General features: G+C 31.0%; 7 protein-coding genes across 12 annotated transcripts in view; 4 read left to right on the forward strand and 3 right to left on the reverse strand.

Moving 5' to 3' along the window:
- Window positions 1-484: 484 nt before the first annotated feature.
- On the forward strand, window positions 485-18,337 carry LOC108915091 (macoilin). Of its 2 annotated transcripts, none has more exons than XM_018721051.1 (6): window positions 485-682; window positions 3,742-4,371; window positions 6,918-7,302; window positions 9,164-9,400; window positions 11,344-11,653; window positions 16,186-18,337. In XM_018721051.1, exons 1-6 carry the CDS (start codon window positions 603-605, stop codon window positions 16,395-16,397), a joined length of 1,854 nt encoding a protein of 617 aa, XP_018576567.1. In that variant the 5' UTR covers window positions 485-602; the 3' UTR covers window positions 16,398-18,337. The 2 variants fall into 2 exon arrangements, with proteins under 2 accessions (XP_018576567.1, XP_018576568.1); XM_018721052.2 differs by lacking the exon at window positions 485-682 and adding an exon at window positions 1,056-1,126.
- A 6,408-nt stretch (window positions 18,338-24,745) lies between these two features.
- LOC108915086 lies at window positions 24,746-36,060 on the forward strand. Of its 2 annotated transcripts, none has more exons than XM_018721041.1 (3): window positions 24,746-24,904; window positions 25,008-25,303; window positions 28,916-29,006. In XM_018721041.1, the coding sequence occupies exons 1-2, from the start codon at window positions 24,775-24,777 to the stop codon at window positions 25,292-25,294; spliced, it is 417 nt and encodes a 138-aa protein (XP_018576557.1). In that variant the 5' UTR covers window positions 24,746-24,774; the 3' UTR covers window positions 25,295-25,303; window positions 28,916-29,006. The 2 variants fall into 2 exon arrangements, with proteins under 2 accessions (XP_018576557.1, XP_018576558.1); XM_018721042.1 differs by lacking the exons at window positions 24,746-24,904; window positions 25,008-25,303 and adding exons at window positions 26,552-26,689; window positions 35,853-36,060 and having other exon boundaries at window positions 28,916-29,127.
- LOC108915085 (sepiapterin reductase) lies at window positions 25,259-26,323 on the forward strand. Its single transcript, XM_018721040.1, has one exon. It carries the CDS (start codon window positions 25,358-25,360, stop codon window positions 26,150-26,152), a length of 795 nt encoding a protein of 264 aa, XP_018576556.1. The 5' UTR covers window positions 25,259-25,357; the 3' UTR covers window positions 26,153-26,323.
- Window positions 36,061-36,142: 82 nt separating the features above from the next.
- Window positions 36,143-63,051, reverse strand: LOC108915089 (tubulin polyglutamylase TTLL4). Of its 3 annotated transcripts, none has more exons than XM_018721046.1 (13): window positions 62,965-63,051; window positions 61,540-62,720; window positions 58,677-58,807; window positions 53,946-54,146; window positions 53,626-53,794; window positions 49,955-50,063; window positions 46,695-46,902; window positions 45,876-46,002; window positions 43,624-43,840; window positions 43,128-43,560; window positions 39,425-39,498; window positions 36,521-36,675; window positions 36,143-36,308 (listed from the first exon to the last, which is right to left on the reverse strand). In XM_018721046.1, the coding sequence occupies exons 2-12, from the start codon at window positions 62,718-62,720 to the stop codon at window positions 36,553-36,555; spliced, it is 2,973 nt and encodes a 990-aa protein (XP_018576562.1). In that variant the 5' UTR covers window positions 62,965-63,051; the 3' UTR covers window positions 36,143-36,308; window positions 36,521-36,552. The 3 variants fall into 3 exon arrangements, with proteins under 3 accessions (XP_018576562.1, XP_018576561.1, XP_018576563.1); XM_018721045.1 differs by having other exon boundaries at window positions 53,931-54,146; XM_018721047.1 differs by lacking the exons at window positions 61,540-62,720; window positions 62,965-63,051 and adding an exon at window positions 58,877-58,949 and having other exon boundaries at window positions 53,931-54,146.
- A 7,076-nt stretch (window positions 63,052-70,127) lies between these two features.
- On the reverse strand, window positions 70,128-103,224 carry LOC108915090 (S-adenosylmethionine decarboxylase proenzyme). Of its 2 annotated transcripts, XM_018721049.2 has the most exons (8): window positions 102,910-103,224; window positions 102,533-102,619; window positions 86,353-86,554; window positions 85,659-85,895; window positions 82,762-82,854; window positions 79,789-79,830; window positions 75,473-75,628; window positions 70,128-71,417 (listed from the first exon to the last, which is right to left on the reverse strand). In XM_018721049.2, exons 1-8 carry the CDS (start codon window positions 103,050-103,052, stop codon window positions 71,280-71,282), a joined length of 1,098 nt encoding a protein of 365 aa, XP_018576565.1. In that variant the 5' UTR covers window positions 103,053-103,224; the 3' UTR covers window positions 70,128-71,279. The 2 variants fall into 2 exon arrangements, with proteins under 2 accessions (XP_018576565.1, XP_018576566.1); XM_018721050.2 differs by lacking the exon at window positions 79,789-79,830 and having other exon boundaries at window positions 102,910-103,218.
- Window positions 103,225-110,538: 7,314 nt separating this feature from the next.
- LOC108915087 (fatty-acid amide hydrolase 2-A-like) overlaps window positions 110,539-129,276 on the reverse strand; it is a 21,915-nt gene continuing 3,177 nt past the window's right edge. Inside the window, exons 4-9 of the mRNA XM_018721043.1 lie at window positions 123,317-123,472; window positions 118,228-118,317; window positions 117,945-118,176; window positions 117,740-117,890; window positions 116,058-116,207; window positions 110,539-111,223 (exon numbers count right to left, since the gene is read on the reverse strand). Coding sequence (XP_018576559.1) covers window positions 110,945-111,223; window positions 116,058-116,207; window positions 117,740-117,890; window positions 117,945-118,176; window positions 118,228-118,317; window positions 123,317-123,472 — 1,058 coding nt within the window. The 3' untranslated portion in view covers window positions 110,539-110,944. The remainder of the gene's footprint in view (window positions 111,224-116,057; window positions 116,208-117,739; window positions 117,891-117,944; window positions 118,177-118,227; window positions 118,318-123,316; window positions 123,473-129,276) is intronic.
- On the forward strand, window positions 121,380-123,258 carry LOC108915088 (G patch domain-containing protein 4). The gene is made up of 3 exons (XM_018721044.1): window positions 121,380-121,535; window positions 121,643-122,449; window positions 122,503-123,258. Exons 1-3 carry the CDS (start codon window positions 121,490-121,492, stop codon window positions 122,931-122,933), a joined length of 1,284 nt encoding a protein of 427 aa, XP_018576560.1. The 5' UTR covers window positions 121,380-121,489; the 3' UTR covers window positions 122,934-123,258.

Below are 129,276 nucleotides of genomic sequence, written 5' to 3' on the forward strand. Positions count from 1 at the left end.
AGGCCTACACGAGATGAGGCAGGATAAAGAGGGATAATCCCCCTCGATCCCAAATCATTGAGGCCAATTTCTAGCCATGGAATAATGGCGCATGTAGTATATGCTCTAGATTAATACGAAGCTGCGTCAAAATATGTTCATTCCTTTTAACGATTTTACACAGTCAAATTGTGAATTTGTTTAATATACTGCAAATATTTATTTATGCACTATCAGATCAGTAATCGAAGGATGTGTATGCCATTTTTTTCTTCGTTTTTTAAATTCGATTAGTAGACGCGATTACCTAGTAAAATGTTTTGATTCATATCTTTTGTATATACAATCTTAGAATATAAAATACCAATAGTCTGCATTCTATCTATAATTTTTTTTAATTAATTACTTATTCCCATACAAAGTTGGCTATACTAATTAATTATCAGTTGTGGCGCCCTCTCAAGTCGCGGGACTGAAACTGTACATAAGTTGACAACAAAAGACATTTACCGCAAAAGTAAGGTTTTTGTGACGAGAATCCATGAGAGAAACGCGTATTTTTGCAAATCCTCGTGTGGAGTGAGTTAAATAATCAGTTTAGTGAATTGGTTTTGAGTGAAATTATGAAGAGGCGAAATGCTGAGATTGCTAAAATGAGAAGGCCCATGAAAAAGAACAAAATTACAGAAGGATTTTACGGAAGGTACGTTTCCGCATTAAGACTGTGACAGTTTACGCACAGTGAAACATAAATAATCACAATCTAAACTCATTCATCCCATATGTGTTTCAAAATGGCTGGTTCTCTAAACAAATGTGCTATTTTCAATAAATTAACGAAGAATGTTTAACATTTTCAGTAGCTCGACTAAACCTTTACAATTATTATTTCTTTATAACTTCTGTTTGACTATATAATTGAGGAATAGCCCCCATAGGTTAGGACACCAACTGTCAAAACAAATTTATTTTTAACTTTCTATGTCCCATAATAACTAATCTCGTCGTACATGTTTACTAAGCACTTAATTTTCTTCATATCCTTATTTAATACTTATAAAAATTTCAAATGAAACTTTTAATAGTTTTGTTTTTTATTATTTCATCTTTATGCTAAAGTACCTCAATATTGTTTATACATGAATAGGTACGTATGTTACAAAAAAATTGGTGAACTGAAGTAGGTACATCTGTCTAAAGGTGATTTTGGTTTATTGGGCTTATGATTCAATCGAATTAAATTATATATTGTCAGCATCAAACATTTATAATCTAGCATTCGTGTTGTAGTATATGAATGCTGGAATATTTTTCTACTTGCTATTAAGATCTACTGTAATAGTTGTTAATCTCTTCCAACAAATTTTTAGTTGCTTAGGTACCATCTTACATTTACTGAAAATAAATTAATAATTGGATAAGTATTTCAAAATTCTCATGAAATTTTATATTTAGCAAGATATTATCACCTTAATTATACAGTTTAGTTATGATTATAAAAATATATTGCTTAGATAGTTCATAAAAGCAATTCTTGATCTATCCTTTTATTGTAAGACTCGGTGCAAAGATTGTTTTGATATTTTAGATTTTTTCACGTGGCAAAATATCCACGTAGGTATACAGGAAAAAAAAATTATAACCATAAATAATTGGAGGCAATATTAGAAATACAAATAGCATTTCACTGATACTTGTTCATTTAAAAAATGTATAAGTACAGTCGGCGCCACCCAAATGTGAACGGCAATATTGTACCGTATAATTTAAACTTCAAATCATAGTCGTAAATTTCAATAGTTGTCAAATATACATATATGTCACTTAGAGCAAACGTAATTAAATGTAAACAAGTAACGTGAAATATGCCGGATCATTTAACTGAAGCGCATAGAGCAAGAGCTATAGCTAAATTAGAAAATAATTGGTCTTTGAGTGAAGTGGCTGCTGCTGCGTTCACATTTGGGTGGCGCCAACTGTACAATGAACATTTTCAATTTAGTTCAGTTATAGAACCAGAAAAAAACAAAATACACTTGGTTTTTAAACCATTTGCTTTTCATCGTCATATCATTGCTGATATAAGAAAGTAGAAATTAAATTTTCATTTAGCTACTTCACATCACTTTTATAAAACCAATGCCTTGATTTTTCATTTATTATTGGCGCCAAATTTATAAAATTGCCACTTCATATGAATAAGGTTTTATAATTGTAACTATGTTCTGTCTATAAGGAAATTTATAGCTAATTCATATAATAATGTCATTGAAATTATGGAGCTATTTTGTTACAATTTGTTTGTTCTCCAATTTTATTGACTTCCTTGTTTCCAAGTTTCTACACTGTTTTTTCTTGTACCTACTGTAATTGCCACATTTCCTAATTTAACATTAACAACCAAGTCAATATCTTTTGGAAAAATAACCCAATAAAAACTATAAATGAAAAGAGTGGGATCTAGATACAAACAAAACTTACAAAAAATAGATTATAAAAATATTAGATTGCTTTTATGTACCTGTTTCTAATATGACATGTTAAAAATATATATTCTCAGTAGACAGAGATATCCTTTATTTAAATAAATAAAAAAAAAATAGTTACCTATATAGGTCACAAAACCTATTTTTTTTTGAAAAATTAATTAAGTAATATGTATTTGTAGAAAATAATATTAAAATTTGTGCAAATTTAATTCATACAAAACTGTCTGTTTTCATGTCACAGATATTAGTATGTATGCTTAACTTATTTTAATGTGATACTGACATGTTTTTCATTAACATATAAGTTACATTTCGTTTTACATTAAATAATACTACTATAAATGTGGGCTTAAAATCTTACTCTAATACAAAACATTGAGTTTAGGTAACAAAATATAATAACTTATCATAAATAAATCTTAAGCATAAATCTAGGCATAAGTTGTCATGTTACATTTAATTATTCATATACACAACTTAGGTATATTTTGTCATTTGAAGGGTAATCAGTTTAATCAGGAGTATCAGTTTTTGAGTATCAATTGTGGCTAAAGTGAATTAGGTATTTTGTATAAAGAAATATGTTTTTGCACATATTTCATAAAAATAAATTTGTATCCAATTGTTTGTTTCAGAGAAATGGCATATTTGCATAAAAAGAATGTGTAGCATTTTGGCATTGAATATTCTTCAATTAAAGTTAATACGAACCATATAACTAATTTCTCTAAAAACTCCTTACATACATTTTTATTTGATTCTAAAACTCCATTTCTAAGTATGCCAAAATAGCATAAAAGTTTATGTAAAATTTTTACTAACTGCCTTCTTCTTTTCTTCTTTTTCTTCTTTTTTTGACACTGTTTTGAAACAGAATCACCTAAATGAAAAATACAAAAATACCATAAGTTCCTTTATTCTCACCAGCTTGATCTATTTTTTGTAACACCCTATATAAAATATAACTAGTAAAATAGTAAAAGATGTGTACATTAGTCTATATATGTAACAAATTTTGGGGACAGTTAAATTGCAAAACTTTTTTTACTTACGAATAAAGCATATTAATTTTTTTTTTGATACAATATTGCATATAAATACATACAATTGATTCATCAGTCCCAGTAATATTTAATATTTATTATAATCAAATATATTTATTTTGCAATATTAATAGCATACTGTGAGAATTCCAAAAATTTAAAAACAGTAATTTATAAAAACCTGTTGAACAACTAATAGTCCGTTACTAATTGACTATTCTTCTTTTCAGCACACTCCTTTATCTGAAGTTTGTAATCCTCTGGGCCTTAGTTATCTTGGCAGATTTCATATTAGAGTTCCGTTTCGAGTTCTTATGGCCATTCTACCTTCTCCTTCGTTCTGTATATGATTCGTTTAAATATCAAGGTTTAGCCTTCTCAATTTTCTTCGTGTGCATAGCGCTAACATCAGACATGTTGTGCTTCTTCTTCATACCGGTGCACTGGTTGTTCTTCGCAGCCAGTACATATGTATGGGTACAATACGTTTGGCACACAGACAGAGGGATATGTGCTCCCACGATAATACTCTGGATACTGTTCGTTTATCTGGAGGCCGCAGTGAGACTGCGCGATATAAAACACATGCCGGGACACCTGGATCTCTGCAGACCGTTCGCAGCACATTGCATAGGGTACCCCGTAGTGACGCTGGGCTTCGGTTTTAAGTCCTATGTGGGGTATAGGATGCGACAGCGCAAGCAGCAAGTCGTAGCAAAGGAGAATCAGTTTTATATGCAACTGATGCAACAAGCGTTGCCCGTAGAGACTACCCCTCCAATAGAACAGACTGAAGCTCCAGCGAACGCTATTGTTCCTGCACAGCCTGTACAAAATAATAATAAAATTCATAGTAACAGGTATGTTTTGAAAAAAAAGTACCTACATGTTTTATTTTTTATTAGTCATATTACTGATAACATTAGATATACAGGGCAAGAGGGTCCGTCTTATTGTAGACATTGACCACAGTTTTAGGGGAAGTTAGGCTGTCTCTGACCAGGGGTCAGTGTAGTCAACGCTCAGATTTAAGAAAGCATGTCTTAAAAACGGGCAATTTGTTACTTAAACTGTTATAAAATGGTAATAAGTATAATAAATACTAATGAGAAATGCCTAATTTATCAGACCTGAGAGCATCGATTGCAGTGGCCCCTACATCCTGACGCCCTACCAATGTCAAAAATTGTAGGCAAGCCTATTACTTTGCCATTATATGGCATACTGACATTTGGATGTGGTTTGGTTATGCATAAAGGGAAAGAATCCAAATTAAAATTAGAAATTTGTATATGGAGTTTCTCAATACATTCTCTTCAATGGAAATATTAGTAATCTCTAATCCCTCATCGTTAGAGGGGAAGTAGCTGTCAACTTCTTTATTTTAAATGGAATACCCTACATATTTTTGAAAATTTAGAACAAGCACAAAATTTTGAGCAAAAAACGTGTAGCAGCCCTATGCTTAAATGCAACTGTATCAAGAGATATTTGCAGTTTTTGTTACAATATTAAAAATTTCTTCAAGAATCTTCATAACCATTTTTCATATTGCAGAGAAGCCCTTAATTTTTGGTATAGTGTGAGATTATAAGGTATAAACCTTATGTAATGTAATGTAATGTAATGTAATGTAATTATAAAATTAATATGAGTTCAACAAAAATATGTGTTCCATTTTTTTAGTTTGTATAAACTTTTTTATTTGAAATTGAAAATTTTTTTGCACAATCTTATATAAATTTAAAACCTTAAAGAGTGACCCACAAAAATCCCTATTTTTCGCCCATTTCGTCGACCTCAAGAATTCAATTCAAAAGTGGTCTAAATGATAGCTTATAGTGATAGTTTAATGTGAGCGAAATTTTAAGTTGAGCATACATTCAATTTTTCGGATATGGCAAGTTAAATTCATTATTTGATTCATCCATACCAAAGCGAATCCGACATTCTCGGTGGCCTCTTGCGTTATTTTAAAATTCTCAACAAATACCAGCAGTAACATTTATAACGTAAAATTTTTCCTTGTTTTCTAATCTTTCATTATATTTTACCAAAAATATAGTACAAGAAAGTTATAAAAGATTATTGTAAAAAATAATTAACATTTTTGCTAAATATCTTTGATTTAACGATATTTTTATACTGAAAACATAGCAAATCCTGATGGATTTATATATCCACTTAAAAGATATAGCAAATACTTAAAGAAGTCACTCGGTTTGGCGAGCAATCAGTTTTTTGGCGAATGCGGGTGCTGGTGAGCCAACGGAAAAGACTTCTCTTAAGAAAATAGTTGCGTATTGTTTTACATGATCTGAGTAATGAAAATGTAACCTCATTGTTTGCAAAAAGCGTAGTCTCTCACAACATGATGTTTTCTTAAAGAATAATCTAATCCTAACTGTTGTAAGGATACATAATTGTATGCATGCAATAGAATCAATTTTAAAAAATCGCTAATGTATACTTTGATTACTCAATTATTATTTTCTTTCATCATTATTAATTAATCTTACATCCAAATTATCCTAGTTCAAAGTCCTTCGGATACAAGGTTTAGAGTATCTATCGTGATTTTGTAAGTCCCCAGTATAAAAATACTGATTGATTGAATATTTTCAGCAAAAATCCTGATTTTCTTGTAACATAGGCAGTACCTGATTAAAACAAAGTGTTTGGTAAAATCTAATGGTAGATTCATAAAGAACGAAAGATTTTACATAGGAAATAGAAAGAATCTTGAACACAATGAACGAGTGTGCCGAGAATGTTGGATTCATTTTGACGTGAACAAGCCAACTAACAGGTTCGACTTGTCATATCTCCAAAACAAAAACTATGCGCAACTTAAAATTATGCCTACTCTAAAGTATCATCAGAAGCTATTATTTAGATCACTTTTGAATTGAATTCGTGAGGTCGACGAAATGGGCAAAACTTTGGATTACTCTGTTCATTTTTTTAGTTTTCTAGAATGATTTTCCATAAAAATCACTATACTGAAAGAAAATAGTTAGGTAAAAAATTTGAATTTATTGTTTTTGAATATGTTTTTTACAGTTAAAAAGTACTCATTTGGCAACTTAACTTTGTATTGGCATTAATGAAAATCTTTTACAAATTTGGATAGATCATTTCCTATTAAAATATTTGTTCAACAATTGTTCCTCTTAAATCAAAGTTAGAAAAAGAAAATTAAAAAATAGGGTCAAAAATATTTTGAATATAAAAGTGGACAGCTAGTGCATGCAAGGAACCGAAGTCGATAATAATTATTTTAATCACAGAGAGCATATCAAAAAACTCCTATTTGCAAATTTTCAGCTTTCAATTGGCGGAGGTTATGGTACTATCTAAATTATAATTAGAAAAATTTTGAATGCTTTTTACTTTAAATTTTCAGACAATCCCATGAGAAAAATGGACACATCCCCAATGGGACGATAGCCAACGGGGTCCATAACACACATGGCACAAAATCGCACCATAGAAAGTCCGTTGATAAGTGTAAAGATCACGGTGATCAACATGATCACAAGCACACAGAGAGACACATAGACAAACAGAAAGTGAGTCATTCACACAGCAACGGGTCCGCGATAGGTGCCGGCATGGAAGACACGGCACCGCAGGAGCCCGAGCCCAAGCCAACCAGAAAGCGGGAGAAGAAAGAACAGGACAAAGAACGCGAAGCTGCGGAATATTTGCAAAGGTTGGAAACTGATGCTAAGAAGCTTAGAACTGATCTCCAAAGCAGTAGAGCAAGCGAACAAGAGTTAAGGCTGCAGGTATGTGGTGATTGTTAGTGTATAAATTAATTATAAAAAATTAAAATGTAATTCAAAATTCATTTGAGAATCAGTAAGCCAAAAATGACTACCCTAAATTGATTAAAATAAATTATCAGATATGGAGGACTACATATTTTTAAATATTATAGTACTTAAATTTCTTTAAGGTACATATTGTTACTAGAAATATTTTTAAATAATCTTAATTGTTTGTTATTAATTGTCCAGATATAGATAAACCTTTGTGTAAACAATCTTAATACGTTATCAATATCATTTTAAGTTGTTATTTGGAATTTTGTTTAAAAGTACTAAGTAAATATAATCTTGTTTGCCTACAATTTGTATTAAGGAGATAATACTTATAAATTGGAATTCAAAACTCAAAAATAAAAATTCTGTCATTGTTATCTTATATGCAGGGGGTTTATTAAGTACTTGTACAAACTTTAAAGGGTGATTCTTTGATTAATTTTAAGATAAAAAGTTCATATGAACATGGGTCCACGACGGCTTGGTTTGTGAGATACAGAGCTTCCAAAAAAAATTTTTGTTTGGTATTTTGATTATATTTTTGTTCAATAACATGGTAATTTAACAAAATTCGGGAAACTGGTAGTATTGTTGATGAGAAACTCAAAATATTTACTTAATTTTTTGTTTAATATTGTGTTGTGTGTGCTTGATTTTAATAACCATAACTTTTTTGTGTCTCCCTGTATGTGATTTTTGACTAAACATACCTATTCTCCATTTAATTTTACATACTACTCTTAGTACATGTCGCTGAAAGCAACTGTTTTGTAAAAAAATGGGTTTAAAGTTAATCCTGCGTTGGAAGTTTGCAAATTGAATCATTAGGAGTTTTTGAAAAACAAGTGAAAATAATCTGTATCTCAAGAACCAAGTCGTTGCAGACCTGTGTTGATATGAACTGTTTTTCTTAAAATTAGTCAAAGATTCACCCTTTAAAGTTTGTACAAGTACTTAATAAACACCCTGTTTACCATTTAATTTTGTTACATTAAAGACTTGCTCCAAATAGACGCGATCCCACCATCCCATTTTGTATAGCTCTTTTGTATAAAGACAACAGGGAAAAAATTATACCTATATTAAAAAAAAAAACTAGTAACTGCTCCTGTAACGCATGCCACATTTATTATTTGAAACATCCATTTCTCGTGCTATATCACCAGGTACTATAAAGATAAATTGTATTCCTCTCTATTTAAGACACGTTGCAGTCTTTCTTGTCCACAACTTTTGACATTATGAAAAAAAAACATACTGAATAAATCTACAGTCAACAAGAGCAAGCAAGACGAGGTCCACACTGGTGTTGTGTGCTTTAGGCTTGTAAGCTTGTTATTAAAGTTGAAAATACAGCAGAAATCAAAAGTTAGGAAACAAAATCGAGAAGTTATTGTCTATTCTCAAAAGTAGAGTCAGCGCTACTGCATCAAAATGATTTAGAGGAATTCGTTAAAAAAAAATCACATTGTATATTTCTTTAATTTGGAACAGTTATGTATATGTTCTGTTAGTTCTCAAAAAAATTGTTGAATGTCGGATTGCCTTAAAAAAATTGTAAAATGAAAGAATAATTTAAAATTTTTTTCATGATACATCTCAAACATCTGTGTTCATTTAGAGTGTTTTGCTTTCTCAGTGGAATATTGCAGCAACTGATTTAAAAACCTTTATTAATTTTTTTATTCGGTAGTTCCCAGCATAAGTGGAGTCTTGCAATTTAAATTATATCACAATTTTAAGTGTATTTTTTATTATTCTATAAAAATTGTATTTAGTCATCAATTAAAATGGCTTTCTTTGATATTTATGGTGTATTTATTAGGTTGCCTCGCTGACAACAACCGAAAAAGTTTCAAAAGGAGAGCTCTCTGCCATGCAGAGGGAAATAGAGGAGCTACAGCAACGGCTGCAGAGCGCCTTAAGTACAAAATCCTTAGACAAACAAAGTATAAGTAATTTAGAGAGACGTTTAGTAGAAGAGAGGCGACTGAGATCTAACATAGAGTCACAGTTAAGCCAGGAGAGAAAGAACCGTAAAGAAGACGCAAGAGCAGCTCAGGTAATTATTTCATTTTACAAGTCTAAAATTTTTTGAACAAACTAGTTTTGTTGCCATATTTAGTTTAGTCAATATTACCCGTTCACATACAATCTGAAATTGTGTAAAAATTGTCACAGTTGTAGCACCTTTTTATATTCTACGGTAAATCGTCTTTTGGAATAAAAATCATAATAGGCTTATGCCAGTGTGTAACATATTTTTAAATATGTAAATTAAAAATGACTGAAAACAATAGAATGTTACTAAAATCGGTACTAGTGCATTGAATAGAAAATTAAAAGTAAAAAAAAAATAAAATTAAATGTAAATAAATTGACCTATATTAGAATTAGTTACCGGTTGTATTGTCTTCAATTTCCCGACCAATTAATTTGGGAGATTTATTACAATTTATGTATAACAAGTATAATACAGGGTGTCCCAGAAATAAGTGTCAGTTTTTCCCATGCATTTAAGGGGAGGTTAAAAAAATCAAGTTTTTTTTATTACATAAATTGTTAGTATAACTATTCAAAAATACACTGCCAATATTTTAAAACGAAATTCCTATTTGTTCTGATTTTATGAGCCTAATACCAAACACCCATTGGGTCAGCGCTCGGGCGCTTGTTCTGGTAGTATATTCACTTTTTAAACAAGAAAAGAGCAGATGCAAGCTCAGAATGATGCCTATGATGATGAAGGAGGATGAAGATATGGTGCTGGAATCTCAGGTTGACCAGAAAGCACAATATAATGATAACTTTCCCAAATTTCTAGTTTTCGGAAATCTTCAAACTCGTTTTTGTTGAAATTAAATTTTTTTTGACTCGTGGGAACTCTAGCTCAAAAAGTTATGAACCAATCGTTATGAAAATTGAGAGTGTGTTTTTTTACAATTACAAAGAACATGAACTAACAATTGGAATGATGTCGTAATATTAAGGGTGTTTTTTTTATTCAAAATAAGTGAAAAAAAACTGGTGAAAATCGATAAATTTTTTTCAAATATCTGTGAAAATTTAAATTTTCACAATTTTTACCCGCAATTAGGTTCATATTCTTAAAAAACATGTTAATAACGCAGGAAAACAACAATTTTGTTTTCACTTCAAAATTGCGGCCTCTACATATCTTGTGAACAATGAACTCGGACAACGACCTTCGGTGGACAACAGTGCATGATTTCAGAGGGCTCTATAGCAAATAGCCAACGAGCAATACATTTTTATAGTTTTTATTACACAGTTTGTCTAAATATGAATTAATGAACAAATAATATACTTTCTCCCATTTTAACGCAGTTTTTCTATAAAATGGAGTTAGTTTGAAACTCAAATTACTTTTTAGTGTAAAGAAATTTGTAATCTATGCCGGTTGTTCAAAAGTGGCAAATTACAAATTTATTCACTGTACCAGTTTCTGTACTTTTTTCTGTTTGTTATTAACTCGTCTAAGCATTTTGATTTATGCTCTAGTAGAGGTAACCAAAATTTTCAATTCTAAAAAATAATTGAACAAAAGTTGCTTTTGACGAGTCAAATGTCTGGTGCAAATTGCGGCAGTAATATGAAATATCTCGAAAGCCATTAAAGATATATCTGATATATATTTGAAAACTTCTTTTGACAGTCTTTCCAGCAGTATCTTCAGGATATTCTGTTTAGAAAAACAAGTTAGGCTACATCTCAAAAACGTGCCATTCTATCGTCTCGTGGTATATGTGTTAAAAATATGTTTATAAATCTTTATAACTTTAATTCTTAACTTTTTTCGTATCTCAAACAATAATGGAGAAAAAGGGGGAGGCAATTTTCTCTTCACCCTGATTCTTTATTTACATAAGTTTTTTTTCATTTTGACAAGTTAAAAAAATGAAAATAGTGTGTATCCATGAATGTGTTAACATTGATTTTGGACGTCATCTAGGATGAGTAATAGGATTAAGGTTTGTTTATTAGGTTGCAGCACAGCAATCGTCAAGGGGCGAATGTACAGAAGCATGCAAATCGAGAAGAAGGGAGCTCGAAGCTGAACTCGCCGACATGCGCTCAGCAAAGCACTGGCAAGAGGAACGACTCCAAGCATTAGAGAGGGAAAACGCTGCGTTCGTAGAACAGTTGCGTGACACAGACATACTCATGTCTGCCTTATCGGCAATGCAAGAGAAAAATTCCCACTTGGAGAACTCGTTATCTGCAGAAAATCGCATTAAACTCGATCTATTCAGTGCCCTCGGAGAGGCTAAAAGGCAACTAGAGCTTAAAGAGAGTAAGTATGACTGTTAATATTTTATGAAAATGATTCTCTGCCGTACATCATTCTTGTTGCTGGTTTGGTCCGTAGAATTTTGATAGACATAAACATTCAATTTGTTGATCCATTTCTTTGTTAATAATTTTTTCAAAAGATTTTTTCGCCTATTTCATTATTTTTCTAACGTTTTGTGCAAAAAGAAATACAAAATATTTTATTCCAAATAATATTTTGGATGACTTGTGATTATAATTATTTTTCTGTGATATCGATGATATAAACAATTTCAACATATGTATAATCTTTCATAACAGAAATAATTGTTGCTTATCTAGATATTACTATTTATACTGGATTTCCAGTATATAAGTCATTATTTTAATATAAAATACATAGAAATACTAAATAACCTAACATTCGAAAATAATTATTATCCTTATACATTTGTTTTTATTAACAAATAAATAATACTTGTTAATATTTAAAATGTAAAGAAATATCTTATACATTCATGTGTCTAGGTAAAAAGGTCTGTTTTTATCGTCCACTATTAAAAACGCAATAAAAGCTAGCTAGGTTAGTAACCAAATACAGTAGGTTAAAATTAACTCTCGATAAACCTTTGTAGGTCAGCGGTAAGGAACTGTCCAAAAAGGGGATTAAACAGTGATTTGAAAATATTTTTTTTTCAGCGCACATATGCATTTTAAAATTTTTTTAATCGCATATTTGAATTCTACTCATTTTTCCTTCTTTCCTTAAAATTAATGACGTGACTGAATTACCCTATATACACACTGGCGATGGAAAGATTTCTGAAAAAAGATTTTTTAAAATTATGAAGAGATTCGTAGGGAATCAATATTGTGTACTGATTGTTAGTCACAATTCAATTTTGATTGGGCGTTATTTTGAAAATGAATTTTTACAGGATTTTGATAATACACTATAAAGTAGACAATATCATCAGCAACTCCAAACAATAATTACATTAGCTTGATCAATAGATTGAGAATACTCAAAATTCGTCTTATCTCTATTTTTAAAGGAGATACATATTTTTGTAACTGCAAGATTTTATTATCTGAAAAAAGAAAAAGTAAAACTAAAGGCTGAAATAACAGGACCCGACAAAAGAACAAAAGGGCCAATATTCTGTAATTCCTCCTTTTACTCGAGAATAATTGCCTGACATGGACCATACTTAAAATTAAGGTCTTAATTAGATCTTGTAACCTTTGTCCCAGCTGTTGTTGATTGTTAAGACGAAGAGGAAGTTCACTAAGGTGTCTGCCCATATTATTCCTGATGTGTTCTATGGCATTCAGGTCAGAGCTTCTGGCTGGTCATTTCATTGTAGGAATATTAACATCGAAAAAATTGTTCTAAAATTTGGGCAGCATGTGGTCTAGCATTATCATGCATGAGAATGAGAAGGCGCTAAAAGCATTACATATTACCACCATCAACTACATACGAGCCTCTAAGGTAATACCTTCCTACACCATAACCGAGTCTCCACCAACGAGAACAGATGAAACAGTATTATACTGTGTATAGCATTCACTTGGCCTTGTATACACTCGCATGCTTCTATCACTGCTTAAACAAAATCCAGACCCATCACTGAACATAACGGTAACTCAATCAGCTTCTAATCACTTGTATCCTTGAGCAAATGTTATGAGGGTTGCCTTTTATATTTCAGGACGATCCTAATGCTGCCATTTGACAACCGACGTCTCTATTGTAAAGTTCGACTTTTTATCGATATACTTATCAGAACGTTTTGACGTACAGACAGTGTTGTTTACAATGACTTGAAAAATTCTTCTCTACCAAAAAATGGAATTAAGTCGAGAACATTTCCTTGCGATTATTTTTTACAACCGTCGATGTCGATGAGTGTGAATTTAATTCGACTTTTGCGAATTCAGCACCATAAGCCGCTGTATATCGGTGTTATACGGAATTCAGTCGGGGCCGTGGTTCGCTCACTGATGAATTTCGTGAATGTTGTCCAAAATTAGAAAACATTGATGCTGTGAGTGAACTGATATTGCAAGATTGTCACGTGACTTATCGTGAGATTGAGACATCCTTGGGCATTAATGGGACCAGCATACATTCAATATTGCATGAACATTTGGCCGCCAAAAAAATTTATTCGCATTGGATTTCACATAATTTGACAAATGATCAAAAAGAGGCTTGTCGATTGGTCGAAAAAAATGCTCACGAAATATAATCGCGGTGCTCCAAAGCATGTTTATGACAGCGTAGGAGGTGAGGAATCATGGATCTATCCGTATAACCCCTAAAGTAAACAGCAATCGAGTGTGTAAAAGTTGTTTGCGCATGAATTGTTACTACTCAAAATAGTCGCCTGTTTTTTTAAAAATAGGACGTAACTGTATCATTAGTGCAACGTCTGAAGGTCAATTCTTGATGGTACACAACCATTTGTTCGCCAGAAGTCTTTGAAAAAATGCTAGAAACCAACCACCATCCTCTACCACGATAATGTGAGCTCTCACACATTAGCTGAAACGAGACTTTTTGAGAACTGAAAAAGTCAAATGGTTGAGTTATCTGCCGCACAGCCCTGATTTGGCACCCAATGACTTTGTTTCATTCCCGTACATCAAAAAATAAATTACGAGATCAACTTTTTTTGATGCCTGAAGAAGCGGTTGATGCGCTTAAAATGTCTGTTTTGGGGGTACCTCATTCAGAATGGAGAAAATGCTTGTAAAATCGGTTCAAGCGCATGTAAAAGTGTATTGATCTTCAGGGAGAATATTTTGAAAAACAATAAAAATAAAATAAATAGGGACGATGATTATTTTTTTTTTGTTCTTTATTCCCGAAATATAAAAGGCAACCCTTATAATCTGGCTCTGAATGTTCTGCGGATAACACAGCCATAAAAAAAATTGTACTTTTCATGCGACATATGTTATCCATAGTAGTGTCAGAATTGAGCTATCACATCACAGGAATTTCTTAACCTCAAAAAACTGTTCAAAAATAACAAAAATTCACAAAAGTGCTAGGAAAAATAAAAAAAAAGTTTTTTTCTGTATTCAAATGTTCATTTATATAATTATTAAGACCCCGCCGAACGTCAATCCGCAGTCGGAATTGATGGTTCTTTTTCTAACCTTAAAAAAACGATTCAATTAATCACGAATTTTCAAAAAATAATAGATTCGTGAAAATTTGGTATAAGGGGATTTTCGGGGTCGCTGATCAACGAATCCGAGGTGAATTTAAAAAAATTCAAAATGGCGGATTCAAGATGGCCGACCAAATTTTCAAAAAATAACCCATTTGCGCTAAATTTGGTATACGGCAGTTTTCGGGATAGCTGATCACGGATCCGAGGTGAATTTTGCAAAATTCAAGATGGCGGATCTAAGATGGCCGAACAAATTTTCAAAAAATAACATTCGGGTTAAATTTGGTATACGTGGGTTTTCGGGGTCGCTAATCACGGATCCAAGGTCAATTTTACAAAATTCAAGATGGCGGATTCAAGATGACCGACCAAATTTTCAAAAAATAACACATTCACGTCAAATTTGGTATAAAGGTGCGAAATCATTTTGTAATATTTTTGTTTACTTTATAACCTGAGTACCTAATCATGTTTTAACCTTCTTAAAGTACATAGGTAATTGATTAAATGTTTAGAATTGAATTTTGTAAATCTGATGTTTTTTTTTGTCTGGCTGTGTAATTGATGCCTGTTACCTGCTATTTTAAATCTTGCAATATAGACATAAAAACTTAGGTTTTTACGAGGTTTTAAGTACAATATTTTTTAGACAGTCTTACATATTTATAAAAATGTGTACTTATCTCCTTTAATACAGTACGATTGTTGCTTGAATTTGGTGATATTAGTGTACTTCACAGGGTGTTATCAAAACCGTTTGCATATTTGATTTGAGAATGTCAATCAATGTTCCCTGCGAAAATATTGAACCTCAAACTTTTCGGAAATACAAGTAATACATTAACTTTTAATATCTTATCATAAATTTAACTGTTACACATTTCGATTGCCTAAATAACAATTTTTTCATTTTAGCTGACATTTCTTATAAATATTTTATCCTCAAGTAATAAAACTCTTTTTAAAAAGTTTGTGTGAAATATTTTTTATTACATTCGTTATTTTTAATTTTCATATATTGCAAAAAAGATGTAGAAAATATGTTGTATCATAATTCGTGGAAGTTTCCATATTGGATCTAAGTATTTTTCTCACTGTAAAGATATATACACTATCAATTATATGATTCCGACAGCCAAAGACTGTTCTAGAAACAACCCTATTGTAACTTGTAATAACTTTTTAACTATTCTACATTTCCTTGAATATGAGAGATTTTTTTTTAAATTGGATCAAATTTTACATTTTTTATTAAACATTAACATTTTTCAAGCGATTCTATGATTATCTGAGACCGAAATGGATAAGCTTATGTAAAGCTTAAATGAAAGGTAACCTCTATAACATTTTTTTTTATAATTTGTAGATGCCAACAGAGCTCAAGAAAAAGAAATCGAAGAGCTGAAAGGCAAAATTGCACAGGTTCTAGCTGTGATGCCGAACGATACCTTTGGTGGTCCAACATCCTCCAGCAATATCTCTAGAGTACGATTGGCCGAAAGTCCACCATCCAACCTCGACCCCAATGCGACGGCCTACACTCCTAAAAGCTCCCTGATTGCTTCCACGGAAGCCTAGTTTGCCCCCGTACTTAGCCCCCCACCCCCGGTATCGTCCGCTGATGCTGTTTTTGTTACATTTATATCGGTGTTATTCTCCTTTTTCATTGGATTTATTCATGTAAATTTCATATTTCTGTTCACAAGAGAAATAAATGTTTGATTTCAAGGTGTAAGTACTGCAATTTTTAAATTATACGGAGTGTTTGGAAACTGGGAGCAAAAAATTAGGTGGTTATTCTACTCATAAAAATATTGGTGGAAGATCTTATGCCACTTCTTCAAAGACAATGTTTTGCCATAAGTTTTTCTTCAGTCAAGCGATTTTTTTCAAATTTGGTGCGCTTGTCTATAACATACTGGACCAATGGAAAAAAATTCTAACTTCTTAAAGGGCTTAAATGGACATTATTAGCCAGAAAATTGATTTTAACTTCTTTATTTGCAGTTATTTAATTATTAAACAGGTTTATGTCAAAGACAGGTAAAAAATTTCTCGGAATATTGATCTTGTTTTGTTGATAACAACCGTTTCCGAGGAGAAATCGTATTTAATATTTTGAGGCGACCGATTAAAAAAAAACTTGTTTTTTTGAAGATTTGAACACAAAGAAATTGTTTTAAACGGTTTTACTTTAGAGGTTGGAAAAAAATGTGATTTTCGGGAATTTTCAAGGAACAATCGATACAAGATATGTCGTCGGGTACAAAAAAGCTTTATTGTACATCTTTTCAGGTAGTATTGTGAATTTTTTCAAACAATTTGAAAGCAACGACACCTTTTATTCAGAGGGCTGTATTGCCGGAAGCGTTTCTTATTAACGGTTGGTCTTGGAACAAAAAAACAAAAAATTTCTGACATACTAAAAACTAGGGAGCATTGAAGGGAAATTAAAAATAATAATTGCTGATTTAGTGAACATTCAAAAAAAAGTATCGAGAAAAGGTGAAAAATTACGATGCTGCCCGAGTTATATAGCTCTTGTACTAAATTTCAAGTCGATTCGTTGAAAACTTTTTGGGTATGTTTCTGGCCAGTTAAAAAAAGGTGGTTTTTCGAAAAACACTTTTAAAGTTTTCGTTGTCATTCAATATAAGAAATTTTGTTATAAGTATACCTTCAATCAGCGACACCTGCATATAATTGGCCTTCTGTATTGACATTTTCTTCATCCTCTTAGGTTTTATCTCCGACTCAGTCTGGCCTCAATAGCTAATTATCGGGTGCATTCACGAGTTACAATAAGCACTCCTGCAACGTGCTGCGAGTGGTTCCGCTTAACCTCGAAAAAACTTGTGTTACCGATTTTTCCGCCACCTAAAACTTTTTTCCTTTATTCTTCACATTTAAACCATTTATCCAAAAATTGAAATTTTTTCCAAAATTTTAGAATGGCTTTCTTTATCCCTTAATTACCTTGAATGATTTTAGTAAAATAAAATCTCAAACACTAAAATTTCCAGAAGTTGAACAGAAAATGCAGTCTCAAAATATAAGTAGGTATTATAGATTTGAACTTTAGTGTTCGATCAATTTTCTATATAATAATAGCCAATTAAGCTTTCTAGGAATTTATAATTTAGATGATTTTTTTAGGTGCATACCAGATTTGAAAAACTTGAATGAAAAAAAATTATGGCGAAATTTAAAAAAAAAAACTCCAACACTATTAATATTTAAAAATTTCAAAAGAGTGTCAGGAACTCGTACCATTATTTTTTATGAGCAGAATCTCCCTCTAAAATTTTTAGTTCCATGATTTTTAGTTCCTATATTTGGTATTCTCTGTTTTGCATTTTTTTTTCCAAAAACAACTGTTTAGGCCAGGAAAATAAGCTGTGAAATGACCATTCCGCGACTTTTTTTTCGTCAAGCCGAATTTATCACTAAGATGCTAAATATTATATACAATAACATATTAGTTTCCACAGTCATAAAAAGCTTTTTTTCCATTCATTTCCACGAGGAAACAGTAAAATACTTCTTTTATTTTCATCTTTAAAATACCTACAAAACTAGCCCTCGAGCGTCAAAAAATATTGATTAGATCAAAAGTTATCAATCTAATCAATATTTTTTGACGCTCGATGGCTTGTTTTGTAGGTCTTTTGAAGATGAAAAAAAAAGTACTTTACTGTTTTCTCGTGGAAATGAACGGAAAAAAGTTATAAGCGAAAAACGTGAATTTACATAAAAATTATACAATTAACCACCCTGTAAACAATCTTCCCCCCATTTTTATGACTGGAAATATGTTATTGTACATAATATTTACTATCTACAGTGATAAATTCAGCTTGCCGAAACAAAAAGTCACGTCCAACTCTATATTTCCTGGCCTATGTTCATACTTTTTTAATAATAAACTTCACTTTATGATATCTGGATATTTCGATAGGGGAGTAACACTGGTCAGTCGTTATTTTGCGTAAACTTCGTAATAATCTCGTTTGTTAGCTTAAAATAATGTGATATAATTATTTATATGATTGTGGTACCTAAACCTTAGAGGCGAAAGCCCTTCTATATAATATATTTTTTTGTATATTTAAGCACAAGGGTACTGATTTTTTCTGAAAAGTGGCTTGCTATTGGCTGACTCGACAATGATCTCCATTAACTGTAACTATTATTTAATATCTTGTTGATAATAAAAAGAAAGTCTTTAAAAGAATTGTATATATTTGGGATATTTATAGATTAAAATAAAAAACTCAAATCGCAAATGAAATGGAAATTATATTTTGGAAATGCGTATTGTTTTTAATAAACATCGATTTACGAAATTACACGCTGAGTAACTGATAAAAATAGAGAAAAATTATTTTAGTACTTCGAAAAAGAGTATAAATGTTAAGAACCCGTCAATTTGTTACTTCTTTAAGAGTTTGGGGTTGTGAGTTTTTTATTCTGAAGAATACAGTTTTATTTTTGTTAATTTTTATAAACCCTAAGGTTTTTTGACTTTGTGACACTGTCTTTGGCAGAATTTTTGATTTGGTATTTTTCTAATATTGTTTAACAATGCAATTTATCATAGTTTTAAAATGATCATTAAATAATGCTTTAGTTTATTTGGGAAGTCATTTATTGTTTTTATGAAAGCGTTGTACTTAATATATTTTTTTTTATTTAGAATAGTTTTTCTGGCAACATTTTGATTTTCCGATTTATAATGATTTCTCACCTTTCCTCAATTGGTTGTATGTAGTGTATGATTTTAACGGCCAATAGGCGGACATCTTGTTCAGATTTCAAAGAAATAAGATCTGTTATTTAATTGCCATATTTATTCGTTAAAGTCTTTTTTTTTTGTAATTTTCTAGTATTTATTTTTTTTTACTGTTTTATTTCTTTAATAAATACTTTGCTGCTTTCTTCTTTGTTTATTAGAATTCTTGTTAGTTTCTTCTCACACAAAAATAAAAATAGATTTGTACAGATTGCAATTATTGATTGGATTTAACATGAATTTTTCTGCTCTCTGTGTTTCAAATTATGAAAAGTGAAATAAAAAATATATTAAAATAAAGAGTGGTATAACCAAACTTTTTGTTGGTTTTAATTCGTTACTTTTGCAAAGTGATGGCCAATAGAGATTGGCGATCGATTAACAAAACTAATGAGACTAAATTAATTTTCATTCAATGGAAAACAAGCATTTTTATTTGAAGAGTGGATATGTTAGAATAAAATATTTGAAGAACATTATTAAAGTGGTTTTAATTGTGATCATTACAGGTTTTTCTGAATAGGAAAGTTATTGTTACGATCTCAATTGGAACCGCATAAAAACATTTAACTCATAAATTCTACGGAATCCATAGACCAGAAAAATTTAGCCCTGTCTCGTCTAGATATACTATATGCCGAACTATATTACTATATAATTACCATCAAGATTTTTATGTTTAAAATCGCATTGTATTAGGATAATCGCTTAATTTATCTCGAATCATGTTCAAAGTATGAACTTTATTTTCTTTACACATATAAATTGTGCGCCACAGTACATCTGGTAAAATTGTCAATTTTCTGTAATTTTGTATTTTTCCGTTTTCTCTTTGTACCGTGATCAATCATTCTTTAATTACGTGTTAAATTGTCGTTTTTGATATCTTAGTTAATTCGTTAATCCGTTTCCTAACTTTTTTATCACATTATTCACTATTTTCAATTTTCAAACATTCATTTATTTAATATAATACGTTGACTTTGTAGGTGTAAATCTTTGTTTTTAAACTGTTTGTTTCGATGCTTTCGACAAAAACCGGTTCCACTATTTGGGGATTTTCCCGAGTTATTTACATATAACATTTATTTTAATAACTTTACTGGTTACGATATTAACTAATAAATAATAATACGTATTATACCAACAACATACCCTGTCAAGCAATGCTCTGCACTGCACTGGCAAAGCTAAGTGAACCCATCTACCATACAAAAAAATGATTTACAACCTAGTGGACCAATACAGGTTTGCTTTGATGACCAGCGTGCCGCAGTCAATTCTACATTAGACAGACTAGTTTACCAATTAGTTCAGTCATATTGTACATCCAAAATTGCAATAATTAGGGTAAACTTATTTTTTTTATATGTTGTTAGGATCCATTTGAATAATTTAATTCCAATTTTGCAACCCCGAAAAAGTTGTGCCAGCTGAGATATAGCCGAAAAACGGTGAAATATTTGGACTTTTTAAATTTTTTTGCCAAAAAGGCAATAAACGAAACTTCTGACAAAAAAATCATTCTTACCTTTTCTAAAGTAGATAAAATTTGCTACAATTTGAGCTCTACCAGAGCTCGCTAGCTCTGGTAGTTCCTGAGATACAGTTGTGCAAATATATGAAAAAACAAATTTTATAACTTTTTTTTTAAACAAAAAGACAGTTGTTAGGTTAATACTTGTATTACGTATTTATTTTATAGTTAATTTAAAATTTTGACAACTTGGAGGGCCCTGGCTCATTTAAATAATTGTCAGGTTCAATATTATAGACAGAGGTGGAGATTATGTCGTCAGGCTTGTTTTCCTCATCCTGCAGTAACTCGTCCTCATCTTCAAACACCTCAATTGGAGGGATATTGGTGCACAAGTTGCCCTCGCAATATTTGCACAGCAGTGAACATTTAATTCCAGCTTTCCTGCAAGAGCAGGCCCCCAAACATCCCTTCTGGCATTTACAGGACAGGCCTTTTAAAAGTAATTGAGTGGCGGGAGGTTCTGTGGTAGTAATGGGGATGAGACTTTGTTCAGTTACTTTCCATCCCCAGTCCGATGGTAATTTGACTTTTCCCAGCCACTGCTGCACTTGGTGGTATGCTCGATAGAAATGATATTTTGCAGCATCTTTAGTGAGTGGTAGACGAGCTAAATTAATTTTTGAACGTGCAGAAGCCCTCAGGAACAGTGTGTAACGTAGGGAGTTCAGGGTGTCTCCGCTTTCGCCTTCGTATAGCGCCACCAGAAAATTCTCTCCTGCTTTCTCTATTGCATCAGAGTCTGCATCAGGCTGCAATTTTACTCCAAGATCGTGTATGAGTTTTGTGTTTTGCTGGAGAACACTACAAAATTTAATTCTTCCTTGCCAAAAAAGTGCAGACGTAGTATCGCAGCCACTGAGGGCGTGGAGTATAAGTACAATGCCTTGGAATGTCCTGTACATCGTCACACTTAAATGAGCTAGAGGAAAATTGAGAATGGTCTGATCCACCTCTGCCAGCCTTATGTAAGTATACATTCTCTGCAGTGGATCCTAATCCATTGAGAATAACAAGCAAGTCAACTTCCTCCCCGACAATGAAAACTTGAGCGAAATGAGGGCTTTTTGAGAGAGCAGTCTCCACAATTAGGGTATCTGCGTCTTCTTCTGCTTGATAGACTTCAATTCCGTGCCTCTCGAATTCAGTCTTCAACATTTGGATGAGACGCCGCTTATTTGTCTCGTTAGACAGAAATTTTTCTTGAGGGATTTTTAGTACGGTATTCTCATCAAAGACGATAGTCCTGGTCCTAGTAATTTTTGAGCAGATTATTTTTCTTATAACACCGTTTTAATCTTAACAGACTAAATTGTTAAATTTACCAAAACTTTATTTCTTATTAACTTTTACGTAAGATTAGTAGTTTTTCCAATATTCCTCTCGGATGTAGGGTGTAAGTAAAAGTTTGCAGTCTTCGGAAAAAAAATCTTATATTTGCAAAACTGTATCTCAGGAATTACCAGAGCTACCGAGCTCCGGTGGAGCTCAAATTGTAGCAAATTTTATCTACTTGAGAAAAGGTAAGAATGACTTTTTTGTTAGAAGTTTCCTTTAGTGTTTTTTTGGTAAAAAACTAAAAATAGTCCAAATATTTCACTGTTTTTTGGATATATCTCAGCTGGCACAAGTTTTTCGAGGTTGCAAATTTGGATTTAAGTTACTCGGATAGATCTTAACAACATATAAAAAAATCAGCTTTACCCTAATTATTGCAATTTTGGACCCTTTATTGTGTACCATATGACTGGCCTAAATACCGGACTTGCCGAATTGCTATTCGAGTATAAATTACGAGACACATCATGGTCAAAGCATAGGAAGAAATTTCACGAGAAGTATGCATACGGTCCTGTGCTTTAAGATTCCAATTGACATCGTAACATCTATACTAAATTGCATAGACATTAATTATTTATGTCCTCAAACAATTTTATTATATTGATGGTAAATTTCGTTTTGTTCCATTTCAAAAGGTCTCCAAAATGCCATTTTGTAATAATATTAGTAAACCAAATATCCCTCATATTTTTCCCTTTCGCAATTGTAATATGAATGATTAATAGAAGGGTGCCTATAATAAATTAAAATTATCTGAATCATACCAAATTTCGCATTCCCGCACTGCACTGCTAGGCGACTAGTCGATAACTGAATTTTGACAACGCAATGGACCAGAGAAACTGCGCATTGCTCTTTGCCCGCACGTTCATTCTTCAACTGAGCGTATACATTTCTACCACCTGCACTTTTCGTTCGACCAGATCTGTATGTGGGTAAAGTATTGGTTCTACAATTGACTTTGGCAAAACTGTACTACTTAGGTCAGAATATGATGACTGCGACGTGGGTAGGTTATGCCTGATAGGAGACAATCATAAAAGAATCTGAAGATTGGGGCTGTTCATGTTCATAAAAAAGGATTAATGAAGATAATTTTTATAAAATTATGTGGTGCGCATTAAAATGTTCACTAAGAATTGGGAGAGTTCTACATGCAAAAAAAATCATTCAAATCTCACAGTCCAGGCAAATGTTACAGGAGTATTCTAGATCAAACTTGAATACACTGTGCATATACATATAAAGTATAATTACTTATTATTTCTGGTAGATTTAATGTGGGAACTGCATTTTTTGCTAATTTGCGGACTACATATTTGTTGAAAATTAAAAAATTTTCTTCAACCTGATTGATTATACGTGAAAATTTTGATGGTACCCAATCCTGTTTTTTAAAAGCTTTCACCTATTTGTACTTTATGTCAACATCCTTTGGAAATCAATAAAAATTAAAATATTAGATTCGAAAAATCGAAGCAAGTATAAAAATTTGGTAATTATTTATTTTACCATAAAATTGATTTTTCTAATCAAATTTTGCCAGCACCCCTTTTCCAGCGTGCTGAACATGAACATTAGTTTTTTGTAATTTTTTCGATCGCAAAAAATAATATCACATTAATTTTCAGCTCCCTCAAAATTTAATATAAATTGGAGATTTATAATATCACGTTTACCATTGCACTATGTGGGCGAACAAAATTATAGTCAACCCCGGAATACTCCGACTTTAACCAAAAAATGGCGCATATAATGGCTCAAATTTACGTTTTATATATTGCTTATTTTACTTATCTAGAAGGAAACTTTTCGGTTCTCTTCACCAACTTGTTAAAGTTTAACACCCTGTATCTTGAAAACGAAGCATTTGTGGCCCAATGTTAATAAGAACTTTTTGTCTTAAAATCACTCAAATACAATAATCGTCTGTTGAATTTATTGTGTTAATTAACACCCTGTATATTGACATTATAATATTGACTATAACTACTAGTTGCGTAAAAGCTAAAGTATGTAGTTCCCTGCTGACGTCATGCGTACAAGATCAAATGTAAAATAACTGAAAAATTTGCGGGAAAATAAGTTGTTGGTCTATACTTCTACTGATGGCGCCACTCAATTTAATTAGCCAGACCGCTGTTGATCGGCGCCACAAGTCTCTTCAAAGAATTATTCTAAGATTATATATTTTGTGTCAAAGAAGTTCGATTCGAAGTTGGTAGTAGGAGGTAACAATTTTAGAAAAAACTACTTATGTTGGTACTAATTATAATAAAAACAACATGGATCCTTGGTCGACTTGTCAAGCAAACGTCAACATTCCAGAAATCCCCATTACAAAATTTGAAGATAACTTTACACCTACAATAACCGAAAAGTTGCCGGATTCGGAACAGTATCTTGCTGTTTTAGGTAAATTAATTCATAATATTTTAATATATCAACTTTATTAATAAAGATTCAGATTTATGGTTCAATACAAATATATTTGTTCCTAATATTTATTTACTTTTAGAGGAAAAACTAAGAAAAATAAAAAACGATCCTAGAGTTCTCGCTCAATTAGCTGCTAAAAAGGCGGACTGTATGCAACAACTTCTTACTGGTGCAGTACACATTGAAGAAGAAATCATTGAACTAGATGTACCCATTTCAAATTCACAAATTTTAAGAACAATTGCCCCTCAGAAGCAAGCCTTAAATCAAGGAGAAATTGTTGAATTAGTTAAGTACGATCAATTGAAAGACGATGATAGTGATTCTGAAGTAAACAAGGATTGTAGTACAAATTGTAACCCATAAGTAAAATAGGTAATACCTTATTAACAATATATTTGTAAATTGTTCGGATATTTTCATATCAGTATGGCTTGTTCTGTAAATTTTAGTAAAAAATCTATCATTTTCATAACTGGGGCTTCAAAAGGCATTGGTAGAACAATTGCTGTAGAACTGTCTAGACATTTAGATCAAAATTCAGTTTTTATTTTAATAGCTAGATCCGAGAAAGGACTTGATGAAACAAAAACACAAATTCTTATGGTAGATAAATCTATAACGGTTCAAACATATGTATTAGATTTATCAAAACCAGATATAAATGATTATAACAAACTTTTTCAAAATATTTTATCATCTGTTGATACATCTGGGATAGAATTTGGGTTAATATTTCATAATGCTGGGCACGTAGGTACTTTAAAACAAACAGCCGATTTAACAGATCTGACAACATGGCACGAGTACTATGATTTAAATTTATTTTCTGCTGTTTTATTAAACAGTGTTTTTGTTAAACAAATCAGACCTATAGCACCTCAGTTAGTTGTGGTCAATATAACCTCGCTTTGTGGTCGTTCACCAACTTTAAATTTATCTATGTATGGATCTGGTAAAGCTGCTAGAGAACTATTCTTCAAAGTTCTGGCTCTCGAGGAACCCAAAATTATTGTTTTAAATTATTCACCTGGTCCTGTAGAAACGGATATGTTTGAGACTATTATTACAGATGCTCAGTCGGAGGTTTTAAAAAAAAGCTTCCGAGAGGTGAAGGAAAGTACTGTATTAACTACAGAACAAACCGTTAGTAAACTGCTGGACATTTTGGAAAAGGGTGACTTTAAGACGGGGGATACTATTGATTATTATGATAGGAATTAAGTTTTTATAAAAACGGTTATATTTTGTTGGATCTAAGTTTTGTTTATTATATAATTAAACTGCATTCTATTTTCTAAGAAAATATATATATTTACTTTTTAATATGAATTTACAATGTATTACAAAATATATGGTATATATATGTGTAACCAAATAAAAGGTTCATCTTGATTTGTTTTTTTTTATTATCCTTTCATAATTTGGGTAAATATTAATTTATCTACCTTTAAATTATAACGTAATCGAATTCATATTATTCCAGTTATTTTTTCAATTATGCATGATATTAACCAAATTTTTGTATTGATGCAGTACTGCAGTAATTCATAAGTATTTATTTGTAAAAACAAATCAAGGTCAGGGTGGCTTGAAATAGAACAGGTATACACTGAAGCAAGGTTATTAGAATGTCGAAATTAATAATACATGAACATTTTCTTAATAGAATTCTTTGAATTTCTATAATTCCCTTAAGTACGTGTTAATGTTAAAATAGGGTTTCAACAGTAATCTTATATAAGCAATGGTAATTATGAGGCAGGTATAAACTGTTCAAATATATAAAGGTAAACTTCATTCTGTTTACAATAAAAAAAACTATAACAGTTCATATTAATAATTGTGCTTTGACTATGAAATATTTCACAATACCTAAGAGAGAATGAATGGAACAAAATGGTGCACCTAGTTTTAAAAGTTCTTTAAATAAACATTGATAAACATGTTTTGCTGATAGTAAAAGGAAATCCATACTTCCTGAAGAAGCCTTTAATTAAAATAGTGTAGTATTTATAAATATTCAGTTTTACATATAATTTCATTGTCAGATATAGGACTCATAAGACATATATATGCTGATAAGGAAGAATAATAGAAGAAAATGATTTCATTTATGGAATTGTTATAAACTTTTTACAAATTAAGTTTCATACTTTTCATTAGTACTATTAAAGGAAAGTTAGCAGCTGAATTCTAAACTGTAGAACAAATGTTTTTAACACAGCGAAATAGTGTTGACTCAATGATCTATTTAAAAAGTTAAATCAACCTTCACAAATCATTCTTATACAAATATAATTGAGGTTAATAGGACATTTAAGTGAACAGCGTCGAATATTGTTTTATTAGAGTACACAGTTTTTTTTTTATACACATGAATTCTGAGAACCAGTTTCTTATATCAAAGATATTTTTTAATATTTGTATTTAGAGATTAATTTGAATTAAGCGGTCAGGTGAAAAATACCTAATTATGACTTCTTTGTAAAATATGTCTCCCAATTTATAAAGGCAATAAGCACTTCACTTTGTTTTAATTAGCAACACAATTTTTCTTATAAATACGTTAAATTTGTGTCCTTATCTGATTGTCATTATAAAAGGTGGTTCAATTTTTTTTAATTAACTTTAGTAACAGGTAGATTATTAAACAATAGTGATTGTTATGTACACTACAAATGAAAAACGTTAAGCTTTCAAAATATGTATTTTTCATTTTTTTTCTTTAAATATTTTTCAAAAGCACAATATACCATCATTGAAATTTTATAAAATTCCTCTTTAAAGAAGTGTTTTTTAAATCTTTTAAATTAAATTCAGTTTTATCACTGTTGTACAAATGGAAATTGGAAAGTGATGGGTGCCTTTATTAAAAAAAATTGATATGCCACTGACAAAATACACAAATTATTTTTTTCAAAATCTCATTTATTTTACAAAAATACTTGTTTCAATTTGAGTTTATTAATTTGGTACATTTTTCCATATTATCCAGAACTACAAAAGAATAGATCTTAAGTTAGGCACCTTAAAATTTATGTCAAATGCGATTATTGATTAAAATAATAAATGATCGGCTTTACGACAAAAACCAAATGTAAAATGTACAGAAAGTTTGAGAAAATAATAATTTTTGTATTTTATCGGTAGAGTTTCATTTTTTTAACAAAGATATGTCACCCTTCGTTTGTACAACACTTATTTGAAATAATTTACAATAGATTTAAAAATTGTGTCGGTACCGTAAAATTCTATAAAATTGCACGTCTAGAAAATATTTTAACAAGTATGTCCCTATCCAAAATGTAAACATTTTTATAGTAATATAGTCATTATTTGTTGATATTATATTTGTTTCTAAAATATAATTAATAGAGATCGAACAACCTTGTATGACATTTTTTTCAATGAATTCGTATATGAAAAATAAATGTAAAATAAAAATTATATCTTCCAAATAAAAGGAGGTATTGTAGGAGAAATTGTCTCATTTCAAACCAGTGGTGTAGATATGAGGTATGCTTGGATAGATTTTTCTGAAGAATTCATTTTTTTGAAACGGTTTATTTTGAGAGAAAATAGTCTTGACTATTTTGATTAGCTTTTACTGTTTTGTTTTAAATTAGCAATTTGTAAAAAAATAAATATGTTCGGATAAATTTAGAATTATTTAAATGATTTTGCAGAACATTATATTCATAGTACACAAAATTCTGCTTCAATATTTTCATTAGTTCAGAAGATATATAAAGAAATCTGTTTTTGATATCTTTGACCCCTTTGATAAGGGCAAGTAGAGGTTTTCTTATATAAAGGATATAAGAAAAAATGTTTGAATGAAAAAAATGCTTTTTAATTTTTGTCACTGTATTTTTAATGCTGCAGAAAATGAATATTCTGGATATATTTTTTCTTTTTGAACATTTTTAAAAAAGAGTGGAGTTTCCGAAATGATTATTATTAATATTTAAACCTTAATTCTAGGCTAACAATGAGTCCACTCGTATTTCTGTTAAAACTGGCTTGGGATTGTAGATATCGTCTTCCTCTGTTGATCACAGTGGGATTTATGGTCCTAGATATTAGAATGCAGTTAGACATAAATGTACAGACAAGAAGAATACCTCGGCCTCGTTCACAGCCTAGACCTCAAAATGAGAATAACGCAGATGATAATCCGGACGATGGGTCAGATGGTAATTAGTTTTTGGTGGTTGGAGTACAATTAAGAGCAAACAATTTTTATTTTATTTTTAATGAAATAAGAAAGCAATTTACACTAACAGATATAGTGTCAAAATTTGCCTCTGCTTCTAGTATAACCTTTCATTCTACTGCATGCACGAACATACATATATAAATACAAAGAAATGCATTTAATCGTAAATTATTTTCAAAAGGTGAATGTGGGTGTATATTACGTAATTCATATATGGGAAATGATTCTTTTTAGCATTCAATTTCTTTCGATAAAATGTTTTTGTTTTCTTTTTTCAACGTTTGGGGTGTTCCTAACCTGTTTTTGTTCACATTGTGATATTTCATCGTATTACTAAAGCACTGAAAAGTATGAGCAGAAAGTCTGAAATTTATATATGTATATACCTTGAGATTAAATGTAAACCAGTGAAATTAATGAATGAAAATTGGGTTTTGAAAAGACGATATTTTTATTGAATGAATTATTTCTCTTTATTACTCGATATTTTTAATCTTACATAATTTACAGGCTGGAACTGAAATACTTGGTCAAAGTACATAGTGCTAACTAACATTTTGTTAAGTTTTTTAATAATATAATCAATTTTAAAATAGCCTTTAAAAAAATGGGAAATTGAAATTACTACCTGTGTCTTCCAAAACTGCCCCAAGTTTTTTTAATTAAAAAATCGTGAACAATCAATCATTTTAGTTAGACACTGTATTTGGGGATACCTATTAATTTCTATACCCGGGTACCCACTTCCAATAATTAATATTTACTGTTTACTTGCTAATTATCCGTTACACACTTTTTAAAATATTAATTTAGGATAAATAATAATTATTATTGATATGTATTGTTAATACAAATATACAGGGCATAACTTTGAATCGGGATTATACTTATACGGAGACTACCTATGACCTGTAGAATCACGTATCATAAGTTTGTTTTCTCAAATTTCGTTGTGAAAACTGATTTTTTTTTTACATTTCTTAGTAATTTTTCATACTCCGCCACTGGACAAGCTAGTGTGACCTGAAACAATGGAGGGCGTTAGTTGCACCGCATGCACACATGGGAACTACCGTATGCATTCTTGTCAAATCTCATAATTAAAAGGAAAGGTTATTAAAAACCAAACTTTGTTAAAAAGCAAATTTTTTACACCACCCGTCATGAAGTACTGCTATTTGGTGCATTACTTTTATTGAATGAGTGTTGCCATGAGTCCTATCATGCGGCATAAACAAAGACTTAATTCTTTTGAATAAGATAAACTATGAATCAGTACCCAACAAGTAAAGCAACAGAAAACTCAAACAGTAATAAATTAATAATGATAAATGAAATACACAAAAATAAATAAATAATTTGTTTACTCGCCTGATATTTAGAGCATGAGACATACTTGAAATCTTGTGGCTAATGTTCGAGTATTGGTACCAGGATCTTCTTCCACTCCATAACATAAAAATTTCTGATTCTAAATTTCTCTCTTAGTTCGGTTGTATCTATCATTAACATACAGTGTAGGAAAGTACCGATGGTCTATCAGAAGTTACGTGAGAGCGATAAAGTAAGCCATAGAAATCCATGTGATAGACAAGGATGGCTAAAATGAAGGTGCCTAATAGTCAACGCCCATTTCGCCCTTCCACAAATAAGAAGTGGATCTTATTTGTGAAATGGCGAAACGGGCGGTGACAAAGAGAAGCCTTCATTATAGCCATCCTTCTCTATCACATGGATTTCTATGGCTTACTTTATCGCTCTCACGTAACTTCAGATAGACCATCGGTACTTTCCTACCCTGTATTGGCGTTCAAAGTTCTCATAATCTCTTAAATGTTGAACCAATTTTACAAACATTTTCTTATTCGGTATTTATAGGTCAGGATAATCCATCTGACATCGTCTACTTGCAACAGCATCATTTTCTCCCCACAACTCTTCTAACCGTATCAACATTTTCATATCAAACAAAAATGAAAATTCACTAAACACTTCAATAATTAACTTTATAGGGTTATAAACTTACACTATACAAACAGTTCACAAACTAAAACAAAACTGTAACAGAATGAAGCAATGATGACGTATTCGGCCATTCTCATTTCGCCGAACTAAAGTGGCAGTTTGTTTTTTTATCAGTTTACCATCCCATCGTATCATACCAGATGTGAAATCAACTGGCAGTAGCGGCTTTTTAGAGGGAGTAATACGGAATTTAAAAGAACAGCGTAGGTAACCTCCATTGTCCTTTGTAAGCCTCTGGAACAGGATTGGATTCTGCTTAAATTTAAACTGTTCATGATATAATTTTGTTGCTGTTTTGTTTGCTTTGGATGAATTTATAATATCTAGCACTGATTCACTGCTGAAAGGCTGAATAAGATAAGAGTAGAAACATACAGTATTTTGTTTAGAATTGGATTTTCCTAAAAGCATCCCTATCTACTGTTAATAGTTCAACTAAATTATGTCAATGTCAGAGATCATTGATACCTAATTCACTATATATACATTATTTAAAAAAATAGTAACACATTACTTTTATTTACATTTGGTAACATACCTACGTATCATATAGTTTAATATTTAATAAATCATGTAAAAAATGATTTTTTAAAAATAGAATGGTTTTTTCATGTTCAGCACTGCATTCACATTGATATAAAAAAAACATGGTGACTTTAAAATAACACGTTCCTAAGCCATCCAAAAACAATCTCTTTACTAAGTTATTTTTCATTGTCATTTTCTAAAAGTTGTTTCAAAAAGGAAACAATTGGCATTGCTGATAGTACACAGATAAAACTTACCCGGATAACTCCAGGTTAGCCAGAAGAAAGTGTAGTTTAAAGAACTCGACTATAACTAACTCCACTATTTCATTGAAAAAAAGAATTTTAGATTCGTATTCAGGGGAATACTCCTAAAAAACTGACCCCCTTAAAGTTACACCCTGTATAATTATTTATATTAAATTGAAAGTATTAGTAATTAATAGGTATCAGATATTTAAAATTATGACTCGAGTGCCATATTTTTATCGAGTACCCAGATGCCTGTCGGTGTCACTTCGGAACATTTAATGTCAATATCAGAAAGTGAATAGTATAGTCTTTCCGATATCAATTGAAGAACCAAGAGTTTGACAGTATATACCAGGTTTGGTCGCTGACGCAGCAACTCGGCATAGAAATGTATTTGAAAAACTTCTTCCCATATTTATTTAGCCATACCCATATACAGGTCTGGTCGAACTAAACGTGGAGGTGATAGAAATGTATACGCCCAGTGCGCGCAAACGGCATATAACACAGCTGCACTGGGCGACTGGGTAATAAATCTCAGTTGTTGACAAATTGCCCATTGTAATTCAGGTAATTTTAATTTATTATAGACACCTTCTATCAATCAATCATTCATATTACAATTTCGAAATGGAGAAATAAGAGGGATATTTTGTTTACTAATGCCACATGACATTTTGGAGACCTTTTGAAACGGAACAAAATGAAATTTACCATCAATATAATAAAATTGTTTGAGGACATAAATAAATAAAATATGTTGTTGACCAAATGAACATATAATAGAAATTTTCTACACATTATATACAAATTATTATAATTTTTTACCTTTATCAGAAAACATTTTTAGGGACGCCTATGAAACTCGTTAAATTTTATTGCCAAGCATTTTTTTACATGTTCAACTGACTTCGGAAAGACTATAACTTCAAGTAAAATTATATTTGAATATGTACTACAGGAATTGCTTACATCTGTTGTGATAAAGTAACTAATATACTAATACTACTGCCTATAAGGCAATTCTGTGAAAATTAACCCTAATATATAAGAAATTATGGTGTATGGATGGGTAAGGTGGCAAAAGCAGCCACATAAGAAAATCGGTATACAGGGTGTTACAATGTTCCACCGAAAAAATTCTACAGTTGATTCTCTGATCAAAAATATGAAAAAATTTTATATGGATGTTAATTTGCAAATGCTTAGCATTTTAGATGATTTAACACTTTTTTGAGGATCAATGAAATGTATGAATTAGGGTTGCAATTATCTGGGGCAACACTTTTTTAAATTGAGTATACTCTAGTTCCTTCCGAATTTTTTTGTTGTGACAACACTGATTCTTTTGCTTAGCCTTGCATTTTTTGTTGTCATTTTTAAATCTTTGAACTATGTATATGAGTGGTATCATCAAATTGTGACTGAAAGCATTATCACAATGAAATAAATGAAAACAATTAAACGATAATAAAACTTTATCACATTTTGAAAATGAAGAGTTTGCAGACCTACATTCATGTTTTTTTTCTTATTTTTGGTCAGAATATGCATATAAAGTTATTAGTGGAATTTGCAACACTATACAGGGTGCTTCATAATATATGCGCAGGACTTTAGGATGTGATAGCTCGTCCAAAAATTTGAAAAAAAGTTTGTATTAACGTACCCTCTAAAATGCACAATTTTCGAGATACAGGGTGTTGAAATTGTAAAAGAAATTTAGTTTTTTGCGAATATCTCAGGAACCGTTTATCGTACAGAAAACAGCTTTTGTAAGCATTTACTACTCATAATAAGCTATGTTCTGTGCGAGAAAAAATTTTTTTCAAAGTCATAATTGGTGAAGATTTTGAAGGGGAAGTGGGTGTTTTTCTCCCCAACTTCTACGCCACTGGAAAAAGTACGATTTTGAGATGTCCATTTGAACCGCCAATGTTTTCTACACAAAAAAAGTACTCTTGGTCATAAGCTCTAAAGTTGACCGTTTTTGAGAAAAATCTACTTTTATGTTGAAAAACATGGTCAATTTTTTGAAATAAAATTTTTATTTTACTAAATGTATTATAATTTTTTTTATCAAGTAGGCATTAAATTTTAAAACAAAAGCTACCTCCTGTCAAAATAACAATTAGTTTGTATCTGCGAAAAGTCAATTTGTATTACAAAAGTAAAAATGAATTACACAAACGCTGAAATGTGCGAAATGCATTACCTTTACGGAATGGCGAGCGGTAATTCGGCAGAAGCAAGGCGGTTGTATCAAGAAAGACATCGTGATCGCCAAGTACCACATCATAACTTGTTTCAACGCATTCACCAACGACTATGGGAAAATGGAAGTTTTAAAAAGAATACTGCTGATAATGGGCGGCCTATGGAAGCTGCAAATGCCCAAGTAGAAGAGGCTGTCCTCAACGAAATTGAAGAAAATCCGATCACAAGTACCAGAAAAATTGCTCACAACTTAAACATACCTCACTCGACGGTTTGGAGAATTTTGAAAAGACAACTTTTGTATCCCTACCATATCCAAAGAGTACAAGCCTTATTGCCAAGAGATTTTCCGCCAAGATTGGCTTTTTGTAGATGGATGCAAGACAAAATAGCTCAAAATCCTCAGTTTGGAGCCGAAGTTATGTTTACCGATGAAGCATCTTTCTCGAGAGATGGTATTTTCAATTTTCACAATAACCACATATGGGCTGAAGAAAATCCACATGAAATTGCAGAAGGCAATCATCAGCAACAATTTTCCGTGAATGTTTGGGCTGGCATCGTCGGTGATCATTTGATAGGCCCACATTTTTTACTGAACAGATTAAACGGAGCAGATTATCGACAATTTCTAGAAGAAGTACTGCCGGAACTGCTGGAAGATGTACCGCTTCAAGTAAGACAAAACATGTACTTTATGCATGATGGAGCTCCGGCTTACTTTAGTTTGGTTGCTCGCCAATACTTGGACGACGAATACCAAGGCCATTGGATCGGTCGAGGAGGTCCCCACTCTTGGCCCCCGCGATCTCCCGAACTTAATTGTTTAGATTTTTTCTTTTGGGACCATCTCAAAACGCTAGTCTATGCTACTCCAGTTGAAAATGTTGATCAATTAAGAGAACGCATTGTTGCATCTTGCGACATAATTTGGAACACTCCGGAAATTTTCTTGCGTGTTAAGACAGTCGATGCGTCGAAGAATTGCTGCGTGCATTGAAGCTAACGGAGGACATTTCCAACATTTAATTTAACTGTGTACGATTTGTTTTTTTTTAATTTTGCAACTATGAAGTTAATGTTTGGTTTTGTTACTTGTTCTAACGATTAAATAAAAAGTCAAAACAAACTTTTTTTCAAATTTTTGGACGAGCTATCAAATCCTGAAGTCCTGCGCATATATTATAAAACACCCTGTATATTACATAGGTATATAGGGTATTTCAAAAAACATTCCCCCGTTAGTAATGATGTGGAATTTTTCAGTAACTGTTTAGGAGGCCAAGCATTGAGTTTGTCAATTATTATTACTTTGTTTCACTTAAAATTACTATGGGCAGGTTGATAATTTGGGGGTCACTTAAAAATTGCAATTTTGTCATCCTTAATAAGATCGTGGCAAGATTATGAGGCAATTTTCGAGATTTTTGCATGTTTTTCATTTTATTTCTTCTTGTTCTATACACCACCGCCTGCTGAAGAATATTTTTGAGACACCCTCTACAAATGTACAAAGTTATAAACAAGTTAGTCCACACGGAAGTTTTCAGATTTATTTTATTATTTATCCTCCTTAGGCCATTATGTGTGTATGGAAAAAATCTAGCTAATTTTATTTGAAAATTCAAATAGAGTACACAGGCTTGTTTTAGCAGTTGTCTCAGCTGCAAATGTATTTTAGGCTCTTGGATTACTGTGGATGAACAAAATGTGACTGATAGCGATTAGTGGCGATAAGTACTGCAAGATTTTTTAACTAGTGTTGCACCAGCAATTTTCCTGTATTTTTAATTTGTATCTACGTAAAGCATTGTATTATGATTCTATCTAAAATGTAACGCTTTCTATTTTTTTACATAAGTTGACATTAAACTATTTTTTTACTGAAATATTTTATTTCAATTGATTAAAAATACAACATTAATAAATAACAAAATAAAAAAGAGTATTTATACAATAAATGCAAAATCTCTATACTGAAATTTAATAAAATTAAAGTTACATACATTTTAATTTAAATGAAACTTAAAGAAGAATTTTTTTTGTTTGAAATTAAAATAAAGGTATATTTCAGTTGATGGCAGTCAATTTGCTGGTGTTCTTTTTAATTTATAGAGATCCATTGATATTTGTGTACCTGAAAACATAAAAGTTATTGTAACGACCATTAGTATCTGCATCTTTTGCTGTATTATCTGTTGTAGCAAAATAAAAATGAATATTTTAATTAAAAAATTTTCGTTTTTATTGAAATTATATAATTTACTGGTTTCAAATTTTTATAAGACGTTTCATGAGTGCAATAATTCGGAAACTATATTACCAAATAAAAAGAAATAATAATCCTACCTTTTTCGCTCATCACAACATTGGTATCTCGGCTAATTGGTAGTCGATATGTCATTTATGATGGACGCTTTTTGCATGATTTCTTCTAGATGGTGATTCAGACCCTCCTTGGACTGTAGCACATTCATATCCGAAGGGATCATACTCTGCGAATTCTGAAGAAATATTAAAGGTATATATTATACCCAAATAAATAAAAACTACAAATTTATTGTAGATATGAGAAACAAAATGGTCTTAATATGACCAATTCCCAATTAATTGCTTGATAAGTAAATTCATATTGAATAGTTGTATTCTCATGTAAGAATTTTCATACCTGACACAATTTCTAAGAGTAGGTATGGAATAATAGCTACTTTTTCCACTATTTCATTAGAGAGTATTTTCATTATATTATACTCTTAATAACTAAAATTATTCTTATATTACTTTTCCATGAATATAAATGAGTGTATTATTATACTGTCTTATGGATAACACTACAGGGTGTTTTGAAATAATTCATCTGATGAGAGTAATTGACTTATTACTAGATTACTATTATTTTAGATATAATAGAAGCAAGTGCGTGTGGATGGCGGCAAGTTTTGCATGTACTTCCTGATACAAACCATTTTGTATAAGTAAGCACATGATAAAGCTTTCTTCTTTCTTGTACTATTAGTAATAGACCAATCAGACCCTAACAGAGTACTACATTAAAAAAAAAGTTTCCTGTTATTCTGAAGTGTAAATCTGGCGACAATGTAATTCCTCTCATCTCAGATCAACATCGTCAAAATTTGACATCAAACACACGCTCGACAAAAATTATGGAGGGCATACCATTAAAAAAACACCTTGTATAAACTTTTCACAATATTTTCATATTTCTATGTTATATTACCTTGTAGCAATAATATTTCCTAAATCTTTGATTCTAAGTAAAAAAGTAAAAGGGGTAAAATATGTATATAATTTATTTTTATTTTCTTTATTACATAGCCTGATTCGCATGACGCGATTTTACTGACCCATGAGCGTCATTATAACCAAACTCCAATGTATTTTAAGTGATTGTGAATCTAAAATGAAAATGAAAGAGGATGGCATATTTCTGTTTGCAATTTGTGCAATAATTTAAAAAATATATTTGGGCACTGAAGTAACAGCATTGTGTGTACAATGTGAAGTGCATTTGTTTAATTTTTTTTTGTACCATGATAAATCCTAGAAAAATTAGTATGGTTTAGTTTAAAAGTAAAGAGTAAAACTCAAAAGTGACCTTCCTACAGTTACAGTATCCAACCAAGAAACAAAGCATGTCATATCCATCAAGCAAATTTGTGACAGTTAATGATACCATGAAATATCAATATAATTCCTCTCTACTGAGAAATAAATAACATTTAATACTCCCAAAAAGATGTCTATAATTAATTAATTAATTGAAAGTGAAATTAAATAGTGAAAAAAATCTAGTGCATTAATTCTGTTTTAGTAGCGAGTACTTCCGTAAAAATAAAATAAAATGCGTTAATATTAATTCAAAATCCACATTTCCTAAATTATGAATTACCTAATTTAGAGAAACAAAAACGAGAAGCCAAATCTATCTTTCAAGTGTTTTAATTTTAAAAAATGTGATAATTTATAAATAACAAAGAATCCTATTTTGTATAAATTAATAAACAATTAGTAGATTCGTTCCAATAACAATTAGACAAAAAAAAATATGTTCAACTGTCTGTGCTGAGTTTCAGTGAAACGTTTATTTAATTTTAACTAATGCTCAAATCATATGCTAATAAAATAGGTAAAAAGGCTAATTGTTAAGTAATATAGATATTTTTATGTATTTGAATATAAATTTTTTTATTAAAAGGATTGCTTTATATATTTTCATCAATATAAAGAATATCATATCTTTAAAAAGCCACTTTTTGAAGTGCATTAAAAATCTTATAAATCTGCATGTTATGTCTCAGAAAATGATTTGCACTCTCTTAAAAGTAGACACTGTCTTAATATTTGCTGTTTTTTTTTTTTAATATTACTGCTCGTTGGTAGATTTGAGTGGGAAATTAATATTATTAGGTATGTCCTAATAATATTTTTCCAAAACTTTTTTAATCCCAAAATAATGTAAATAATGCCTAACAATCTTAATGTTTAGTAAAATGTTTTCCTTAAAAAATATACTATACATGTTCCAGAAATAAGTATAGTGAAAAGCCTGACAGGAATTAATAATTTTATTAAACAGTATATGGTTATCAGATATATTAAAAAAAAAAATAACAAAAAATGAACTCTAAATTGAACTGACTGAATAACCAAAATTTTTTGTTTTTACATATTCTACCATTCTTTGCAGTAGGTATGTACTTATTTCTGAAACATCCTGTATGTTACTGGAGAACAGCTGTTTCCACACCCCATGCATGCTATTAAAAAAACTGGTGAAAAAAAAATGAAAATGCCTATGTTGAAAATAAAGCGTTTACTCTAAAACACATTCTATTCTAAACAGTCCTATGCCATTAGTAACATTAATTAATTTATTTCTATTGGTTATTTACCTAAACGTAATCACTATCACTCTAATAAAGCCCTAGAACCATCAATGTGGGTATTAATAAAACTATTGACCATCGAGGTTTAGTACAAAAAAATTAGTTATAACACATATACGACCCACAGTTCCAACTTACTGCGACATTGCGAACAAACACTCTGTATGGTAGCCAGCATGAAATTTCTCGCCTTGTGACAATGATTGTTACCATTACAAGAAAACGTTGAAAGTATGTGAGAGAATGATAAAACATTGGTGAGGGAAAATGCCAAAATGTTAAAGTCAATACTGAGCAATTTAAATATTAATTTGAAAAGAAAAAAAAAAAACTGAGTGGTACTCACCTTGTGTAGGGTGCTTGGAGGGGCTACTTTGAGGTGAACTTTTTGTGCACACAATGTTTGCAGAAGCGTAATTCCTACAAAAAATTATATAATGTTAGGTATGTAAAATATTTAATTTAATAACAATATTTTAAAAGAATATTTTGTCTCGATTTGATTTAGATAAAATAATATATTTTCCTCTTATCATAGATTGCACATTGAAGTCGACATATCTCGAAAACAAGTAAATAGAGGGAAAAACTTTATATTACAAAAATTACTCAAAATTTAATGATCTTTCAGATGGACTGCATTTCCACGTTACAGGGATCAAAATTTTTTAGTATAGCCACGCCATCTATACAGAAAGATTTGAACTAACAATTCTAACTACAATTTGAAGCTATTCGAGGAATCTAACGACCCCAATTTCTGAAACTAAAATAAATTTCTTTATTTCGGATATATTGGCAGTGGTAAATGGCACACCCTGTATATATTTTTCTTTTATTCTTGTAATTGTAAATCTCTTATGCTCAATTTAGCCAAATAAATATCGAGAAAAGAATTAAACGATTTCAAAAAAACATGTAAAAAAATTATGCACAAAAGTTTTGGGATAGGAAAATTTTTGTAAAGAAAAATAACAAACGCGAATGAAGACTTGAAAGAGAAAAAAGGATTTTTATATCAAATATAATATTAATTTATTTAGAAATAGTGCATTATGCACTAAGATAGTATGTAAGTTAATTACTTTAAACTGCCTGAAACAGTTTATAGTCATAATCCCTTTTTTTCCTATGGATTTTTGGAGTGAAAAAATTAAATTTCATCACGATTATTGATTTATTGATTTTTTTATAATTTGCGGACATTAAATCGTCGTACACTTATATCACTATTTTGTACAGTAAATTTAAATGCAGAAAAAATGAAAATTAGATATGTCGAACTGAAAAAACGCGGCTTGAAATTTGTCGGACAATACTTTTTGACTGAATTAATTATTTACAATTAATTTTACAAAAAATTACCTGTGGTAATTGATTTTCAATACCCTGTCAGTTTGGCATGTGTCGGCCGGTAGACACGCCAATGTCGGAAGAATTTCTGCCGGACAAATTTAAATCGGCAGTTGTAACAAAATTTCCAGTAACTTAAGCTAAAAAAAAGATGTGGTCTTAACTTTTCAAGACCGCGGGAAATTGCTATGTTTTTGGACTTTTCCGAGTGGAAGAGCGGAGGAACCGAGAAAAGTCGCAGAGGAAAAGTGTGGTAGTCTCGTCAAAACGAAGCTCCTCACGAGTTATAAAGTATGGGGTAATCAACTTTCCAGGGGGGCCTGTACTGTAGACTAAAGAGGATTTCATAAATCTGGTGTTAGAAAACTGAGACTTTCCGATTCCCAGGAATATTTTAATGACTTCAGGACGAATAAGGATTATATACAGGGTGTCCCAGAATAACGTGTACAACGGAAGACCACAGCTTCGTGAACTCAAAATAGGCAGATTTAGGCTAATTCACCTATATCCGAAATCGCTTCGATTGGCTGCTAGATGGCCTCAAAGTTCGTGAAAACTTTTTGAATTTTGTAAATGACTCGAACACGTATTATAATCAATTTTGATTATTTTTGGGGTGTGGACTTTTGCTTTCAATCTACACATTTTGGTGTTATACAGAGTGTTTTTTAAAACCTGCAACTCCTACAAAACTGATGTATGGTGATAATATCCGTTCATAACTTTTTCCTCTTTCGGGCAATAATGACAACTATTTTTCACCTGATAGGTGATACGATTTGGAAGTTTTTGGGCCTTTTGGCCTTTGGCCTTTTGGTAGAATTTTGATTAAATGAACGGTTTGGGTACAAAAAATATTTTTTAAATATCTACATTATTGTGCCACCCATATTATAATAGTTAACAAAGTGTTAGTAGGCACTGATTTTGTAGGTTGACTGTAATTTCACTTTGATCTTTAACTCATTGTACCTGACAATTCTTAGTGAGTGTTTACAACGATGAGATATACCACCTGTTACTTCATTTTTCAATATGGATACACACACATACAACGAATTACAATTACCACATGCCTAATTTTATTCAACAAATTAGAAAAAACAATCAAATACAAAGCATTGATGGCATTATTATTGACCCTGTTATTCTACCCAATAGACTGAATGGCAACTTTTGTTTAGAATTTTTGCAAAACACTTTATCCGAGTTATTGGAAGGTGTGCCATTATTGCTCAGAGCTAACAAGAGGTTTATGCATGATGAAGCTCCACCACATTTCACTGTCAATGTCCGGCAGTATCTGAACCTGAAACCTGAAAGATTCCCTCGTCGATGTATCGGTAAAGGGGATAATGTTCCTGTTAACTGGCCTGTTCGTTCACCAGACGTAACACCTTGCGACTATTATCTTTGGGGTACTTTGAAAACAACAGTATATGCTTCCACATCTAACACTGAAGAAGAGTTGTGGGAGACATCCAAATTAGCCTTTGTTGTAGAAACAACGGTGGTCATTTTGAACAGTTTTTATAATAAGTTGTACTAAATCGAATAACATCAACTTCGTTCCAGCATTCTCCAGAATTTTTTATTGTATTTGATTTTTTTTACTAATTATCTCAATAAAATTAGGCATGTTGTAAAAAATTCCTCTTATGTGTGTGTGTGTATCCATATCGAAGTAACATGTGTTATATTTTATCGTAGTAAACACTTATTAAGAATTGGCAGGTACAAGACTTAAAGATCAAACTGAAATTACAGTCAACCTACAAAATCACTGCCTACTAGCACTGTTAAGTATTGTAATATGGGTGGCAAGATAATGTAGACATTTGAAAAATATTTTTTTTATCCAAACCACTCATTTAATCAAAATTCTATAAGAGGCCCAAAAACTTCCAAATAGTATCACCTATCAAATAAAAAATAGTTAGGAAATAGGAAAAAGTTATGAACGGATATTATCACCATACATCAATTTTGTAGGAGTAGTAAGTTTTGAAAAACACTGTATAACACCAAAATGTGTAGATTGAAGACAAAAATCCACAACCCAAAAATAATCGAAATCGAATAATACGCATTCAAGTTATTTACAAAATTCAAAAGATTTTCACAAACTTTGAGGCCATCTAGCGGCCAAACGAAGCGATTTCGGATATAGGTGAATTAGCTTAAATCTGCCTATTTTGAGTCCACGAATCTGTGGTCTTCCGTTGTACACGTTATTCTGGGACACCCTGTATTACTGCAATGAATACAATTTGGTATACATTCCAAAAAATTTTTCTATAAATACACCGTTCTCATATGAACAACAAACAACATTTTATACAAACCGTGACGACAGTTTTACACAGCTGCAATTGTTGTGTTATTAGATGGTGTTGGATTGAAGTGCTGATTGCCCTGTATATCATATGTCTTCCAGTTTATTTCAGTTATAAAAACTCTAGCAGAAATGTTCTGATAAACCGGCCTATATTGAGAAATGCTTACTTTATTCTTTGCCGGGATAGTGTGTCATTCATATTAATTTGTTCAGAAATACAGAAGCTGTCACAAGTAATACCAGTGTTTCATTTTACTCCTTCATAAAATACTATTCATGATTTTGCAAACATATTTTCGCATATGTTGTAACATGTACTAGGCCATAACAAAAAAAATTTCTTAAAGATACTTACCATCTTCTCTTCTACCAGCGTACTTCGTCTCCCAAGCGTCGAACAGCCTGTTGTAATACCTCGTCTCCATAAAGTTCAGGTACTTGTAAGTGTGTGCACTAGGAAATATCCTTTCAAATTTCCCCCTCACAACGTACTCGTCTTCGGCCCTTACCAAATGTCTAACGTCGTCTCCCGTCAAGTCTCTTAATATGTCGTATAAATAGTCATCGCGGTGTTCAAACTGAGAGAAAGAAATGTGTTTGTGCTTCTCCTTCTTAGTCAAATTTATGGTGTAAAGTTTTGGTTCGAAACACTGCGGGGACTGCTGTACTGTTTGACCTAGCTTTGGTGGGAGATGGAACTGCGCCATGTCGAACAAATTTTTTACTAAGGGACCTTTAACGTGAGCATCTAATGGAGAAGCGCTATGGAGGCTGGGCGATATGTTAACCTACAAAGGTTGGTTTTTGGTAATTTGTTAAAAATCACAACAACTGTGAATGTTTTTATTTACCTCCAACAACCAAGGCTTCAATTTTGAATCTAAGAGTACATCGACTCCGAAAAGTTCGTAACAATTATAATGGTTATTCATATTTTCTTCACATAATTGTGTAATAGGGTCTTCGCAAGCGATTATTGTTTTAATAACTAATTGTTCTAAATTCTTCCACAAGGCTTTGGTATCGACTCCAGTGTCCTCGAGATATTCCATTAATTTGGATACCGTCCTACAAAAATATCATAAGATTAGATTTTCCATAAATTGCCTGTTAATAAAACAGACACATATACAGGATGTTTTAAAATAAATTAGCATTATCACTAATTTTGTTATTAATGAAGATATAAAATCGGTTAAATTACCAAAGAGCTCGTAATTTTTTATATTGATTAATATAGTTAAATAAAAAGTAATCAAAAATCTTAAAGATGTTTTTAAAATAGAACACTTTATATATGTATTATAATATAAGTGTTTGTATGGAACATTTTTCCAGGGCTATAATATTATGTGTTTCATAGATATACATCTAACAGTCATAGTCATTAGAATATGCCACAAGTGTAATATGTTGAGCTGGCACAATCGATCAGCTGGTCTTAGGCACCTATAGACAGCCATCGCGAGCTGTCGACCTTCATCTTTCAGAGTACAATCACCGTACCTTACCTGTAATAAATGAATCATTTATTTGAGAAACCCGATACATCCCATAAACATAATTCTCAGATGATAAGAAAAAATTATCTCCAGTTGCCACTTTTTAAAAGTTTAGTTATTAATAAAATCACGCACGTTCGCTATGGGACCTATAGTGTAGGGGGTTATGTGCATGAAAAGTGTCAGATAATACAACGGCGTGATGTTATTTTCATAGAGCAACGCTCCAGCGTTGGGGTGCTTGATTATCGTGAGTCTCATTGCCTCCCACGATAAGGAAGCACCCCAAACGTGAGAGGCAAGGGGACTCATGGTAATAAAGCACCCCAAAGGGAACAAAAATTACTACGACTACGTCGTTGTTCCTGGGTAACGCTAAAAGTAAAAGTATGAAAACTTCCGCTCTTTTGATTGCCGATGTCACGAGATTTTCATTAAAAAAAAAAATTTACCATGATATGACCTTGAAGGACACCAAGAAGGTCGAGTTTGAGGTTACCACTAATTGCAATTAAACCAAATAACTAAAGTGAGCTTTGTACTATTTTCATCAACTGCGTCTTTCAGAGATATCCAGCCCTCAAATTTAAATAACCTTTGAATGACCTTCAAGGTCAACCCTGATTTATGACCTTAGAGTTTTTGGACGTAAAGTTTTCCGCTCTTTCGATTGCCAACGACAAAAAAGGGGTTTTCCATTTATAAAAAAAATAGAGGTGACCTTGAAATAACCTTCAAGGTCATCGTCAAGGTCAAATCCAAGGTCACCATTGAATTCCTCGCCAAAGTTACTACAAGAATGACCCTGACATTTTTCAAAAATAATTTACCTAGGAAATTATTCAGACGTTTCCAGACTTTTTGGACACCCGGTATATAAGTAAATGGTGCAATGACAAAAGAAAACGAGTTAATTTTTGATGCAAAACTTTTATGAAGTATGAATCTGGTAACCACAAATGTTTATTATATTTCAAATACTAATTCAATAAAGTAGCTCTGTAAATTTTCTACATTTCTTTGTCTTAATTATTCCTTGTATAATTATCCTACAAAAGAATTCTCTTTTTATTATTTATTAGTTGTAAACTGTTGATTTAATGCAATTCTCTTAAAACCACCGAAGAATTTGTTGACCATACTGCAGAAGATATCTTACAGCTTTATGAAATTTCTTGTAAACGATGCTTATTCTCAAAAAATAATAAGAGATGTTTTTGAAACAGCAACTAAATTTATTATCATTTCTCCAGAAAAACACACTGGTGTACTTTTTTACATAGAACTAATCTATTAATTAAAAGAATCATTTTAGATTGTACCAGATTTAATCCAAATCCGTTGATATATTTCATATTTCCAAGACGTAACAAAAAAATTCACTTATAATTTCAACACTCTATCTCAAAAATGACGCCCAGTGAGACGCAAGTTTACAGAGATTACATAATTTGAAGTGAAATCACTCTATAATTTGGTAATTTAATCGATTTTCCATATCCAATAATAACGTAGTTAACAATAACATAATTTTGAAGCACCATATATATGTTTTTGAAAACAATTTTCGATACGAATTTGCTACTATTTCAAACACTTACCATTTGTGGCCCTGGCAGGCATTGGCATCCTCATTGGCAGTATACTGACTGGATAACTTATTTATACTATAATTCGTCAGATGCATGTACCTGTCCTTCAAATCTTTAGCGTCATCACTGTATTTGGCTGAAATAGAAGTGGACATGACTTTTGTAATGATTTACATTTTTGTGCCATACCGAATGATACTTTTCTAAAATAATTTTAACAGGCACTTCAAATAACATATTTTTATTAAAAAATCATTATTTCAATAATAAAGTTACTTTCTACAGTGTGTTGCAAAATTCCATGAATAAACTTCTACAAGTGATTCCGACCAAAAATAAAATTTTAAATGTAGGTACTTTATTTTTGATATATCGGACAATAATGTTTTATTTTTTTTTTAGTTACTCTCATTCATTTTACATTTTTCTAACACATCACTTCAAATTCAGTACAGTCAACTTTTCTGAGGGTCAACAGAATCTACAAACTTCGACGCTGACTCTTGTTACAAGAAAATACAACTTCTCTGTTTTATCCTTACGTTTTCTGACCTTCACAATCTTTTGTCTTTACCAGTTTGAAATACATCTATCAAAATATGATTTAAAGAATGGTCACAAATTTATGTGGTCTGTTGGTTAACTTTAAGTAAAACTGTAATTGTATGATTTCAATTTTGTCGATCTATCAGGAAATGCATAAAATTAATGTGAATGCTTGAACAAAATTAAAATTTAACATGATATAGCTTAAGACTAAAAAAAACATGTTCATATGAAATTGCAACATCCTGTAGACCTAAACCATCAGTTTAATTTTATTCTTACCACTAGCAAATCTGGCTAACCCGTCGGGGTACAGATATATTCGCAATGGATTAAAACTGGTTACTAAAACATACAGCCTCAAGTCGAACTTGCTGCCATTTATGAGGTAGGGATTGGAAATATATTTTTGTACAACTAATGAAGTTTTCTTTGGTAGCTGTGACCATTTGTTTATCACTTTAATGCCAACCCCCCTCGCAGAAGCCGGCTAGAAGAAAAAAAAAGTTACTACTAAAATTTTTCTTAATGTTTCTTACTATTATATTAATGTTTTCTTTATAGACTAGGCGGTATCTGTTTTGGTTTGGGTGAATCGTATATCCACGGAGATTTTTGGCTTTTTGGCTTTCAAATATCACTAGAACTGAAAATTTTTCTATGCGCATAAAAAAAACGTGGGCTTAACTTTTGGCGGCACAATAATGTTAAAAAAATTCGAAAAATGTCATATTTTTCTTCCTATTTAATTATGTATCTTTTCAAGAGTTGATTTTAGGCGAAAATGGAAGAGGAAAAAAATGTTTGCAATTAAATTTTTTACGAAACATGTCTAGTTACAAATCAAATGAATCATGATTACGGTAAAAATCGAAAAAATTGCAAAAATGGGGTTAAAAAACAATACTTTTTAGGAAATTTTTTTGGGGTATTTAAATTGGGTGTAGGACCTTTATACTTGGCTCAAAAAAACTTCATGTTATGTAGAATTATCACACCAAATTTCATCAAAATCGGTTCAATAGATTTTGCATAACAATTTTGCAATCCAGATTTTGAAAAAAAAAACTGCAAATTTTCAAATTTTTGCACAGCAAAAACCAAGGCCCTTAGATACTTGAAAATTTAGTCGCATATAGAAGGGCTCTCAAGCTTTCAAACTTTTTTTGAAAAATCCGAATCCGTCAATTAGGAGAGCTCTGGCGCTTGTTTAAACATTGGTCGAATTTTTGTACTTATAAACAATTAGAATTTTGTGAATATTCAATCAAATCAAATTGTTTAAACAGGTTTTAAAAGTTCTTGGAAAAACACTTCTTTAAAAAAAAAACAGAACGATTGATTAAGTAGTTACGTAGTTATAGCCGTCATTTACACTAAATGTACTGGGACATCCAGGCTAATTTTTCGAAAAATACCTTTGGTATTCCGAGTACTTACAGGTTTAAGATTACAATACTTTTCTTCATTGGCAACCTACTTTAAAACGTGTTTAAAGTTATTTATGCAAGCGAGAAATTCAATAAAATTGTACGGGTGGTGGTGACGGGGGAAGCAGAGAGCGCAGCCGCTTCGGCCTGCTCGAAATTAAATCGGCTATAATTACGTAACTAATTGATCAATCGTTTTTTTTAAAAGAAGTGCCTTTCCAAGAACTTTTAAAACCTGCTTTAAAAAATTTGATTTGATTGAATATTCACAAAGTTCTAATTGTTTATAAGTACAAAAATTCGACCAATGTTTAAACAAGCGCCAGAGCTCTCCTAATTGACGGATTGGAATTTTTCAAAAAAAGTTTGAAAGCTTGAGAGCCCTTCTGTACATGATTAAATTTTCAAGTATCTAAGGGCCTTGGTTTTTTCTGTGCAAAAATTTGAAAATTTGCAATTTTTTTTTTCAAAATCTGGATTGCAAAATTATTATGCAAAATCTATCGAACCGATTTTGATGAAATTTCGTGTGATAATTCTACATAACATGAAGTTTTTTGAGCCAAGTATAAAGGTCCTATACCCAATTTAAATACCCCAAAAAAATTCCCTAAAAAGTATTGTTTTTTTAACCCCATTTTTGCGATTTTTTCGATTTTTACCATAATAACCATGATTCATTTGATTTGTAACTAGATATGTTTTGTAAAAAATTTAATTGCAAACATTTTTTTCCTCTTCCATTTTCGCCTAAAATCAACTCTTGAAAAGATACATTATTAAATAGGAAGAAAAATTACATTTTTCGAATTTTTTTAACATATTGTGCCGCCAAAAGTTAAGCCCACGTTTTTTTTATGCGCATAGAAAAATTTTCATTTCTAGTGATATTTGAAAGCCAAAAAGCCAAAAATCTCCGTGGATATACGATTCATCCAAATATGTCTTTTTGAAACAGACGGACTATTATTATTTATTTACTTATTAGTTACAATCAAGAGCTACGCATTTAATAGTACCAAAACGAACTGACGAGCGACCGAGTTCCCAAGCAAGTCAATTCTTTACCAAACTTCAAATACAATTATCTCGAAGCATACTATTCAAAGACGGTTGCTTCCAAAATTTGACACATTATTTTCAAATAGGTTTTCTACTTCGAAATGTAGGATTTTCTTGTTCACTTAATTATTTCTTCGCACTATGCCTGGTTTTTCTCGAAAACGGGCAAATTTTAGCACTTCTTACAAGAGAACCTTTTTTGTTTAGAATAAAAATTGCCATAATAGCAAGTGATAAAGTGGGCAAAAAGATAAACCTAAAAAATGTTAAGACCTAAAATGTTCCCGCGGAGTACTGCACTGAATGCCCTGTATGATATTACTAAAAATTAATAACTGCAGAGCATTTAGCATCCCCAGAAACCCCACATAACAAAATTTTAGTTCATTTGCTCGAATTTTATGGAAAATAGGACAGAAACTAGATTCTAAAAAATTATTTTCAACACCCTGTATCTTGAAAACTGAAAAAGATACACCCATGGTTTATAGGAACAAATTGTAATATTTTTTGAAATTCTATCAGGCCCTGAATTTCTGCTAGTGTTTTCCGGAACACCCTGTATATTAATAAAACATGTACGTTTACTTTCAAGATAAAATCGAAGAGATAATGTATGAAATAATAATTCTTAAAATTTATCTATTTTTTCCGCAGTCTACTCGGATGTTCTGCGTTAATATAATTCAAACAAATTCAAAAATATTTATCCTGGAAAAAGTGCTCCAATATTTATTAGTATGTAGTTTCGACCAAAATTTTGCAGGTAAATGCGAATATCCAGTGAAGCATTTTAATATTAACGATATATATAAAAAAATCTAACTTTTATTTTTATTGTCCCTGAGCACCTCTATTTTTAAATCACTTTTTGTTTTCACCAGGCAAGCCATACTTAAAATAAAATGTCTGATTAATGAGACACCACACGAACCTGTAATGAGTTCTCAGTAACAATTCTCAAAAGTTTTTTTTTAAATGTTCTTAAAATATTCTTTGAAAATTGATAAAGCAGCCAATAATAACACAAATTAATAAAAAAATACTTACAGGTTTAATTATCCACATCTCACCACCATTTCCATTCTTGAATTCCCAATTCTGTTTTAACAATTTCAACTCCTGAGGTAGAACATATGTATGAGGTAAAAAACCAAACCTGAATTTTAAAGAAACAACTAATTACCTTTTATACAATACAGGATGTAACATTGTGTCCAAAATTTTTCGTCCAAATGTAAGAATAAGAGTAAGAATATTTTCTTTTGTGGTCTTAAATTGTTTCCGATGTTTTTGAGATGGATGATATATCAAAAAATAAGGATATGATTTCTTTCCAAATGGATATATACAGGGTGTTTATTAAACATATGGCATAAATTCAAAAAATATTCCCTGGAATATTCTAAGAATATTTTGTCCTATGATTTTTGAAACGCCGCTTTATTCCGAAGATACAAGACAAGAAAATTTTTCGAGTAAACCAGTTTTGATATTTTTGAAATTATTAATGTAGTCGAAATAAAAGTATGGCGAATTACATTGGGTTTACCGAGTATACATTTTTTTCGGAAAATATTTTATTTAAAAAAGTATATTTATTCTTCGACATAATATTTGTCTGAAAGTATCATGAACAATTCAGTACCACCCTGTATAAACATTTACAATTGAAGCCTCCATTTTTAGGATACGTGTTAAATTGAAAAAAATGTCTAACCTGTTTTCTAAACAAATAATGTAGATATTGAAATAAAATTTTGTTTTACTTTAGATTCATTTTCATGTTGTCTAGAAAAAAAGTGGGAAATATGCGGGTACAGCAATTAAGTATAGTCAGTCATTGCATAAAGAGATTACAATGTGTGTAATAAAGAACCTTAAAAAGTTTCGAAAAGTGTTTAAGTTTGATCTCTTGGACATGCCGGATTTTTTTATATTAGTTCACATATTTAAATATGGCCTTATTTAAAATTATTAATTATAAAATCTCTTGTGAAAAATTCTACTCGAAAATTGACTAAATTGTACGTCAAAATTTGGAGATGAGCATCCTGTAGGGGCGTGTCGTAGAACGAGTTGCTATTGATGCGACGTCATCAGTAAGCAAACTGGCCGCTTCACATTAGAAAACGATGTCGGTCCTATTACTTCTTATTCTTAAAAACATTTATTATTTTTAATTTACATATGATACGATAATGATACTGATGTGCTGTTATATTTATTAACTGGTTTCCATTCTATTATGTAGGTATACCTAAATATGCACTTATGTAGCAAAATAATTAAGTTTGTGTAGGTATAATATTTAATTTTTATGACGGTTAGTTCCAAGTTAGCATTCCTCGGGTAGCATAATATTATTTACTACCTAAATAATATTTTGAATCTAAATTTGTTATTTTAAATAATCATAATTAGTTTTTACTTTTTTAAAAATTCTTAAGAATATTTGTAACATGACCGAATAAGGTTATGCTAAAGCCCAATCAGACAATTTACCGAATTCCATGATGATTGCGGAGTTTTTTCGAAAAGCATTTTATTTTATTCGGCAGAAATAAGGGGAATAAAAGCAAACAGGTTTGAAAATGTGATTTATAGATATCTACATAAATTTATTTTAAAATACATTTTTTTCTGGCATTTTTACTGATGTTTTTTCACACATCGGTACAATGCACCAGTAATAGTATTTTAGACTAGGCGGTATCTGTTTTGGCTTGGGTGAATCGTATATCCATTTGGCTTTTTGGCTTTCAAATATCACTAGAAATGAAAATTTTTCTATGCTCTCCTAATTGACGGATTCAAATTTTTCAAAAAGCGTTTGAAAGCTTGAGAGCCCTTCTATAAGTGATTAAATTTTCAAGTATCTAAGGGCCTTGGTTTTTGCTGTGCAAAATTTTGAATTTTTCAAAATCTGGATTGCAAAATTATTATGCAAAATCTATCTAACCTATTTTGACGAAATTTGATGTGATGATTCTACATAACATGAAGTTTTCTTGAGCCAAGTATGAAAGTCCCAACCAAATTTAAAGACCTCAAAAAAATTCCCTAAAAAGTAATGTAATACATAATTAAATAGGAAGAAAAATATGACATTTTTCGAATTTTTTTAACATATTGTGCCGCCAAAAGTTAAGCCCACGTTTTTTTTAGGCGCATATAAAAATTTTCATTTCTAGTGAATTTGAAAGCCAAAAAGCTAAAAATCTCCGTGGATATACGATTTACCCAAATATGGACTTTTTGAAATAGATGCTGTCTGGACTATTTATATGGTTTAGAGGGATTTGCAATAGTTATTATAAGTTTAACTTCACAAATTTACAGTATATATAAGGTATCGTACTGTTTATTGACACCACTCCACACATTTAATAACCAAAGCAGTCAGCTGCACTGTTGAAACGTGTCCATTGTATTTGTCGCGCTTGCCATTTACTTACCAATGACGTCAACGTGTCGACATCCCAGTCCATGGCGTTTGCGCGCGAAGCGAACCGATTAAAACTTTAATATCTAATAACTTTTTAAAAATAAATTAATATTAACAAAACTTTTACACATTGTAGTATTCAGTGTAGATACAAAAACTATTAAAATATTTTATTCTGCAAGAGGCCTATTGTACCCGCTACTTCGAACTGCCTGCATTGTTTCATTTTTACAAATAAAATAAATAAATATGAAAAAATTAAGTCTCAGCCAAATATATTCTTATCTTTCTCAAAAATGATGGCACATCGCCGGAAATATTTTTAATGTTAATTTTATGAATATAATTTAGCAATTTGTAAAGGTGATACATTTATCTAAATTAGGGAAAAAATATAAAAAAGAATAAAATGTTTCTATAAAGATATTTAGATATCTCGTTTTTGAAAAATTGTTGAATACCTTACATCTCAGGAACCGCTTTAAGAGCAAACATTTATATAAGAAAGTATTCTTAAATTTGGACAAGAAACATGTTCCTTCATTTTTGACATGTGTTGCATCTCCTGTATGCAATACACACTCTTTAATGTTACATCCTGTATTTTCAGTGCCTATTTTTAAAGACATCAACACAGTACTAAATTTTATTTACAGAGTAAAAAACATCTTAACTTGGATGCTAAAAACCATTACTACCAATTTATGTTCATGTAAAATTTAAGCGATCAAACGGATATGCAGATGCCAAAATTACCTCAGAAATAACACTTTTGGCACAAAATAATCATGATAAACATGTCATTTAAAAATAATGAAATGACAATATTTGGCTCTAGATCACGGTCAAAAATTATTTTTAGAAATCCTGTTTACACAATACGACTAATTATTCAAAATGATTAGCTTCAGATTATTTGAATATTCCGCGTTTAAAAAACATTATATCATTCAACTTAAAAACAACTAAATAAAGATTAAAGAACAAATTTTTGTGAAGCTTTTAATGATCTGTCATAAAAATGATAATTGTAAACGAAATTCACTGCCCGTACTCGAAATTACAACCTTGAGCGTAAAAAATGTCGGTGCATTTGTGTAGATAATCAAGAACTAAAGCTGCATAGCAAATTTAAGTGAGAACGCTTCACATTTTCTTTTAATTTACCTTATATCTTGAAAATCAAAGCATTGATGCTAAATTGCAGATTTCAAAACATAAAATAATTAAATTATTATATACACTAAAAAAAGTTACTCAAAATTTTACTTACTCTTTGTGACCAAATTTATTTATCATCTTTTGGAAGTTTCTCCACAGCCTATCCTTTCTTCCTAACTGAAAAGTACCAGGAAAGTGATTTAGTTTTTGGGTTTCCTTCAAAGTTTTGAACATGGGGGATTTCATGTGTTTCCCCCACGTACCAAGCCATTGGTTAGATTCTAAAAAATGTATGTTTAGAAAATAAATTATAATCTTTATTTATTGTAAAAAATATATAAAATTATTGAATTATTGATGTCACAGGAGATTATTTGGAAAAATTGGAGATAGGAAAGGATATGGGGCGGGGTTTACCTCTAGTAAACTCACTTCTAACCAGTGTGAACCCTGAATTTGTTAAGGTTTTTCTAACTACTACCGGAGTAATGGTGCTAAGTTTCCATTTGAAAAACTTCCTTCCATTCGGAACTTTGAATTCTATCTCAGAGTCGTGCGTATTGAAGTGGATGTACGGTGGAATGTTTGGAAATAAACTAGGTCTAATTGGCCAACTTAAGGAATCACCAGAACCTGTGAATAATCCAAAAATTTTAGAGGATGATTTGTGGAGTGAACTGATAAACATAACCATATAACATCTTTCAGGTTTTATTAAAATCACATATTTGCTCATATGAATCACTGTTTATATTTAAAAGATTATTTCTCTTTTCCCTAAATTGATATTATTCAAGAACAGAATGTTATGAAAAATTTAAATGAAAATTTAAATAGGAACACATATTTAATTAAGAAAGAATTTCTAAAATTAATGTACAGAGTGTTCCAGGAGGAAGGAAACAGTACATTTTTCGTACCGAGGTATATATAATCTTTTTTGCTTATTTTTACTTAACAAATGACCTGTTAAAGTTTTTTTTTATCATGTACAGAGTTATTCATAATATTTACAATTAACAAATAATGTTTTTATATTTTTTTGAAAATGTTTTCAATTAAAAAAATTATTCAGCCACAAACCTGGGAGATTTCTAACCTGTTAACTTTTATGACAGGATAATTGAATTGTTTGCAATATTCCGAATTCCTTGACACGTTTCAAAGCAAGATTAAATATTTGTTTATTAACTAAATGCTGCCATTTTTGAGATCTAGGATGTAGGACACCAAAGCTCTGTGTTGCTCGAGTCAAAGCAGCTGATTTTATAAATCAGGTTGTTTTGACAGTTGACAATTTTGAAGCAATAACAGAAATATTGGTGTTAAAACAAACAGTTGCTAAGTTATGATTATTACTGCTCAACTTCCAAATTCAAGAAATCAGTGATTTCTATAGCAAACGAGGTACAAACAAAAAATTCAGATCATTTACAGCATTTTTGTGTTTTTACCGCTCAGATCTGCTTCTAACAATGCTAATCAACAGACTTCAGTTATGGGGATATTTATGTAATTTATTAAGAATGACATTATGGGTATACAGGGTGTTTTCACTTTAAATTTGGAAAACGCAGGAATGTATTCCCTATCAAAAATTAAGTGTAGTTTGCTCCATCAAAATTTTTTATGAAAGCCTTTGTTTTGAAGCTTTAAAAAAATAAACACTTTTTGACATATCTCGGCTATCCACGAGTAGATTTGATTTAAACTTGGTACACATTATACGTATTGGGGGTTCTCATAATTGACAGAATATTAGTCCTATCGCATTAGCGTAATTTTTTTTTCATGCATTGAAATCTTAATAGTCCAAGAATCTCATGAACGCTGCGTATTATCGAAAAATACCAAGAGACCTTTTAGATTGCTTTTGTATGGTAGTATTTAAATTTACTTTACATTCTTCGAAAAAGTCAATGGCGTACTTTTTTTTGAAAAAGGGGCCACGCATCCCCCCTTTGCACGCCACTGGCTAATGCGATAGGACTAATATTCTGTTAATTATGAGAACCCCCAATAAGCATAATGTGTACCAAGTTTAAATCAAATCTACTAGTGGATAGCCGAGATATGTCAAAAAGTGTTTATTTTTTTTAAGCTTCAACGCCCTGTATCTCCAAAACAAAGGCTTTCATAAAAAAAAATTATAGACCAAACTACACTTAATTTTTTATAGGGAATACATTCCTGCATTTTCCAAATTTAAAGTGAAAACACCCTGTATAAAATAAATAAAACAAACATATCAAAAACAAGATGAGTATCAACAAGATGTTTTTTGGAATCATGTTTTTTTCTACTTTTAGTCTTTTAAGACAGGATTATCAATAAAATAGGTAGTGTTTAATTTTAGTAGAATAAATAGACCCATAAACTTCGTGAGTACCTACGTAGTTAAGATTACAAGTTAGAAATTAATATAATTTCCAAAAATATAATTTGTAAATTTTAACTACCACTTGTTAGTTTTCCTTTATTTTTTAAAAGGTTATAAAGGGTCTAGCCGGATAAGCATGGTGATATGACCCCCATGGTCTCTAAATGATAGATTATAAAAAATATATATATTTCTTCATTAATGAGGTTAAAAATAGTTTAATTTCTTTTTAATTTCAACAACTTATAATTCTTTACTAATTATACATGAGTTTATGAGGCAATGCTGTATCTTCTTCAGAATTTATTTACACATCCATGATAGTTCCCGCGTTATAAAATTTCAAGTTTTATGATCAACCCTGTATCTCAAGTAAATAAGTTAATGAGAAAAGAATTTTTGTTTTCAAGTCCTTGAGTTAATAATTATGAAGTGAGTAAAGCTGTGTATTTTTAATTACTCCTACCTTCATAACTAAAATAGAAACACTTGAAAATTTCAACATGTGCGTAACAGGATACATCCCTTGATACAAATATTATATATAACTTCGGATTTTTGGGATAACCTACTTTAAACACCACAACATGAACTTGAAAATCTATTTTTACATTAATATTCATTCTGTTAGTGCTCTTGTGCGAAATGGACCCTAGTGGGGAAGTGAAGCGAAGCAAAAACAAGACGGCGTAAATTATTGAGTGACAGAATATATGTGTCAAGGTTCAAGAGACTCACGTTAAATGTAATCATTAATATTGTCATAATCTATGTATGTACAAGTAAATAAATCTCATTAAAAACAAATACAGTCCACAATCGAAGCAACACATTCCTATGTCTGAAGGGATTTATTACACTTCTAAGTAATGAATAAATATTATTTCTCTTATTTAAATAATCAGCGGACGAATAATATATTTTAAAAATATAAATTTCTTTAAAAAACATATTCTATTACTAACTCTTATATTATTACTCTACTGTATTAAGCTAATTCAAATAAATGTGTTTATTTATTAATTATATTTGGACATATAATTTGCAGTTTTTATTTTGGATAATTATTTATTACCAACTGTTTACTAGGTATTGTTGGTGTAATTCAATGCTAGTGGGGGCATGCAATCCATATAGTGTTGTTTCCCGCAATATCAGAAATTAGGAATCTTGTCTTTTGTGTACATAGATTTCTAATATCGAAAAACATTGTTTGACCTCATTTGATAAGGTTTTTTAGGAAAAAAAAATGGTGAATTTATTTGAATTAGTTTAATACCCTTACAATAATAAGAATAATTACTATTTTTATACATATATATATATATTTATATGATAATTTAAAAACTGGAGTTATAGTTATTAAATTGTTTAGGTTTTTCAAATTCTACTTTAAAAATTATTATTACTATAAAAACTCTACATAATATGTTCACTACTTGCCTAATATTATACTTACAATTAATATCAAGAGTAAATTGGAAATAAAAATAATTGTTTACCAAAATATTTATAAATTTGTAAATGTAATTTTGTAACGACGATTTTACAATATTTTATTGATAAAACTTATATAAAAAAAATCGATCTTAAAAGAAATTATAATTCGATTTGCAATAAAACCATTTATTTGAATTGCCATCAATTACTAAGTGAAGTTTAGTGACAAGCAAACATATTTATGAGCAGTAAGTTTTTTTTATCATGATATATTTGCTGCGGATGTAAATATGTCAACAATTTTATTTAATGTAGCATAATGGGTCATATTTTATCTAATGGTGGAACACTTTCAATTTTCTAAATATATTTCGCGGAACACAACTGGTCACTATTTATCATCGGTGTGAAAAATTGCGACAGATGAAAGATATTTATGGTTTTATTGGCACCTTGCATCATTTAAAAAAAGTAATATCCAGGATTTAATATAATAATACATACAAAATTAAGAGAATTTAAGAATGTTTTGTTACATAAGCATTTGCTTTCAAAGCCCTTGCGTTTGAGGAAAATTTTAAACATTGTTTTTTTAACGAATTATGTGATGGAAAATGTTAACAAATTTCAAAAATTTTCGTGAAAGAACAGATATCCTTGCACAAAGTATTTTCACTTTTTTTGTTAAATAATTGAAATTTTTTAACAGAAATCAGTTTTATATTAAAAATACTATGGTGACAAATAAAATTATTAATTACGAGAAATCATTAATACATAAAAAAATTGCACTAAAAAAAAATATTTGAAAAAAACCCTAAAATAAAAAGTGTATATATTTTTCCTATTTTTGTAAAAGCAATTGGTTCGATAATTTAAAAAAAGTGGCATCCCTACACTAGAATACCAAATTTAATTTAATTTAAGGGAGTATTTAGAAGTTATTTGAAAAACATAATTTTTTGGCAACTTTGATACTCTGTAGCAGCTAAACAAAATAGTAGATACAGGTAAGTTTAGTTATAGTTTTTTTGCAATTATTTAAATGATTTAACAAGAAATGTTCAAAATATAAGAATACAATGACTTCATAAAGATATTTAGGGATATATGTACATGTATTTTTAAACTTTAACACCCTGTATCCCAAAATCAAGGTTCTAAGGGCAAATTTTTATATAAGAAATTAATCTTAAATTTGGATAAGGAATATACTTCTTTATTTTTGATGTGCCATTGTAATAGTAATCTATTTCCCATCTCTAAGATGACAGATCCAAGTGTTTACTTCTAAATATTACTTATTTTTTTAAATTTTGTTAAAATTCAAGTTAAAAACTTACCTGAATCACGTGGAAGAGGAGCACTAACACCAGAAGGTTCTCTATTACTTTCATCAGTTAAAGATTCACTTATACTATTAAGTTCTTCATCCACAGTAACTTCATTTTCACTATCCGTACCACTATAATCACTAAAATATGGAAAAAATCTTTTTATTATGTCGAGCTGAGAACACCAATGTTATATTAATAATAATTACTTTTCAGTTTCTATTATATCTAACTTCATTGTCTTCTGTTAATATTACAAACTCATAACACTTAAAACTTAAAAATAATTTGTTTGTTTAAAGTAAGAAACGTGTTGCCTCATGTGCGGCGTTTCAACATGCTGGCAGCCAAATATAAAATGAAACACCTAAGTTTTTGATTGTTTAATCACCCGTAAGGATATCCTAATTTTAAATGTTTCTCAAAACTATGTTAAATTCTTGCCAAAGCATGCTGGATACTTGCAAAATGACTAAATGTTCCCAAAATAAAAAGATATAAATCACATTTTTTATCAATTCTCTACAGCTGATTTGGTAAGTTGACACAAACTGCTTCCAGCTCTAACTAGAAGCGTATAAAGGACCAACAAAAAGTAATTTTAGCACAAGGGCAACTACCTAACATTTTTAACAGTATTAATAAAATAGTTTACTATACAAAATTTTACTTTTATAACTACCTATATGTAGAGCTAGCATTTTCTTTTTTAAACTATTGTATCGTTCATCATATCAATCATATTCATAAAGAATTCAATAACAAAAAAAATATGTTTTAATTACTACTTGACAAAAAATATGATCTGGGTATAGTCGTACAAAAATTAAGCAAACATTTTTTACTAATATTAATAATTTAATACACCTGCCAGTGGTATCATCCCGACAATGATGCATGAGATCCATACCGTTTTTTAGGGAACAATTTCTATGTTCACATAAAGAACTTTCACGAAAAATATTCGCACAAAATTTGTGAAAACGAAGATTAAAATAGCTGTTGCCGACAATGAGATCTCGAAAAGTATTGCATATATGATGAAGATATCTTTCCGTAATTAAGTGAAAAATACAATTAAGCTTTTCTTATATTTCACAAAATTTAATTGTCTGTGCAATTAATTATACCTATTTGAATTTTAATCTGATACATTTAGTTTTCAAACTTTACAACATAACTATTAAGTATGTAAAAATTAAAAATTTTACAAAAATAAAAAGATGGCTGTTTGCATCTATCAGTTAATTATAAAAAAAAATATATATTGCAAATATAATGCAACCCTTCTCACGTTCGGCAATGCCTAATTTAATTTTTAATTTTGCAAATTTCTTCCGAATTATTTTCATCGTGATCTCTATGTGGGCTTAGAAATCAATCCTTAGAAAATGGTATAGGTCTTTATTATCAAAATATAACTACTTTAATTTTCACCGACTAGCATTGCATATCGCACATAATTAATGACTTAAAATACAGGGTGTCCTGTTTGAGATCTATTAGTATCCCACTGTTCTATTAACCATTTTTGAAAGAAATAAAATATAAAACTCCCACTTCGATTATGAAAAATATTTTTAATTATTCAGAATGTTTAGTTTGGCCTGGACATTACTTAACTTTGATTATATATTACTAAATTTTTAATTTTCTCTATTTATTTTTATAAAATTTAATAATTAATTTAACAGTCTTTGAAATATGTGTAGATGAGAGGGTTTACTTTGAGAAAACTGAAATTTGCGATGTAGCTGTGATCTACACAATTTTCAAAAACAGACAGAACAATATCTGGAAAATAAAATCTGTGATGTGACATAGGTCATACTGAAATTAAACAAGGAATCTAACAATTAAAAAATCATGGTTAGACAGTGCTCAGACCGAACTAAATATCATATTTTCTGTTTTACATTGACAATTTATTGATCAATTAATTGATGAAGTCACTTCATCAAGAAATTGGACAAGTGTAATGCACCAAATCTGCTGTCAAATAACTTCATGAATTTATTCATCAAGTTTTTGACGAATTAGAGCATGTTCTAATTTTCGTCAATTTCTTCGTGAAGTTCGGAAGTACTAACCCAACAGATTTCCAACCTCAGATCAGTAATGAGGTCATGTTATTGGAATATGTAAATAATTGTGTGGCGTCGTACTAGTTTTGCATTGTTTTTACTGATTTGTTACTTACAAAAACTAATATTTATATAATATGTGTCAGAACGGTACCGCTGTTGTACAATTATGGGTGGAAAGGTGACATTTTTTAAATTTATTTGCTTCTTTGATTCATTGGTAGAACTGATTCATACGTCAAAAAACTTGTCAAAGTCTGTAGCAGTGTGTTTACCAAAAAATTCGTAAATTAATTCATGAAGAACTTCCGTCAATTTATTCATGAATAAATTGTCAATGTAAAACAGCTATAAGACACCCGTAAAAATGAATCTTATAGACTTCATCCTATTTACATGTATATTTTTTAAACATAATGAATAAATTATTTTGAGATATCCTGAATTTTATAAAATTTTGCTACAAATAAAATATTTTTAAAATGATTTAGTATGTGCATTTGCAATATAAATAGAATGAATGAATAATGAATGACATATAAAATCTCTTCCAAAAACATGTTTTCATTTAATTTTAAACACAACAGGATCCCACGTATTCTAGAGTTCACCACCCATACTATTTTAAAAAGGATTTCAGTACACATTCTATTCGAAATTTGAGAATAAAAGTGTCTGGCACGCCTTACAGCACTACCTACTTTTATATTATTCTTTACAAATTTTTTAAACTAAAATATAGAATATAGGAAATCCTACATTGAGTATTTGGTTTTGATATAACTCACCTTTCATTAAAATCAGAACTAGAAGTAACACTGTTCGGAGGTTTATGTTTGACTTTTTTTACTTTTGAGGATTTAGTTCGGGTTTTAAGGGCAACTCTAGACCTAATGTTTTTTACTAATGGAGGGGATATGACTTTTCTTTCCTTTTTTGTTTTCAATTTAATGTCTGTTGAGCTCGAAACCACTTCATCTGGCATCTCATCTGCTTTTAAATTGTATAATTTTTCTATAATTATGGGCGACTTATCACGAACTGTACAAGTTCTATTTTTGAGCAGTTTCAACTTTTCCCTTAAATATTCCACTTCTTTACTATAACGTTCGTGCAAATTTACTGAATCATTTCTTCTATCAAAATAAGTACCTGTGTCATAACATACTGGCCTATGATCTGATAAATCATGTAATTTTAAATCAATTAATGTGCAACATTCTCGACAATTTTTTGATGTTTCATCATTCCTTATATTTGCATTTCTATAATCAATATGATTGTCTTTCAATAAATCGTTATGACTGAAACTTAAAGGCTCATTAAAATTTTTAATATATCCTTTTGATGAAGAATATCCATTTTTTAGTGGACTTTTTGCATCAATTTTCTTTCCGTTCTTTATATAATCTAATTTACTTGCACTTATTATATTATAAGTGTCTACCTTTGATTTCTCTTGCATACTTCCTAAATTTTCTAACTTATTATCGAAATCTACAAATTTTAATGTTCGTTCATAAGATGTGGCACTTTTAAGACAGTCCACAAAATCATTTGTCTCATTTGACATTTTTGGAAGATTTGTCAAAATAGATATTTGACAATTATTTGATATATAGGAAGTAGGCAACTCACATAAGTTTGATCTAACTCTACAGCATTCATATCGTATATCTTTTTCTTGCCATTGATCTTTAGTTTCGTATTCAAATTCCATATTTTCGTATTCCTGACTACGGTTGTACTTTTTAGAAAACGTCTTCATTTCTTTACACCTCCTTCTACAAGGTTCATTGGTTTCACTTCTAGAACGTCTTCTGGGTGAATTCTTTTCACAAGTAGAACACCACGAAGAATAAGAATATTTACAATATTTCTCTTCATTCTTAGGACTCCGAAAATGACTTAGACTGCAGTCTCCCATTTTTATTACCTCTCTTGGTCCACAATAATGCCTATTTGGCATCTACAAAAAAATTAAAAGTTTATTACATTTATATTGTATTTATTTAACAATACACTCAATACAGAAAAATCGTTTAAATGAGTACGGTACGTAGATATGTACTTAAATTTTCTTAAAATGTTCAAAATGGTGTACAAGATGAAAACAATAAGCGCAATAAATCTTTATTTTTCTCAATTAAATGCAAAAAAATATATCCAAATGCATTATTACTCAATGTTAAATATATAGTTTAAATACATACCTTTGCGAAATAAATCAATATCACAAAATAACCATGTTTATTGGAAAATAGTTTTCTTAACGAAATAAAATCAACACCACCGTACCATCTTTTACCGCGTGTAGAAAATATGGAACTATCACAGACAACAAACTTTTAGTGTTGTCTCTCTTTAGCACTTAACAGTCAAAGTCACGTAGCTCTGAGTTTAACCCATTGATATTAAAAATGGAGAAATGGAAGATGGAAGTATTTCTTTATTGAATTTTCAGTTTTCATAAAAATATATTTTTTTGGAGATAAACGTTACTATAAACAAACTATTAAAGAAGTAGTATAAATATTACAATTATAATTTTTTAATAGTTTTAATTAGCGAATGCAAATAGGTATTAAATTTGTAGCTAATAATTATTAATACAAAATCAAAACTTAATTCTTTACTAATGATAATGAACTAGTTTCCTAAGACTCAACGGTAGGATTATTAATATAATGGATAAAATGAATTAAATCATTTACAAATGATTCGAAATTTAAATATATGCCCCGTATTGTGCTTTGTGAATTTGTCCATTCGGTTTGGTAAGTTCTTCGAGCATATACTACATGGAGTAAGCACCGCGTGCTAACAAGTAGTGTGGACTCCGTAGAAAGAAAGAATAATGGTTTGGGTACTCGCGCTCTCTCTCTAATCGTTGAGGAAGAGTGGGGAGGTTAGCAAATCGACACTTTAGTACGAAAACATGCTATCTCAGATTTCGGTTGGAAAACATGCTAGCTTAGATCTTTAAGTAAAAACATGCTATCTCAGTTTGACTAGAAATTTAAATCCGCACATTAAATGATTGAAACCGTGCATTTATAAATAAACTTATATATTTTTCAAAAAGTAAGGTTTATTTAAGATCTGAGCTAGCATGTTTTCCAAGCTTAATTTGAGATAGCATTTTCTCCAACCGAAATTTGAGATAGCATGTTTTCTAACCGCCTTTATTCCATGGCTAGAAATTGGCCTCAATGATTTGAGATCGACGGGGATTATCCCTCTTTATCCTGCCTCATCTCGTGTAGGCCTGGACAGCCTTCGTTGGTGGGCCCCATCCGTCGTTTACCCCGACCGCAAATGCGGACGGTGTAGGCGCTATGTGGGACCTCCTTTTGTCCTGGCTGGGCCCCGCCGGCTAGAGCCCTTTCTTCTGACGCTCTTCTTGCTTCGGCGGCTCGTCTGTGTAAACCCCGGGGGTGGTGTCATGTTTATTTATGTGTGGTATGGTTGCGTAGGGTAGTGCGCGCCATTATTCCATGGCTAGAAATTGGCCTCAATGATTTGGGATCGAGGGGGATTATCCCTCTTTATCCTGCCTCATCTCGTGTAGGCCTGGACAGCCTTCGTAGGTGGGCCCCATCCGTCGTCTATCCCGACCGCAAAAGTGGCCGATGTAGGCGCTTTGTGGGACCTCCTTTTGTCCTGGCTGGGCCCCGCCGGCTAGGGCCCTTTCTTCTGGCGCTCTTCTTGCTTCGTCGGCTCGTCTGTGTAAACCCCGGGGGTGGTGTCATGTTTATGGTTGGGTAGGATAGTGCGGCTATACAGCCTGGGATGCGCTTTCCTAAGGTGGCCCTTAGGCTAGCGCGGGTGGGGATAGGTAAGGGGGGTATGGAGGGTATGTGTGTGTGTGTGTGTGAAACGACACTAATTGTAACAAGATTTCGCAATGTTGCCAATATAAATCGAACAAGAATTTAGTTGATTACCAAATTTTATTGTGTAAATTTAGTTGGTATCAATTGAGTCTCACGAGTTTCTGGTGGAGGCAAAATAACCTCACTTTAAATAAGGTTCATATATTTATTTTTTAATAGTTATGGATTATAAAAAACTTAAGGAAAGTGCCATTCGTTCATATTTTTATTCGTTTTGTTTTTTTACAGCTACATTGATTATAATGAAAGCGTCTCCAACTTACATATCATACATTTTTTATCATTAAAAGAATTGTTTTTTTTTTTGTTTCCACATTGTACTATGTATATTTTGAATATAAGACAAACATAAATATTGTTTATATATATTTTTTTCATTTCCGCATCTACACTCTACGTCTACGTTTATATTTTGTATAATTTTTACCAAATGTTATTGCTTTTGTTTACATACATTGAGGCTTTTCTGTTAACATCAGAAAAATTCATTAGTAAACATTTTGTATAGCAATAAGTCTAGTTTCTGTAAATGAATCTAAATAAAAATCTAACTATTATAAGTCTTAATTTGCATTTAATATTACACTTTTTCTAAAAAAAAATGGAGGGGTGTTATCAGCCAGGGGTTGATTGTTGTGAAATCATTGTCAAACTGCAATTACTGATCCTTCGGATCTATTCATCTGCACTGCCCTCTCATTTTTTTCTTCATCGACCTTTTAATTCCTGATACCGCACAATTGTTGTTTTACCTATATAACCTACCTACCTTTTTATAAGTACATTAACATTTTAGTATATATTAAGAAAATCATTAAGGAATATTGCCACGGTAAAAAAAATATACCTTGTGTATTCTTTCTAACCTAAAAAAATATTTTGGTGTTGATTGAAATATTCTCTCAATATTTCAGTCAACGTTTTTAGTCTTTAATACTTATTGCACCAATTCACTTACCTTTAATAAACCTATTTAGCAAAATAAACTAAACAATATAATACTATTATAACTTGGTAAAAGTTAGTAGTTTAGCAGATGACTTTTTGTAATTTTAAAAACAAACAAACAAACAAACAAACAAACCAACGAACGAACGAACGAACCAACCAACGAACGAACGAACCAACCAACCAACCAACCAACCAACCAACCAAGCAAGCAAGCAAACAAAAAAACAAACCAACAACCAAACAAAACAAACACACACACACACATACACATGTGGCGTGACATTAACGCGAAAAAAACGTTACAAAAATGCCCCTGATCGACGAAAGATGATCGAATCAACACCTCGTGCCCAGTCCCACGTCACCCCGCGGTTTGCGGGAAAAGAATTTAGTGGGGCAAAATAGAAGTCTTCCGGCCTTGCTACAGAGTGCATTTTAACGTATTTACAGCCGCATTTCGAATCCCGCATTTGATTTCGCGGAAAATTCTACAACAAAGGCGTGAAATAGGCACCCGGTCGATAAATATGAGTATTTTCGGCACAGTTTTAAATAAAATATCGTAGCAAATAGGGGAAATAAAAAAGCCGTACCCGCGCGCAATTCGAGGCGATCGGCGACCGTCAGATTTCAGCGGGAGGGCGTGTCGGACTCGTGCGTTTCACACAAAAATTGGGCCGCGCCCCTCGCAGAGCCTGAGGAAAACTTAAAATTCACGGGGAAGGCGTCGAGTGATCGCGTTCTAAATACGACGTTAAAACGCGGGGAGGACGTCACGACGCTTCGCGTCGCGACGGGAGCCGCAGCGCGGCCAGGGGGCGAAGCCTTTGCTATCACAAATCGGCGCTTTTTCGGGGCGATTGTGCGACGCAGACGGAGCTATCGGATTTTAATATACTGGGTCGGAAAGTCCCCATGGTTCATCGGCCGTTACGTGATAGCGATAAAGAAAGTCATAGAAATCCGTGCGATAGAGAAAGATGGCTATAATGAAGGCGTCTAATAGTCACCGCCCATTTCGCCCTTCCACAAATAAGATCCACTTCTTATTTGTGGAAGGGCGAAATGGGCGGTGACTATTAGACGCATTTATTTTAGCCATCTTTCTCTATCGCACGGATTTCTATGACTTAATTTAACGGCCGATGAACCATGGGGACTTTCCGATCCTGTGTATGGATAGTGGATAATACAAACTGTCAATCAATAACAATGTTGTCAAGATCGTACTAAATACTTGTCACTGTCACGACCTACCATATAATGTCCATGACGTCACTGTCACGGCCTAATTAGTGACATTTCGTTACATTACCTATACGCATTTTGGACCGTATCAATGTCCGATATATCAAAATATGTTTTAACTAAATCTGTAAATCCTTACGTAATTAGAAAAAAGGCAGAAATGCCTGAAAAAGGTCTAACAATTACAAGAAGTCTTATTTTCTTAATAAAAAACATTATTTTCGTTTTTTAATATTATCTCACTTATTGTTAGAGATGAACCCAATAAACCCTATATGACTATGCTCGACAGAGAACGTTCTATCCAAATATGTAAAAATATACAGGATGTTCCATTTAACTTAACAAAGTTAACATCCGCGGCCATTTTATTTAGACTTCATTTGTTTTTCTACTAAGTATCATTTTCGAAAAATTTATAAAAAATAGTGCAACTTTTATATTTCACATTTTTTTTATCTCTTAAAACAAAAAAGTTAAAGGGGGGGGTCAAAATATAGTGAATCACTCTGTACAACATAAAGAAAAACAATAAAAATACTTAGATCTAGAAAATGCCAAGATTAAACAAAACAAGACAAAATACGCCAATGATGACAGCAATAACATATCAACAAGATCTCACCTGCATGTATGAGACTATTCTATCCGAGCATGAGCATTGTGACTAAGACGGCTATGGTAAATTTTTACTTTATTTAACCCGCACTTTTCTTATGGGAAGTGGGTTTTGGCCAATTTTTTTGAAAATTCACAGTTTGATTAACATGTAGATCAAAAGTTTCAATGGGCACAAAGCCCCAAATCCACCCCACCCCCCCAAAAACTGCCTCCAAGTAGCGGGGGCATTTAACTGATTTCTGCATGTAAAACAATTTATTTTTTTAATCAACCCAACAACGACCCCAAACAACCACATTTTTGAGTATCAAACTACCCCACTTATTGACCCCGCCCTTAACGAATCAGCCTACGGATTTTCCAGATCTGTATTTTATAGTTGCAAGTATTTTTTGCACGTATATTTGAACGTATATTTTTTGCACATATTTTTCATGCTGAATTCGAATCTGCAATTCAATTTTACGAAATCGGGTCAGGAAAATTGTTATTAACAATTTAATTGTTTATATAGCTGTAGAAAGTTTATTTGTCATTTTATGAAAAAATATTTCAAGGAAGTTATTTATTTTGACAAAATCTAAAAAAAAGTTTGTTTTTTACGAAAAAGTAATATTCAAGCTGTAAGACGCTGTTAAATTTAACACACGTGTATATCTATAGCCATTATACGTATACTCTGTGTTAAACTTTGGTAGCGTTTTAAAGCTAAAACATTGATTTTTCAAAAAAAAAACAATAGTTTTTTTTAAGATTTCAATGAAATAAACAATTTTATTTGAAACTTTTTTTCATAAAACGACAAGTAAACTTTCTACAGTTATATAAACAATTCAATTGTTAATAACAATTTTCATGCTCTTTCGTAAAACCGAGTTGCAGATTCGACTAACCCCAGATACGTAATCAGCAATACGCAAAACCGATTATATCGGTGAGACCAAAACTGTTGGTATTTCAAAAAATCCGTGCTTCTATAAAATACAGTAATCTGGAAAATACGTATGATGATTTGTGGGGGCAGGGTCAAGTGGGGTACTTTGATAGTCAAAAATGTGGTTGTTTGGAGTCGTTGTTGGGTTTATTAAAAAAATAAATCGTTTTACATGCAAATATCAGTTAAATCCCCCCGCCACTTGGTGGCAGTTTTTGGGGGGGAAGGGGTGGATTTGGGGCTTTGTGCCCACTGAGACTTTTGATCTACATGTTAAGAACTATCAACCCGCAAAGTTTCAAAAAAATTGGTCGAAACCCACTTCCCATAAGAAAAATACGAGATCCTTTAGGAATATTTTTTTATATCGTTTTTTGTAAGTTTGAAGCACATTCATTTTTATAGTATCTATATGTAAATAGTACACAAGGGTTAGATTTGGGCTGTACAATTTCAACTATGACAATTTGTTGCGGGTTGCCTAAATATGTGGTGTCACACAAAAAGTCTATTATTATGATTTCTAACTTCTAGGTTAGTATATCTAGATCTAGCTTTCCTGATATAAATTGGTTGTTTGCTTACTTCATTCGTATTTATCATGCTACATTCACTTCGGGACACTACGTACCGTTAAAAACTATAAGTAATTTCTACTATTACAAATTTTGTCAATTTTCCCGTATGAGTTCCTGCTCCTTGATTAGTTATTAACGATAACAGTAAAAGGTTGCTCATGCGAGTAGTCCCACTCAGATCCGAGTGTGTACTAATAAATCTAAATGCCGTTTTAGAAATGCCATAGAATAAGTGTAATAACAGAGTGCTAATTCCGTGGCTATAATAAATTTATAAATTTAAAAAATACAACCGGGAATTTTTAAAACGTAGTAATAATTGAAATGGATCAATGTGCCAATTGTAGCAAACGGTCTGTTGGTCATAAATGCTCTAACCTATGCGATGGTATCATTTTATAGAAAACAGTTATAATTTTAAAACAAAATGTTGCTAAATTATTTTTGACGTTTTCTTGATAAAACATCTGAAAATAATAGATGTTGTTTTATTATCTTTTTTCCATATTTTCTGCATCTTGTTGCCTACTAAACTGATATGCCTATGGATTTTCAATCCTCACACAATTTATTCCTCCATACTAGTCCAAGAGCTAGCGATGAGTCACTCTCCATAATTTCGACCGTGAAGTATTAGGTAATTCTTCTCCAACTTATTTTTAAAAAATTTAATATTTCAAATATTTCTAGAAGCCTTTGCGTCGTGGCAAACACAAACATTCATCACACTTTTATCAAAGTCACTATGTTTTAAGGATTTCAATTGGCCTTCACTACATTTAAAAACAAGCTGGATACATGGTGATGATTTGGAGACTACAAAAATTATAGTGTCCATATGACCTAATATAAGTTTAATACATATGCGTTTTTTTGACGTCGAAATTGATATTAGCGATAGCCGTGTACTGCATTAATAAAAACAGCAGTATCAGTTTTTTTAGCCTACATTCTAAAAAAAATATTTAAATCCGCATGTATCACATTTAAGAGCGACACCCTGTATACATATCACAAAAATATGAGATTTACCAAATTTATATAAAAAGTATGCTTTTATGTAAAACACAATCACGGACCATCCTTAATTATATCACAGTATGTTTTCCTAAAAATTGAGAAAAAATAAACTAATTTAGTCACTGAATTCATGTTTATTAATTTTTAAATTGTTCGAAACATCAACATTATGTAAATATATTTCTATATGTTTAAACTAAACTACATTCCGAGATAATATATGGAAAATTTGCTATAATATATTATAAACGATAAATTTCTACAATGAAATCGACTGAAAAGTAGATTTATATATTCATATAAAAAAGATATAGACTCTTTATTAAATTTACCAAAAAACAGAACAAAAAATAAGCTACTAGTTTGTACAAGAGAAATACCTCCGGTTTTTATGTATAACGGGTAATACTAGAGCTTATTTTTTACAATAAATGGACCTATTCCAACCCTGATATAGAAACTACACAAATAAAATATTAGATAGAAATTCTTTTCAAAGGCCCTTTTTTACATTAAAATGACACATAGTGCAAATATGCACTCTACTTGAAAATCAGAAACAAATCGAGTAAAACCTTTAAAGGAGTAGAACATAGTGTAATTGGGGATAATTAGAACTATATATGTCTTTCCTAACCCTCATAGGTTGAAGGCAAATAACATATAAGTCCACTATGCACTACTTACTTTAAAAGTTTTTTCAGTAACTCTCACGATATTTTATTGCGCCACCAGGAAAACAAAACCAGTGGCGACTCGAAATCGGTGAATGTGAAAACAGGAGCGAACAACGTAAAATAAATGTAAAAAAATGAGAAAGGACTGAACTGAGGCTTAGATTGTTTATTATGTGAATTACTGAAGTAACAATCATGATTCTTCATATTAAATTTGTATTGTGAATATACTTTAATGACCATAAGCAAAATATCGCAATAAACAAATAAACTTGATAAAAACTCTTTCGGTAAAATATTTTTTTGTGCCTCTTCGAAATTGTTCAACAAAATATTTGATTCCAAAAAACCATGCAAATAAAGGATTCGTTTTAATAGGACATAAGGGTCCGAGGTTAAAAGAAATTTATCAATCGCATAAATAATACTTTTAATTGGTGAAGAAGATATGGATACGATTGAAGATGTAGCAGGTGACTTATTTAAAACGAAATTTAAAGGAAAAGGAATGGGATTATATGATGACATTGGATTTGAGGTTAAGAACAATGAAAGGAAGAATGATTTGTTAGCTGCGACATCACGCAGCTTGACCGGACACCCTCAGCTTGGGAATTTACAGTAAAATGCATAGATCAGATCGTAGTTTTTGAAGTTACACTGCTGAACATCGCGACGCTGCCACTTGCCAAACTGATCCAGGAATAGTAGCTCTTTTGATGTGTCTTTTGTTGGAGAAACCTAAAAAATAACGTGAATGTAGAATATTTAATATATCAAATATACAATAAATAGCTGAAACAGCTGCGACTTTTACAATAAGTTGTCATATAGAAATGTTTTAGGCATGCCATATGAATATTGTCGAATGAGATTGCATGGTTATTTTGCATCATATTGTGAACAAAAATTTTTTTCTACAAATGTCTGTAACATTTATTTTAGTAAAATAGATTAACATATTTTGGCTATTATCAATATCGTATTTGTTTATCAGTACAATATTATGTACCTACATAATATGTGTAATTTTTATTTACTCAAAAGAATGTCATTTTGAAATCAAAATAGTGTAAAATGTGGGACTCGTGATAGATTATTTGTTAGTTCTTGGAACGGTTGGGTCAACTGGTCAGCTCAGTCAACAATAACTATTAAAAAGTTAAAGGTTTTCAATTAGGTTTAGTGTCACCATAAAGTCATTGAGAAACTGATGCCTCTTGTCAATGGGAGTAATAAATTTGCAAAGCTCGACCATCGCAGTCCTTCGGAGAAGGCCTCATGAAATCTAGCAATGATTTTGAACAACTAGACTTAAATCATCGGGGCCATGTGTTGGGCATCGACTAACTGCGTCGGTTTAGCCCATGGTGAAAAAATCGTAAAACTTGTCAAGTCGTTAGTGGATGTCTAGTAGTTGAATACAAAAAAACATGAGTTACATTTTTCCTGTAGGCATTAAAAACTTTGCAATGAACTAATTTGCACTAATTATATGCCACAAACAACAACTGTTTACAATAGTAACTGATGCCTCTTGTCAATGGGAGTAATAAATTTGCAAAGCTCGACCATCGCAGTCCTTCGGAGAAGGCCTCATGAAATCTAGCAATGATTTTGAACAACTAGACTTAAATCATCGGGGCCATGTGTTGGGCATCGACTAACTGCATCGGTTTAGCCCATGGTGAAAAAATCGTAAAACTTGTCAAGTCGTTAGTGGATGTCTAGTAGTTGAATACAAAAAAACATGAGTTACATTTTTCCTGTAGGCATTAAAAACTTTGCAATGAATTAATTTGCACTAATTATATGCCACAAACAACAACTTTTGCTAATAATAAAAAACTGGATTTAAAACTAGATAAGTGTGATATATTTGCTGTATAAAAAAAGACAGCATAATGTTTAAATCACACTGTTAAGTCTATAGAAAATGTTTAACGTGCCAAAAAAATATACAAGCAAGGTACCTTAAAATTTATTTTTATTTATGTGTAAAACAGAGCCTTCATAAATGATTACGTGACCAGTAATTTTGTTTGACACAGTAATTTATTTCCTTATTTTATCTCGAGCGTAGACACAACGGTTTGTCATTGTTCATTGTAAAGGAATCATTAATATTATTGACACTAAAATTTAGAGACTTTTAGTTGACAGTACCAGTAGTGCAATGTAAATAAATTAATGGACTGAAGAGCTGTAAGTAAATAAACAAATCTGCTGTATTTCAGAGAGCATAGAAAATTCTACCTGTTACCTATTTATATATTACCATTTTATTTTATATAAACACTACCGTAAGTGTTTATATAAAATACATCTGGAATAGATAATTCATCATTTTTAGGAAAAGGCCTTATCCACGATATTTTGGAGAATGCCATACTTCTGACATGGATAGTCCAAAAAGATCAAGAAAAAAATTGGAGTATTTGTAAGAAAAAAATAAAAATGCAAACAAAAAAGATCCGAAGTCTGCAGCAGGCAGAGTCGTCTAAAAGCCAGAATTTGTAGCCTTAATTCTCTTCTGAAATTTTTGAAAAAGAAATATGACAACAGAAACTGCTCAATGTATCATTCATGTAAGTTGAAAAAATATGTAATTTTAGGAATCAGCACCTGGAATAGTAGGTGAAATCTGTCAAAGATCAAGAAAATGACAACCTCATAAAAAGTATTCAACTGAGCTTAGGTCGTTTGCCTTAACGTTAAGCTTTTATTCAACAGATGCTTATAATTATGCAGGAAGTTTTAACATGGCTTTGCCACATACAAAAACAATTTCTAAGTGGTACAGATCTATAGATGGAACACCCGGATTTACAAATGAAGCATTGGCTGCTATTAAAATGAAAGTAAGAGAAACAAACAGTGAAATTTTGGGCAATTTGGTATTTGACGAAACGTCTATAATGCAAAGTGTTGAGTGGAATGGGAAACGATTCACTAGATATGTTGATGTCGGCACTGAAGTATATGGGGATAATATTCCAAAAGCTACGGAAACTCTTGTTTTTATGGTTGTAGCTATAAATAGTCAATCGAAAATACCTGTTGGTACTTCTTGACAAACGGTTTAAGTGGTGGAGAAAAAGCGAATTTGTTAAAAAATGTTTAGAATTTTTAAGTGAATTAGGTATCAAAATAGTTTTTGATGGTGCTCCTTCAAATATCAAATTACAGCCATAAATGTTAATGTTAATATTAATAAGTAGGTAGATTGTAAGTTTGTAGCATTTTAGGTTATTTGTTGACTTATTACTGTTTCAAATCGGTTTTCTAATAAAAACTAGAAAAATAAACCAAACATTTGTCTTTTTATAATTTCTATAAGTCACTAGTGGGTTATAAATCATAACTTACTAGTGACTTATGACTTATAACTCACTACTGACTTATAAGCCACATTATTCCTTTAAAACTAAAGGAATTATAGTATCATTATATACAAGTGTTGGATAAAAGCATTTAATTAATCAGTCAAAATAATTTGAGTAGGTATAGAAAAAACAGTTTATTAATTTTATTTCAATTTTTACTGTCTCATTATATCACCAATATGTAAAAATTATTTATAAAATGAGTAATCCTTTCAAATGTGTATTGGTATTTTGTAAATTTTAATATTTCGCCTTTATTGACAGTACGCCACTGCCGTTGTGTCTCATTGTTTACATTTGACACTATCTATCTTTATTTATTAGGTAGTTCTCTGTTTAGATGTTTGCTACAGTTAAAACACATGTATAAGAATACACAAAGCTCCTTCTAGTGGTTAGAATTCGTTGGTTCACGTAAAGGTGGCGCTGATGTAAATAAGTAGAGCAGGGGTCGGCAAGTAATTTTAGGTGGAGTCCAGATACCTTAGAAATTTTTTAACGAGGTCCAGAAAAAATTCTTATTCCTTACTAATTTTTTGTTTTAATTTGCACTCACAAAATAATATATGAAATACAATAGACAGGCATATTTATATTTAAAAAATCAATGGGAGAAATTACATTTGCGGGCTTGAGCCAATTTTTTTAAGTAACCTACTACTATACAGAAAAATTTGTTTTAAATAATTTGAGTAATTATACTTTAAAAAAATGTTTTGACGGTCCAGTTTTTACCTTCCGCGGATCTGGACCGTGGTCCGCCAGTAGCCGACTGCTGAAGTAGAGTATGAAAAAGACGATCGATGTTGAAAGCGCTACTTCGTTACTAAACTCTCCAGAGCATCAGCATTACAACAGCGACTCCTTAAACTTTAATTTTAATAAAACGGGATCCAAATTTGTATGCGTGGCCCATAATAGTCTCATACGTTTTGTTACGTTGCTAGCAATATTAATATTGACTGTCAGTAAAAAAAATAAATTGAATTGGTGCAGGACAAATTTTGCCTGTTTATCACAATCATAAACCTATATGAGCATTTGTAAGTTTGTAACATGTCTCAATTTTATTGCACAATAATAAGTTCCCGCCTGGTTGGAGATCTACCCGATACGAGTCACATCAAATAATTTTTTAACTATTTTCCACTAATTGCTTTTGTATTAATTCCTTTTAAAGATTCATTAGGTTATGACCTGTGATAATATCTTACGTCACTAGACGTGATATTAATTCATTATTAACAACAACACATAGTAACAGCTAAGATTAATATTAAATCCAGTGAATGCCACTGATATCTAATAGTCAATAGCTATAATATAAATACATGCATTTAAAAACATATTTTTCATGAAAAAAGATTTGAATCCCAAGGACTAATATAGAATAATCGGAAAATAAAATACCTGATTGGCGAAGATGGTAACAGTGAATTTTCCGGGGTTAAAGGTGTCCAGTACTTTGTTGATGATTTCTCTATAAGAACTAGAAGGAATATTTGTCTCAAAACTAACATACGAAAATTCAGGTTCTGGTGTGATATGGATCGTCATGTAACAGCCCTGACAAAAATAAAAGAAATCGTTATTAACAGAGGTACACAGTAAGCATATAGATTGTTAAAATTATATTGTTATATTAACAGTAAACAAATGCAAAAATGAATATGTGTAAGCAAACACTTTTAATGTGAATGGTCTACAAAAAATAATAGCAACAGTGTGACTTCTAAAAGAATGTCATAGTAAATTAGGATTATACATGGTGCTACCGTTTTACTTCATTTTTATAGAAATATATTTTAAATGAAGTTAAAAACTGTTTAGAAGTTAATAAGAAGTTACAATTTATTAAACGCTTAATAAATTTTGGTGATTCAGTGGATTCATTGGTAATAATAATTTATGAATAGGTATACTGCTAATGTGACAGTCAGTTCCTAATAAAAGTTTGTTTAGTCAAGTGTATCATCAAAAAGGAGCAGTAACGTACAAGTGTTCTATTTCACTTGAAAGAAAAATTATCCTTTATTTTATTTTGGTCAAGATAATTTTGATCACTGTTAAAAATTGGTCCTTACAGATAACATTCTGGAGTAAATCCAATGCAAAAATGATTGCACTATATTGTCAAGTCAATAAATAGTGCAATTAAGTAGTTAAAAAAATGTCCTATTACTGCAAAAATTTGTTTTTAATTAGTATAATTAGTTATGTTCTAAAATTGAGTAACAAGAAAACTTTGAATTAAATTAGCGATAAGCCTTAATTTAAATAGAGTGATAACCCAGATTATATTAAGTTTATTCTGTTCTATAAGTTAATAATTCAAAAGATGCCTGAAAACAATGACGTAATATGTATCTTATACGACAGAAAAGATTTATAATTTCATATTTAATATGTATTTCATTTCCACAGTACAAATAGAATACTAATATTGGTGATTTGAAACAAAAATATTCTTATTATAAGTCTCACTAATTTTCATGTAATTTTATAGATTTTTAATGTAGTATTTAGAAGGGATATCATTTTAGGAAATTTCATTTTCGATTTGACAACCAAATTTGACAGTCCAAATTAAAATGGCAAGTAATTTGAACACTTGAAAAATTTTTGAATATGCGTATTTGGACAGGTTATTTAAATTTTTGGTAAAAAATAATATACTCTCGGAGCATCAACAAATAATTGAATTTTTTGACGCAGGAGACAGCCCAGTTGCAATATTATGCGACTTGAGCTGAGCTTTCGACTGCGTCAACCATAATAAATTGTTTAGGATTCTTGAAAACTATGGAGTAGCCATGGCAATTTCTGACAAGAATCATGACGTTTTGATGCTAAGGTGTTCTGATGTTTTAAATAATATTGTGAGCTATCTTAATAGTTATAACCTCTTTTTTAATGCTGAGAAAACTAATTTATTACAAATTCATAATTACCTAAAAAAAAGTAGGGAATATTACGATTAAAATTAATAATACTTTTTTGTCTCCTTCACATGACGCAATACGATTATAAGGCCTTCATATCGACGAAAATTTGCATAGGAAGCATCACTGCGATAAGTTAATTAGTAGCTTAAATAAATTATAATTTCTTTTTATAAATTTAGGCACGGTATTAACACAAAATTAACTTTTAAATATACATTTTGCAAAAGTTGATTCAATTTTAAGGTATGGTATATGTTCCTGGGCTGATTCGGCTTCTAGTACTACAGTGTTTATTGCAAAAAAAAGGAATATTAGGCATCTTCTATGGAATCATGTAGACCTTTTTTAGGAAACATGAAATTTTGGCGGTAACATCGTTGTATATTTATGAATTATGTATTTATGTAATTTAACAATGTGCGCTCATTTGTATTAAATGAAGATATTCACAGTTATAATAAATGTCATAAACATGACTTTTATCATCATTTCATCAGTAAAGTTTAATAAACCAAAAAATCTCCAAATTACATCGGGCTACAAATATTTAATCGTCTTCCAGATCATTTAAAGTCAGTACAAAATATTAAAAAGTTCAAAAAGAAATTAAAAACTTATCTAATAGATAAGGCTTTTTATTCACTGTCAGAGAACATGTAATTTTATGTGTCTATATGCATCAATGTCTGAAATGTCCCAAATTATTAATATTTTATTATGTACCTACTTTAAAAATAAGTTTTTTTTACAGTTTTTATTTTTTATGTATATATATATTACATTATATTTTTAATGCGTGTATGTTTTGCTCTCTGAATACAGTTAAACCAGTAATTACTTTTAATTGACTATTCCTATACAATGTATATTGTAAAAATGGAAAATAAAAATAATAAAAATAAAAATNGTAGTAGTAGTAGTAGTAGTAGTAGTAGTAGTAGTAGTAGTAGTAGTAGTAGTAGTAGTAGTAGTAGTAGTAGTAGTAGTAGTAGTAGTAGTAGTAGTAGTAGTAGTAGTAGTAGTAGTAGTAGTAGTAGTAGTAGTAGTAGTAGTAGTAGTAGTAGTAGTAGTAGTAGTAGTAGTAGTAGTAGTAGTAGTAGTAGTAGTAGTAGTAGTAGTAGTAGTAGTAGTAGTAGTAGTAGTAGTAGTAGTAGTAGTAGTAGTAGTAGTAGTAGTAGTAGTAGTAGTAGTAGTAGTAGTAGTAGTAGTAGTAGTAGTAGTAGTAGTAGTAGTAGTAGTAGTAGTAGTAGTAGTAGTAGTAGTAGTAGTAGTAGTAGTAGTAGTAGTAGTAGTAGTAGTAGTAGTAGTAGTAGTAGTAGTAGTAGTAGTAGTAGTAGTAGTAGTAGTAGTAGTAGTAGTAGTAGTAGTAGTAGTAGTAGTAGTAGTAGTAGTAGTAGTAGTAGTAGTAGTAGTAGTAGTAGTAGTAGTAGTAGTAGTAGTAGTAGTAGTAGTAGTAGTAGTAGTAGTAGTAGTAGTAGTAGTAGTAGTAGTAGTAGTAGTAGTAGTAGTAGTAGTAGTAGTAGTAGTAGTAGTAGTAGTAGTAGTAGTAGTAGTAGTAGTAGTAGTAGTAGTAGTAGTAGTAGTAGTAGTAGTAGTAGTAGTAGTAGTAGTAGTAGTAGTAGTAGTAGTAGTAGTAGTAGTAGTAGTAGTAGTAGTAGTAGTAGTAGTAGTAGTAGTAGTAGTAGTAGTAGTAGTAGTAGTAGTAGTAGTAGTAGTAGTAGTAGTAGTAGTAGTAGTAGTAGTAGTAGTAGTAGTAGTAGTAGTAGTAGTAGTAGTAGTAGTAGTAGTAGTAGTAGTAGTAGTAGTAGTAGTAGTAGTAGTAGTAGTAGTAGTAGTAGTAGTAGTAGTAGTAGTAGTAGTAGTAGTAGTAGTAGTAGTAGTAGTAGTAGTAGTAGTAGTAGTAGTAGTAGTAGTAGTAGTAGTAGTAGTAGTAGTAGTAGTAGTAGTAGTAGTAGTAGTAGTAGTAGTAGTAGTAGTAGTAGTAGTAGTAGTAGTAGTAGTAGTAGTAGTAGTAGTAGTAGTAGTAGTAGTAGTAGTAGTAGTAGTAGTAGTAGTAGTAGTAGTAGTAGTAGTAGTAGTAGTAGTAGTAGTAGTAGTAGTTTATTTTCCATTATATATTATTATATTATTATAGGTACCTTCCAGATGCTCATTAATTTTTTTTTTTCGTTTATTTAAAATTCGAAATACATTAAGATTCTTTTCGTTAACTGTTTATTTTTCCCGATCCCTCAGCACTCTGCTATGAACTGTTCTTTAGATATAGGTGACATTCTTTCTTAAAACTAGCATGTACATATATGCATTAGGGTGGCCAAAAAAAAAAACAAATATTTTTTTCGTGTCTTGTGAAAATATGTTAGTTTATCATGTTTTAAGAGCTCCCTCAAAAAATCAGCTTAAAAATAATTTTTTTAGAGGGCGATCAAGATTTTTAAAAATTCCCAAAATCGTAAAAAATCTAATTTAAAAAAAAATTTTTTTCTCGTTATTCTATCATTTTCTAGGTTGAAAAAAATCTCGATTCTGGAAATAAATCGATATTTTAATTTCACTCAATTTCACTAAAGGTCACTCATAATTATTTTAACTTTAACTACAACATATTTTCACAAGACCAAAAAAAAATCGTTTTCTTTGGGCATATACATTTTTTTAGATACACATCACCTTATAATTGGTACAAATAATTCTGTGACAATGCCATTATTAAACTCATATATCCGGAGATTTTAATATTTGACTTGCCATTTAAACAAATCTATCAAAATAAATGCCTACCTTACTCTGCTCATATTGGCCCACAAGTGCACACAGGTATATCTGCAAATTAATTTTACTTGAATGAGCAGAAACATCGTGAAATTTTGTTTTAACTAATAATTAACGATACTGCAATATATATATTTGTTCATAGAAGAAAATACTTTAAGTAAGCCCGATTAATTCTTACATATAAATTTTATTAACGTTTTATACATGGTGATTTTATGTTGTAATGTATTTTGTTCTAAATTTGTCATATACTTTTGTAAATAAACTTATTATTATTATATTATATAAAAGAAAAAAAAATATTTTTTTTCAATTTACAATAAACCATTTTTTCCACATACACTTTTTTATTTCAATATGGATAGGATTTATAACTTGTATTTGATACTTGATATATTTTTAGTTGTGAAATAACATAACTTACTACCCTTGACCCTCGATAGCACCATGTATTAATAAAGGTAACACAATAATTGGTAATATCAGTAGGTTATAACTATATAAGCTATAAGGTAGAAGTATGCCACTGAAAAATTGAACTTTGTTTACCTCATCAGTCTTAACATCTAGGGATTTAAAATTTGCATTAAACATTTTTTTTTTTACTTTTAAAGCTAATATTACTTACATCTGATACTTCTGTATTTATCTGTTAAGACATGCAATAAAAAAAATACAAAATTAGAAACGGTCTAATCTTCCACAGACAATGTCTCCAGGAATTACTGCCCGGAGAACAATTTTTTTATTTTGAGAAGAATCATAAAATTGTTTGATTGTCAAAATAACCATATTAATATAGACAAAATTTAAATTTTGAGAAACAAGGTGTTCAGAAAATAAGAAAATGTGAAGTTGAAGGGAGAAGTGGCTTTATTTTTAATGTTGCAAAACATATCTACAAAAAATAAAGAAATTTAAATAGATACATTGCGTTGGTCACCCAAGACGTATACTGATTTTTCATGAAGCCAAGCTCAGTCTGGCTTGCTACAATTTGCAATTAAAAAAAAAGAAAACAAATTTCCCCATTATAATTAGTAATTTTATACGCAAGAATAGATATTCGAAACAAAATTGAAAAATGATTCAATCGTCTTCACCACCGATTCATACACAATTCCAACTTTTTCAAATTCTCTATAACAATTTTGTATTTCATCCAGTGAAATGTTGGCAATATTTACCATTTTTAATTTTGGTTTTCAATAAGTCCACGTTTATCATTTCAAATATTACCATAAATAACTACCCATAATAATTAAATCAGGACACCAAGTGGATAACAAAAAATATTTTATTTTACAGAAATGCCATTATGCGAAGGGACACGTAGATTTTTATTTTTAACATGATGTTGCCCTTTTCATTCAACTCCTCTCATTTGTAATTAGTTCAATAACATACTACTGATCCTTGGCCACTTCAGAATCCCAATTTTGACCAATATTGTTTAGTTTAATTATGGGCATATTTGAATCAATAAGTGTATGAAGATGCTGACTGTGGAAATAATGTGGAATTATTGTTTGAATAATTTTGTTTCCAATGCTTATTAAAAATAAAATTATTAATACGAAACTCAAAATTAAAATTTCTTTCTATTGTACCAGGTGTCCCGAAATTAATGCAACCAAATTTGGCCACAAATTTAGTAGACCCGTATTTTTTTCCAAGTGGAGTTACAGCCCTCTGAAATCTGCCCTTAAGAATAATCCTTTTTTTATATCTCAGAACCTTGTACCAGAATCACTAAATTTGATACACAGGTGTTTTATTATATGTGGAATCTGATAGTGATATGCTTTTTGGATGAGTACCCCCCAACATATTTTTGTGGGCTCCTTTGTCTTTGGAGTCAAAAAAATTTGTTCGCATATTTGAACGTCGTTTGTTAACACCCTATCAGGAAGGAAATATCTGAATTTAATTGACGAATACTCATTGACAATATCGATTCCCGATTAATTGTCGGGTTAGAATCTTCATTAGATGGCATTATTGGACCACATTTCTTACTCCTCTTAACACAGAAATTTAATAAAAGCTGTTATTAAAGTTTCAAATTCTTTTTGTGAAGTTTTCATTAACAATTTGATACTTAAAATTAAATTTAATTAGAATTTAATACAAATCATGATATATACATTCGATCACATTTTACCATTTTTCTCGAAAACATTGCGTATTACGAAAAAAACATCAAGAGACAAAACAGATTCCAAATTCAATGGCTTTCTAGACGACTAATAATTTTTAAGAAATTCAAATATGCGACCAAATTTTTTTGGTTTCAGACAAGGGGGCCCAAGAAAATGTGTCTAAAGGGGGGTTCCCCGCCAAAAAGCATAGCACTATCAGATTCAACATGTCATAAAACCCCTGTGTACCAAAATTAATGATTTTCGTACAACGGGGTTCTGATATAAAAAAAGACTATTCTTAGGGGTGGATTATCAAGGGGCTGTAACTCTGAGAGAGGGGGCCAATTGGCAAAAACAAGAAATACGAGTCGCCTAAATGTGACTTAAGAATCTGTGACCAAATTTTGTTGCATTAGTTTCGGGACACCCTGTATAAATGTAAACAACTTAAACTTTCTTTTTTGGAAAAATTAAAAACAGTTGGTTCTGCATTTTTTGAACACCCTGCATATCAAAACTTAAAATCAATTTTAAAACAGATAGACAGTGATCCGTGGGTACACTTTATACTGAATTGAAACGATTTTTTAAAAATATATTCCTTCCGCCGCAATTCAGAAACTCGTTTGTAATGATTGAAATAGATAATTGACAGACTGCGACTGTATTCGACACATATTGCTTTGATTTTTGATTAATCAGTAACATATCATTCGATTAGATTGGATCAAACAAAAACACACTAACAATTGCTATTACATTATTGAAGCATATGAATATATTTCATTAACACAATTATAAGATAATAAAACATGTGCATGCATATTAAACTTACATTTTTAGTCACTCCATTCATAGAGTACCCGCATGGTTCAAAAAGGAAGTCATCAATAATCATGTTAGGTATTATTTTATCTATTCCTGCTTTCTGAAAATATGCAGAATATCAAATTAAAGTGTTTATTATTACTTATTTATGTTAAAATATGTTTGCGCGTGACAATTTTAATGGATTTAAAAAAAGCTTGTTCCAAAATATTGTACTTTTAGACCATTATCGAACTGGAATGCCAATTTGAATATTTAAGGCAGTGCATCCAATCAGAATATATTTACTAAATTTAAATGTAATCAAATGCATTCTGATTGGTTGCGCTGTTGGTTGCACACTACCACGATCGCCCATGTGGCATCCTAGTGCCCTACGAATATTAGTTCACAGCAAGAAAAAGTACTTTAATTTTTTTTATTGGATTACACAAGGTGTTTTCTAAATCCGTCCCATAACTTCAGAGAATTGTCTTACAATTAGATCATTTTAGATCAAATAGCCTTGCACTTTTACATTGCGAATTTATTCTTGAATTCATTAAGTCGCTTCGTGAAGAAATTGGACCAGTGTAATGCACCAAATCTGCTGTTAAATAATTTCATAAATTTATTCATGAAGTTCTCCACGAATTAGAACATGTTCCAATTTTTGTAAATTTCTGTGAATTTCAGAAGTACCAACCCAACAAATCTTCAGCCTCAGATCAGTAATGAGGTTATGTTATTGGCATATGTAAATAATTGTATGACATCGTACTACTTTTGTATTGTTTTTACAAAAACTAATATTTATAGACAGTGTCAAAACGGTACCGCTGTTGTACCATTACATACATGTGAAAAGGTAAGACATTTTTTTAATGAAATTTGAAATTTATTTGCTACTTTGTTTTGTTGGTAGAACTGATTTGTGTATCAAAAAAATTCACGAAGACTGTACCAGTGTAAAACCAAAGCCTTTATGAATAAATTCGTGAATTAATTCATGAAGAACTTTATGAATTTAATTATGAATAAATTGTCACTGTAAAACAGCTGTTAATAATTCAAGAGTCTACAGCCACTGTAGAGGATGGGAGAAATATAAATTATAGGTAGAAATAGGTACAGTGAATTAATTTTTTTTTAGAAATATTTTTAATAAAACTTTTAAGAAAAACATAAAAAATATAAATAACTAAAAAAATAAAGAAATTCAAGGAAAATTAGGTAAAACAATAATCTCGGATTTTTTGAAAATTTGTCAACCATTTTATTAATAAAATATATAGCTTACATATACAGCTATAGCTGCACTGTTAAACTTTTACTCTGGTTCAGATAGATAAAAATTTATTTTTTTAAATTTAAAATTCTAAAGTTAAATTTTTAAAATATGCAACGTATTACTTTTTAACATAAAATTTTATATTTTTAAATTCTTTTGTCAATAAATATTTATACTAATTTATTGCAATAATTGTTTTTTTAAAAAATAAAGTAGTATACTGCCCTACTTCGGAAGAAGACCATATGTGCACATATGACAGTTTAGAGAAAATTGCAATGAGACATTAGGCATACTTCATTTGGCTGTAATTTATTTACTAATTAAGGTAATAACTTGATTTTTTCAGTAACGGCAAATGAAAAACAAATATTTTTTAATGTATTTCAAGAATGTTCGAAAACTTTGCAATTTCAATAAAAACGTCACATAATATGTTGTTTTGTCGTAATAGATTTAAGTTTTTGCTAGGTAAAAATGCCGTATGTGTAGTATGTACTACATTTTCAACAGAAATTAATAAAAGAACCAGAACATGTACATGGTATACATGATATTTTGGATGTTTTTACAGGATATTTTACAATTTTAAATACATATATTGTGTTGCACATAATGTTTAATTGTTGTTTAATTTAAAATAACGCATGTGAACACGTACGAATTTAATTTGTTAAAAACATCGTATTTCAATGATTTTGCTAGAGAAGAAAGTCATATGTGGTCACATGCGGTGTTTATACTATGTACCTCTTAATGAAATACAAGCACATAAGTCTGCGTCAGACACATACAGTGTTTTTTCTAGTATAGCGACGAAGAAAATAAGAGTAACACAATATTAGAAATTAAAAATGTACAAATTTTTAAATTTAAAGAAACAAAAACGATATTTTTGATAATTATAGATGGGTATAATGCGATGTAGATTTCGAAAATGTAATTACCTCAATTTGTCACAAAACTGCACATACGGTCTTTTTCCGAATTAGGGCAGTATATTAATTTTCAAAATTAAAGTTTAAGTAAATAAAATATTTTATTAAAAATTTCCAATCTAATATTATCTTAGCTTAAAGAAAATATTTGTACTTTTTTCAAATTTCTAGAGTCCCTGCCCCCCTTGGCGACGCCCTTGCTCTGATCTGTGATAATTTGATAATGAAGTGTAAATAAAAACCAAATCCTTATTTAGAGGATGATTTCTAAGTCCATCTAAAGAACCTATGTGACAAAAAATTCCAAACAAAATTTGTGAAATAAAAATTATGGGTGGGTGACTGTGAGATCTAGAAAACAGATGTTTTCTTATATTTCAGAAATTTTAATTTTTCTTAAAGTAAAGGCATTATTAAGTTTGAAAAATGGAATATTAATATTAAATTATAATTAAAAACTGCATTTATTATCATTAGCATATGAAAAAATAAGTAAATAAATTAGTTTGTATAAGTATTATTCTCACTATTGTTAAATTAATGGAATCATTCATATTAAATTAATCAAACTATTTATATATTGCTTTTTTATTATTTGTTCACCGATAAGCTAACAGCTCATACTTTTATTTAATTCTATTAAATTAATTTGTCGCATGAAACAATTATACAAACCTAGGTAATATTTTCACTAACCTTTGTGGCCTCCGTAGCATTTAAACACTCTTCTTTTGTAAAAATTGCCATAATTTCAGGATCGAGATCAGTCATTAAAATTTCTAGTGTTTGGTCTGGCTCCTCGGTTTCGGACAGAGCAAGCATCCTGCTTCTTGGGGGTAGAGGGTTCAGTGTATATAAATACCAACAATCTTTATTGACAGCTCCCAAACAGTATGCCGCACCGTCAGGGAATAAAGTATCTAAAAGGGCTACCTAAAAATTATTTAAGAAATATTCCGTTATGTTTTTGTAGTGACTTTACTTTTTATGAATTGAAAAATATGATTATGATTTATGAACGAAACTGCCACTTCAGAGATTTTTAGACTGATTAACTGACACTGCTATACTATATAGAGAAAAATAAAAATTTTAAATATTTAAAATACATTACATATAATAAAGAACAAAAATTTAAAATTACTGACTACAATTTATTACAAACATCTAAATACATACACAAATATAATAAAACATTAAATATGCATACGTTTATACAAAAATGGGACGAAAAATAATCATGGTATTAAAAAATCTTATTGTTTATTGTATATGTAGTTGCCAATTAAAAAAAATTTAATATACATTTCATTACTAAGTGTCTCAAAACAAAATAAAACATCTAATCTAATATAATCTAATTATCATATAATAAGAATAAGTTACTAACCTCCTGATCAAAATGTTGATGAGGCGTAACTTGCAGATCTGGCCGTTTAAAATTTTTTCTGGAATAAAATAGGTCTTCGACTTCAGTAAAACCTGCATACTGCTCTGCCAAAAGTAAAAGAGGCTGAAGACACAAAAGAGGAGTAGTCGTACCACATGTTTTCAAAATAAAACGTCTTTTCGAAACAAACATAGAACTCTCACTGAAAAAAAATGTCTATTTTATATTTCTTTGTACAGGTCAAATTATATATATATTTGTTTAATATACAGGGTGTCCCAGAATAACGTGTACAACGGAAGACCACAGATTTGTGGACTCAAAATAGGCAGATTTAGGCTAATTCACCTATGTCCAAAATCGCTTCGTTTGGTCGCTAGATGGCCTCAAAGTTCGTGAATTTTTTTTTAATTTTGTAAATAACTCGAATATGTATTATTCAATTTCGATTATTTTTGGGGTGTGGACTTTTGCTTTCAATCTACACATTTTGGTGTTGTACAGAGTATTAGTATTTTTTAAAACTTACAACTCCTACAAACTTGATGTATGGTGATAATACCCTTTCATAACTTTTTCCTCTTTCGGGCAATAATGACAACTATTTTTTATTTGATAGGTGATAACTTTTGAATGTTTTTGGGCCTCTTGTAGAATTTTGATTAAATGAGCGGTTTGGGTAAAAAAAAAATATTTTTCAAATGTCTACATTATCTTGCCACCCATATTACAATACTTAACAGTGCTAGTAGGCCATGATTTTGTAGGTTGACTGTAATTTCAGTTTGATCTTTAAGTCATTGTACCTGCCAATTATTAATGAGTGTTTACTACGACAAGATGTAGATGTACCACATGTTACTTCGATATGGATACACACACATACGACAAATTAGTTACAATATGCCTAATTTTATTGAGATAATTAGTAAAAAATCAAATACAATAAAAAATGCTGGGGATAAAAGTAACAAAGTTGATGTTATTAGATTTAGTACAACTTATTATAAAAACTGTTCGAAATGACCACTGTTGTTTCTACAACAAAGGTTAATTCGGCGAAGAAAGTTAAAAGACACCCTTTGCAGTTATTGAGGGCAATTTTTTAAATAAAACATTTACGGCAATTTGGATATGCCTCCACAACTCTTCTTCAGTGTTAGATATGGAAGCATACACTGTTATTATCAAATTACCCCAAAGATAATAGTCGCAAGGTGTTAAGTCTGGTGAACAAACAGTTAACAGGAACATTATCCCCTCTACCAATCCATCGACGAGGGAATCTTTGGTTCAAATACTGCCGTACATTTACAGTGAGATGTGGTGGAGCTTCATCATGTATAAACCACATGTTAGCTCTGAGCAATAACGGCACACCTTCCATAACTCGGGTAAAGTGTTGCAAAAATTCTAAACAAAATTCCCCATTCAGTCTATTGGGTAAAATAACAGGGTCAATAATAATATCAATGTGTTGTATTAGATTGTTTTTTCTAATTTTTTGAATAAATTTAGGCACGAACAGGTGGTATATCTCATCGTTGTAAACACTCACTAAGAATTGTCAGGTACAATGAGTTAAAGATCAAAGTGAAATTACAGTCAACCTACAAAATCAGTGCCTACTAACACTTTGTTAACTATTATAATATGGGTGGCACGATAATGTAGATATTTCAAAAATATAATATTTTTTTGTATCCAAACCGTTCATTTAATCAAAATTCCACAAGAGGCCCAAAAACTTCCAAATCTATCACCTATCAGATAAAAAATAGTTGTCATTATTGCCCGAAAGAGGAAAAAGTTATGAACGGATATTATCACCATACATCAATTTTGTAGGAGTTTCAATTTTTAAAAAACACTGTATAACACCAAAATTCGAGTTATTTACAAAATTCAAAAAATTTTCACCAACTTTAAGGCCATCTAGAGGCCAAACGAAGCCATTTTGGTTATAGGTGAGTTAGCCTAAATCTGCCCATTTTGATTCCACGAATCTGTGGTCCGCCGTTGTACATGTTATTCTGGGACACCCTGTATATTTTTTAAATAATAAATACACCGGGTAGTCTTAAATTGTTTTCTGATTGTTTTAATGAATGGTACACCAAAAAAATAAAGAATATTTTTTTTTGAAATTACTTTTTATGTACACATCTGTTCAGAAAATACAGAAGACAATTTACTACGACCCTGGTATATGCTGAAATAAACTAATATGATACTGGGTGTGCCAGAGTTGTTGCCACAACTTTCAAGATTAATTCTTCTAGACATTTACAAAAAAACAAGAGTAACGTATTTCACCTAAAATGTCTTACGAAACCACAGTTTTCGATTAATTATCAAAAATCAATGAATATTATTTTAACTGTGCCTACATCAGAAATTTGAAAAAAAAAAACAACTACAAGAGAATGAGAAAAAGTTTGAGATGTGACTTCAACTAATAAACTGTAGTTAAAAAGTCGAACATTTAGGAAACATTTTAGGAAAAAAACATTACATTTGGTTTTCTGTTTATTTAAAGGAAACTGTGCATCATTGTACATCCATTCTATTTTTTCTACAGATCGCTTTCGGATTTGCGATTTAGCCGAGCGTGGCAGTATGTTGCTGTTGAATTGAAATGCTAAATAGCAGGTCTAAAAGCGATTTAAACACGTTTAAATAGTGTTCTAAAATTTCAATAGTCACTTCAAGTTTCGAAATGAAAGCTGCTGAGGCAAATAACAACATTTATTTAAACAACTGAAAAATCCAAAAGAAAGTAGATTTGAAGAAAATATCTACCAATAAACTAAACCATTGAAGCATGTTAATAACACATTTTAAAATGTAAATCTTATTAAGGAAATGCTCTTTAAGCAATCAACCTTGAACCAGAGTCTATGCTCTTGCTAAAAATAAACTATTAGAACATAAAACTTGTAAAACACATACTTATGTTAATTGCTGTAAATATTAAACAATTTATTATGTATTAATCTCCACACATTTTTTTATGACGCATGATAAATTAATTTAAATGCATATTCTTCCTAACCACCACACAGTCGCCACATAAACAAACAATTGTTCCAGTAAAAACCAGCGGTATTGTAAAATTCAATTTGATTTCTATGAATTTATCGCCTGTAAAAAATACCTACTGCAGGATTACTGGTAGGTATGCTTACAAAACATTTATAATATTGGTGTGTTTGCAAAGTATCAAACTTGCATTTCAGTTAGGTACTCGTATTACAAACTAAATAAATAAAAACAAAATACCAAACCTTAGAAACTACTAAGACCGTTATATGGGGTATGTGCGCATGTTACACCCTATGACAGCATGGGCTATAATAGCTACAATTTTTGTTTGGGGTGGGCCCAAGGCTGCAAGCTCTATGGAGACCTCTAAAAAAAAAAGAAGTTCAGCAATTTACCGATATAAAATTTGAATACGTTTTGATTTGACTCTAAAAAAAAAAATGACAAAGATGATAATATTAGATCTTTTTTTTTCTGGGGCGGGCACCGGACTTAATGGGGTGCGCCGTGCATTTACAAAATTATTAAGCCTTATTTGAGGTTCAGGATAACATAAAACTTTTTTATTCATTTGACCTGTGATTAGAACACCCCTAAGATTAATTCCAGTATAATTTTTCCTTGCAACCTAATTTTATACAACACAATAATATAATTATTATTAATCTACGTTCATTTTTACATACTTTTAATTTCCCTAATTCTTTGAATTGCTTAAATGAGATAAATATTAAGCTGAATCCTATGGAGATATAAAATACCAAAGAGTCTACCGGTCTAAGATTATTATTAGCAATCTGTTTAACAGATTTATTGCATCTAGATATAAACGGAAATTTTTTTATGTACCTAGCTCAATTATGTGACGAGATAAGATAAAAAGAAATATTCACATTAACTTTTCCCTTAATCCAACAAATGACTATGATTAATGTTGATATACAGTAGATATTTAGATATAGATTGTCAGGTTATGATATTGGTAGTAAAGGGATGACCAACTTTTTTATATAAAGAAAAGATTCCAACAAATTATTTTTTATTTGATCAAGGCTCACTGGGATGTAAAACTTTCAGTCCCTAACGACAGCGCCCTCTTTGTGTGTTTATAACTTTTTGTAGGTAGCTTGTAGGTAATTACGTAACATCTTAAAAATAGATACCTATAGGAACCTCGGTTTAAAATTTCCAACTAAAAAGCTTAATTTTTGGTTGAAAATCGTCCTGCGTATCAAGCAACGTATAAAACCTAAACATACTCAAAAAATATAATAATTTGAGATAAGATAAGGATACTGGAAGCAACTTCCGCTAAAATTGTAATTATTGTTAAAAACGATTATATCAGTTTAAAAAATCCGGAAAATCTCCCTTTCTGTGCAGTAAATCTGCACAGTTCCACAGTTGTTTGTAAACTTTCCGGTTTTATTCGAATTCGGAATGTATATTATCTATTATAGTATATTTTGGTCCAGATTCAAATAAACGACCTTGTCCTTGTGAGAAGGATCGATCGGGCAGGTGCCTGGGAACCAAAACTACCCTTTTCGTCATATTTTCATCTCCCTCATTGCGCAACAGCGGATGGCATCCTCTTATGACGCAGTTGTTCGAACGACTATTTTTAGAAACCGTCTTGGTGTTATGTTTATATGTAAATTGCTGTTCTATAATGCTCAAATTGCAAACCGCTCGCTAACACTCACCAAATTACTGTAATTTTACCAACTATTTATTTATTATGCTGTCAATTGTTAGTAGGCAGACATACACGTACTTCTTTTATTAGTAATTTTTTTAATTTTTCATATGTGCAAGACTATAGAGATAGAGTGAAATAATTTCGAAGGGTTTTACGGCATCTCAGAAATTACTAACGAAAGATAGAAGAAAATTAATGGCACGTTCTCGAGCTCGATTTTCAATTTGAAGTCAATAGTCAAATCAGATATTTGATAGGTACCTTTATTTATTTTCGAGTTACGGAACCATATTAATTTCTTGACAGTTGTAGCCTCTGTATCTCTGACGCTAGATGAGTTACATTACATTAGAGTAAAATTTATTTATTCTTGGACGGAAAATACGACTCTTGGTAATCAGTTTTTTTGCAACTTTCTTCATTACGGACCTACGAAACAATTTTTTTTTTAATGGGAATTGTAGTCGACTGCCGCGCTATACTAGGGAAAGATGGATTATTTTGCTTGCCAGTGGTATACAGGTGTTGCAAAAAAGTTTCTATCAATATGTCTCCGTTCTTACTTCGTTTTTGGGAAACAGGGCGTTAATTTTATTTTTTCGATTTTTTAAAACATCTAAACGAGTTTCAATAGCTTGAATGAATTTTGGGTTGTGAAAAGCACTTAAAATACTTCATATTTTACCATTACAGAGGGCGTTCGTATAGGCTGGTATTGAAATAATATTGTACACAAACTGCTCCTCTAAAAAAAGGAATCAATGTCCAGAATCCTGAGGCAGTTTAAATGTTTTCTTTCACTAATTTTAATGACGAGACCGATATTAATTGATGATGTTAAACTAGAAAACCATAAAAATGTTTCCAGCAAATTACTTGAATTAAAATAAGTTCCAAATTTATAGTTTACAGGCACATGCGTAATCGTGTCTATAAATATTATTTATTAGATTAGAAAAGGGTGCAAAACTGGAATTCACCACTAATAAACCATAATATAAAAAAATATATGTACTTACAATTGGCAGCTAACGAACAAACATCATCAATAAAGTGAAACTAGCTCCCTCTAATGGTGAGTATAATTATGATAACTAAAACGATTTATTTTTAATTCTTTATAGATTAAAAGGAAGCAACAATTGATGAAGGCATGTTTGATTCAAAATTTTGATCTAAAGAATATCTGTTCCATCCCATTCTTAACAGGACACCCTTTGTACTCGCATTTACTTAATTTTGAATAATTAAAATTTGTTAACATCTTAACCCTAAATCGTCCTTTTTATGAAATCCATGGACAATTTAACATTTAAGTAGCATTATATTTAAGCCTGATTGTCATCGTTTAGTGATCAAATATAAACAAAATTTGGTTATCTAATCTATAACAAAATTGAGAACATTCCGAATCCCTCGATAAGGATTTCTCAAAGGGAAGTTAGTTTAATGTTCCTCTCTATAATTCTTAAAATAACGCGGTTAAACCACTAATATAAATAATGTTTTCGTCAGTTTTTGTTTTAAAAAATAATTTTTGAAAAATATTCAAGTTATCAATAACTCGGTTCACGAGGGCAAAAAATTTTACTCATTTCCATGGTATTCAATATAGACAGCGTGGACATACTTAATTATTGAAACGATGTAAAATTAACTATGAGGTTGTTAATCTTAGGACCTTTGCTCTGTTTTAATCTCGGTCGAGATTAAGCGCTTTTTATTCAAGGTTTCCATCATCTAACAGTTAAAAAATGACTGAGTGAAATTGACCTTTATTGTTGTAATTTATACATAGTAAACAATTTTTATCAGAATTTTAGAGATTAATTTAGATTTTATTTCCTCATTTTTACACAATGTGGAGTTCTGTATCCTCAACCCAAGGGTTATCCTAACCAGGAACTTGTATGAAAAGCAAAACGATTTATTTTAGTGATCATCTTTTAGGAATGGAATAAAATGTAAGTATTCAGGTTGAATAATGAGTTCAGAGTTCTGATGAAGCCTTAATGATTAGTCGAAACGTTAGCAAAAGAACTTATGTAGGTTTTCTTGTTTTATGTTCCACTTCCATACCGCGTGATTAATAAATAAGAATTTGAAAATAAATTATGTTCCACGCTCAAAGAATACAGGGTGTCCGGTAAGTATCTACAAATCTCTGGGAAGCGTATGGAGCGTGTCAAAATAACTATTGCTACCCCTAATATTCCTAATGGAGATATCAAGTCCCATAAAGTAATTTGAAACCACGTTGTATATGTATTTTAATAAAATTTTAGTATAGTGTATTACAAATAAATGTCCATGATTTTATGTTAATGCCGATCTTTTACTATTACAATGTATCTATCCAAAAGCGCGCTGGCCCCTACCCTACACACTTTTTTTAAAAAACGTTCACAGATGTAAGTAACACTATTGAAATGAAAATATTATTTTTAGATATGTACTGTGAACATTTTCCTTTAAAAAAGGCAGTACTCATTTATTTCGGTAAAATGAATCATTATCAAGTCAATAGTTCGTAAATTTATTTAACTTTATATAAAATTTTGAAATAGCTTAAGAGAAACAAGTTTAAGATTAAAAATACACATTCACTAAGCAAGTGCGTCAGAATTTAAGTGATCGATAGGTAGGTGGGGCGGACCTATTTTATGGACACCTATATCGCCCGAACTAAATCCCTTAGACTTTTTTCTGTGGGGTTATCCGAACGAACTTATTTCTTTAACACTAGAAATTTTTATTTTTTTTGAGAACAATACAGGAATGTAATTACATTCATAACAATCCGGGAATGTTATTTCATGTGTATCGGAAAATCAGAATAAAAAAAGTGTAAGAGCTGATTTCGAGTACATGTGTTATTCTAACTTTTTTATTAATATATGTAAATGTTCGTTTTGTAATATGTAACTTGTCAGTCCTTTGAAAGGTTTTTGGACTTTAAATAAACTAAATAGGTAGGTACGTGACACAATTAAAAATATAAATTCTAGTTGTTACTGCCCTCTTAAAAACCGATTTATTTTGAAAACTGTTTATTTTATCAAAATAAATCAAGATACCTACCTTTTCTAAAGAAAAACCTTCACAGTATAGAAAAAATATATTTTCAGTTTGATAGCATTTTTGTCAAAATTAAAAAAAAAATGTATGGGGTTCAATCCATTTCTGGATAACTTGTAATAGCGAGAGATCGGTTTTAATATTAAATCGTAAATTCTATAAAAAATATACAAAGTGGTTTCAAAGGTAGAACTCAAACCTATAAATGGGACATTACGAAAAAAACAAGGAAGTACATATTAGTATTATTTTGACGGCCCCTATATGCTCTCGAGACATTAGTAAATACTTATAGTCGTTTATTTATTTTCTGTGCCATTTCTGCAGGAAATAATAGGACAACCGCAAATAATATAAGTATATAAATTCATCCACCTTGTGTCAGATCAATCAATTTCAACACCTTGCTTAAGGCGGTATTTCTTATTTTCCAAGGGGATGAGTAAGTAGTGATTTCTAAGAAAAATTAAACGCTGAAAACCACATGTCCATATCTTAATTCAAAAGATACAGGATGTTTTTCATTTTTGAATCTTATTTTTGTCTTGTTCAAGAAATTTTTATTTGCAATTTTTTTATTTTTGTTTTTTTAATTTGTTTTTACGTAGAAATAAGTGTTTTTCAATAACTTAAACTTACTGTTTAAATGGGGCCTCCTATATACAGGGTGATCCGAATTTTATGCAGGAAACTTCGAGGGCAGATAGATCTCTTTAAAATAATATGTGTTTGCCTTATAAACATTGGTCTGGAACAGCCCCATTTTAGAGATACAGGGTGTTGAGGTTGTCAAAAAAATTATTTTTTGTTTATATCTCCGGAATCACTTAACCGATATCACTAAAATTTGATACAGATAATCTCTGATAGTAGGCCTTGCATTCCCTAAATTATGAGCTCTAAAGGTACAACCAGTGGTGTACAACTGGGCAGGGGTCATCTCCATCAAAATACGTAAAAAAGGTAACTTAAATTTGTTCCCTAAGATTTGCCGTTCTTAAGTTATTCATACTAATACAATCCCCTTGTGGCGGACTAACCATAATATTACAAGAATATTTATGTTTATGCTTGAAAGTAAGTGCAATTTGTAAGCACATCAACAAAATTATTTACACTCCTTTCTACACCGCCTGTGAGGTAGTGTTCCTGGCGTTTTTAATTTTCCCTGGAGGCCTAATATTCTTTACAAATAAGAACAATTTAAATCAAAATAATAAAAATATATTTACCAAGCAACAGAGCAACTAAACAAGAAACGCTTCCCAGGGGAAACTAAAACGCGTAAGGAACTCTACCTCACAGGTGGTGTGGAAACGAGTGTAAAGAATTTTGTTGATGAGCTTACAAATTCCACTTACTTTTAAGCATAAACATAAATATAATTGTAATATTACGGTTAGAAATGTCTGCACAAGGGGATTGTATTGATTTGAATAACTTGAAAACGGCGAATCTTAGGGGAAAATTCAAGTTACATTCGTTACGTATTTTGTGCATTAGAATATAAATGCAGTGGTGTAGGTTTTTTTATAAAAAAGGAGATGACCTCTGCCCAGTTGTACACCACTGGTTGTACCTTTACAGCTCATATTTTAGGGAATGCAAGGTCTACTATCATAGATTATCTGTACCTACCAAATTTTATTGAGATCGGTTAAGAGATTCCGGAGATATAAACAAAAAATCATTTTTTTTAACAAACTTCAACACCCCGTATCTCTAAAACGGGAATGCTCCAGACCTATGTTTATCAGGCAAAGAGTTTACGTAAACTTTCTTTCAAATACATCTACTGATGTAAACATTTTTTTTTAAAGGTATAGACACCAAAAATAATTATTTAATTTACGATCCAATACGATATCAAATGTGCCCTGTAGTTAGAAGACTCCATTCTAAGAAAAAAGTCATACAAAAACAAGATACATATGCTTAATTTCCCGAAAATGAAATGAAATTAAAAAATATGTTTACATTTATTAAAAATATTTCTTAATACATAAATCTCTCAACCACTGGCGGAAATATTGAGATACACTGTCCTCCTAAAGAACTCTTGAATTCGAAGAAATGAGTATTTTGGAAATTGGATAAGTGAATTTAATTACGATTGATGTTTCTGACAAAAAATATATTAAATAAAGGCAATTTTTTTGTTATAATTAAAAACATCTCCATGTATGAATTTTAATATTTTTAGTTTAGTATCTCTCAGAAAATTATAAGTACTTTTACGTCAATTATTTTTTTGGACTTGCAATAATTACGATATACATCTTTAAATTTATATTTCTGAACAAAAAATTCTATAATTTTTTTTGTGAAACGAATAAATATTTTCTATTTATTCAAATATCGTCAGCTTATTTTAATTTTAACAAAATAACCACCAAATTGTTTGTTTTTCGAATAAAAATAAAAAATATATTTTGATATATTTGGAAAAAATTATTTTTTTAAATTTGGAAATAAATCGTTTTAAGATCTACGTTTATATTAAACTTTTTTCTTAGAATTACGTCTCCTCCGTCTCCGACAGATATCTATAAAGTTTAGTTTCAAACTTTATTCACTAAAATGCGTTATTTTGGCAGAGGTGCAATTTGAAGCCCGAGGGCTACAATGCACCGAGGACAAAATAGCATCTCTCCAGAATGGTATATACTATTTTTTCCACGGTCTCATTAACTTAAAAACACATATTTTGTCATTATGAAGTAAGTAGCACCAGAATTATTGTATTCGGATTTGAGCATTTATTTAGTAGTCGTTGAGTTATTGTCATAACTACAAAATAAACAAACAAAAAGAATTGTCAAATTAAGGTGCTAGTTTGGTTTAGTTTAAAGTTTGTTTAGTGCATAATGAATAATTGTGAGTCGGAAGAGATTGTGGAGGCTGCAAATATTGCAATAAGCAATTTGCTGCCTACGAAGTCAAGATCTTTATACGATATAGCCTACAATCGGTTCAAAAAGTGGTGCGCCGAGAAAAATTTTCAAGTACCTATACAGCGAGAATGTTTTGTTGGCATACTTCAGTGAAAATGCAAAGAATTACAAGTCTTCCACATTATGGGCGCAATATTCTATGGTTAAGTCATGCTTGATAATTTACGACAACATAGATATAAGCAAATTCCCCAAGCTGATCGCATTTTTAAAAAGAACCGGTGACGGATATCAAGCGAAAAAATCGAAAATATTGACAAAGGGTGAAATCGACCGTTTTCTATCAAGTGCAGATGACAAAGAATTCTTAATGATTAAGGTAAGATTACTTTTGTTGTTAGGTATTTCAATTATTAAGTATTTTGATTTTTTATAGGTTGGATTAATTCTGGGGATTGCCGAAGCTTGTCGAACTGATGAACTGGTCAATTTAACTGTAGATGATATTGAGGATGTAGGCTCTTCCTTGATTGTAAAAATTCCAAACACTAAGACAAAGATTCCACGAACCTTTGTGGTTACCGATGTGGGAAATATGCTTGAATTGTTTCGAAAATACCTGTCCCTTCGTCCTCCCCACGTCAAGCATAAGCGCCTTTTTTTGTACTACAAAGCAGGATAATGTAGTTAGCAGCCAGTTGGCAAGAATACCATGGGAAAAATTCCGAGTGTAGTAGCTTCGTATTTAAAATTACCTGATGCTGCACGTTATACTGGTCACTGTTTACGAAGATCTTCAGCGACATTACTGGCAGATGCTGCTGTGGATATCACGACAATAAAGCGTCAAGCTGGTTGGAAATCAACGACAGTCGCTGAGGGTTATGTCGAGAACTCCATTGAAAATAAGACCAAAATTGCTAATCAGGTTTTAGTAGGTACCACTACTAGCGCAATCACAAAAACTGTAAATGTAAGCGAAAGTAATATTCCTTCTAATATTAATTTTGAAAATTGTACAAATGTAACATTTAATTTAAATGTCAATAAATAATTTCAATGTTATCTTTTTTTTGCATGAAAAACGTTCTCCATAATGTAAACTCCCTTGGGAGCATTATACTCCCTTGGGAATAATCGACTACTTCTGTTTTAATTTTGATGTCATAGAAACTGATTTCTACTCCCGACCGTGGAAAAAGTATATTTTAGTTATTATTACATTCCGCATCATACCTACACTCTGACAGTCAGTGTTTTCTAATATCAATAAATCATGCATTATACAAGTCAAGAGACGATGTTGTTTATTCAACAAAAATGATTGCGAGAACCCAAAGATCAAGAAGTTCTTGTTAATGTAATTAAAGAAATTGATACTATAAGAACTACGAGTCAGATCGATCATTTCTTTTCTCGGAATTTGTTATTACTTATTACATTACTATGCAAAATCACGGGTCAAAGACTCATATCTTTCCAATATACAATATTTTTGTTTTATTGTTCATAAATGTTTACAAGCTACATAACCACCGAGCTTAGGCAACCCAACATTGCACGACTGGTACTGGTAACAAAAATCTCTAAATCTTGGCGTCAGCAATTTAATGAATCGTTTACAATGAACAGTAACAAACCGTTACGCCTATGCTGGAGATAATACGATAACTGAGAATAGAATCCCGTGACAAATTACACCAATCACAGCCGGTGTTGTGTTTTAATGTAATCAGAAGTAATCTTGATCATATTGTTTAATATTTTACCGAAATCTAATTGCCAACATGAAAATTACTGTTCCAAACAAAATTACTGATCACATGGCTTGTAATAATTTATGAAGGGTCTGCATATTAATCCGTAAAGTTCTTGAGTAGTTGCTGCCAAATTTTTGTGTTTTAGTATTAAATTTCGTCTAAAAACTGATTAATTATAAGTATATTGTCCTTATTAATAATTATTTTTACTGACTTTTTTCAAATCAGTTTTCCCTCAAACATGACATTTGTACCTACATATTTAATTTAGCTAATATCTAACATAAGAATTAAATTTATTCTAAAACTTTTGACATCTCTTTAATTAATATAGAGGTACATTGGATAAAAAGAAATTGGATTTTTGAATAATTTGTTAAAACTCATGTTTGATGAATTGTTATAGACTAGTTTGTTTTTTTTTTGTAAAAAAATTATATAAAACAATATGTAGCCACAATGGCAATGTCAATTATGAAAATAGATAATTCTATAACTTTCTATTTATATTCCCTAAATTTAAAACGTAAAAAATATTTGAAAAAGTAAAAAAAAATTGACAGATTCAGAAGATTACGTTATATTTAAAATCATTTTTTAAGTGTGTGTAATTTGAATGTTAAAAAAAATCTTTTGATTCGTTTAGAATGTTGCACCTTATTTAAACTCAGCTTAAAAGAATTTCTTGTCTTTTATATCCTAACAAGAATGGGAATTTCTGTACAAATGATTTCTAATAAATTCAATTTTCAGAACTTTACGACATTAAGTTTATTTATTTCTACCAAGAAAACCATAATTACAGAAGAGAGTACCTATCAAATTTGGAATATTCTTGACGAATGCGTGTTGCAGTTACATCATAGTAGGTACATATTCATAGTTAATTTTGTTACACACGGAAACTAGACACACCACGTGCCAAACTATTTAATCATATCGAAAAAATCCAGTTATATCTAAATCGACATTATCAAATAATTAATATATCCAAAAATATCTTAACTTTTACTGACCCAATGTTGTTATCTTGTTTTACAGTGAAAGAGTTATTTTTACATTAAATTAAACATAATTATGCTTATTAAAATTAAGTACTATAGAAATGAAAACTAATGATTTTTCAAATCAATTGCCCCTAAATGTCAAGAAAAGTAGAAAATCTAGATAATTGCATCGAGTTACACACTTGACAAAAAATAAATAACCAAAAAAAATGATAATCGTCTGCCATTAACGTAGGTATTGAAAAAAATATATATTGTTAAGTGCCAGTTTGCATTATTTTTACAACTATTAATTCCAATATTTCGCTTAATTGTTGACATTGTCAAAATCCTTGGACATTGTCCACAGTTTTAGGAAAATTAGGTCTTCCATCTGACAGCCTACAAACGTCAAAATTTGTGGGCAAACGTCAGCCTTTATTTGACTTATCTGATAGTGTAGCTTATAAGAAATGACTGTTATAGTCTGTGGCGTTTTTTATCTAACACACGATGTATTGTATGCTGCATGATATTACAATTAGCACTAGACAAAAGATGTCAAAAATCATAAAAGCAATTTCAGTGTCGATAAAAACGTTTTGAAACACTTAAGAATATTTTAATTATTAGAAATGTTTAGCAGTAACGACAGTCGCGATTTATAACCTGAACATTTTAATATATCCCCACATAATAAAAGAAACTATTTGTAAAAATGGTATAATAAATGCAAAAACCTGAAGGATCGCATCCCTCTTACGTCCCTCCCTCCCCTTGCAGGCCTTTAATTACCAGTAAGTGTACCCTTATAGATAGATAAAAGTAATTAACAGCAACTTTTTTTTACTGCGCTGTAGGTACTTTAGTGTGAAATGTGCCATATTTTAAAGACATGTGCCTACAATTATAATTCCTGACCTATATAGAGGATAATGGGGTATCATTAAACCGATAATTTCTACAACATCAAGGTTGCCACACATTAAGTAATCATTATCAGTTCAGTGACTCTTATCGGAGAGCAATTAAACAAATGGTCACATAATTTAAATTTCAGTGCTATGTGGGCCCACACAGGCATAGGAAGATGGCCGTTTTAAATATCTGCTGGATTATTCATGCAACATTTACTCCCTTCGTTTTTTACTCATAAGTAGAAAAAAAAATGGGAAGAACATTTTCTGTTAAACACCTTCAAGGTTATATTAATGCTATCGAGTTTGCAAGGATGAAGTTTATCTTCTACCTGTAAAGGAGTACAAAAGCAAAGAAATCGACTAAAACGATGTTGCGAATCCAAAAAAAAAGACTTAAAATAAAATAAATAGAACGCCGCTTTATCTAAAAAATATATTCAGAAAGCATAGGCGTACTAAAAAAAATAGGGGTCCATGGATACCGCAACCCCTCCTCTCACTGCTCGCACTTTGATATTTTACACCAAAATTATACAAAAAGTGTGCCGACATAAGATCAAAATATGTGCTAAATTTCAAATAAATATCCTACAATCGCCGGAGTTATCAATAAAAATCATTTTTTAAATTTTAATTTTGACACCCTTTCATCTTAGAATGATTTGAGAAATCGGCTTCTTCTATGTTTTAAATTATTTCAGAAACACCCTGTACAATTTGTGTAAAAAAAAGTTCTATCAACTTTTGGACTAAGGTAAGATCGCCTAAATCGCAATATTTTTGCTTCGGAAGTATCTACCCATGAATTTTGGCCCATTACCTCGGGACCACCCTGTATAAATTTTTCTGCATTTTGCGCCGGTAATACTCTCCTTAAAATTTGAACGTGCTGATTTTATTTTTTATATTTGAAAGCGTCGATTTTTTATTTGATCGCTCCGATTTTTTTATTATTTACACAATTTTCTAAACCTGTTCAAGTTTTTAAGTCCAATAACAAGACATAAGTACCAATGTATAATGCATTCAAAAAAATAGGTAAGAATTCTTGGGGTGTACCTATATTTTGTTCGAAATGTTTCACATAAATAGTATCCAATATTTGGATTTGTATTTTATTCATATTACTTATTGTATTTATCTTTGCAAAAATTGTGCTTCGGCAATCAATAAAGAGATTCCGATGTTAATTTATACATTGTTGGTTGTAGTGAAACAGGCGTGTAATTTCCAGCCGCTTTACTTGTTTAAGAAGTATACATTGTTGCAAAATATGCCACTCTAATAAAAATTACTTATAGGTATCTGTATTGTACATTTAAATGTGAAAGAAAACAACATATTTCTGTCTCGTTTATGTTAAACATTCTTGATTGGAAATAGTTATTACTTGATCTCCCTGAACCATAAAAAGTATATTTTTATTTTCAACACGGAAACAGTTATATTTCTATAAAATTAATAGGTTATACGTAAAAAGTTAATTAGGGGTTATATTTTAAATTTCTTTTTATTTTCAGTGCAGATACCTAAATCTAATTAAATACAAAAAATAAAATAAATATACTTACATTACAAAATTAGGTAAAGGTAGGTTGTATTCTGAACTTATTTGAATAAGTTAAGTAATTTAGATTTCTATAATTAATTAATAAAGTAGACTGTGAGTATTTAAAACATAATTTTAGTAAAAACTTATTATTTATACATTATGCGTGCAAAATATTTTTCAAGGTTGACCGTGAGTTACAGCAAAATTTAAAACACAAAATTTAAATAAATTTTAGCATCTTACCTTAAAACGTAAGCATCAATTTGGTCGTTTTTCACAAAACTTATAATTTCACAACGTACGATTTTCAGAAGCGATTCCAATTTTATTCTAGAAAAAAACGAAATAATTTTTTAAGATCAAATGGTTTAAACGTAGAATTAAGAAAAAAGCCTGTGAGCGGAATACTCATAAAAGGCTCATCAAATCATTTATAAACAGACATAAACCAAAAACGAAATCAGCTGTCCGTGCAATTAGATTGTACTTTACTTTGAAGATAGGGAGTGAAAAATCAATGCAGTCTGTGATATGTCACAGTCTAACCATCAAATGAAGAAAAGAAAATGAAATTTTGAACCGGCTTTATTACATACATTTAAAAGACAATATAAACAAACCTTGGAATTTTACGTAAATCGGGTGCTTTATTATTCCCGTCACTTGTGGTAAACCAGATTTCGAGGAGCTTTTCGACTCCCTCGAAAAATTGAACACCGTCACTCATACCGTCTATTTGCTCAGTCGCAGCCATACCGTACATACGAGCGCCCGAATTTTAATGAATAAAATTGGCTGTGGATCGGTATTTGACTTGCCTAGCCGGAGCCAGACGCCGGCAAACTAGATGCGCGCTCATCTGTAAACAAAATACAAGGCGGGGAATACAAACATGTCAACAACTAACAAGTAAAGACGTAAATAGTGAGTAATTAACCACATTATGTACTAAATATAAACAACCAATTAAAAAAGAAGGAGCGTTTTCCTCATCCAAATTTGAAACTATTTTTTTATATAAATATTGCCCTTACCTACTGAAGCCTTAGTTTTTGAAATTCCTAATGCTGAAGTTTCCAAAAATATTGTTATATATTTTATGCAATATCTTCAGAACACTTGAAGATATTGGAATAAAATATTGTGCGCGCATTAATAAAAAAGTAAGGTGAGTAAATCGGTTACATTTATTTCCTCAAAAATTATGGCACGCCTCTGGAAAACAAATTCTTGTCATTACTCATTTTATAGGACAGCAGGGAGCGTTTCAATAAAATGTAAGAATATTTTTAATATGAGAATAACATCATTTGAATTGAGGCCATTCTTTTTTAGATAATTACTGGATGTTAAAGTTTTAAAAGAAAAGGATATCAGCAGATTCACCAGGTTACAAGAATCTTTAAAGTGTGTAACAGGATCTGTAACAGAAATAAGATATAAAACTGAATATAATACATTTTCCTAAAAAATTATAGTATGTACACCACTGGAAAAGAAATTCTTCTTATCATTTTATCATAGAAAATATAGTACTATATTTTCTGTCATTTTATATACAGAGCACTGTTCTGAGAGCAGGGAGCATTTCGTCAAAATTTAAGAAATTTGTCTATATAGAAACATCATTTTTGGCGCTTTGTTAGATAAGTATAATGGATGTTTTAAGTTTTTTTTAAGTATATCAGCAGATTCGCCAGCTTACAAGACAAGAATCTTTAAAGTGAATAACATATACCTACCTATGTAATGTAACATAAAAGCATCGAACATCAAAACGCCATTTTAAAAACATTTTGTCTAAATGTATTGTCCTTGCAAATTGTTAATTGTACCAAAATAGTAAAGGTTATCCATAAGGAACAAAAGATCATTATCCTTCAAAATAAAATTTGCATTTGCATTTGAAAAACGACACTTTCTTTCAGTGGCGTGCCACAATTTTTTGGCGGAAATATATTCTGCATACCTCCTATCTCCGCCACTGGTTTAGCTTGAGACAATTTTTTTATATTGAATGGCATTTTATCATGCACTGTGCACACACATTTTCTTTTCAATATCTGCATGTATTCGGAATATATTTAGAGATACATTTTTTTATACTTTCAACTATTACGGTTCAATTAAAATTTTATTTTACAGTTTTTCATATTTAATTGTTACTGAAATGTACGTATGTTTTTCACGTTCCGTTACTCTGAAATTCCCAATATATTACGTTAGGTACTCATTCAGATTTTTTATAAATAAGTTTAAAAATATGGAACTAAAACGGGACGAAGTAATGGGGTCAGAAGAGCTATAAATACGACAATAAATAATTATTCTTTTTTCGAATAATATACCATTATTTATAAATTCAGCGATGTTTTAAATTTCTAGCTTTGAAGTTCGATTTTTCTGCATTTTGCGACGATAATACGCAAATACTCTCCTTAAAATCTGAATGTGCCAATTTTTTTTTATTTGGAAGTGCCTGTAGTCTCATATGGGATGTACGGGTAAAATGTTACCTACTCGATAATTATTGCCACAAGTGTCATCATGATATGATGTTATTTTTGATATAATGATAATACAAAAGTAATCATAAATAAAAATTAAAGAGAACATATTGTTCAACCACAGACAAAATAGTGGCGGTAAGTTATAATGTCTGTGGTTCAACTGAGCATAGGCGCCGACTTTTAAAACTTTTGTCGAAATTGATTAAACTTGTCAAAATAAATAAACTTTATTACTGTTTCGATACAAATTTCAAAAATTTAACAATCTTAATAATTTTAACAAAAATAAACTTCTATGGAATATATAAATATATGTACTATGTGTAGACGTAAGCGTAGGTAGCACAGAAATATACTATTCTTACAAAACTGATAATAATTCTTGCGGGTGCTTGAGCCCCGGAGCACCCGAGAAGTCGGCGCCTATGCAACTGAGTTTTGCAATTTGAAATAAATCATATAGGTACTTATTTTAGAAATAAGAAGAAAAGTCCAATTTCTCACAATCCTTTTATTTTAAAAAAAAACAATAGACTACCGGTTTCGATGTCAAATTTTTCATCTCAGCCTCAGGTCCTACAAAGCTACAATATAATATAATTTTTTAAATTAGTAAAGTCAAATTATGTTTAATTTTAAATTTTGTAGTCATATTATGTTTTTAACCTATACAATAATGAATAATTTTTACAAATTTATCAATCAATAAATCATTTTCAAAATGTTTATTACTTTTTTAAAAATGTTAAAGATAAACATAATAAATATATAATTATTTATTATGTTTATCATTTTTAAAAAAGTAATAAACTTAAGAAATAATTTCAAAATCAAATAGTTTATAAATTTGTAAAAATTAATAATTATTGTATAGGTTAAAAAATTCATACACATAATTTGACTATAAAATTTAAAATTAAACATAATTTGACTTTACTAATTTAAAAAATTATATATTATATTATAACCTTGTAGAACTTGAGGATGAGGTGAAAAATTTGACCTCGAAACCGGTAGTCTATTGTTTTTTTAAAAAATAAAAGGTTTGTGAGAAATTTGACTTCTTATTTCTAAAATAAGTTATAATGGAAAACTCACATTTATCATTTTGAACTTACTTAAATCAAATAACTATTTATTGGATTATCGAACAATATATCTCAAAAATAAAGCATTTCCATGCTTGTAGAAATTTTATGAATTAATATGACGTAGAATCCTCCAAAGTCTAGCCAAGTAATGCAGTTACACCCAGTATATAAACTTTTCTTTGCAATACCGTGACCTTCGAAATATCTTATTGTATACACTTTGTTTCATGGAATATCTTAAAACTCCTTCCAAATATTTTGTATACCTCACTGATTATAAAATAAGTTTAATTTCGTTACTGATCCTGACAGAATTAACAAGGCCAATATTACACCTCAAGGACCTTCGCTGGGTCATTGGAATCTATATTATAATTATGTGCAAATAACTGTAACGTGCTTACTTAAATTTTAAAATCATGTAAATTAATGAAAAGAATGTGTACATGCTGTAGAAGACCTTCAACAATAAAATGTCACATATTTTGCGATAATAAAGTCTACCAGGCTTTAGAAGTGTGCGTTCTCAGTACATGATGTTGCAGCAGAGTGAAGAAAAAATAATGTAAAACTTAGGAAAATTTAAATAAAATGTATAATTTTAGCAAATATTATTTTTCTTTTAAGTGTGTATATTAGGAAACTGACACTAGTATTGAAATTTTAATTTTGCACCGTTTGACGGTTCCATTATTCTATTTAAGAAAAACACATGATTCTAAAATTCATACAAATTTGTTCGTCTTTAGTCTTTAAAGGTAAGATGTAGATAATTTATGAGATGAAGAGCTTTTGATTGATTTGATTGATACGAAATACTTTTTTAAATCGTTTAAAGTTTTTACAAACAATTACGTGTTACTATTTTTTCAGTCATGATGGGTGGTGTGGAAAGAGTAACCGCAAAAAACCCCATTTTTTCGCCCGTTTTTGTGTAGTGTGTAGCAAGAACGGGGAAGGTCGTCCAGAGGTCTCCGTGGGCTTAAATTGATCGTCATGAAAAATCTAGGTGAGCATAATTCGATTTTTCCAATATTTGTCCGACTTATCCCTACTTAAGGGGTGGAAACCACCCCTAAAACAAGAAACGTGAGAAAATGGTCGATCAATTCTTGGTAAAAATTGGCAGGAATTTGAATGGCAAGGAAGAGATCAGGGATGTTCTTCCAAATACATATGCTGAAGGTGAAAAACATCCCACGCGTGGGGGTAAAATCACCCCTATTGCCGAAAACCGGCGGCAAATGATGTTCCCTTCATGAATTGCCTTTTTTGTGCCACTCTTCCTTATAAATCCAAATGATATGAAATACACGCCCCCATAATTCGTTCTTCTGTCGGATTCTGATCAGTTACCCCTACTGAAGGGGTGGAAATCACCCCTAAAACAAGAAAACAGAAAAAATGGTCACCAAAATCTGGGTAAAAATTGGCGGAATTCCACATGGCAAGGGTAACATCAAAAATGCCCTCCTAAAAATGCTCAAGGTGAAAAACACCCCCCGTATGGGGGTAAAACCACCCCTATTGCCGATAGCAGACGGGGAATGATATCCACTTCATGAAGTACTTTGTTTCCCCCACTACCCGACAAATGATACGAAAGACGGGCCCCATAATTCGATCTTTTGTTTTACCCCCACGCGGGGGGGGTGGGTTTATCATGAGCATTTTTAGAAGGACATTCCTGATTTTACCCTTGCCATGTGAAATTCCCCCAAATTTACCAAGAATTTATCTACTATTTTCTAATTTTTCTTGTTTTAGGGGTGGTTTCCACCCCTTAAGTAGGGGTAAGTCGGGCAAATATTGGAAAAATCGAATTATGCTCACCTAGATTTTTCATGACGATCAATTTAAGCTCACGGAGACCTCTGTACAACCTTCCCCGTTCTTGCTACACACTACGCAAAAACGGGCGGATTTTGCGGTCACTCATTGCTTTTTAATAACCTTTTCTTTAAATTATGAGATTTGACAATACATGTCCCAGTTCCCAACTGTGCATGAGCTGTGTTTAACACACAGACTTCACTTATCCAGCGGTGGGGTATGAAAATTACTAAAAAAAAAGGTTATAAAGAAAATGATGTTTTTACGACGGAATTTGAAAAAATAAACTATTGATACGTGTTTCTAAAGGTCAAAGGTAGCCCCTGTATAAATTTGACCCTCACTCAAAGTTACTACCTGCATAAGAAGATATTCTTAAATTTCCTTGCTGAGAATTTATTTATTTCAATCAATTTTTATGTAAAATAAGGTGATACTATAATACTACTTCCTAATCACTTCAGATGGATAAAAAAAAATTGACTTGAAGTAAACTGAAAGCGTACAGATGTATTTAAAATATAAGCTAGCATCGAAATAAGCGAATAATATAGTGCATTTTAATTTCAAATATTGTAATCAAACCAGAAAATGACTGAAAATGATCTGTTTACGGAGTTAGTCCATTTGTCGTCTTATTTCATTCATGTCCAATATGACGTCATTAGCACTAATCAGAACTAGCTACCTTTGTGTAACCCAGTATATCGCGTGTCCGGTAAATAATGGATAACCTTTTAACCGTGGATGGGGGACCCTAAGATCGTTCAGAAAATCGACTTTTGTTTTAGTACAAAGTCCCTTCGTTTTTCAGTAATTTCGTTTTTTTTTCGAAATTTCTGCCATAGGTCATTTTATTGGTCACTATGGCCACAAGAAAACGTATTATCTTTCAGTTGTTATTTAATTTTATTTAAAAATTACAGTAAATGTTCAAATTGTCTGCCGCCTTCCCTGATGCAGGTTCTGCACCTTCTTATGAATTCCTTCGGAGCATTCGTTTGTATCTTCACTGACTAATTTCACGAGCCGCTTCTTGGATGCGGTTCCGCAATTCTTGTATTGTCTCAACTGGCCTGCTATAGACTTTTTCTTTCAGGCAGCCCCAGTAAAAAAAGTCTAGCGGATTTAAATCCGGCGACCGCGGAGACTATACAATTGTACCCATGCGACCAATCCAGCACCCTGGATATAACTGATTCTAACGCCTTCGGACTGCAGCAGCATAGTGTGCAGGACAGCCATCATGTTACAACCACATAGTTCTTCTTAGCCTCAAATCTACGTCTTCTAATAAATTGGGGAGTTCATTTTGAAGGAATTCCAAATAATTTCCACCATTTAAGTTCCCTGGCATTTCAACTGGACCAATAATTTTTCCATTTAAAATTCCAATAACTGATTTTAAATTGATATTGTGATCGGTTTTCCCGCATTAAATGCGGATTTTCTATCAACCAGCTGTGTAAGTTGTGAAAATTCAGACAGCCATCTTTTCGGCAAGTTGATTCATCAATCCACAGGATCTTGTTGAAAAAAATCTGGATTTTCATTTATTTCTCTCAGCATCCGACGGCAAAAAGCGACTCTTGCAGGGTAGTCTTTAAGTTGGAGAGTTTGCACATGTATTACATAGAATGAATGTAACTGATGTTTTTTCAAGATACTGTGAACAGTTGACTTCAAAATTCCGGTGCGTCTAGCGATAGAAGGTCGATGAATCTGCCTAAATTTTTTCGATCACAATTTCCTCATCATAGTATTGTGGTTGTCCTTCGCTTACATTACGACCAGGAATTTTTCCTTCACAATAAGAATTATGTACTCTAATGAAAACGCGATAATCAGGATAGCGTGCGTTTGGGTATCTTTCTCGATAAAGTGCAGCGACTGCATTTGCGTTACCCCTACATTCACCATAAATAAAATGCATGTTGGCATGCTCACGGGCAGAGTAATGAATTTGAAACATTGCAATATTACCCCAATGTTCTAAGAATATTACAATATTGATAAACACAAATCAATCCAGGGAAGCGCCAAGTGGTCGTAAACAGGACCAAACACCATTCAACAAAAAACAAATTCAAAGTAGGGGACAGACGAGGGACAATAACAATGTACAATTATTATGAAATATGATGAGTGACATGTTAGCCCTTACCCTCGAAATGGTTTATTTTTCTCATAGTAATATCAAATGGTTGTTTGCCACTCTCGTTCTCGTACTTTTCTTTTCACAAGAACTAGAAGTTTGGCTAAAAATTAGAGCGTAACGTAAAATTTAAGTTTAAGATTTTTTTAAAAAAGAACTACTATTGCTAGTTAAAAATTCTGATAAGCATCTGATAATAACACAATTCAAGAATATTACGCAAAATAACTGAACGATAATACGTTCTCTTGTGGCCGTAGTGAACAATAAAGTAAACTATGGCGGAAATTTTGACAAAAAAAAACTGAAATAACTGAAAAACGAAAGGAGTTTGTACTAAGACAAAAGTCGATTTTCAAAATGACCTTAGGGTCCCCCATCCACAGTTAAAATGTTATCCATTATTTACCAGACACCCTGTATACCTCCAGCAACCCCATCTTAATATTTTAATGGCACAATGAGCCCCAAGGTGTAATTTTATAGGGACATTGACAGAAACCATTTATTTAAACCAAATATGTATATAAAAATAACACCATATAAAAAATGCTCTGAAAATAAAAAAATCCTTTAAAATATAATTCCTAATATAACCTAATAGTTAAAAAAAGCCACTGGTTTTTAACATACAAGATGTTTTTGAGTTAGGCAAGAAAAATGGCAAAAAGTCATTGGTGTACAAATAAAAACTTTTTAAGGTGGACATTTAAAAAATATTAATGTGCTTATAAAGTATACCACTGCAGTAAATTTTTGCCTTTACTTGGGCAAATTATTAATCCAAGTTTCATCAATCTCCTAACTATATAAATGTAAAAAAATTTAAATGTCAATATCCTGTATCTGGAAATCCAGTGGTATTAGGCCGTTTGTTAAGGTTCTTGAAGTTATAACATGGACTTCATTCAGATAATACAAAAACCAACCTCAATAAAGGGAATGTTATATTATTGTGTCCTGTACATTAGAAAAATCACATTGATTTTGGTCTTTTTCAAGTGAAAGTGGATAAGTGCAGTTTAATTGAAATAAAAAAAAAATTGAAAAATAAGTTATAAGCCACTTAAGAAGTTTGGAAAGGCGGTACATATCCACCAAATGCTTTTTCCAATTCTCCTGCCACCGCAATACATAAATGATCTTGATGAGGCGCTGCAACAACTTGTATACCAACGGGTAGACCATTTTTTAAACCCATTGGAACTTGCGTCACTGGGAATTTCAATACATTCCAAATGGCGAACAGATTAAAGTTCCAAGGCCTCAAAAGGGCTGTGTGGTGGTAATTGGCAGGCCATGGTGCAGAAGGGTAGAGTAGTACACCGTCATCTTTAAGTTTTTCCTTTAATGTAGATTAGAAACATTTTAGAAAATGTAAATACAGGGTGTCCCGAAATTCATACAACAAAATTTGGTCATAGATTCTTAAGACAAATTTAGGGGACCCATATTTTTTCTTTTTGCCAACTGGCCCCCGCTTTCGGAGTTAAAGCCCCCTGAAATCTGACCCTAAGAAGTCTTTTTTATATCTCAAAACCATGTGGTACGAGAATCACTAAATTTGGTACACAGGGGTTTTATGACATGTGGAATCTCACAGTGCTACGCTTTTTGGCGAGAAACTCCCTTGAGACACTTTTTCGTGGCCCCCCTTGTCTTTGGAACCAGAAAAATTTGGTCGCAAATTTGATTTTTTTAAAATTATTATTAGCTAGAAAGCCATTGAATTTAGAAACTTTTTTCTCTTGATATTTGTTTCGTAAAACGCAATGTTTTTGAGGAAAATGGCGAATCATGATATGCATTTGATCACATTTTGACATTTTTCTCGAAAACATTGTGTTTTACGAAAAAAGTATAAAGAGACAAAAAGTTTCTAAATTTAATGGCTTTCTAGTGGACTGATAATTTTTAAGAAATTTAAATATGCGCCCAAATTTTTTTGTCTCCAAAGACAAGGGGGCCCACGAAATTGTTTTAAGGGAGTTCCCCGTCAAAAAATGTAGCACCATCAGATTCCACATGTCATAAAATCCCTGTGTGCCAAATTTAGTGATTATCGTACACCAGGGTTCTGAGATATAAAAAAAAAAGATTATTCTTGGTGGCGGACTTCAGGGGGCTGTAACTCCGAAAGAGGGGGCCACTTGGCAGAAATAAAAAATACGGGTCCCCTAAATTTGTCTTAAGAATCTGTGACCAAATTTTGTTGCATGAATTTGGGGACACCCTGTATATAGATTTATAGGGTATCCCAATTTTCCTCCATGTAATGTACTCATAGTTACTATGGATTGTTGAAAAATAAGATGATTTTACAAAACTTACCTCTATATGAAGTTGCTTTGTTTTACAAATATAATTTTGAAATTGAAGCAGAATTTATACAGCCTCGAATTTCGAATTGTGAAATATGTACTTCATATAAATTAGTCTATGATGTTAAAACACTTTTGTCTTATTTAAATGAAATTACTACAATCAAAAAATTGATTGATTTGAAAATAAAAACAAATTAATGTTAGTTCAGAGACTTGTAATCAAATGTTTTTTCATGAATATTACTGAATATGGTTACCTTTTCTAATAACATAATTTTGTAAAAAAATTATACCCACCCCAGATTTATCTTAACTTTAGATCGCAGCTTATATAAATCAGATAATTCAGATAAGCCAAAATCGTAAAACTTGCGGAATGTGCATCTTTTTCAGTCTGCAGAGAGCCTCATCCTATGCTCACTAGTTGTGTGTAATAAAAGGAGGCTTATTTAAAGGAGTCGATAAAATTCAGAAATTGTGAAATGAGTCGATGTACATCTTTTTAAGTATGCAGATAATTCTTAGAATAATAATTTAAGTTTCTTTAGATTCTCTAAAAAGGTAAACAAGTAGAGATGTTGTGATATCAATTGGAACCTATGAATCTTAAAGCACAGGACCGTCTGCACTTCTCTTGAAATTTCTTCCTATGCTTTAGCCAAGGTCTGTCTCGTAATTTATACTCGTATAGCCATTGGCCGAGTCCGGTATTAGTAGACCAGCCCCCTTGATGTAGAATCGACGGCGGCGCGCTGGTCATCAAAGCAATCCTGTATTGGTCCACTAGGTAGTAAATAATTTTTTGCATGGTATTCTATAATTAATTTGGTATCGAAGGCGGTTCACTTGGCTTTGCCAGTGCAGTGGAGAGCAGTGCTTGGCGTGGTATATTGTTGGTAAAATACATATTATTAATTATTAGTTAATATGATTATTTGTTCATATCGTAACCAGTAAAAGGGTAATAGTTATTAAAATAAATATTATATGTAATTATCTAGTAATTTAGCATGGCTTTCTGAAGACCCTTATAAACGGAGGATAACGAAATAAACTGGCAAAATCCCCAAATAATTTAACCGGTTTTTGTCGAAAGCATCAAAACAAACACGTTCAAAGTCAACGGATTATAGTAAATATATATGAATGTTTGAAAAGAGGAAATAGTGAACAATGTGAAGAAATTAGGAAACTGATTAGTGAATTAACTAATATCAAAAACAACAATTTATCACGTAATTAAAGAAGGAGACGTTATTAGTCACGTACAAAGAGGAAACGGAAAAATACAAAATTAAAGAATATTGACGATTTTGCCAGAGATGTAATACGGCGCAAAATAAAGTTCCTACTCTAAACAGGATTCGAGATAAATTAAGCGATTATCTTGATTATACTTATAAATCTTTAGATGTTGTATGACATGTTTTATTACAATCACGACGAAGTTGCACTTCGGGAAGATTATTTACAAAAAATTAGATGATATCGCCAACTAAATATGAATATAGCTCGGAATATAGTATATTTAGACAACAGGACAAAATTTTTCTGGATGCCTATGGATTCCGTAGAATTTATGAGTTAAGTGTTTTTATGCGGTTCCAATTGAGATCGTAACAACTATACATAATCTATATAGTTATATTATAAAAAAATATATCTATACCTATCACTATCACATATATAATGTGATACAGTGGTAGCTGATGAATAGTGGTCGTATTTTGACAATGATGCATGCGGGGCCCATATTGTTTTTTAGAGAACTTTCATGATGAAAAATTTTCTAATGGAATTGCCAAAATTAAAAATTAAAATCCTGAGATCTCGAAAAAGGTTGAACATATTTGTAATTTTTTTTTCAATAGTTATCTGATAGATACAAATAGTGTTTTTCTTATTTTTAAATTTTAATTCGATACTAATATTCTATTTTTCAAACTTTCTAATGTAACTATAAAAAAATGAAAATTTTGAGAAAAGTAAAAAAAAATGTTTTCATCTGTCAATTATAAAAAAAAATATTTTGCAAATATGTATATCTGTAACCATTTTTGTGATTTCAGGATCGGCAACCCGTAATTAAATGTTTTGTTTTGCAATTTTTTTTTTTTAATTTGTCATCAAAGTTCTGTTTGTCGTTCTATAAATCATCCCCAAAAAAATTGCATGAATCCCAAGCTGTATTATCAAAATATGATCACTTCAATTTCAACAGCTGCCAATGATTTGTTATTTTATGATTATTCTTTAGTTTAATAAATAGTATGCTCAAGACAATGTAGAAAATACTAAAATCTTGTATATTACAGACAAAAAAAAGTTATGGCCATTAATATGAAGAACATTTAAGGAGGACGGAACAAAAAAAATTGTGTTATTATTAATATATAATCTAACATTTTGACATAATGTAATTGTACCAAGTGTTAGAGATACCACTTTTAATATTAGTAAATGCAAACACATTATACAAATTATCCAAAACTGGTTCTAAAACTTTTTATTGTTTATAACCGAGGGCAAACAAACTATCTATGGTGATATTAATTCCTTAAATTACTAACTTTACTATTTTTAAGATATACTGGGTGTTCAAAAATTTGGAACCCCCCCTCTATCTCAGAAAATCGAACAAAAAAATGATTAGGACAAAAGTTGCAGGGTTTTGAGTGAGCAATCCAAGGGTGACCTTGACCATGACTCTGAAGGTCATTTAGAGGTCAAGTTGAAAATTTTAAATGGACCATATATTTTTGGCCCCGGAAATGGAAAAAGTGGAAATTTTTACATTCGGATATGACCTTGACCATGACCTTCAAGGTAGTTTACAGGTCAAGTTGCTTTTTAATAAATGACCCGATATTCTTGAGTGCAGAAATTCAGTGAGCGTAAAATTAAAAAATGACCTATACCATGTCTTTGACCATGACCTAAACGGTAACTGTAACGTCAAACGTAAGCAAAGATCATAAGTTTAATAATGCTCTTACGAAAAAAATTTAAAGGCAAAAAAAGTATACGGGTCCATTTAAAATTTTCAACTTGACCTCTAAATTACCTTGAAGGTCATGATCAAGGTCTTATCCGAACGTAAAAATTTCCAATTTTTCCATTTCCGGGGTTAAAAATATACGGTTCCATTTAAAATTTTCAGGTCGACTTCTAAATGACATTCAAGGTCATGGTCAAGGTCACCGTTGGATTTCTCACTCAAAACCCGGCAACTCTTGTGCTAATCATTTTTTTGTTTGAGCAGTATTTTCTGAGATAGGGCTTCCAAACTTTTTGAACACTGAGTATATTTATCACGTTTATTATCTATTTTAATATGATTTCCTGCACAAATAAAAAATTCTTATTACGATCCTGATCAGCACTTCTACATCTTGAATAAGATCAAAGTGTTATACAATGGAATGAATGTTCTGGTTTATATATGCTGCGCTAGAGGTAAGTTTCTAAATGTAGAATATTGGGACACCCTGTATTTTCAACAGTTTTAATCAACTGTATGAATGTAGTTTCTATATAATTTACTAACAAGCTTTTTTTTAGACAGAGATCACATATTGTATTCATTTAAAATTCCCTTTGTACACACAGTTCAAAAGGAGTTAATAATATTTATTGAGGAATAAGGAGTACAACGATGGTTTCACAAAAGACTACAGAAATTCCAAAAATTGCTTTGGTCGTTACACATTTCTGCTTTCACTTTACTTTTACATGTTAATAGAGAATAGAAATACTTTTGGAGTAAAAATGAGTAGGCATAAAAATTGGAATTATGGATTAATTTAATCTCTTACGAACAATGAAACAAATCTACAAAATAATGTAGTAACTTACCAAAATTTGTTTTCTTAATTTCTCAGTTTCCCTAGTAGCCCACTCCCCGTTAGGGTAGGGCAAAAGACAGTTCACAAAGTTAAAGATTGTTGCCGTAGTGTAATCTCCTCCAACGGTAAAATGTTTTAGAATTTCCATGGCAGGATTTGTCTATAAAAGGAACACCAGTATAAGGACAAATTAGAATTGCACTAATTACATTACTGTGAAATCTAAAATAATAAATGATATGAGCTAATAACTGGCTTATCGAAGTGCCCATACAATAATAAATTGCTCTTTTCGAAATGTATGAATATTTATAAATTCATAAATACTGGACTAATTTAACGTTAAAAAACTGGTATTATACAAGGTGGTTCATTCACTGATTTCAGGGTGGATACTTTGTCAAAATATACAGGGATAAAACTCTTGGCCAAACTTTAATTGCAGATTCTACATGACAAAATAACAAAATAGTTCTTAATCATGCATCTGAAAATTCTTCATTTTCAAGATACAGGGTTTTTAAAATTATTGAAAATTCATTGTTTATTTCAACTTGCAAAAAGCAGCTATGAAATTATATTTTATTTTATTCATGATTGACGTATTTACTTGATTATTATGATTATTTCAAAAGTAACTTGATGTCATGCACTTATTGTATTTTACCTTCTATCTCAAAACCAGTGGACTCTAGCGACATAAAGCAAGAATCCATTTTTGTATAGTCTTCTTATACAGGCTGTTACAAATTCGCTTCTCACTGCAGGGAAGTTTTCGGAAACGGTGGGGGCTACGAAGTAGCTTAAATGGGGGCAGAGTTGCAACATTATGCCTCTAAAAAATCAAGGCTAACAAGATTAGTTTTTGAAATATTTGAAAAAAAACTAAATTTTAGAAATCGGTTTGAAACCAATACATTGAAGATGAATTTTTCGAGACAATACGTTTGAATCTGGTTCAGGCTGAGGCAGTACAGTATTGAGGGTCATGAAGGCTTGCAAAAAATGTAATAAAGTTAAAGTCCTGGAAAGACGAAATGTCACATATAAAAATTGATTATGCCATTCGATAGAGAGCAAAAAGTTGCCATGAGAAAGTGTTCTTCTTTTTTCAGCATCACCTCAAACACGGCTGAAATGAAAACGGATTTCCAAAATTTCGTTTTTTTTTAAATATTTCGAAAACTAATCATGTTAGCCTTGATTTTTAAGAGGCATAATGTTGGTCCCCTGATTATGCAACTTTGCCCCATTTAAGCTACTTCGTATCTCTTATCGTCTCTGAGATTCCTGTAGTGAGAAGCAAATTTGTAACAGCCTGTATATAGTAATAGTGTCCAAGTTGGAAAATCTTGGAAAAAAAAATTGCTGAAATGAAAATTGACAATATTAAATGTTAATATTGTATTACATACAATATTAACAAATTGAACTTTTTTTTCCAAAAAATTTTTACCAAAATAAATCATTCTTGAAAATGGTTTGATTTATCAAGTTTAAAGAAGAGTAATTTTTCCTTAATAATCGATAAATCAACACCTTCAAAAAATGTTGCTGTTCATTAACCGCAAGTTTTAACAACTGTGTTAATCTTATAATTTAGCTTATATTATTTAGCTATGTAACCAATGATCTTACACATACTATACAACCTGTAGGACTAAAAAACATTAAAATAAGATATCTTGTTACCTCTCCCTCTCTATTCATTATATCCTTTTTAAAATTGGCATCTGATTCTTTGCTCATCCAGTATTTCCACAATTTTCCTGTATATTTGGTACCTTCAAATTCAAGTTCTTGAGGTTTTTGTAGTGATATCTCAGTGAAATAATTAACAGCACTGAAATAACAAATACCTTCAGATATTTATAAGAAATATATTTAAAATGTATACCTGGCTAATGTACTTTTCATTTCATCTCTGAATTGGTTCACAAACGGATCTTTTGGATCCATAATATAGTATATTTTAAGTTTTTTAACATCTACAGGCTGATCCAGTTTTAATCTACAGATGTTTTCGGCTACTAGTACCTTCAATAATGGAATAATATCCTCAACATATTTCGTTAGAGTTCCTACTACCACCATTGTCTGTTCCTCTTTACCAGTTCTAAAGGTCATCCCTAAAGGTTTATTAGTAAAAATAACATTTAACAATTTAATAATGGGCTTACCTTTAGTTGAAATGAGGTGTGACGTCGGTTTATGTCCAAAAACACCACACATAAAAGCTGGGATTCTGTTAGAACCTCCAATATCAGTACCTGGAAAATTTGAATATTTAAATTCATTATAACAAAATTCTTATTTAATTGTTCTCGGACTAAGGTTACTACCACAGAGCCTAGTCTAAGATCAATAAGGGTAGATCAATGATTCTTAGTTAGGCCGCTCGCAAACACGGCCACTTGTGGTCGCCACTAGTGGCGGCCACCAAGTGGCCGTGTTTGCGAGCGGCCTTTGGGTTCAGCGCAAACACAGCGTTGGCAGTGGCTCGATCGGGCCACACGTTGTGGCAGAAGTCGTACCTCGCTGCTTGTAGCCGACGACAGCCACTCGTCTTTCGGCGCAGACGCGGCCACACCAAGCGGCCACAGTCTATCGCCACGTTTCTGTTCGACGGGTACGTATTCTGAATTATGAGCACAGAAATGGAGGATATTATAGACGTAGATGTGTTTATATCCGAAACTGACTAGAGACGATACTGGATAGAAAATTCATGAAAAGTGGCGGCCACTGGTTAAAAAATTAGAAGCGCGTGGCGGCCACCTGTAGCGAATACTAGTGGTTGCTTCTAGCCACTTGGTGGCCGCCACTAGTGGCGACCACAAGTGGCCGTGTTTGCGAGCGGCCTTAAGGCTAAGGAAGTGCATCATATTTTACATCATTACAACTCAAAAAAGCATATAACAGACTTCGATCCTGCAAAATTCTAAGTAAGTCTAATGAGAGATAATTTTTTGCTATGGCCGAAGTGGTGCAAGTTTATATAAAATAGACAATTTTTGTCCATACTTTATGTTTAATAATAATAATTTACTACCTCCCATGGACAGGAATAAACAAAAAAGACGTTGCAGAATGACTTTTATTAAATAAGCTTCAATAAAAAAGACTGATTCATTCCTAACATTTTCTTTTTAATCATCTCGTTATCTTCATTTATTCAAGAGATTCGATAGTTTGAGGAAATGATTGAAAATTTGGTATATAATTGAAACTGCCAGTCACAACTGTGAAACTGTTTATTGTGGTGCCTTATGAATTTGGCAAATGCCATCTATTCTCTCTATTCTATAACTCTCTGAGCACTACATGGAAATGTCCAGTATTTGAGCAGCAGTGATTTTCTATCAATGCAATTACCCTTATTATAATCTTTTGGCGACACAAGTAAAATATTTAGAATATTTGACTTCACAAATTGTGACTGTGACAATAATGATTAAATCTTTTAAATATTTTCAATAAAAAATCAAATCTCTTAAATGAATGAGTATAACAAGATGATTAAAAAACGGAAATGTTAACAATGATACTGTCTTTTTAATGAAACTTATCTCATAAAGTTAAGAAGAATCATTCTTTAATTAAAAAAAAAATTATGACAATACTTTTTTCTTATATATATTGCAAGTAGTATACTTTTTTATCTATTTTATCTAAAACTATTTAAATCTACAAAAAAAATTGCAAGAAGATAATATCCGTTGTACTAAAATAATACTGAAAAGCTGATTAATAGTTATTTATGTACCAAGGGAGATACAGGGATGATTATGCCTGCAGGTGACAGGTTGCTTCCGAGGGCCGTTTAGGCCTATGTCTTTACAGTATATACTCCTGAAATACCCCTTATAATTAAATTAAATATGTCTGCTTTTATATTAATTTGCAGATTTTGTGGGAAGACTAAGCAAAAAAGTTTGGGAATTAGTGCAAAACAGTAAGATATTTTTTAATTTTATTTACCTGATTTTTTACTTTAAGGTGGGAAAGAAAACAGGATAAGAAATTTGAATTATCAAATGCATTGTAATGTCTTTTTTTGAAAATATGTAAGTACAAATTAACATTCTTGACTCACTTTCCAGTCAACAATCGAGATTTGTAAATGAATGTGTTATGCAAATCCAGAAATAAGAGATGCAGATTTAATTGCAAACAACAAATTTTGGATGCCTCCATAAAAATAAATCAGATACTGTGGTCGGTCATTCTATAGGACCACTTCCTTCATTCAATCTCTCGGGAAAATTATCTAAAAATTCGAGAACATTTAGGGCCAAATGAGCAGTTGCTCCCAGTGCCGGATTAAGCCTCGGTGGGGCCTGGGGCTTTAAGGGAAGGGACCCTCTTAAGGGCAGAAAAACAAAATAACATTGTAGAATAAATTGTTTTATGTTAAAATATTTATTTTGGCAACGAGAGAACAGAACACATTAAATGTAACTTATTGACCTTCCTTTTAAATTAATTTAGTATGCTATTTTCTTAATATTAAATTTTATATGTACCTAATACAACATACATTTCCAATGAAAATGATTTGTTCAGGTAAAAATTAGCATTAGAAATTGTCATTAAGTATTTTTATTACCGTTCATTAGTCTGTTTTTTTTTAATTTTTCCAATAGCATGTGGGGCCCCCGGAGCCTGTGGGGCCCGGGGCTACAGCCCCCTGGTTAATCCGGCGCTGGTTGCTCGAAACCACTGAAAAAATAATTTGCTTCAGAATACTTCATGAATCTTCGTCATTGACTTCAGATGTATGTAGGGATTAGATAATTTAAATTCCTATCTCTTATTTTTCCTTCTGATGCAAGCATAAAAATCATTTAAATAAAAATTTTTAAATATTACTGTTTATGTAGGTAATTGAAAGAAGCTTAATCATTATATTGAGTTGTCTTTACAATTTTTGAAGGGTGTAATAAAGAGCTGAAGATTCGTCACAAATTCGTTCACGTGTTTCATCGATATTCCAGAAAATTACTAGTATTACTACTTTTAAATATATTCGGGAGGCTAGTTTTGGTTGGGACGCCCTGTATATGAACCATTAAAAAAATGTTTACCTAATAATTGAAATCTACAGATAACGAAAGTAATAATTAGTTATTTCATAAACTAATAATTATACTTATATTAATTTAATTTGTATAACAAATCAATATTTTATTTGGTTTCCACATTGCACCCTCTAATCCCGTTGAATATTTAAACGCCCGCCATTTCTAAAGAGGTGGTGCTACAGATTACTGAACTATCAGAATTCAGAATTGCCAACTCCAACTATGACTACAGAAAAAATAATCACTTTTGTTTTTTATGTTTCCTATTTCGGATGTTTTGTGGGACTTTTTTCTATAGTTAACTGATTAGCCATGCTTATACATTTATAAAATAAATAATTATTAATAAATATTTAATATGGACTTTGCTCGTAAACAATTGGAAAAATATGGCTGGACGGATGGTAAGGAAGTCTGAAAACCGTTTAAATATGACATAACCTTAGTTTATCTATAGAAAGAAAACACGTATTTTAGATCCCACTTATTTATTTGTTTTAATGTTTATTAGGTAAAGGCTTGGGGAAGAACGAAGATGGCATATCAACTGCATTAAAACCAAAATTAAAATTTGACAACTCTGGTATTGGCCATAATATTGGGGAACATTTTACGAACAATTGGTGGGAAAAAGTATTTAACAGTGCAGCAGAGAATATAGAGATTGATACTGGTGATGAAAATCAAATCAAGATGAGAGTGAAATCTGCAGATTCTGTAGAAATTACAACAAAGAGTTACTCGGTAAAGCAGTTAAAAAAGAATAAGAGCCTAGAATATGGGCCTTTCCTTAAGACTGAAAAGTTAACTGAAAGTGGCATTCAGAGTTATAAAATAGAACCTTTCGAAGAACCAGAGTCTCTGAAAACTTTCAGTTCTCTTACCGATGAGGAATTATTTGCAGCATGTGGAGGAAGAACTGCTCACAAAGGCGCTAGACATGGCTTAAAACTTGGCGGAAAATTATCTAGAATAGAAAAACAGGAAAAAATATTGCTGAAGAAAATGAAAAAGGTGTCTTTGTCCGATGATAAAGATAAAAATGTAGTAGAGAAGAAACTAAAAAAACTTAAAAAACAAAAAGAAGATAACAGAGAAAAATACACTCCTATTATTGAGGACAGTATGGAAAGTACATCCTCTAATCATCTGAAGAAAAAGTCTAACAAAAAACGAAAAAGTGTTTCATTTAATGAAACAGTTACAAAAATTTACACTGTAGATCTCGATACTAGTTTTGATAGCGAAATAGGATCCCTGAAGGATGAAAACAGTAATGAACCTACTATGGAAAATGCAGCAAGTGGATCTGATGAAGGTAGTTTTTTTAATATATCTGTTACTACTATATTAATACAATATTTCTCATAGGTATTGAACAGGACATTGAAAATAATAATAATGATATGCAAGACAATCACAAAAGTTTTGAAGAAGCCCAATTCAATATAAATGACCTCTCAAAAGCGGAACGTAAGAAATTGAAAAAGAAGAGAAAGCTTGAAGCCAAAAGGAACACTTCCACAGGAATATTTTTACAGAAGCTTAAAGATGACAATGATGAAGATGAATCAATGGGTGACTTTGATAACAAAGATGTGAATTTAAAAAAGAGGAAGTTCGTAGATGAATGGTCACATGGAGATTTCAAAACAGGACACTCTAAAACTGAATCCCCAGATAGAAATAAGAGTAAGAAAAGTAAAAAGAAAAGAAAGAAACAACTGAAAATGGAAGAGAAACAGATAAACTCCATCGTGAAATCACTTGATAATTTTTGCCGTATATCTGAGAGTGAGTGATGACGCCTATGACAAGTTGTAGAGTACATTTTTTGGGTACTTGAACCATTTATTAGGATTTTTGTTTGTTAATGCGTAGTTGCGTAAGGCATATAACCGTTTTTTAATGGTACCTTTAACTGAATTATTTAGTATGTAATAGAATTACAGATTTATTTATTTTACTTGATAATATGAATGTAACTTCATTTAGTGTTGAATATTTTGTAACAATAGTTCAATTTTACCACCACAAAAGTAGTAGTTTCATTTTGTTACAAAAATAATTGTTACTTTTAATATTTGGCGTGTTATATTATTTGTGTAAATATGCAAATATTTTTTTATAAATACAATCCAAACATTAGATTTTTTTAAAGATATGTTCTCGTTTTAATACGTACCAATACCAATAGGTGTTCCTCCAGCTGCTAAAATGCTGGCCTCTCCTCCAGAAGAACCACCTACGGTTCTTGTTGTATCATAAGGATTATTGGTTATTCCGAATAAAGGATTACTAGTCTCTTGCCATAAATTCAACTGAGGAATGTTTGTTACACCTACATTATGATTAATTTTTTATTAATAATAATTCTATCATTTCACACAATTTGCTTTTCAAAGTTTATTTGTAGATATGAATAATCGGTCTTTATCTGCAGCTTTTCAGTTTAGTTCACATTTTATTACAGTTTAAATAAATTGACATGCTGCAGTCTCTTTTTTAGTGATGATTTTTTTAAAGGCGCGTATAGATTTGAGAGCAGTGCGGCTCACGTAACTAGTGTTACCAGTACGGACGGGGTTTCAAGCGTAGTTCGAGCTAACATTGGACAAGCTGGAGTGGTTTTTCGGCGAGCACAAAGGGATGCTCAGTGTCAGTTTGGATGGCAAAACTACGTGCTCACAAGTACATGCTTATTTAATCATACCATGGCAACATGGCCGGATGAAGACATTCTTTTATACCTGCACCACTTGCAACCATTATGCGAGAGTTTCTTGTTCAGACATCTTTCAAACGAAGACACATAATGGTGTGGTGGATTTGATCGAGCAATGCTGGCGCGAGCATTCATTTTTTCCACGAGCGGTTCATGAGCCACTTAGCTCGCAAGTCTATACGTGCCTTAAGATAATTGCTTCGATAATTTTTTAGTCTTCTAATCTATCGACTCCTCATAATATTTAAACCCAAATACAGGTTGTTCCAATTTATAGGTATACAAGCCATTAATATAGTAAAGAACAGCTAAAGTTGAAATATTTTTTATTAAATATACCGTAATATTGTCAATAAGTATTATTGACTGTATAATTCGAGTATTGAAACTTTATTTGTATACAGGATGTTAATTAAATACATAGACAAACATTTTGCTTTTTAAAATATTTTTGAAAACGAATGACAAGCTAATAATTTATCTAACCAGATGTGAAAATTCGCTGAATTTGGATATAAATAAGTGTACCAGTGGTGGAGATACCAGGAGTTACTTTCTCCAAAAAAACCCTAGAAATTCAGTGTCGCTAAATAAATTGAAAATTCAATTACTTATAACGTTTCTGAGTTAAAAAAATCTTTCATTTTATTTAAAAAACTAACCATTTTTGGATTATTACTTTTTTAGCTTTCATTAGCGTTATTAAACATTAAACATAAAAAAGGTAAAGGTTATGAAGCTTACCAGCAATTAGGCCATGCTTGGCCCTGTTTGACTATTAACTTACACTACCCTCTACTTTAACAATCACAAACATCCATAGGTATGACAGGAAAATTCCTTCGAATTTTCCTGCCGCGTGCGGGATTCAAACCGACTACGGCTTTACCGCACAGCCCTGATTCGTATGTCGGCAAACCATGGCAAACCATGGCCGCGCATTAAACATAAGTCTAGAACTACTAGTTTCACAAAAAAAAATTTCATGATTTTTTTATTTTCTAGATATGAGATTTTAAATACAATATAATCATAAAAAGTACCCTTGACACCGTTAACAAAATGCAAAATTTCTACGCCATAAATTTTTTTGGACTTAATTAGTTTGTATCTAAAATTGTATTTCCTATATAATAGTAATAATTTTTGTACATAAATTCAAAATGGTTCGATTTTTTTGATGAAATGAAAGATATCTTTTTTTTGTGAAAACAACAAGGAATTATAGGTAGCGATTGAATTTGCAAAATATACAATGGTGTCAAGTTTCTGGGATTTTCCCCTAGAATGAATTTTTAATTAGATCATTCATCATCATTGAACTTATATAACAGTAAAAGTGTCTGAAACTATGAACAAGAAAATTTGAGGAGCAATTCTTGTGAGGAAGCGATTCATAAAAGTAATGGTACAAGTTCCTAGGATAGTCGGAAAACACAATAGCTTTGTTCCTAGAGTAAATCAAAACGGTTTCCAATGCTTTCACATTATGTTATAATGCTTAAATGATTTAAAATTAATTGTTTCGAATCAAATGCGATTTGTTCTAACTGTTGGAAATTGTTTCCAATATCTTGCCATAACTTTTTTCTTCACTAAGTGCAGTTATTTATGAAAAAATCTGTTGAAAAACTAAAAGGTTTAAATTCATTGGCAAGGAAATTGATTATGCGGTTTTTCAAAAAATTAAACCACTAAAAATTAGTGAATCCTAAAAAGTTAATAACTGTTTCTGAGAAAAAAAATAGTTTATATGAACTACATTTTCCCTTGAAACACTAGTAAATTATTCTTACTTTTTTTTATAATCTACTCTTAAAAATTAATTAATTTTAAAAAAATTAATACGCGGATTTTAAAGCTTATCTCTGTACAATTTCTTCATGTCCAAATCCTACATTGTTTAAAATTTTAACTGTTCTGCATCCAGTTAAATCGTGGTATTTGGCACTTATGCCTATAATGCACGTTGGAAATTAAACTTTCTCAAAATTGCAAATGCCGGTCTGGTACGATTCCATTTTAGGTGTAAATTTCTTAGAAACCATATAATTTTTTTTTAATTTGAAATGTGACATTCTATAGTGCTAACATCTTTTTGGTCTTAATTAATAAAGACCAAATGTATAAGAAAAAATGACCCTTTTTTGACATAACTTTAGAAAAAATTAAAGGAATAAAAAATAAAAAAAAATGGAAATATATGAAAATATACCAGGAAAATGATCAAACACATTTTTAAATTTGCATATAAAATTTAAAAACTAATAGACAGAATAAAGGAATATTTTTACGACTGTAAAATAGCCTCTGGTTATTAGATTTTGGATGAAATAAATTGTAATATTAATAATAATATTGTAATAATGGTAATACAGTTATTATTTAATAAAAAATATCCAACCCCCTTTATTTTTTTATTTACTGTATTAATGGCCTGTACACCTGTAAATCTGGACATCCTTTTAAATGTTGATCTAGTTGGAATTTGGTAATCCAGAACGTGCATTTTTTTTATTAAAATAAAAATAATTCTTATTTGTCTTTAGACATTTTACAATGTACCTATAGAATATATAATAAAAACAGTGTATAAATTACGATTTACACAGGAGCACAAATGACAAATTTATGACTCATACAAATGAGTTTCACATGAGAATCGACAGAGAGCAGAGGCATCTAGGGGAATCCAAATTACGGTAATTTAAAGCTACTTACCTTTATACTAAGCTGCATCCCTGAAAATGGGGTTTCAAATTTCGAAAAAATCAATATCTATTATACTTGAACTTAGAAAAACCAAAGAGTGACTGCAAAAAACCTACGATTTTTGCCCATTTTTTCACAAATCGCAGAGAATTAAAAAAAAATACATAAAAATATGTTTTTGGTCGCAAATTATTTGTCGTAAAAAACTTAAATGACGTAGCTTTTAGTATTTTGAAAATTTAAAAAATCACCCCTACTTAGGGGTTGAAAAAATGCCAAAAATGAAGAATTTGAATATTACCAATTGATATAAAAACTATTAGCATGTGAATTATCTTATATATATTTTTTAATTTTTACATTTCTGATATTCTCTATTTTTGGGGATCATTCCACCCTCTGAGCGCGCTTAAGGGTGGATTTTCTAATTCAACATGCTTATTTCAGTCATGAGAATAAATCTTTCTTTGTATCAAAAATCATTCAATAGAAAAATTCACATGCTTATCGTTATATTTACAACAGGTACTGTAACGATTGATAAAAATAATTTTTCTTTGAGAAGAAGTTTTAGTGATATAGCTATTTTAAAATTTCGTGTAGCTATTTCAGATGAGCACTGGCATAATCTTTATAATTTAAAACATATTAATGATGCATTAGCGTATTTTAACAGTGTATTTTTATATTATTTTAACGTTCATTTTGCTCTTCGTAAGTATTACAATAAGCCATGTGATAAAAAATGGGTTGATGATGAAGTTAAAGCTTCTAGTAAACAATTAAAGAATGTTTACAATCTTCGGAAAAGTTTCCCTGAATTAATTCCTTTTTATAACTTTGAAAAGAGGCGGCATCGGCATTTGGTTGAGCAATCTAAAAAAACTTATTATCAGAACAGAATCATGTTTTCAGAAAATCAACCACGTTCCGCTTGGAAAGTTCTATCTGAATTGTGTAATCGTAATAAATCACATAATAATATCCAACTAAATGTTGATGGGGTATCTTATGATCAACCGGCAATGGTGGCTTCATTATTTAATGAATTTTTCATAGACGCCCCTCAAAGGGTGGTTGATCGAATACCTAATGCGGTAAACAATTTTAATTCATATAATCATTTCAAGGAAAATAGTAGCTCTCTATACCTGAAACCATATACTCCCACTGAAGTTCTTGAATTGCTCAAAAGAAAGTTAAAAAATAAAAGATCGTCTGGGTCAGACGATATACCAACGTTTGTAGTGAAGCATGTTATCGACTGTGTAATACATTCCATTACGTATCTTGTCAATCTGTCCTTTGAGTGTGGTGCATTCCCAGAATTATTGAAGACCGGAAAGATTGTACCTATTCTTAAAGGGGGTGACCCCAGTAATATCGAAAATTACAGACCTGTAACTGGGCCTGCTGCCTTTTCAAAGATATATGAATATTGTTTTTTAAATAGATTATTATCGTTTCTTGATAAGTTCAATATTTTAACAAAGAATCAGTATGGGTTTCGCAGCGGGATGTCCACGAGCACAGCCATTCATTCACTTTTAAGTAAAATATACCATTTTATTGAACTTGATGAGTGCCCTATTGGAATTTTTTCCGATCTAAGTAGGGCTTTTGATTGTGTCAATCACGAAAGGCTGATATGGAAGTTAATATCTTTTGGAATAAGGGGTCTGGCTCTTGATTGGGTACAATCTTTTCTAGAAAACAGAACTCAGTTTGTTGCTATAAAAGATAGCAGTTATACAGTAACCTGTAGGGATGGGTGTACCACAGGGTTCAATTTTAGGTCTGATGCTTTTTTTGTTGTATATGAATGATGTCGATTCAATTTCATTAAATACAGGTTTCACTATCTACGCTGATGACACTTCCTTAATCACTTCCAGCGGTGATGATATAAATTTGGAGGCTAATTGTAATATTTTATTAGATGATTTAACAAAATGGTTTTCTGAAAATCAGTTATATTTTAACATCAATAAAACGAAAATTTTAAGATTTCACAGTTCACAAAAAAATTGTAATACTTTAGATTTTACCATTGATAACACACGTTTAAGTACTGACTCTGAAGTAGTGAAATTTTTAGGTCTTTATATAGATAAACATTTGAAATGGCATGCTCACTGTGATATACTAACGAAGAAACCCTCCTCTCTAACGTATCTATTTCGTAATTTGAGATCGGTTTTAAGTATTGAACAACTTCGCCGTTTATACTACGCACAAGTTGAAAGTCGTTTCAGATATGGTCTCTGTTTCTGGAGTAACTCCACATTTACTACTCAGGTTTTTATTGCTCAAAAAAGGCTGCTAAGAACTATAATGGGAGTTCCTAGATATTATTCATGCAGGGAAATATTTAAAAGCTTAAGAATTTTAACTTTGCCCTGTTTATTTATATTCGAATTGTGTCTGTACGTGTTTCATAATAAGAGCAAGTTTATGTTAAGTAGTTCTTATCATATTATAGTTAGTTCTTATCAATACGCGACAAAATATGGATTTTCATTTGCCATTTGCTCGAATAAAAATAACAGCTAACTCTCCCGACTGTTTGGGCCTTAAAATATATAATAAACTACCTGAGGAACTTAAATCAATGCAAAGTGTATATTTATTTAAGGGCGCTCTAAAGCAATTTTTAATGGAAAAATGTTATTATACTGTTTCGGCATTTTTGCCTACTCTGTATTAAT

Source organism: Anoplophora glabripennis, unplaced genomic scaffold, assembly GCF_000390285.2.
Source record: "Anoplophora glabripennis isolate ALB-LARVAE unplaced genomic scaffold, Agla_2.0 scaffold963, whole genome shotgun sequence".
NCBI classification, from domain to species: Eukaryota; Metazoa; Arthropoda; class Insecta; order Coleoptera; family Cerambycidae; genus Anoplophora; species Anoplophora glabripennis.

Coding starts and splice junctions, on each gene's coding strand:
- LOC108915091 (XM_018721051.1), top strand. CDS start 603: ATGAAGAGGCGAAATGCTGAGATTGCTAAAATGAGAAGGCCCATGAAA. Junction 683..3,741: donor ACAGAAGGATTTTACGGAAG/GTACGTTTCCGC, acceptor TCTTCTTTTCAG/CACACTCCTTTATCTGAAGT. Junction 11,654..16,185: donor GCAACTAGAGCTTAAAGAGA/GTAAGTATGACT, acceptor TATAATTTGTAG/ATGCCAACAGAGCTCAAGAA.
- LOC108915086 (XM_018721041.1), top strand. CDS start 24,775: ATGGATCCTTGGTCGACTTGTCAAGCAAACGTCAACATTCCAGAAATC. Junction 24,905..25,007: donor ACAGTATCTTGCTGTTTTAG/GTAAATTAATTC, acceptor ATTTACTTTTAG/AGGAAAAACTAAGAAAAATA.
- LOC108915085 (XM_018721040.1), top strand. CDS start 25,358: ATGGCTTGTTCTGTAAATTTTAGTAAAAAATCTATCATTTTCATAACT.
- LOC108915089 (XM_018721045.1), bottom strand. CDS start 62,720: ATGCCAAATAGGCATTATTGTGGACCAAGAGAGGTAATAAAAATGGGA. Junction 58,808..61,539: donor AGTTCTGATTTTAATGAAAG/GTGAGTTATATC, acceptor TCCATATTTTAG/TGATTATAGTGGTACGGATA. Junction 43,561..43,623: donor TGAAGCCTTGGTTGTTGGAG/GTAAATAAAAAC, acceptor CAACCTTTGTAG/GTTAACATATCGCCCAGCCT.
- LOC108915090 (XM_018721049.2), bottom strand. CDS start 103,052: ATGTACGGTATGGCTGCGACTGAGCAAATAGACGGTATGAGTGACGGT. Junction 102,620..102,909: donor GATTTACGTAAAATTCCAAG/GTTTGTTTATAT, acceptor GTTTTTTTCTAG/AATAAAATTGGAATCGCTTC. Junction 86,555..102,532: donor ATTGATGCTTACGTTTTAAG/GTAAGATGCTAA, acceptor ATTTTTTTTCAG/TGAGAGTTCTATGTTTGTTT.
- LOC108915088 (XM_018721044.1), top strand. CDS start 121,490: ATGGACTTTGCTCGTAAACAATTGGAAAAATATGGCTGGACGGATG. Junction 121,536..121,642: donor AAAATATGGCTGGACGGATG/GTAAGGAAGTCT, acceptor AATGTTTATTAG/GTAAAGGCTTGGGGAAGAAC. Junction 122,450..122,502: donor AGCAAGTGGATCTGATGAAG/GTAGTTTTTTTA, acceptor TATTTCTCATAG/GTATTGAACAGGACATTGAA.